General features: G+C 32.3%; 5 protein-coding genes across 6 annotated transcripts; 4 read left to right on the top strand and 1 right to left on the bottom strand.

Moving 5' to 3' along the window:
- The first annotated feature begins 9593 nt into the window (after window positions 1-9593).
- Window positions 9594-12701, top strand: LOC134718470 (E3 ubiquitin-protein ligase TRIM39-like). Its single transcript, XM_063581010.1, has 2 exons — window positions 9594-9647; window positions 10198-12701. The coding sequence occupies exon 2, from the start codon at window positions 10209-10211 to the stop codon at window positions 11895-11897; it is 1689 nt and encodes a 562-aa protein (XP_063437080.1). The 5' UTR covers window positions 9594-9647; window positions 10198-10208; the 3' UTR covers window positions 11898-12701.
- Window positions 12702-19729: 7028 nt separating this feature from the next.
- Window positions 19730-25601, top strand: LOC134719319 (uncharacterized). Its single transcript, XM_063582328.1, has 5 exons — window positions 19730-20449; window positions 20906-20996; window positions 22246-22419; window positions 24956-25074; window positions 25485-25601. Exons 1-5 carry the CDS (start codon window positions 20105-20107, stop codon window positions 25599-25601), a joined length of 846 nt encoding a protein of 281 aa, XP_063438398.1. The 5' UTR covers window positions 19730-20104.
- A 1729-nt stretch (window positions 25602-27330) lies between these two features.
- LOC134719369 (fibrinogen C domain-containing protein 1-B-like) lies at window positions 27331-29176 on the top strand. Its single transcript, XM_063582373.1, has 2 exons — window positions 27331-27489; window positions 28647-29176. Exons 1-2 carry the CDS (start codon window positions 27345-27347, stop codon window positions 28976-28978), a joined length of 477 nt encoding a protein of 158 aa, XP_063438443.1. The 5' UTR covers window positions 27331-27344; the 3' UTR covers window positions 28979-29176.
- A 5153-nt stretch (window positions 29177-34329) lies between these two features.
- LOC134719368 (uncharacterized) lies at window positions 34330-39736 on the top strand. 2 transcript variants are annotated; one of them, XM_063582372.1, is made up of 4 exons: window positions 34330-34380; window positions 35784-35938; window positions 38289-38388; window positions 39599-39736. In XM_063582372.1, the coding sequence occupies exons 2-4, from the start codon at window positions 35839-35841 to the stop codon at window positions 39684-39686; spliced, it is 288 nt and encodes a 95-aa protein (XP_063438442.1). In that variant the 5' UTR covers window positions 34330-34380; window positions 35784-35838; the 3' UTR covers window positions 39687-39736. The 2 variants fall into 2 exon arrangements, with proteins under 2 accessions (XP_063438442.1, XP_063438441.1); XM_063582371.1 differs by having other exon boundaries at window positions 39578-39736.
- A 5813-nt stretch (window positions 39737-45549) lies between these two features.
- Window positions 45550-96201, bottom strand: LOC134718469 (mothers against decapentaplegic homolog 3-like). The gene is made up of 9 exons (XM_063581009.1): window positions 95895-96201; window positions 88357-88550; window positions 84450-84581; window positions 56405-56464; window positions 53766-53798; window positions 52569-52781; window positions 50924-51061; window positions 50034-50178; window positions 45550-47659 (listed from the first exon to the last, which is right to left on the bottom strand). The coding sequence occupies exons 1-9, from the start codon at window positions 96098-96100 to the stop codon at window positions 47536-47538; spliced, it is 1245 nt and encodes a 414-aa protein (XP_063437079.1). The 5' UTR covers window positions 96101-96201; the 3' UTR covers window positions 45550-47535.
- Between the last annotated feature and the right edge of the window lie 22342 nt (window positions 96202-118543).

The following is a 118543-nucleotide window of genomic DNA, read 5'->3' as shown; positions in this document are numbered from 1 at the left end:
ATATAAAATAATTACCACAATTTATGGGGGTGTGTGCGACTTGTTCCTTACCTGTTAAAACTGTTAAATATGTTCTGGTTATACAAGTTATTTTAATATCGAGCTCTGTCATTAGTTAGAGTTTCAAGTTATTATTCAAGTGCATTATAAAATTGATAAAATAATAAATAAGAACTGTAAACATCCAATATTTATTTGGTGGAGTATAGGAAACTTTTTAAACAATATTCTCGATAAAAAAAAAATATCCAAATGTCATTTATTCGAGACGGTGTCTGTCATATTTGAAAAGGGGGTTCCAACCCAGGACAGAAGGGTGAACCCTACCATGTGTCCACATTCAAAAGCATTGAAAAATCACTCAGAAAAATTGTATAATTTGATCTACAGTAGAAAATGTGTACTATGTTGAAATTTTAGGACAAAGTGACTGACCAAGTATTCAAAAGACTTGTAGTGACAAAAGTTAAACCCAAATACTATTTTGGGAGTGTAGAGAAAGACCCAAAATAACCGGTCACGGGTTCGTAAACTTATCAAGAGTATTTTGAAATTGTGCCCGGCAAGACAATGGTTGTAACTGAGGTATAGATGCAACTGTAAACAGGATCACAGAAAAACACATTGTGAACGACATTAGTCTATAACTCTAGATCTACCTGTGTGACGTTTACATTTTGACGTCATACACGCGATTCAAAGAGTCGTGTTGATGTGGTCATGCAGTCCCTGTGCTTAAAACATTTTAATCGGTTATGGGTACATTTATCATACATAAATAAAATTTAAAACTAAAAAAGCAATTATTGATATATAAAAAAGGGGGCCGTAGTGATATTCCGACAGCTCAATAGTCCGACGGTTCGATGGTCTGACAGCTCGATGGTCCGACGGTTCAATGGTCCGACAGTTCAATAGTCCGACAGTTCGGTAGTCCGACAGTTCAGTGTTATTTCTGCTTCTATATTTGAATCGGAAGTCCCGTGTGGAATGAGGGTACTGTGCATATGTGATGAAAGTCGCATGGCCGAGTTCACTTGAAACTTTCGAGTTAACTTTACTAACTCGGGTTTCAACAAAACGATATTACTACAACCACTCGAGTTAACCCTCGTTAACCCTCATACGCTAGTTCCAACCCTCACCGAGCCAGGGTTTAACTCAAGAAACTCTTGAATGACGTCCATTTACCAATGAGAACATTTTATTTTTTATGCTTGGTCAGGGCCTTACCCTAGAGTTGCTTAGAGTTGTTCCGAATATCAACTCTAGTGCGTTCACGTGATAATCTATTAACTCTAAAGTCGATTGAAGAGTTTCAAGTGAACTCGGCCATTTGAAAGTCTGCTTTCATTATGAGGCTCGTATCGACTTCGCAGTCGAACCGGAAGTGGAACACGAACCGTAAGTTCGGTTCATTTGAATCGTCTGTTAAGACGAACCAAAGAAACAGTAGTCCCCTGGAAATAGTTCAAACCAAATGAAAAGTGATCCTACTTATCTATTGGAGGTAAGCTAAACGTGACTTCCGGTCACTCCTGTTTTTCATCATGAAAGATGGAGGCCTCCAATAATCAGTTCCGGACTCAAATGACTGTTTTTCACGTGATCACACTACTCGGAGATTTTGAAGAATTGTTATTTGGAAATGTGTATCCATATCTTCCATGAAAAATGATTCAACGAAATATCGGACAGTTAACTACAGCTGTGAACGAATCCAGTGACGTAAAGACGGACCTTAGGACGAACGAACAAACCTAAGCCTTCTGTGTCTTAACACAAAACCGGAAGTTAGATTTCTACTTCTAATTGAAGAAATCATCTAATTATGAGCACAAAGGCACAAATCGACAATTCTACCAAAATTGCTTCATGCGGGAGCTTACAAAAGCTCCTACATTTGCAGGAAATTTATATTGTTTATAAATCAATATTATTAGTACCATCCAAATTTAGCTTATCTATACATGATTCAGTATAAACCTGTGCAAGACGTATTGATTATGATTATTCTATTTGGTTAAAGTTGATTGATGTATATGCAGGTGCTTACTCTTCCGGAGCACATGGGATCACTCCAGTTTTGGCGGCGTTCGTGTTTCTCAAGTCTTCAGTTTTCAGTTTCCTATGTTGTGCTTTGTGTACTAGTGTTTGTCTATGTGTCTGTTTGTTGTTTTTTGTTGTAGCCATGGCGTTGTCAGTTTATTTTTGACTTATGAGTTTGAATATCCCTCTGGTTTCTTTCGCCTCTCTTTTATGAATTGCTATTTCATTTTTATGATTGTTGTTTCTTAGATGTTCAAGACATATCTCCAAGTGATTTATTCCTGCCAACACGATATGGGTGCGTATGCAAAGCCAATATTTGATACAGTGGTACCTGTATGATACGACACCTAAGTTAAATTACACATTTTGTCGGATTAAAAAAAATTTCTTTGTATATTCTTGTGATTCCTTACTTACTCTTGTTATTCATTAATATTGCTTACTAATTGTCAAGGTTTACGCTTCATATTAAAATAAGACAATGTGTTTGTGATTGCCAACGACACAACTCTTCATCCAAGACCACATGTCGTTAAAGTAAGCAATTATAGCTAGGTTACTGTATGATCTTCAACATAGAGAATCAGATAACACTATAAAGCAATTGGGGGCTTTATAAAGGGCCCCTAAATTACCAGTATGACCAGTCAATTTAGATGAGAAAACCAATAAAAGAAAAACAAGTGTGAAATACAGCAACAAACAAAAAACACAGCCGGGTTAAACATTCTTTATGAATCCAAGATTCCCTTAGACAGCGGTGGTATCAGCACGATAAAAATCAGTTGATAACGACCAAAATCAGTTGAAAACGACCAAAAATCATCAAAGTGATATAGGCAAAATAAACATTTAACAATTATAATTATATCAAATAATTTGATAAAAATTACACAATAAAACATACAGTACCAATAAGTTCGTTTCCTTGTGTAAGTGGTATAGCGTGACCGCATTTCTCTTGTACTTTGCTTTTTTTTTGGGGGGGGGGGGGGGGGCGGCGGTAACGGCATTTAGTTCTTGTATTTGCTTTAGAAGAAGAATGTGTTACTAATCCGTTTGTGCTTTTTTTGCATTTGTTGGTGATGCATTTCATTCATCAAATATTTTCATGCAAAACACTATAATCAAATTTGGAATTATTTATCATTGAAAAATATCACAAATTGTCAGCAAAAATTCAGTAGTTTTCTTAACTAAATAGTTTTATCAAAAAGTTCACTTTTAAATTTACACAATGTTTAAAGAAAGTACAACAAAGTGTCAAAACTGAACCACTCCGTAGCACACTGCGTTCCAGTATTGGTCTAGATTTCTCGTTCCATTATTATATTCCTCTTTCAATCTCATCATCCGTGCTTCTAGATTTCGCCATTTTCTTTTTCTTTTCGGCGCTGGATCGCCCCTATCGACAGCCTCCACGGAGTTCTCCAAAGTTGCTTGTTGGTCTTTTAAGCATCTTATGAAAGTCCACAAATTAAGAAGGGTGTCTAACCGAAACAGTGTTATTCCAGAGTCGGTGGAAACCTGCAATATTAATAACAATTAATAATAATCAAACGATATTAATATCAAGTAAAAATATGTGATACATAATGAAATGCTTCTTTGTGTTTGACATGACTGTTTTACACTTGTCATTTTGTAGCCCTTGAAAGTTTACTTTGCTGTGTGAGTTAAGGCTTAAATTGCTTAAATTTACTACCTAATTAGGTTTTAGATAGAGTTGTCCTGTTTGTAATCCTATCACATATTCTTATGTTTATATAGACGTATTGGTGGCACTTATGTTGATATTCTTTAAGATTTTCTTAAACATTAAAGATCATAAAACCAAATTCGTAATATGGAACGGAGAATCACACGCTACAGCTATACATACTTGTACTGACGTGATTTTATACATAATAAATAAAATCATGCATTTACACCTTCAGTAGCTGGAAAGGAGGGGGGGGGGGGGGTACCATGGTGTCCACTATTTTAGAAAAAGAATGTTTAATAATTAAAGAATAAACGAAAAATGCGTATTAAAAACAATTACGAAATTTTAAACCTTATACTAAAGCCTCCCTAACCCCTGCATATCAGTCTAATTGTAGAAATGGCAATGCATTTATATACCAAGCGAAAATTTAAATCTTAATCGTTTTTAGTAAAAAATATTCTGAATGTGAAGTTTAAATTGAGACCTTTTTCTCGTCAGATTTACTTTTGAAATAAAAAGATATGTTCACTTACTTTCAACGCTGTTGTTTGTTCTGTTGTTCATATCTCTTTCATAAACGTTCCACATCTGGGGAGGGAACAACCCGTTCAAATAGTTCCTTTCGAAGTAGTCAAGAAAGTCCCTTAGTCCATTATACCGCCTGCAGAGTCTCTGAGTTCTACGGGATGTTCTCAACAAACGAAAGTTCTGGCGCACAACAGCAATTGGTAGGTATCCAATGGCCATAACTTTACGGACTAAGCTTTTTACTGCTGGTCGTCGTCGGTAACTTGCCGCAAGACCTAAGTTCTGCACTTTTCGCCACAAACTCTGATTGATGTGAAAATAGCAACCACTAATTTGAGCGCGTGGAAGCTCAGTTTCTACTGCTGCTATCAATGCCAGCACAAAATCACAGATGACTTTTCTTGGGCGCCCTCTGTGCCGTGTGATTTGTCGAATTTTGACTTTCAGTGTTTCTAAAATATGTCTATAGTCAACAATATTGCGATCAGTCAGTAGACAGTTAACAAAACACATCACCCTATTACGGTACCGGCCGTGAATGGTAAAATATTGTGAATATGGCCTTGGACAAGTTCTGAAGGTCCCGTCGCAATATATCTCTTTACATTGTCTAAAATTCAATAAGTTTTCATGAGTTGCATATATCAGAACACCCCAATCATTGTTTTTGTACAACAGAAATCTATCTTCCGACCATGTTCGTTTCCAATGCCCGTGAATGGAAACTTCATCAATATCATGAGGCACAGTGGGGACGTGAGCTAGTCGAGTTCGTGTCATTGTGGAACGGACTCTGTGGAATTCAGGAATATGTTCTCGATCCCCACCTCCTTGTGCCACATTTCTCGCAAAGTTGTTGTATACCCGCTTTATCGGGATGCTTGGGTCTTGTTGGATTGCACTACGCAAAGACTGTAATGTTGTATCGACTCCTATAACCGTGTCAATAATATGTATGATTTATTTAATAATGTTCCATTTACAAATATTGTTGCTTTTTTAAAAGAAATTGGAATTTATTATAGAATATAAAATTGTTATTATATTTAAATCGATTTTAATTTTTATCACGTTATTTTACTGTTGATTTTTATTTGTATATACTCAATTTGCTTTAGTCAAGAATTTTAGTATATTGAAGGACCTTTTGTCTTATTTTAAAAATATGCTTTAAATTGTAAAAATAATCGAATTAGCTCTCGCCGCGATATAGCCTTTTTGTGCTAATGCGGCGTAAAGCAACCAACAACCAATCAATCAATATAACCGTGTAGTTTTCTTCATGTGTATGGGGACCTTCTTGCAAAATAGTTATATTAGGTGCTTGGTCATCTAAATTGAATATATTTGTTTGAAGATTGGCCCTGCACTCTTGCCTCCAACATCGCCAGTATATAGCATGAATCCTCTGTCGGTTTTTCTGGTATTTGAAACCGTTGTATATTAACACTTTTCCTCCGCGATTTCCAGCAATGACCCTAGCAGCCATTTTAGAGATGTAATGGTAAAGGGCAGCAGAGTCCTTTATATACCATCTTTTCATGGGAACTTTCAATTTACTCAAAGATGTCAATTTCAAAACAAAATTGACATTTCCATATAAGGAATAGGGGCCAATGCAGTGCCATATTTTGACACTTCCTGTGCTTGCATCATCAACGTGGTAACGCGCATCACTGTTATTACACACGTGCAAAGTGAGAATTTCTTGAATAGCTTAAAATAGGTTGATATATGAAAGAATATTTTCTTGTAAAAAATAAATAAAAAAGGGGAATCCGCGGCAAACGTGTCTGCAATTGTAATCGCTTTTATGATAATTTAAGTATCAATATTCGTTTTTGTTTTCAACAAGTTATATCTTTAAAAAACATATGCGACGCATTTTTGATGTATTAAAGCAAGTGTATGAAGTTAAAATGCAACCATTAATCTTTATCAGTTAATTTTTTATCATAGTTTAAAAAATGCACAATTGCACATAGTGCTAACGCCTGACAATTCTTAGTCCTATAATATAAGCCTTCGTAGGTTCATATATCGTCTTATATATATACGACGTTTTTTTATCGGAAATTTTTTTTAACAATCAAAAGTCTCGTGGTTCAGAATTGATAGTAAAAAAGATCTATACCTACGAAGGTTTATATAATAGGACTAGAGGATTCGGAACGTCGAATATACTAGCTGTAAACTGAGGTTTTTAAAATATAAAATGTACCTTGTGTTTAATATTAAAGTCCCCAAGGGTGACTGGGGTATAGAAATATGGTCGCTTGGTCTTCTCCCGACCGGCAGTAAAACGCTTGCCGAAGTGGGGCGTCCGTTTGGCTGTGCGGGATGTATCAAGTTCGCAGTCACGTCCGGTCAGAAGGGGGACGTTAAATCCGCTGCCTCGTGTAAAGAGAGTGCCACGCTCTTTGCACGTTAAGAACCCTTGCAACAACTCTTTGAGGGGTCCGTAGGTGGCCTGTTGCAAGGCAAAATTTCCGTCCCTATCCATATACCCTCCTTTTCCGGTGGCAGTCCAAATTTCTCCGACCATAGTCCCTGAATGGCCTCTATTGTATCAACCTACCTATTGTGTTTATTGTGGACTTGTTCTCGTCCTGAATATGCATGAAATATTTGCCACTGGACGTTAAGCAGCCAACAATCAATCAATCAATTAATATTAAAGCATCTCTCTTTATTTAACGCTTCTACTAATTGGCGAATGTGGTGTAATTAAGCGACTTTCTCTTCCAAAACAAGTCGACCTTTCTTGTATACGGTCTTTCTTAGGGGCTAAGTAGTCCAACTCGGGATACACCAAAGACCTGAAAGTGGACATGAAATGACCTGGGCCCGTATATGTGTCGATATATTAAAATTAAAATAACTTTTTAATTCTTCAATGGATTTCCTAAAATTTTTAGTTTAATGAAGGGACCATTTTCAGGTCTGTAGTGTAACTTATTTATATCATATCCGGTGTGATATGTCGGACTATCGAACCGTCCGACTATCGAACTGTCGGATTATCGAACCGTCGGACTATTGAACCGTCGGACTATTGAATCGTCGGACTGTCGAGCGGACCCCATAAAGGGGAAGATGTGGAATGATTGCCAAATGGGACAACTATCCACAAAAGACCAAAATGACACAAACATTAACAATTATAGGTCACCGTATGGCCTTCAACAATGAGCAAAGCCCAGTTACATACAGGTTGTTACATTTGATAACTTGTTTGTTGCTCTTCTTTTATTTTTACTATTTGCTTTGTCTTTATGCGTTTTAATGTTATATATATGACGTGGTTATGCACTCATCTATCCTGTCATTGTGTTACTGTACCATGGTAAATTTGTGTATTCTTGTCTTTTGTTTTTTAGTTTGGTCTGTTGCCATTTTGTGCTTCTTTATTACATGTGTGTGTGTGGGTTTTTAGTGATTTGGATTATAGCACAATGTCTATTGCTGTATTATTGACATCTATAATACTAAAATTACGAAGTCCAATTTTTCAGCCATCATCACGTAAAAACGACGAATCAAAGAATTCAACTTTATATATTACTAATATAGTACAAAGGTGTATATTGAAAATCACACCACTTCAGGCTTTTTTGTTTTCCACGTTATTAATATTGCCAATAATTAAGAAGTTCCGGGTCGAATCCGATACCGATACCAATAGTATATTCACCTGTTACCTATTACCTAATCTGTACGTTCCGCATCTGACAGGCGCACCACCAAACGGTGTATTCAGGGTAAATATGCTATATACACGGGTCATAATCACAGGGTTGACACTACTAAATTGTCAAATAGCTACCTATTGTAGTATTTTAATCAGTAAGACTTTCTAAGATAACAAGACTAAAAATGAGGAACAGTTTTCAATTTGTTAGTGGGCATACATGACGTAAAACAGCGAATCAAAGAATTCATCTTTATTTATAACTAATATAGGACAATGTTGTTGATTAAAAAATACTCCATTCCAGGACCTTTTGTTTTCCAAATAATTAATATTACCAATAATCGATAAGTTCCAGTTCGACGGGTTCAAACAGAAAGATTTGAAAGCAGAGAAAAACTGTGTATCTTATAAATCGGCATGACTTTATCAGATGACAATACTAATACTAAAATAAGACTTTGGCATAGTTATATACCTTAATTCAGTCACGGACCCGCGATATCACGGGTGTGTTCTAGTTTATTGAAAAGATGGACGTCGTAATTGACATTTTTATCTTTTATAAAATTGAGAAAGGAAATGGTGAATATGTCAAAGCGACAACCACCCGACCATAGAGCAGATAACAGCCGAAGGCAACCAATGGGTCTTCAATGTAGCGAGAAAATTTATGTCTGTTTATTTTGTCCATGCGTCGTTGTAAATATAAAAAAAATGATGAGACTCTCATTCAAGTGAGATGATAAGCTAGATATAAAACCAGGTTCAATCCACTATTTTCTACGTAAGAAAATGCCTGTACCAAGTCAGGAAAATGACAGTTGTTATTCATTCGTTTGATGTGATTTTGCTTTTGAATTTGCCATTTGATTAGGGATTTTTTTTTTGAATTTTCCTCGCAGTTCAGTATTTTTGTGATTTTACTTTTTTTTTTTTTTTATACCGAAAACAAACAAAAGTATTAAAACCGCAATCCCATACAAAATACATAAAGTTTGAGACGATGGCTTTATAAGTATGCTGAGCCTGACTCAGCTAGTATAACCATGTGAGTGTATCGCAATCTCGGCAAATTATAAAGAATAACAACTTGTGTGTGAAGATTGTAGATTATAATTCCACCAGAAATGATACAGGAGTTATTACAGAGTGTGTATTGTTTGGTAAATTGACATTGCTTTGTCACAATATCAACAGGAGCAGTTTTGTCGTGGCATCCATTTGTAATAGACAGGCGTAAGCACTAGTGAAAATACGGATTATTTCTGGAAAATACGGATGTCTGAAAATTCAATCCAATAGACTATACAGTTAATATAATTGCGAATTTGATCCAGAATAATAAGCATAATATTTCTCTATATAAGGAAATAAAATCACTAGGTGAGAAAGTTTGTGTCAAAACACACTTATAAAATGACGACAAATTATATGTGAATTCTAGTCTGTTAACTGCTTACTTATTAGAATTGGCCAAGGGGACAAAACTAGAATTAGAAAACAATTTTACTGCTTAAATACTTGTTTTTAAGAAACAAAAACAATTTTGCTGTACTTTGAATATTAATTTGAAAATTCCCGCCATGTATTAGTTTCTTGTATGGGTAGTCACATGGATATCCTGGCGATTGGAATGAACTCATGATGAATATTTCCAATTAGAATGTAAGTTTTAGATTTAATTCGATATTTTCAAGATTTATTCCTTTTTAATTTTTGAAATTATGTATTCTTTCTCATTTCTATTACCTTATTAAGTGGCATTCGTAGAAGTTTATAATTTCAACTTTCGTTTTGATACCAGTTAAAACCATAATAAATAATATCACGATCTTTGCAAGTTCATTTGTTTGACATAGTCTTCATAAACTGATAAGAGGAGGCAGACATTACAAGCTGTTATATATTTTTTAATTTACTAGACATATCACATTAAGCTAAATATATATGATTTCTGTAGGAAAGATATATATATATATTTATATATTCAGATTTTGATCGACCTTTATTTTTTCGTCCCTGCAGAAGGTGTATCAATACACTTAGACGGGTTGAATCTTTGATATACCCTCAGGTCATGACTGTATTCTTAAATATAATAGTTTGTTATGGAAACAGACATTGACAAGTATAATGCCTACCTATGTTAAAATGACCATAGAGCATGGCATGATAGAATTATTTTCTTAATTATATGATATTGATTATTTTGTAGTTTTGTATTTAATGGCAACATACTCCCAAAGCTGTGGTGTTTGTGACCTTCGTCACACCACGACACCATCCATAGTCTGGTGTACAGAATGTGATGAAGGGCTATGCAAAGACTGCCAGGAACACCATAGTTTGTCCAAGGCGTCTAGGAACCATAGTGTGATACCTATTGAAGATTACCAAAAATTACCATTAGACGTTCTGAAGATCAGCCAGTACTGTACCAAACACAATAAAAAGTATGAAATGTATTGTCAGAAACACGAACGTTCTTGCTGCAGCAAATGCATGCTACAAAGTCACAAAGAATGCCGGGATATAGTCGATTTAGATGACGTCATTCAAAATACCGAAACTTCAAATGCCTTGTCCGAATTAGAAGAAACGTTGGCTGAAGTATCAGAAAATTTACAGAAAATTCGCAGGTACAAACAGAACAATCTGTCAACTCTGAAAGAAAGAAGAAAGGCAATTGAAAAAGAAATAAAGCAGACTAAAATAGAGATGAATATTTATCTCGACAAACTACACGAAGATTTAATGAAAGAACTCTATGCAGCAGAAGAAAAGGAAAACTCGAAAATTTGTCAGTTATTGTCATCCTTAGAAAAGAAAGAAAAAGAAATAGAAGAATGCCAGAAACATATTAACAACATAAAACAACATGCAACAAACATTCAGATGTTCCTTTCGGTGAAGCAAATCGAAGAAGACGTCTCTAACAAAGATAAATTCCTACACTCGTTACTTCAAGGTGAGGATTTGAAGCAGCATTCTCTATCATATAAACTAAACGGAACTATTAAGACTTTCATGTCCGACATCAAAAGTTTTGGAGAAGTACATATAGAGGCAAAACTTTGCGATATCGTTCTTACCAGAAAGAAAGTCAAACAAGCCCAAATGATGGTATCAACAGTTCATACAAGATCCATAGAGAATATAAAGTTTAAGATCCACAAGACCATTAACACTAGGTTAAATGATATTTACGGTTGTTGCATGATGTCGGATGGAAGGCTGGCATTTTCTGACTTTAATAAAACAATAAAAGTGTTCAATACCGAAGGATTAGAAGACTTTCAAGTGAAGATGCCGTACCACGCGTATGATATAGTACATAACAATGTAGATAATACATTGGTGGTTACATCTGATGGTGACAAGACAAGTTGTATTACCATTATAGACATTGAGACTACCAAAATCAAGAAATGTATTGCTCTGCCTTCGTCCAATTATGGCATAGCACTTCATGAAAACCGATTAATCTATGTCGGACATACAAAAGGGATATACGCGATCAACCCGTTAAACGAGTCTATAACTGATATAGTCCAGAATGAAATGCCCAGTGACTGTTACATTGCAACATTTAAGGACAGAATATATCACACAAATTGGGGAAAAAACACGGTAACATGTTATAATGTACAAGGTAAAATACTATGGACATTCCAAGAAAATTGCGTCCTGGCGAATCCTCACGGAATTGATGTTGATGAGATTGGTAATTTGTACGTCGTAGGAACTAATTCAAGAAATGTTGTAGTAATCTCTTCTGACGGACAGCGATATAAAGAAATATTGTCGGCAAGTGATGGCCTTAGACAACCTTTCACACTTCATTTTAGTGAATCGAAGAAGCAGTTGCTAGTTGCAGAGTCTTCTGACAAGGCTTATGTGTTCAATTTGATGTGAAAAGTTGAGTTAAACAAAATGGCTATTTCGATCATTCTGTGAAGTGTTTATAATTAATGGAAGTTCGGAACACAAATTATCTAATTGAATTCAATTAGATAAAGTTTCTAATTGTGTACTATTAAATAGTGTTTAGTTTATATATGCGGGGTGCTGTAGCTACTAGTGATCTTAAATATTGAAATAAATGTAGTTGCTGAAAAATACCTACTATTAATTTGAATCAAACTCTTGAACGAAGCTATTTTATCATAGTTGATTTTTTTTATGTTTGATCAGTATAAAGAAAATATACAAATCAAATACACGTTGTCATTTTGAAAGCTACATGTTGAAAGCGATTTCTACCCACACAAACAGTAAATACAACATACTGTATGAATGTGTCGGAATTTATTTTGGCATTTTTTTTTCTATCTGCAAAAATAAGCGAAATTTTACAGCCCGCGAAAATAACCCGCTATATGGTATATTTATCGAACAATACTGTGGATTCATATTTATTCGTTGGATGACATTGTTTTGTGAATTTTATAGGTACAGCTGAACCACGAAATTAAATGTTAAATCAATGACACTTTTTTTTATAGGATATCGTGCCGCTTTTGGCATAACCACAAACTAAATATCCATGAATATATAAGTTTTCCTTAATCCACAAGTTGTATAACAACGAAACAAAACTAAATAGATCTACAGTACTTCGAATTGCAGCTACATTTCGATTTATGATAACACTCAATCAGTCGTACTTGTCACATCAAAGCTATATAGAATACACATGCATGTTTTTTCATTGGTATTTATACAGTCCTTCATTGGCCTATTTTAATGTTAAACAGAATAGATAAAAAAAAAAAAATCTCTGCTATCAGTCTAGTTATGACATCCTGGGGAGTCGTTAAATAAACTTTTGTCGCTATCTATCTAATCAATACTTTTCTAAATGACCATGTTGTATTGGTATTTCAATGTAATATACCTTGTTCGGTGATATATGATCGGAATGAACATCACCATCTTAAAAAGGAAAATTAACACAAGGGAAAAAAAGAACCTTTGTATTTGTATGTAGAGTTTTTCGTGTAAAACTGAAATATCTGAATCTAGAAAGGGACAGTTATTTCTGTTATTATTTGATTTATTTAAAGTGAGTTCCTTTTTGGTGAATTTCGTCAACATATTTAGATAATTCTTTATTATTTAACGAAAATCTATCACCAGGATATAGGCTAGTGTTATTGAATTGACCAATTAAAACAAATATATACGGGTCTTTACTGAATGTGTCATTTAACTGTGTCATAACAGTACAAGAACAGATATTATATAAAAATAAGAAGATGGTGTATGATTGCCAATGAGAGACAACTATCCACCAAAGTTAGAATGAAGTGGATGTAAACCAATTATAGACGACAGTACGGCTTAATGAGAAAACCTCATACCGTATGGTCGGCTATAATAGGCCCTGACATGCAAAATAAGAAAAATAAAGGCAACATTAGTAAACCTGTATTCGAAATTCATAAATCGATTGAGACAAAAACAAATCCGGGTTACAAAACAATTCCATTAAGAAATCTAAGAGCCGGAATTTATAAAAAAAAAAAAAACAATTTACGACAATCAAATATGACGGACATGAACCAACGACACAACAACTGAACTACATGCTCCTGAATTGATACAGCCACATACAAAATGTGGCGTTGTAAAACACGGTTTTGAGCACCAAACCATCCATTTACTTAGGAAGGAGGCATAACAGTACAACATGAAAGCAAACTATAAGATTAATTTGAAAAATACTCATCAGCTAGAAATACAACTTATAGAAACAGAGTAGACGTGGACATCCCAAAATAAGAAAGACACTTCTACAGATCTGAAAATACTTACAGTTACTGACAGCTATTTCAAAACCAATAAAAACTAATGGAAAAAAAATGTATCTAAGGAAGACTAAAATATCAATCATTATACATCCAACATCCAATGAATTTTGTGTAAACGTCATTAACAGACGGAGAAAAAACATGACTATTTGTTTGCGAGCATGCAAGATTCACTTCTAACCTGGGACCGTATGAGCAAAGTATTAAACTCGAGTTTTAGTTTAACAAAAGGAATATTAGATAGATTCAACTACTGTATCGAGTTACGGAAGTAAATTTTTGCTACGAATTGCGGGTGATATAGAAATGACGGGCATCCGTCGAATGCCCCTTGGAAACAATTTTATATGGTAAGTTGCTTCGTAAGCGCTCTCATGTGTTCAATTCTTGCCTTGTATTTATGACACTTAAATAATAGGTTTATATTACCAATGTCCAAGACGATTTGAATAATCAGTGCCGATCAAGTTTGTACAAGAATAAAATATCGACAATAAATACGTTATTCTCTGGTGAATTATTTTACATGTTACATTTAAAACATCTACTAAAATATGTTTAAAATTTAACGTTTTTAAACTCGTCGGAACATATATAACATGAACTTATTTCAAGTTTTTTAGATGCTTAAAATGCCTTATATTGTATTATATTTAAATAGATATAGACTAGTTTTTCCAGGTATTTCACAAAATGTAGACCTTCAGAGCTTTTTATTAAAAATTCGCTCTGCTGGATTTAAATTCCTTTAAACTACTTTACTTGGCACTTGTTATTTGATTTGGTTCCATTGTACATTTTTAATTTAACATCGAGTACTGTCATCTTAATTTATACGATTATAAAGATCTGTATTGTCTTGGCGTCAGTGACGATAAAGATACTCATAACTTCACACCAAACCAATGCTGTAGAGAGGGGTCAATTTTGCTGTGGAGCATCTTTTAAAGAGTAGGTCCAGTTAGACACCTTTTTGGCCCCAAAATATAGCAGTTTTACAAAATTGTTAAAATTTAAACTTTTATTGGAAAACAGAATGCTTCTTCTAGGTGTGCTAGTGTAACAGTAAATTTGGTCCGGTAGGAAAATTTGTCCGCCGGACATTTTTCCCTAGGTAATCAAGTCCATGGCCATAATTTTACTAGGAAAATAAGTCCTAGGACAAATTCTCCTAGGAAAAGAGGTCCATAGCTAGTAAAATAAGTCTGGCATTTATTTTCCTAGGAAAATTTGTCCTAATACATGTTTTCTAGTAAAATTATGATCATGGACTTGTTTACCTAGAAAAAATGTCTGTTAGCATGGTTAGCAAATTACATTCTGGAAGCAAAAGAAAATGAACACTTTTTACCGGATAAATGGATAAATACAATGCAATAGATTAACATAAACAGTAAATCATGACTGGTGATTTAAACATTGGTTATCTTAAAAACAAAAATCTCTACTAGAAACAATTTTATGATGAAAACTATTGAATAAACAACCCTATCTTAGTTAAGAATTTAAAGTTTTGATAATAATTTCCAATTAACATAAAGAAAGTGGACCAAATTTCCTAGGAAAATTAGTCTTAGGAATTATTTTATTTTAAATCTAAATACATAACTCTTTAACAATATCAAAACATGCAACACTTAAAAATAACAAACATAGACGTTTCTACCTAGGAATAATAAGAACATCATCAGGACATAATTTCCTAGAAATATTAGTCTGAGGAATTTTGTTTTTTCTTCATAATATCAATACACAATTCTAAAACAATATTAAAACAACACAAGCCATGTTAATTAACCTTTAAACATAATTGATATGGGTGTCTTTATCTAGGAATAATAATGACATTAACATGATTTCCTAGGAAAATTAGTCTGGGGACATAAATTTAAAAAATATTAATACAAAACTCTAAAACAATATTAAAACCATTTATGTAAATAAACCTTTGAAATTAAATGATATGGATGTTTTTATCTAGGAATAATTATAACATGGACATGATTTCCTAGCAAAATTTGTCTGGGTACATATTTTTTTTCATATATTATTACATAACTCTTTAACAAAATCAAACATGAAAGGTACTGGAAAAAGTTAGTTTGGTTAAAAATAAGTTTTAACCTTTAATTTAAATTATAAAAATCATGGACGTTTTGCCCTATTAATATTAATACCACGGACATGATTTCCTAGGAAAGTTAGTCTGGTTACTTACATTTTATTAAAAATAATAACTCTTAAAAAAATTTTCAATTATGTAAATGAATTATATGTTTCAGATTTAAAAAAAAAAGGACATGGACATTTTTACCTAGGATTATTAATGACATGGACTTAAATTCCTAGGAAAATTAGTCTGGGGACAAAATTTACTAACATCAGACTATATTAACTAGTAAAATTTGTAACCATGGACATTTTATACTAGGAATTTGGGTCCGCCCGGACATATTTTACAAGGACAAATTTATCGCTTACACTAGGTGTGGTTTCATTTCGCATTAGCTGTGAATTCCATGTAAAAAAGCTAAAAAAAAATATACTAAGGCCAGATGGGAATTGAGCTAAGGCGACATGTGAATTTAGATAAGAGTATTAAATAAACAAATTAAACCTTTGTGTTTTTATAACAATTTGAACAAAATGTAATTAGGGAATTGTTTTTCTGGAATTATTATTTTTAATAAAAGTGACCATTTGTATGATTTCAAAAGTTGTGAAATCAGGATAAATCTACAATAAAAAAAGTGTAGTTGGAAAGTTGCTTCTCTCGAAATATTGTTTGTTTCATATTTAATTAAAGTTTTATTAATTTTTATGACTCTTAAATTAGAGGTATATATTACCAATGTCTTAGACGAGTTGAATGACTAGTTCCGATCAAGTTTGTACAAGAAGAATTTCGACAATAAATACGAATATTCTCTGGTGAAATTTTGTTACGTGTGAGTACATTTGAAAAATTTACTAAAATGTTTTAGTAATTTAACGTTTTTTATAACTCGTCGGAACATATAACATGAACTTATTTCAATTTTCTTTTAATGCCTAATATGGCATTATATTTAAATAAATAAAGTTTTCAGACTATTTTTTTTCAGGTATTTTACAAAATATCTAGAAAAAGTGAAATCTCTTTTATAAAATGTCTGAATACAGAATAAAAATTAGAAAGAAAAAATTGAGCAATTTAAAATGTAGATAAACAGAGCTTTGGTTATCAAAAATTCGTTCTCCTGGATTTAAATTCCCATAATGCACTTATTTGTTATTTCATTTGGTTCCGTTGTACTTTTATTTTAATATCGAGTTGACTACTGTCAACTTAATTCATATGATTTTAAAGACTTGAAAATTGTCTTGGCGTCAGTGACGATGAAGATACTCATAACTTCACAACCAAAACAATGCTGTAGAGAGGGATTAATTTTGCTGTGAAACATCTGTTAAGGAGTAGGTCTAGTAAGACCCCTTTTTGGCCCAAAAATATAGCAGTTTTACGAAATTGTTAAAATTTAAACTTTTATTGGAAAGTATAATGCTTCTTTTACATAAATGTGGGTTGTTTTACAAACAATTCTTAAGTCTTTATAATCGTAACTCATAACTTTACAACCAACGAACTTTTTTGGTGAAATTTTGTGAGAAGCATCTGTTAATTTGCATTTTTTTTAACCCAAGAAAATGTTACTGACACTAAGTCAAGTAAATAATTTGAGAATAAATGCATATCATGTAATTATATTATTCTTTTATTCACAATATACAGTCAGGATCTTACTTCGTCAAAATTATCGCCCCATTACGCCAGTTCATTTTCACAATCGTAGAAATGGAAGCCATTGTAGGGATGACGCGCTACCAATTTTGCTCATGGAAACCGATAAATTTATTCACTTTGCACCAATACGATCCTTGTATGTCAGTTATATTTTAAAAGACAAATGTATCAACTAGCTAATGAGCATCAGTTAATGATCTTGTCTGCATTGATTCAACATAAAACTAGTGCTTTATCGGTTGTCAGGTCGAATTTTCGAAAATTCAAAAACATTTAAAAAGATTCTAATTAAATATTTCGTGGAAGGGAAGACTAGATGTTTTTAGTGTATGAAGACCATACAACCTAGTTATCACACACGAAAAATCAGTAATTTTCGAAGATATGCATTTTTATCATCCAACTTGTAAGACTGTCGTCAAGTACTTTCAGATAAAAAAAAAATAGCTTTGCGAACACACCTTCTCTGTTTTTGTGACTCATTAGATAGGTATTTCAATTGACCCATTTATTTCATCTTTTAGTACTGGTTTTTTTGTGTGATATAAAGTCAACCTGTAGCTTTAATATATAAAAATGATATAATCTGAAGCGAGACGATGTATGACATATTCTTACTTTGTATGATATCAAGACAAAATACTCAACTCAAACACGCCCTAATATAAAAAGGTGCACTCGATTTTCTTTTTTCGATACAATTGCTTCCTATTTTTTGGAATTTTTTCTTCAGTCACATAATGGAAGGGCAGACACGAAAATTACTGAACTTATAGATTGATATGTTTTCCGTCCGTGGCAATTTTTTCAAAAAAATCGGAGGTTATACATTTTCTTCATCCAACTTGTAATGTTCCCATGCCGTCGACTTGATATCTAATTGTTCTGCTTAACTATGTACTAGATAAATTGAAAACTTATGCAAATGGTGTTTTTAAAATAAAACACCTCGTTATTGAGAAGAAAATTGCAATTTTGTTTGTTTCTATTAACTTTAAAAAAAATTGTCACCATAGTAAACAATACAGTAAAAATTTATCGCCTTCTCTAACAAAGAGTTTTGATTCTTTTATTCTATTTCAACCCGGTTTCCGACTGTATATATGTGGTTTTTGGCTTGATTTTGACCAATGCTTATATTCCAAATATATATGTATATGCCACTATTATTGTTGTTGTTACCAATTATGTAAATCAATTGTATCTGATTTTGTGCCCTTTATGGGCCCTGTCATTTGGGAAAAAAGAATAGTATATTATATTCTGTTCTATACATTCGGCCTGAATGGGGACACATTTTATGATTCCTTTTGTAATGCAAACTTTTGTCCCTTATCCGATCAATCATTTACCGCGTGTACCCATTTCATGCAAAAAAAAAACATGAAATACTTGTTATACTGAGTGCAAACAAACAGTAATCAGCCAATCAAACTGCATCCTTCTTTTTTTCTGCTTCATATTCCACACTTGTGTTGTTACCTCTTCGTTTGATGAGTTTGAGCTTTTGATTGTGCCATTTGATTATAGACTTTTCGTTTTTAATTATCCTCGGCGAACGGTGTTTTCATGACTTTACTTTTATATATATTTTTTTGGCAAAAGATTGGTGCCAGGAGGATTGATAAGAATTTGCTTTTCTGACATCATACTATATGAATTACAGGGTAAGTACACACTTTTGAATGTCGAATGTTGAAATCGAAAGATGATTGTTTAAAATTAATGCAATAAAAAAAAACACAACATTTAAATTGGTGAACGGAAAAGATATGCACAAACAGATGTTATAATTTAACACATTTTCCCGAACTATCGATAAAAAAAATTTAATTGAATATTTTGTTGAATGTCAAATATCCTGTTTGGATATGAATTATCAATGTTTCTGATATAATACCAGAATATGAAATACATTTGTACTTTTCAACGTTATGATAACAGTTTATTATGTGTTTAATATTTTTTTAAATGAGATTTTATACTCCCGTGGTGGTTAAATGTCATCATTTTAATGATATATCAATAATTAACATGTAAATTATTAAATGCAATGCAATCAAGCTGTATAACTTGTAAATTGTTCATCAAAATGTTAACATGGAAAAGTATAGATCAAAGTTTTTTTCTGGGGTTTTTTTCAGATGCGTTTATTTGATAAATAAAGGTAACAAAAGAATATATACCGGTGTTTGAAAGTCATACATCGAGTGGGAAGAACAACACCCGAGTTACAAAACAAAATCATATAGGTCAGAATGATATGAATTCGAAGAGTTAAGCAGCATACTAACATTGAAACGAACGGAGAATGATATGTTTATAAAATATATGACTGTCAAAAGATGGTGCTTGATACTTCTTGTAATTGTAGAAGAAACAAGAACAATTATAACTCAACAATAATATATCAATAATATTGTAATTTTGCTAAAAGATTTTGGGCACACACTGAAGTGTTCATGTATTGGTACATGTGAAATAGTTTATCATTCGAAGGCTGTTTGAAAAGAAAACATTGAAAAATGGACAGACGCCGGTTAGTTTTAGGGTTAATACTTATCTGGATACAACACATTGACTGTGAACTGTTAGATGACGTCTGTCTCAAAGACGACATAGAATGTAAAAGACCAAACATTAAAACAATCGGAAACCTACAACATGGTAAATGCCGGAAGGAGAACATTTTACGGCAATTGCGCGGGAAAAGTCTGCTTGAATGCGTCAAGGAATGTTTGGTGACGTCACAGTGTATTGGTATAAACTACAGGAAGGCTTGGCCACTTTGTGACGTAGTTGGAAGGTCAAATGAAGCACTCAGCAAAGAAACCGGGTGTCTGTATAGCGACATTTCTACGTGGTCTAAGGTTAGTTGATAAATTACCCATAATACTCATTAATGAATATTTTTTGCATTCCTTTTCAAAATTGTCGACTATCCTAACATGGTTGACTATCACATGACTATGGTCAACAAATGAGTTCTTGTGTTCCTTGTGAAGTTTAATCCAGAAATGCACCTTACCTGGTCGTAGCTAGAAAAAAAATCTAAAAATTGCAGATTTGAATAGATATACATTTGACTTTTCATTGATTTTTTTTTATTCACATATGCAGGTGAAGTTAGTATATTGCTGCTATTTATCATACATTATAATACTGAACTGACCGTGTATGTCAAATTTGAGGTGTAAGTTTAAAAATGAGCCAGAGGAAGCCGTGTCTGTTGTTTCTTTAATTTTAAGTTCTGGGTGAAAACCAATCAGAAATATTTGAAGTGTAAATGGATATCGACATTATCCCTGTGTGTTATTCATTGCCAGGATCTTGCAGGACATTGTAAAGACAAAATATGTGATCCTGGGAAACATTGCAAACTAGACGATACTGGACAGCCAATCTGTATACAGTCATGTAAGTTCTTTTACTTTTATTTGTTCAATTGATGTTAGGTTACCTTTTGTGTATTCAGCTTCCCTATCTTCTTCAAAATCTAATGCATTCTGGGAAAAATAAGATGCTTTTCAACTTTTTTTTTAGTGAATTCAGGTTCTCGTTCTTTTAGATTCCAGTTCGCAGTTTAATAACCTAATACTTCTGGGTAATATTAGATGACGCTGTTTCGGTCTTTTACACTCCAGTTCGCTATTTCATAATCAAATGGATGATCATTCTGGTTTATTTCTTTAATTCTTTAGATCAACAAGGGTGAATTGTGTTATTTATTATTTTTTTAAGTACACATTCTTGGATTCAAGATGGAATATCGCTATTTTGCTAAATGTTCCTTTGCCTTCCTCACTGATAATTTCCTTTATCTGCCGAGTAAAATTTTATGTAAAAATATTGCTAGAAACTAAGGGAGCACGTGCTCGTTGTCAGTGGAATTACCGACGTCGCCATATATAAATACTCAACTCGATTGCTTTTCTCACTTTCACTACCGGCTCAAGCGAGATAATCTTGTTGAGATGGCCAACGATAATCTATAATTTTTTTTAAAAATATATTAATGATTTTGTGAAAGCCAATAAGAGTTCCCTTCTCATACTTTATCTATAGATTGTTCATGTTGGAGTTTTTTTCTATTCAAAAATAAAAGTTTTTTTTTACCTTATACAATCTCTACAAAATTCTGGAAATTTAGCGAACCTGTCGGTAAATTTGAAATGCATGGACAAAATATGGACTGCGCTCTAACATTTCATGCCCTAACCAGTCTCTAAAATTGTACATTTCAGACGTCAGTGCAATCTCGGATTTTAATCACACATAATTTCACATAGATGTTTTATAAGCTGCATGTTATTTCGATAACAAGGTTATAGCTTAAAAATATATAACTTTTAGTGTTGGGTAGGTTGTATTACATTAACATAGGGAAGTGAGCAAGAAAAAACAGTTTTTCCTTTACAAAATACGGATTTCAAAATTATGTTTAAATAGTGTATTTCTAAAATTAAATCAGACAAAACATGTGATCTTCCTGAAGTATTTTATACTGTTATGCTGACTGTTGACTGTTAAAAGTCAAACTACATTTTTTTTTCTCAAAAGTTAAAACAGGGAAATACGCCACTGCTGGTTTTCATTCCTTTAAAATTGGTTTTGTTGTTTAAATGAGCTTACTTGATATATCTCTTGGTTCATATATACTCCATAGATTGTGCTGGTGACCCTATAATATCTAACGCGACCAGTACCGATAGGTTTGGTATGCATCGTGATATTGGGAAAGGAAACAAATACGAATGTGACGATGGTTACACCATGACAGGACGTCCTTTCTTAGTTTGTGAGATGGATGGTACATGGACATCTCTTTTCTGCTGCATTCGTAAGTTTCATTTGATTTATGTTCTGTTTAAATTGAGACATTTCTTGAAACGACGTACACATTGTCATAGCACTGTCTCCGAAAAAAACCTTGTCATAGTTTTGTCACAGAAATACATTGTTGTAATAATTTGTCACATAAATACATTGTTTTAATAGTATGGTCACATAATTCCATTGTCATAGTATTGTCACAGAAAAACATTGTAATAGTATTGTCACAGAAGTTCATTGCAACAGTATGGTTACATAAGTACATTGTAATTGTATTGTCACAGAAATATATTTATTGTAGAACTAGTGACACGTGTGGCGACAACTCTTCTATTGTCAAAATTGACTAGAACACACCCGCGAAATCGCGGGCATATACAGCTTGTGAACTGTTGTAGGATGATTTTTTGTAAAATATATTATGTGTGAAGAATTACATAAAAGTTATCAAAAGCCCTCCCCCGTTTCCAAAGTCCGATATTTGGTTCCTTTCTGTTAAAATCAATCATATTCGTGTTTCTGGCCTACGACCATAATTATTCTTCTACTTTGCTACAATGCTTCTTTTGGTAAAAGTCAAATCAAATTAAAAATTTGCACCGTTTCAAACATGAAATAAATGTAACTGCTTATATATAGACCAGAGTCTGATAGTCTAAAAAATATGCTTCTATGACAATCGATCAGTGCTTTTTTTTAGAGAGCCTTATTAACATGCCAATGGTAGGATTTGAATCATGTAGAAATGACTAATACCGACTAAGGCTAATTTGAGGGGATGTTGGAGGGGTCCTGATCCCAAAACCCCTGGCTTAAAACCATGAAATCCCGAGATACAGAATTTAAAGAAATTCATATCCCGAAATAGAAAAATATGTTCCCGGATACCGTAAGGATCAATTCCCAAATCCCGAGCTTTAAAACACCCGATCCCACCGCCCCGAAAAAGGTCCTGCTTCCCTCTAATCTCTACCTTACTTTCATTTTTGCCAAATTACTATTTTCCCTTTTAACAATAAATTTGTATGCCCAAATTATGGCAAAATATAATTATGGTTTCTAGTATGTGCGTCCGTGCGTTCGTTTGTTCGGTCGTCCGTCTCGTCCGTCTGTCCCACTTCAGGTAAAAGTTTTTGGTCGAGGTAGTTTAAGATGAAGTTGAGCATGTTTTACTTATTTTAATATATATGCAAGTGGTATGACCCCTTTATATATAGTAAACATTTCAAAGAAAACAGTAAACAGAATCAGGAACTTTCTATACTAACAAAATACAGAGTCTCTATATATATTAAAGTAGAATAATTGTTGATTATTACATGTTGATAAATGCGAAAAATATTTGTCCTCTCTAAGACTAAGGAGGTATAATAGTTTTGATTCTTGCGATCTAAACACCATGATATGGAGAACGTTCTACGATTGGTTGTACTTGTGTCACATGTTTTACTTATTCTAATTTAAATTGTAAACATTTAAAAAAAAACAACAAAAAAAACAGTAGACAGAATACAGAGAGTCTCTATATATTAAAGTAGTATAATCGTAGTTTACATGTAGATAAACGAAAATATTAATTGTCCTCTCAAAGGAGGTATAATAGTTGTGGTTCTTGCGATCTAAACACCATGATATGGAAAACGCTCTGATTGACTTATCTATTCTTCATTTTTGTTATCTATCATACGATTGGTTGTATTTGTTCATGTTTCAAACCGGAAGTCTTATCTATGACTAAAAGACAGTGTGATGACGGAATCATATCCGGACCCCTTTTTTGTCGTTTTCTCCCAAAATAACTCAATCTGAATAATCATAAGAATGGATGACAAATGCGACTATGCATGTTACCTATAGGACACAGAGGCATGATGATTGATTTATTGTGAAAGGAAGAGAAGCGACACCCACAATGAGGTCTTCTAGTTTAATAGTATAGATTATCAAAAGGTGAATTGTTAACGACGAGTCTCTTGTAAATGTTAGATTGTCTACGTCAGATTTACAACAGGCAAACAAACCCTACCTTTAATACGTCGAGCAAGGATGCAATGAGTTATGTGATTTCTGCTTATAAAGTGACACTAGTCGATTTGCTCGTGATATTTGCATTAGGCATTCATAACCCTTTTAACCAATCGATTTGCTCGTGACATTTGCTGAGGGCATATAATGAAGTTAATATAAGCATCCCGAGAAGTGCAATAAGAAACGAAACATATCGAGTAGAATGGTAATTTATGTCAACAAGACTATAGAAATTTAAATAAGCATCAGTCTTTTGTAAACGAAACGCGCGTCCGCCGTATATTCAAAATTTAGTCCTGGTATCTATGATGAGTTTATTTCCAATGTCAAAATAGGAAATAATTAAATGAAAACGAAATGAAAAAACAAGATCAAAAGCTTTACGTCTTTCTTGTCAGTTAACCTGTTTAACTTGCACAATTAGACCATTAGAGTGATGTCGATTACGATGAAACAATTGAAGCTCCTGAATGGTACATGAAAGTATATAGAGTGACTTGTTTTCTTTCCTTTAGCAAAGAAAGGCGTTGTAGATTGTGGAGACCTACCAAGACATTGCCCTTCTGGAGTGTACACTACAGTCCACAAGTTTGATGTTCACTGTGAAATGGACATTGCTGGGAGCGGATGGACTGTAATTAATGTTTTATTCGTTTATCGATTTATCAAAACTTTATTTAAAATAACATTATATGACAAGTATACTTGAATTTGATGAAACTGTTATCAAACTGAGAGTGTTAGCGCTATAGATCCAGGTTTAATCCACCATTTCCTACATTTGAAAATGCCTGTACCAAGTCAGAAATATAACAGTTCTTGTCCATTCGTTTTTGATGCGTTTTGTTATTTCATATTGACATGTGATTATGGATTTTTCGAATTGATTTTCCTCTAAGTTCAGTATTTTTTTATTTTACCTTTTAATTTTGTGAAGAAAACTTTATATAGGTGCTAGTGGAGAGTTGTTTCTGATTTTGAATATTTTGGGGTATTTGTGTGATTTAGCTTTTTAAAACTATAGAACGTTTTATTATCTTAAAGGTAATACAGAGGCGAACGAATGGTGTCACCAACTTCAATCTACTTTGGGATGATTACAAACAGGGATTCGGTAGCCTTACAGCAGAGCACTGGCTTGGTAATCAACATTTAGTTTAATATCAACATAATTCAAAAGCACATGTAATTTCCTTAAGGAATACGCCAATTTGACGTCAACCAACCGAAACAAAAGGAAAAGACTCATACCGACCCACATATGAGATTCACGTGTATTGGCATCTTTTCGTGTTTCCTTAGTTTCTGACAATTTTTACAAGCCAAGAAATATTAACCAACGGTTATAACTTTTAAAACTCGTCTGGATCAAAAGCATTATGATAGAGTCATTTTTCAATAAAACGATTCGTACCAATCTATCATAATAAGATCATATTCAACTTGAAAAAAAAATTATATAACGGAGATTTTCTAAAACGTCAATGATACCTCAACCCGTAATACACAAAATAAACTGACCGAAGAGGACACTTTCATGTCGGAAATCAACAATGACAGAAGTCTCTACGTATTGTAGATCTCAAAATTACCCGGATTTGAGTTATTCTTAAAAGAAGTCAGTTGGAAAACAAGGTGACAACAGGATATTTCCAGGGTTTAAATCTCATGAGTTCCTAACGAATATACAAATAAAGATAGAAAGAGAATCCTCAATAACCAAACGAAGAATACTGGGAGCTTTGACAGAATAAGCGTCACCTACTTTCCTTCCGTTTATCACTCGCCATGCAAATACACACTTAGTACAATTGTCACTATAGGCATTATGGGAATAGATCAGACGACTTTGAAACAAGACGACTACAAAACCAGGTTCAATCCACCATTTTCTACATTCGAAGATGCCTGTACCAAGTCAGGAATATGACTGTTGTTATCCATTTGTTTGATGTGTTTTATCATTCAATTTAGTGATTTGATTAGGGAATTTCCATTTTGAATTTTGCTCGGAATTGTTTACTGAGTCAGACGGTACATTTTCGATTACGTTCGTTTTGCTCAATTCACTTTCTTCACTGTATCGTTTGGTGCACTTTTGTTTGTCTCTGTGTCTATTTACTTTTGACCGCCATGTTTTGTCTGTCACTCTTCGAACACGTAGTATTTTTAAAACTATTAATATTACTTCACAATATAAAATGATTATCGAAAGAGAGAGTATCGTTTCCACTATGCTCAACCTATTGACAAACTACTCGGGCTTACTTATGGACTTTGCCTATTATTGAAAGCCGCACGGTGATCTATAGTTATTAATTTAATGTCTGTGTCATTTTGGTCCCCAATGGACAGTTGTCACATTGGCAATCATATCACATCTTCTTTTTTTTATATTCCGGTTACGATACACAAAAAGTATATTGTAATGTCTTCTTTCATTTCTGAAGGTATGACTTGATTGTCATTATAATGAAATATGATTCGATGTCATAAAAGTGAGAGTTTGAGCTAGCTTTAAAACAAGTTTAATCACCCATTTCTAAAGGAGAAATACATGCACCAAGTCACGGATATGACAAATATTATCCATTCGTATGATGTGTTTGAGCTTTTGATTTTAATTTGCTAATTTTTTAGGGACTTTTGTTTTGGAATTTCCTCGGAGTTCGGTATTTTTGTGGTTTAACTTTTTTGTATCTAGGATCATTTGATACAAATTGTTGCGAAAGGGAAGTAACAGTTCATGTTTATGTAGATGTAATCAGAGAGAGAAAAGTTGAATTTGAAATCACTATTGAAAAAAGGAAAGTTGTGAGTGTAAAAATGAATATTGAAGCGATCAACCACTGTTTCACCACTTTTACTTACTATACATTTGTAGGAAACAGTAAAATTTACCAAATGACGTCATCAAGACACTACAAACTACGTGTAGAAATTGAGACATTTAATGGAACGCTGAAATATGCTGAGTACGGAACGTTCAATGTTAGTGATGAAAATTCCAACTTTACACTTACAATTGACGATTATACTGGGAACCTTGGTATGTATACTTTATTGTTATGTGTAAAAACATATTTCATTACGTGTTCTTACTCGAGAGGTTTGGCAATAAAAGAAGTGGTGGGGTTTACGTCATTTCTATAAGAACCGAAGGTATTTAAATAGAATGTATACAAAAAAAGACAGTTGAAAGTCTACGAAAGATATGTAAAGAAATTAAGAGATTGGCCTCGTAAATCAAATTCTCAAAAAACTGAACATTATTTAAGAAAATACCAGTTTTTATTCAAAACGCGTACGCTAATGCTTCAGCCAGCTTCACCGGCTCCTGTTTCGCCATGAATTGTGTTTTATTTGAAGTGCAATCATCCCATTGCACTATTTTCAAACCGTTAATGTGCACATTATTGAAAAAGGCTTGTAACAAGGACAATTCCAAAAGTACACACTGCTGTTCCGTAATGACGTTCTTCATTTTCGCACCTAACGGTTGTCATTTAGCTTGTATGCTTTGAGCGTCCCTTATATGTCTTTTACAGACGAAACATGCATCGAACGTACACAATTTCAATAATGGTATCTATGACGAATTAATTGTATGGGGACGAAGTCCCCAATAACAGTAGTTCAATTTTTTTTTGTCGTGTTTTGAAATCCCGGACTTGCGCAGAAATCTACAATGTACTTCCTTTTTCCGGTTTTGTTTGTATAAATTTTTGAGTAAAATATATATTTATCAGTCTAGTATAAATAGGAAGGAACGCAATACCAATTTCATTTTTAATAATTCCTTCATATGAAAAAACGTTACCTGATGATAGCGTTTCTTTGTTTACATTGCATATGACGTCATAGCTTAAATAACGTCACAACTAAAATCCCTAACAACAGAACCAAAATCGGAAACGTTACGGTATTTCCGTTTGTTTTTTTTAACAAATATTTAAGTTACAAAAAAATAATTCATACAGACTTCGTCCCCATTTACAGGTAAGGCCTGCCTCATATTATTGGAGTAACCAGTACGAAATTTTGTCGAGGGAAATTTGAGAAAAAATGTTTGTTGTTGATGTTCTTCGTATTGTTGTTGATATTATTTGCTAAGTCATGAATTGACAATTAGTTGGTACACACAAGGACCAGCATACTGCTGATTACATGTCCTTGCATGGTTGAAAACACTGATATTAATTTCAGGTGATGCCATGCATAATAATAACAACATGATGTTTTCGACGAGTGACAAGGACAACGACCAAAGGCTAACTACTTGTGTGAGTGCCACCGGATGGCAGGGGGGTTGGTGGTTCAATGGGGAGAGTAATAAAGTATGTAGTCTCTCTAACCTAAATGGAAAATATCTCAATGAAGACCAGAATAAATGGACTGCATACAAAGGAATTGTTTGGAAAACTAAGTTAAAGGGAGAATTATGGTATTCTTTTAAATCATCGAAGATGACAATATTCCCAGTCGATGCGTCATTTGATAATTTGGGTTTCAACGAAAATAGCAATAACGATTACTAAACTTTGAAATTCTTTTTTGTTCAGACCTTTATATGATATAATACAGGATTATGTTTTGAATTTTATAATATAACTGACAAGTATCCAGGTACTTATCAACCTTGGCTTCCTAATTTTTGCAAGCATCCATAGTTAGGGTATCGGTTCTGCTTCAAGTAACCATTAATCCGATGTTGGTGTTTCTAAATATCTACCGGATGCTTTTGTCCATTATCTTGTTTTATTCCAAATTCCCACATTGTGTGCCTTTATAAAAAAAAAATACTATCAGGACTGACCATGTATTATCCTTGGTTGTTTTTACATCCTGTTTTGTAGAGAGTAGATGTATTTGCAAACAGATATACAACGAAATGATGTTAAATGATTGAGAAAAGCTGAGATAACTGTGAAAACATCTACAGAGAGGAACAAGTGATCAGTATGCAGAATTTTTTTTTATTTACAACAATTTTTTTTAATTTGGAGGTAGACTTTTTCAACACATTGTTGGTATTCTTATGGGAACTAGCTTAGGGCCAACCCCTGCCGATCTCTTCTCATTTTCATATGAGTCGGGGTTCCTTCAAACCTTTGCCAAAAATAAGAAGATCAAAGAAGTCAGATCATTTAATTTCAAATTCAGATATATTGCTGATGTTCTATTATCAATCAACACTTTTCCGATTGGGTACCATTGTAATATATCACCAGGAACAAGAAATTAAACAAACAACAGACACGGCTTCCTCTGCATCATATTTAGTCTTATACCTGGAATTTGACGCGATCGGTCATTTCAGTTTTAGAATCTATGACAAACGATACGATCTTAATTCTGAATCTATAAATTACTCTAACCCACCTTAGTACTAAATACCAACTTCACCTGCATATGGGATATATATTTCTCAACTCATCTGTATTCAACAGCTGGCAACTCCAACTCAGACATTGTAAAACGTTACTAGTTGAACAGAAAGTTGGAAACCAGGGATATTTAAAAAACGTCTTGTTCTCTTCTTTAAAAAAGTTCACTGGAAGATACCAACCCTTATTTATAAATATTCCTTATCACCTTCAAAAATAATAGACGATGATCTTGAAGTGTACATTGTATGATCTGTCATTGTTTGGTATCTTATGGACGTATTATAGTATTATTTTATTTGTCTTTATAAGTTATTTCTGTAACTGTTTGTTTTATTTTTGGCAATATTCATTTGACGTGGATTGATACAGATACCTCCGGTCATTGTGTAATTTTGAAATGTTTTTTTTTATTCCTATCTTTTGTTGTTATCTAACGTGCTTTATCTACAAGTTTATGCTTTAATGTTTTTCTTTGTTGACATATTTGTTTTAATTGATAGTGATGATGATTCTAATACAATGTTGGCTGTTGTTAGACATGACTGTGTTATGTGATTTTGATGACAAACAACGCCAAAATATAAACCTTCGAATATTTTTTTAAAGGAACTTCTGACCATAGATTCAAGCTGGTTATTATCTTTGTTTCAATCTAATTTGTTAGTACATCAAAATATGTATCATATTGTTTATAATTTGACACAGAATAATGCTTGCGTATGTTAAAATAACTGTGAAGAAATGTTGTCCAAAAATTGGTCTGTTTGATTCACTGATCTGATCATCACAATACAAAGATCAAATTATTCAACATCTTCTCCAGCTGCTGTTTTTTTTAATTATCAAGCATATAATCCAAACTGATAGAGAAGACACATTTTAAATCTGTAAATATATAGTGGGGCTTAGTAAACACTTTTTCAATATAGCTGCTAGAGCAGAACAAGCCCAGTATCACATAGATGTTTTTTTTGTAAAAGTACATTCATTGAGATACTTAGCAAGAATATCCAGTTTTGTAAACAACCATTTTTAGATGATGCTGTCTGTTTATCTAAATGGTTGTTTACACAAATAGTTCATTTTCATTCTTTTCATACATGTTTGTAAAAAATATAGCCAATACAAATAAATAAGATATACATAAAATACAGGAAAATCAGCTATAAATAAAAGAAGTGTTCATTCACAAAATTATTAATTAAACACTAAAAGTTCGCTTTGAAAATATATTCTTTGATTTATTCCATGGCGTTGTCAGTTTATTTTTGGTTTATGAGTTTGACTGTCCCTTTGGTATTTTTCGTCCCTCTTTTAAAATCAAATATTGAAACAAGTGAAATGTTCTTGAACAGTAAAGTTAAAAGAACAAAATATGAGAAAAAAATACCCAAATACATTCTTAAAAATTTATGAAAATCAAATATAACAATTCGTTTGATGTGTTTGAGTTTTGATGATGCCATTTGATTTGGGACTTTACGTTTTGAATTTTCAGCGGAGTTCAGTGTTTTTGTTATTTCATTTATTTTTTTAATGCCTTAAACCCTTTGTGGTATAAAGGTGCATTTCATTTAAACATAGATTCAGAAAATACCTACGAAGAACAAAAGTCCATGCTTTTTATTGTACTTCCCCAAAAAAGAAGGATTTTTTTTATAATAATAAAAGAATTATGCGGACACTTACGGCGTTTTTGTGGACTTAACCGGAACTTGTAATTGCAGACTTTAACGGTGATTTTGTTGATTTTAGAGGAAGTCATGTGGTGGACTTTAGAGGAAAGTTTGTGGAATTAGGTGGCGTTATGGACTTTCGCAGGTTATGCACTTTCCATTTCAAAGTAGCAACATTTCAGCAGCACCTGCATACGTGGTATTTATCTCCCAATTAGTACGATATTCCCGTGCTTGCATTTCTATCATGATTTCCTTGATAGAGGGTTGCTACTCCCAAGGAAGCTATAAAACCAAGAGTTCCAAATTGTGAAGTTGAAATCATCCCTTCGTAAATTTTACGGACGCCATCAAGAGTTGGTTGACTGTTATGGAATAACCGTTTCACAAATGATATTGGATATGTTCCTTTCGTCGTAACTAAAATCCCCTTCCCCTTCATGAATGTGATCTACCGAATCATACTATTTACCGGATTTGTTACCACATAAGCAACATGAAGGGTGCAACATCTTGGAGCAGGCATATACACGTATGGTAAAGGTTATTGACATGATGAACTTTGAAATGAATTTTTAACGTTTCCAATCATATGATAATCATTGTTTCATGATTAATGAAATAAAGTGTACATACTCATCATAGATACCAGGATAACATTTTGTATATACGCCAGACGACACAAAGGTGAACAACCATATAAATTTTCTGAACAATTTTATGACACCTATCATTTCATTAGGGACTATCATTTGCTCTTGATTTTTTTTCATTTTCATAGTACATGTATACCTGCTGATATGTGTTTTTTTTTTTTTTGTTTTTTTTTTGTCTCTCAACATATATTTATTTTCCAGTAATTCAACAACCATGTTCGTCAAAGTTTCAGAAGATTACTCGCCAAAACGTAATACTAAAAATAAATTAAAGACTGAAAGTATAATTATATACATAATATCTTAAATTATGTTATATGAATTTAAGGCGCAATTACTACATAAGTAAGCCGCCTTCCAAAACCAATAACAACAACAACAATATACGCCAGACGCGCGTTTCGTCTACAAAAGATTCATCAGTAACGCTCGAATCCAAAAAGGGTTAAAATGGAAAATGAAGTACAACGTTGAAAAGCATTGAGGACCAAAATTCCTAAAAGTTTTGCAAAATACAGCTAGTGTTATATATTCCTGAGGTAAAAAAGCCTTAGTATTTTAAAACTTTTGAAAACAGTTAATTTATAAATATGACCATATCAATGATAATTCATGTCAGCACAGACCCTCGAGGAGTTTAAAATCCACAAGCAGTGGCGTCGACTCAGTGGTTGTAAATAAACTCATCATGGATACCAGGATAACATTTTGTATTTACGCTGAATTTTACTATCAAGTAAGAATTAAAGTATAAATCATTTTTTCATGGTCATTGACGACTTGTCCTTACTGAACACAACATTTCAACTTTATAGTAATAACTTTTGATAACTTCATGCAAACGTGAACCGTTTAATAGTTTAGTCTTTGATAATTAAAAATATTGGTTTTTATTTGCTTAGAACTAGCTGTTAGTAAATGCGAGTACTTTCAAATCTGTTCTTCGTGTTTGTTTGGTTTTATTTTTTATTTTTTAGAATGTTTAATTTCTCTGTCATTTCCGGTCTGTTAGATGTTTTTTTCCTGTTTTGTATCGATCCTCTCATTCAATTGATATAAGAAGATATGGCATTAGTGCCAATAAAACAACTCTCCATCCAAGTCACAATTTACAACAGTAAACCATACATGGTCGAAGTACGGTCTTCAACACAGAACCTTGCCTCCCACCGAACAGCAAGCTATGAAGGGCCCACAAAAATACCAGTATTAAACCATTCAAAAGGGGAAACCAACGGTCTAATCTATATAAAACGACAAACGACAACTACTGAAAATCAGATTCCTGACTTATAACAAGTGCAAACTATTGCAGCGGGTATGAATGTTTTGATGGTATCAAACCTTCACCCTTATCTAATATAATAGTGTATCATCACAACAATTAAGGATACACTATAAGATATCAGTTGAAAAGGCCTAAATCAATCAAAAGACTTATTAACACAAGTGGACATTTGTCTTTTTCAACCAATTATTACAGTTTGTTCTTATGTTGTGCTGTTACATCACCGTCCAATGTTTAGGAAGGGTTGAACGCTCACAAACAGGTTTAACCCCTCCATATTATGTATGTGCCTGCCCCAAGTCAAGAGTCAATAGTTAATTCAGTGTTTGTCGTTGGTTTACGTTTGGAATCCGTGCTCAGTAGCTTATTGGCAGACTAATGGCTTATTGAGCCAGGATCTTTATTCGATATATGGTGGAATAAAGCTCTGAAGCTATGCGTGCGTGCCTTTTTAGGGGCAGGGTTCCGCCATCCGCCCTTTTATGGAGATACATATATGATAAATACATATACTTTTTACAAGCATAAGTCCAAACGTTCGCTAAATAGCGCCCTCCCCCTCCTCGTCACACACTTACGCCTTTTAAAAAAAAAATCCTGTTTCTACACTTGAGTCGTCATTTGAAGTAATAAGTTTGATTAGCAAAGTTGCATATTGATTTGAAAGACATTGATAAAAAGAACAAAAAGCACTTAATAAGAGTCACACCTATAAATATACTAATATTTATTATAGTTAAATTATTTGTAAACAATTCAAAGTCCAGTCGGAGAAGGATAATATATACCTAGTATGCGAATATCAAAATATATCAGTCTTGTTTACAAATAGTCAGACATAAGTTATCATATGTCTATTTGTGTAAATAATATAAACTGAATAAAGTGCAAACTCTGTCTCTTCAAACTGAAGGGATGTATTAAAACAAGGTGAGTTTCAAAAACTATTGTGCAAGTTCAAAAAAAGTGTATTATTCTAAAATCTTAGGCGAATAGATATATATTTGAAATGTGTTTGTTATTGACATTTGAATCTATTTTAATACATATTTTTATCTTGTAATCATCAAAACAAGATGCGTAGTTTTAGAGTTAATCAGACCAAGTTTTGATTGATCGACTGATTGATTGATTGGCTTTTTATCATCAGAAAATTAACAAACAATAACATACTTTGAAATTCGCTGGCGTTCAATTATGTTGATATTTATTTTTTGATGAAACGGTATCAACTCCGCAATTGTGGGTCTAAAAAAGCATTCAAAATGATTATAGAAGTTTATATTAAAAAAAATAAGTAAATGTTGATGAAGATATACAAATCGTTTTCAAAGATTTCATTTCAATAAAGAAAATATGTTATCATTACGACCGTTTTTTTCTTCTTTTATATAAATCCGAGTTCTTGTTGATTGGTAACTTTTTTTTTATTTAATAGAGATAACTCTTTTAGTTTAATTCATTAACGATTGATCAGCAAATTGTTCTGTTTTACATTATAATTACATTTTTTTTTCTCATGGCATTATGTAATAGCTATATTCTCATATATTTGTTTAATTGTGTCATTAAGTTTTTTTTCTGTTTTACATAATAATGCCCGTTCCCTGTATGGTCTTTACAATATTGTAGATTGTTCACTACCTATAGCTTGAAAACACATTTTAGTGTGTTTTTGAAAATAAGACGATTTTAGGTACATTTTGACAAGGAAAAAAAAACAAATCGGTCTTTTTCGTGTGTATATGTATCTTATACCATATTAATAACCTCTTTTGTGATTTTTATGCAAATTTTGAAGCAATTATATATATCAGGTATTTTCAAATCTCGTTATATTCATATAAAGCTACTACTAGTTTTTGTTTTCTACACAGGTACTTTTGCATAGGTACTATTTCTGTACTAAAAAAATACAGTACTGGAAATTTACTTTTAATGTTCAGTACTAGTTCTTTACTTTAAAACTATTTTAATATTTAGGTACTTGTATTTTACAGGTCTTGATTTGTACTAAATATTTTGGTACAGAAATAATACAAAATCTATGTTTGAAAATCATAACTTTGAGAGATTTGAATTAGAAAAACTTTCAAAATGCTGAAAATGTAACGGTAGTAACAAAAAATCTGTCGTATCTAAATTTCAAGTACAAATAAAGTACTGTAAAATACAAGTACCAAAATATTACAATATTTTTTTAGTAACAAGATAGTACTGAATATTAAAAGTAGATTTCTAGTACTACACATTTTTAGTACAGAAATAGTACCTATGCAAAAGTAGCTGTGTAACCTTCCTGTTATATATTTAATTATGTGCGGCTCATACAGATTGTATTATCATGATGGTGCCTTTCTGAAACACATTGATAAAACAAAATCCAAAATGACTACAAGGACGAAGAAATCAACAGCAGCGAAAACTACCATAGCATCTACGCTATATACAACCCTTATCACAACAGCATCAATGACGTCAACAACAGGTTTGTGCCCATGTATTGTAGTGGAGTGTTAGAATTATTTAGACACAATCTAACTTATTTAAAAAAAAAATGTCCTGTACCAAGTCAGGAATATGGTCATTGTTATATTATGGTTCGTTTCTGTGTGTGTTACATTTTAACGTTGTGTCTCTTATGTGTCGTTTGTTTCCTCTTTTTCCATTTGAGTGTGAATTCACATTATTACAAGATGTGTTACAGTACTTTTTCTATACCAAATTCATGTTTTTAGTTTTGATGTTATACTTGTTATTCTCATCGGATTTTGTATAATGGTAAGTTCGTTTCTGTGTGTGTTACATATTCTAACATGACGTCGTTCAAACGTTTTGAGTACACACCCGTGGTAAAATATAAATATATTGTAAGGGCTGTTTCCGATTGTTCTCCCACGTCATATGTTTGGTTTTTTTATGAATGAGCTACTCGACGTCATAGAACAATGACGTCAGAATATAAGCAATTTACGGGAAAATACATGCTTTTGAAACGGAAAATCGTCACAACAAGGAAACGTAAACAAATGATGCTAAAATGAGTTATATTAGCCATTTTTGTATACATATGAGACATATAAGTACAATAATGATTAGATTCATCTAATATTATCTAAATATGTTATCATAAATAGCTTAAGCATCATCATTTATTCAGTTTGCTCTGTTATTTTACGTCGATTTAATAGTGCGTTTATTTATTGGAACGGCAAAAAATGCCATCACCTAGAGCGCTTCGATCCAAAATAATTGCCGTATTTGTCCTATTAGAATCGAAATAATTCATTGGGGCTAGAATATATCTATATTTTACCACGGGTTGTCCCTTTATGCCGATATTTTACCCCTCGCTATCGCTTCAGGGGAAAATATTTGTCATAAAGGTCCAACCCGTGGTAAAATCACGATATATTCAAGCCCCCATGATTTATTCTCTTATATTTAATGCGTTTCCCTCGGTTTTGGTTTGTGACCCGAATTTGTTTCTTTCTATCAATTTATGAGTTTTGAACATCGGTATACTACTGTTGCCTTTATTTATTGTTGTTGTATTTGAACTTTAGATTTTGCCATTTGATGAGGGACTTTTCTTTTTGAACTTTTCCTCTTTGTAAAAGCTGAATTGTAAAATATTATATAAACCGACAGTCGGGACTCGACGCGCTGTCCCCATTTCCGACTTTGTAAGCGCGATCCACAGCTTTCTTCATGTCGGAGAACATACTCAATTGCCAAGTTTAGACACTAATACTGTATACACGAATCATCAAGTTATAAAGGCATTAAGCAAAATCAAAATGTCTTTATTACAAGTCTGCTACCAATAATTATGCACGTTTTATTATTTTTATTATAATTTAATTTTGGATGTAACGCGTCTTCTGATTTGCGTTATTTTGTTATGAGCCCATAGACATAATTTAGTCATGTGACCGTGACGTCATCAACGTTTTTTCATGGTTTTCTACGGTTTAAAATGGAATTTAGAATTAAATTATGAGAAATGACTGTAATATTTTTTCTGTTTATTCGAATTAACATAAAAAATGTGGTGCACACTGTTAAATAACCCGCTACGCGCGTTATTTCAGTGTGCACCAAATTTTTTATGTTATTTCTTCATAGACAGAAAAAATATTACAGTCATTCCTTAAATATTTTTTTAATATTTCGGGTTTGTACTTTTTTGTATGCACTTGCTCATATGTTAAGTGACGATTTTGAAGCTGTTTAGATTAAACAAAATACCAGCAGCCATGGGTTAGGCACAAGCAAGCTAATTTACATATACAAAAAAAGCATGGTACGACTATTGTCATAATCATACAATCGAACCTCAGATTGCTCTTTTGAATACAATGGACACCGTAGTATGAAATATTTGAAAAGATAAACAACACCAAAGCATTTCTTTTAATACTTCTAATAAGTAAAATCACAAAAATACTGAACTCCGTAAAAATTCAAAACGGAAAAGTCCCTAATCAAATGGCCAAGACCAAATGCAAAAACGCATCAAATGAATGGATTACAACTGCAAATTCCTAACTTGGTACAGCCATTTTCTTATGTAGAAAATGGTGGATTTAACCTGGTTTTCAGTATAGCTAGCTAAACCTCTCACGTGTATGACAGTCGTATCAAATTCCATAATATCGACAACGATTCATGAACAATACAAACAGAAAGTGAGCATGATATCTACATATATATTAAGCTATATTTAATATTTGTAGCCCTTTTCTCCTTCTCGCCTACACTTCAAAACAGTTTTATCGATAAGTATCTAAATATCGTGTCTCAAGTTTTTATCTTTGTCAAACTTTGTCTTGTAGGCCCAGCACTAAGTAGGAGCACATTTATCGATGCAGATATTGATGTAGTGATTGTTACCAGTGCCGTGATTAGTTTACTTTATTATTTTACCAAATATAGGTATATATATTTACAACATCAATCATTATAATATTTTATATATATACATTTATACAAGCAAGTGCTGGTGTGAACGGCTTGTTTAAGATCAGTTGGATGATACTGGCAGACGGACATACAAATGCCGATACTTACAAAACGCTTCTTTTCACAATATAATTGAGCTGCGTCGGATAAAATCGACCTTATGCAAGTGCATGTAAACATATAAATATAAAAGACTTTGATCGATTTTGGAATAATTAAGATACAAAAGATGCATCTTGTTCCGTTTTAAAGGGTTGTTTTCTTATGAAAACCTACTTTTGGAACAATTATGCGTCTGGCGTATATACTAAATTTAGTCTGTTATCTATGATGAGTTTATTTACAGATTTTCCGTAGAAATTCTTTTAACCCAAAAAAGGTTAACAGAGGTCTTGATTTTCGTTTGCATAAGGTCGATTTCTATTCGACGCAGCTCATAAAATTAATGTAAAAAAATGATTATTATAAAAAATTTACGAATAACAAAAATCGAAAAGTTTGAGTAAAAACACAAAGGTTTGCATTGTAACACAATAGTTTACAAACTTAGGAAGAAATATATAAACAAGTTGTTGTGGTGCAAATACGCTTCCATGTATAATATGAATAACAAGTTTTATTTATTCAACTTTGTACTTGTTTGGCTGTGTAACTATTTTGATGTGCGCGTCACTGATGAGTCTTATGTAGACGAAACGCACGTATGTCGTATTAAATTTTAATCCTGGTACCTTTAATAACTATTTACACAACTGGGTCGATGCCACTGCTGGTGGACGTTTCGCCCCAGAGGGTATCACCATCCCAGTAGTCAATACTTCGGGGTTGACATGAATATCAATTATATGGTAATTTTTATAAATTTCCTGTTACTAAATTTTGCATTTTTCGAAAAACTAAGGATTTTCTTATCCCAGGAATAGATTACCTTAGCCGTATTTGGTAAAACGTTTTGGAATTTTTGATCCTCAATGCCCTTCAACTTTTTACTTGTTTGGCTATATAACTATTTTGATGTGAGCGTCACTGATGAGCCTTATGTAGAAGAAACGCACCTCTGGCGTCTTAAATTATAATTCTGGTACCTTTGATGACTACCAATTATTAGAATGAGGCACTTCAAAAGTTACGTGTTTTTTTATATTTTTTATCATGGTTTTAGGGAAAAAATATTTACTTTTAGCCGAAATCTGAGACGACGAACTTGGTATTCTGGATCACACTACACACAAGAAGGAGATAAACCAGGTACCAGTGATCTATCATCTTGAACAGAAGAAGAGTTGTTTTCGGATGACACCCCGCTTACGATGGATTTGGTTATGAAGAGATTTGCTATGTTTGAGAATTCAGACAGACAAAAGAACAAAAAAGTCAAATCAGAAATTGTTTTGAATAAAACTTCTGAAAAGAAAGATGTTTTTAAATAAGTCAGAACTGTTCTTGCTCACGGACAGCGTGAATTCTAACGAGCACTTGGTGAATGGAAGATAAATAAACAAACGTGTCTTCAAATATTCAAGATCTTCAAATTCAATTAATATTTTACTTACTGTTATTAGTTCTGTCAAGAACAACCTAACATATTCATTAACATAAAATTAATATAAATCCTTTACATGACAATCAGTAGAAATATAACTAGCAGCAAGATACTAGAGAAGAGTCATTCCATACTTTATATAAGAAAAAAACAGTAAAATCACAAAATTCTGCTGAATTCTGAGGAAAATTCGAAAAGGCAAGTCCCTAATCAAATCCTCAAATATATCAAACGAATGGATAACAATTATCATATTCTTGACTTGGTACAGGCACTTTCTTATGTAGAAAATGGTGGATTGAACCTGGTGTTATAGTTAGCTAAACCTCTCAATTGTAAGCATCAAATTGCATTATATTGACAACGATGCGTGAACAAATAAAAACAATAGGTAAAAATTTCAAAATTAGGGATACAGCAGTCAACATTGTGTTATTAAACGTGTTCTTTTCAATTTTTACATCAGTGGGTCGATACCTCTACTGGTTGACTATCAGTCCCCGAGGGTATCATCAGCTCATCAATCAGTACTTCGGTACTGACCCGATTTAACAATCTTTACTAAAATTTTCCGTTAATAAATTTTCAATTCCCTCAGGCAAAGTTTGCTTTAGATTAATTTGGTTATTTATTTAAGATATTTTTTACTTATAGCTCTTCAACGGTTTCGGTACATATACATCTTCGTATTTCAAATGTTTGGCTTTGAGGGTTCCTGATTTTAAGGTAAATCCAGAAAAGCGCATCGGACGCAGGAAATTATTAAAAATTGTTTTCAATTTTTTATCACCTTTATCATTATAAAAGAAAGAAATGTAACAAAGAAGCACAAAGAGGCATACTTCAAACTTTACTAAATTCAGTAGAGGCTACAAGGAGTCTAAAACTTGTCTCATTTACACAGTGCTAGGTTACTACAAATAAAGAGGGAACCATTCAGAAATTCTATCAAATTAATAAATTGTGGAATGATTGCCAATGATACAAATCTCTACCAGAGATCAAATGACATAGAAATTAACAACGATGAGTAAAACATATACTGCATATATTGCTATAAGAGTCTCCAAAATGACAAATGACAATTCAAACGGACTGATTTATGTACAAAACAAAGAATATATATAGCACATGACAACCACGGATAACCATGAGAAACATAAGCGCTGAGCACTTCTTCCTTTTTTTTTTTATGTCACTGACGTTCCAAGTTGTTAAAGCAGTTTGCTCTCATGATTGTTGTATAATGCCATTTTCACCACAATTGATCACTTCATGATGGTCAGTTTTAAATGATTGAGGATGCCAGAGGTGGAGGAAGCTAAATGTAAATAATTATGTATTAACACAACACAATAGCACAGGTACATTTATTTGCCATAAACTGTAAACAATGTACAAAGATAGCACATGTGACTAAAGTAACAGTAATAAAGGTCATCACATTATATGAAGGTCAACTCCATGGTAACAGAATCATTCACCATTATTTTTCTACATTATATTGATCATATTCTAATTTTCAATACTGATTTATATATCAAAAACTAAGGAGAAAGTGGAGTAACTTAACAAAGCTATTGTTGTGATTATAATTATGTATTCATTTGCTTCTTAAATTTTTCGACCAGAAATATACAATTTAAATGTCATCTCAAAGAAAAAAATACATATCTAAACTGATTTTATAATATTGCAGTTTCCTTCTGAAAGCCATAATATCATTGAAATAAGTCCATTAACAAGTACCATTTATGAGTAGCTATTTTCTTATGTAATATTTGATTGGCTGATATGATTCACTTGTTTATCATACCTAGACTTTGTATTCAGATTTCTAGCTTCGAAATTAAAATTTATTCCCAAAAGCATTTCAAGACAGAAAGACTGAAGGACCTTTTAAAGTTAATTTGAGATTTGAGCCGTTTGATTCCTGATCAGTTAAATCACACATTTAAATTGACACATTATTTTCAAAGGAATTTAAGGATGAGGCATCCATTTTCTGAGGAAGTCCAGAGTCTAAGCTCTTCTTATAACCTCCCGCCACCTGAAGTCGGGCATAGTAATTAGCCATCCTACCAATCTCAATATAATGTATAAATATTTATTAGCAAACCAAACCTTAATGATTCTTCTAGCAACAGATCTAGAAACTAAATAAAGTTTAATGAGAATAACTTTATCTTACATTAGACCTACTATCTGACTAAATTTGTTATATATTTGGTATAAATGTAAAATATAACTTAAACCACAAAATCAGTTATGTGGGCTAAAAGTAAGAATATCATAAAAGAAAAAACTGAATCTAATTCTTTATGATGCAAGTAGAAGTACAGTGAAACCTGTCTGAACCTAATCCAGCATAAACCGAAAACCTGTATAAACCAGACATGTTCTTAAACACTGTAATATTGAATTGTGAACCTGATAAAACCAAACATCAGCCAAAATCAAACGGAATCTTAAGTCCTGATGAGGTTCAGTTTAAACAGGTTTCACTGTATGATTTAAAGATTTAATTAATTTATATGACATAAAGACATTACATATAACATACGAATTGTGGAGAATAAAACAAATAATTAATTATAAATTGAATGGTCTCTACAGCTACAGTTCAACCTTATATTTAACTGAAACACAAATCAGATTCTATTTGTTATATTATCTTTTATGGTCAATCATGATTTGTTATATTCATTTACTCAAAAAATCAACCATACACATAAATCATTGAGGCATGAAATGTAGGTCACATTTACAAACTTTTTATTTTCACTACCTTTATTTTTGTTTTGATAATTTTACACACACTGTGCTCATGACAAGAAAGATAAACATGGATAATATAAATGTGTGTTTTTTACCCCTAATTTGGTATGGAAGTGATAAATGTATTTCAAAGGCTTTCTTTGTCAAAATAAATAAGTTGTAAAATTAAATACAGTTAACCTTGTAAAAGTAACACAGGATTTAAAATTAATGAGTCTACATGATTATAAAGCACCATTGTAATGTGTGAAACTGGTTGAGAAAGCTACTAGTTATACATATCACTCCTCATACTTAAGGTCATGGCGTTATATTGTATTTGAAAAGGGATATTTTAACAAAATTAGAATTAAAAATCCCTATTAATGCTTTTTAGCTCACCTGGCCCAAAGGGCCAAGTGAGCTTTTCTCATCACTTGGCGTCCGGCGTCCGGCGTCGTCGTCCGTCGTCGTCGTCCTGCGTCCGGCGTTAACTTTTACAAAAATCTTCTCCTCTGAAACTACTAGGCCAAATTTAACCAAACTTGGCCACAATCATCATTGGGGTATCTAGTTTAAAAATTGTGTCCGGTGACCCCGCCAACTAACCAAGATGGCCGCCATGGCTATAAATAGAACATAGGGGTAAAATACAGTTTTTGGCTTATAACTCAAAAACCAAAGCATTTAGAGCAAATCTGACATGGGTAATATTGTTAATCAGGTGAAGATCTATCTGCCCTGAAATTTTCAGATGAATTGGACAACCTGTTTTGGGGTTGCAGCCCCTGAATTGGTAATTTTAAGGAAATTTTGCTGTTTTTGGTTATTATATTGAATATTATTTTAGATATAGGTAAACTGTAAACAGCAATAATGTTCAGCAAAGTAAGATCTACAAATAAGTCAACATGACCAAAATGATCAGTTGACCACTTTAGGAGTTATTGCCCTTTATAGTCAATTTTTAACCATGTTTCGTAAATCTTAGTAATCTTTTAGAAAAATCTTCTCCTCTGAAACTGCTGGGCCAAATTATTTGAAACTTGGCCACAATCATCATTGGGGTATCTAGTTTAAAAATTGTGTCCGGTGACCCCGCCAACTAACCAAGATGGCCGCCATGGCTATAAATAGAACATAGGGGTAAAATGCAGTTTTTGGCTTGTAACTCAAAAACCAAAGCATTTAGAGCAAATCTGACATGGGGGTAATATTGTTAATCAGTTAAAGATCTATCTGCCCTGAAATTTTCAGATGAATTGGACAACCTGTTTTGGGGTTGCGGCCCCTGAATTGGTAATTTTAAGGAAATTTTGCTGTTTTTGGTTATTATATTGAATATTATTTTAGATATAGGTAAACTGTAAACAGCAATAATGTTCAGCAAAGTAAGATCTACAAATAAGTTAACATGACCAAAATGATCAGTTGACCACTTTAGGAGTTATTGCCCTTTATAGTCAATTTTTAACCATTTTTCGTAAATCTTAGTAATCTTTTAGAAAAATCTTCTCCTCTGAAACTGCTGGGCCAAATTATTTAAAACTTGGCCACAATCATCATTGGGGTATCTAGTTTAAAAATTGTGTCCGGTGACCCCGCCAACTAACCAAGATGGCCGCCATGGCTATAAATAGAACATAGGGGTAAAATGCAGTTTTTGGCTTATAACTCAAAAACCAAAACATTTAGAGCAAATCTGACATGGGTTAATATTGTTAATTAGGTGAAGATCTATCTGCCCTGAAATTTTCAGATGAATTGGACAACCTGTTTTGGGGTTGCGGCCCCTGAATTGGTAATTTTAAGGAAATTTTGCTGTTTTTGGTTATTATATTGAATATTATTATAGATATAGGTAAACTGTAAACAGCAATAATGTTCAGCAAAGTAAGATCTACAAATAAGTCAACATGAACGAAATGGTCAATTGACCCCTGTAGGAGTTATTGGCCTTTCTAGTCAATTTTCAATCTGCTTCCTTTGTTTAATATTCACATAGACCAAGGTGAGCGACACAGGCTCTTTAGAGCCTCTAGTTTTTTTTCTATCCATAAGATCTTTATCTTAAGACATTCAATGTGATGAAAAAGATTAACATTAAAAGGTCCTATGTAAGATAAATCAGTTTGCAGAAGTGGGTGTTCCTGTTAAGTATTTTTCAATGTGATCCAAGTTTAATAAGTCAAAAATAAATTTACCATACATTTGAAATTATTCTAGCAAAATCAACATTAAGCAACTACTTTGAAAAAGCTTTCAACTAAAAAATATTTACCTGATTTTTGAAAGAAATATTTGTAATATAGAGAAGCAATATACAAGCTACTATAGAAGGGAAGTAACTCTTTTGGTCACCGGTATCATTATAACATCCTGAGGCACTTTACATGTCAGAGTTACTCCCCTTAGTTTTGGCATTATAATATTTACAGCATCACACAACATTCTATAAATAGATGTCTTATACCAGAAATCACTCATGTGTAATTCTATAAATAAATGTCTTACACCAGAAATCACTCATGTGTAAAACATTCTAAAAATAGATGTCTTACATCAGAAACCACTCATGTGTAAATCAATTCTCTTCTCTGTATCAGATAGCCATTTGATTTTTTAAGAGCTATCAAAAAATCATTTCTTAGTTGTAAACATAATCTATCAGTCATAATTTGATTGATTTTTGGTTGTTTAATGTCCAGTGGCAGATATATCATGCATGCTCAGGACAAAGTCAGACTTTGCATCTCTCAAAGTCATAATGAAACAGAACAGAGGTTTTTCACCAAAGCAAAATTGAATTGAACACCAAGTAATTTTGTTTAGAAAGTTCTTTAAACAAATCAACCAAACAGCCAATGGATTTAAATAATTTTAACTACCCTCTGTTTATTTGATTTTCTTGGCACATGAAACCCGGAATTTTAAGTGCTATGATAATTAGCTAGGTAACTACTGTAAATTCAGAAATTCTTGCAAGATTTTCAATGTGACTGGCTGAGTCTTGCAATTTAGATGAGAATTGCCATTCCAAAATCTGTTGCACATTTTATGCAGCTTTTACTGTTATCACAAAAGTTATTCTTATTCATATTGCTTCCATAGCATGATCTTTTGACCCTTGGTAAATAGTAATCCAATCTTGATCTCTATATTTAATTTTATATAATAATCCCTATATTTCAAATGAAACTACATCCATTGTTTTCCATTGGTATAAATGTTAATAATTTTTCATGAACAATATATCATTCAAGGCTATTTGTTTTTCTTTTTTGTAATTATACATATTACTGTTCTATTCTTGCAAAAGATTCTCTTTTCTTGAAGGCCGTACATTCACCTATAACAGTTTACTTTTTTAAATTGTTATTTGGATGGAGAGTTGTCTCATTGGCACTCACACCACATCTTCCTATATATCTATAAAGCTTGAAATGAAGAAAACTATTCATTTTAAGAGAAGCAGACTGGCCTGTTGGTGGTCAATTTACAACATCAATTTAAGTTTAAAATACATGGACAGTTTAACATTGGGAGATATATACCACCAAACATTGTATATCCCTATAAAAGAAACTGTTAAGGATGAACTTAGGTGAGGTTAGGTCAAAAATTAATAAATTAAGAAGTTAAAATTGATACTTTAAGCTGTTAGAGCATCAATTAAGGATAAAAATAAGCTAAAAATATTTATAGGTCATGGACCTTCTTTTTAAGATATTTGAGATTTAAAATATGGCGGGGGAAAAGGCTGATTCTGCCTTTTACCTTATATTTGCATTGGTATTATTGGGTTTCAAAACAAAAGAAAAAAAATCAAGAATCTTCTAAAATTTTGGTAAATTACCTTTCATGAGCTATTTAGACTTGTATTGTATGGAAAAACACCAAGGAGTACAAACATTTGACACAAATTCCAAAACCTCACCTAAGTACATCCTTAAGTGAAAAAAATCAGTACTTTCTAAAAAATAAACAATTCTGTCAACATCTTGGTATCTTATCTCATTTCACTGATCACAGCTTGAAAATGAAATTAAAAAAAACATTATAAAAAATGACAATAAATTTCTGTTTTAAAATATCTTAATTTACACAATTTAAAAACATGCAATCTATGAACATACTAATTTAATAGCTATTTATTAAAACCAAGGAACCCTTGCTCTTCTTATAACCTCCCATTTACTGAAGTCATAGTTCAGTATTCATTCTTAGCTGCTCTAATAACCTCCCACTTACAGAAGTATAGCAATCATCTTATATATTTAAATTCCTCATTATGTGAAAAGATTTCTTTGACACTTTAATTACCAGAAGTTTAACTACCACAATGACATTCTCATATTAAATAAATGTGAATTTTTATTTTCAGTTGAACATTTTCATAAAGGGGCAATTTAAGTGCATAGTTAAATTCAAGCCAACAAATGTATTCCTCCACTCCAAATGTTTTTTTAACAGCAATTACATCCAAAATGACAAGAGAGCTAAAAAAAAAAGTAAAAAAAATTATAAATTAAGCCAGGGTTCCAAGTTTTCTCTTTGAACAATGAGAAATCATAATGATGTATAATGTATATATAAAATGATCAGCCACATGATATACAATAAAATACAGGGGTAACACATACAAAGCACATGACTATTCTAACTTTTCTACCTCCATCTATAGAGAGCAGTTAACAACTTTTCTATCTCCATTACAAAAGAGTTACAACCTTTTTCATGACTTTGTCAATAACGATTCAACATAACAATGCCACTTTTCAGTTCATTTGATGACTATTTTGACCTTTTGACCTTCCGACCTATGACATACTAGAACATGGCAGTCCCGGTGACCCCATCTGACACAACACTCTGTCCAGCCATTGTAGTGGTCCATTGAGATGAATCTCTATCCAACATGGCGTACTGGTCACAGTCTGTCGTCTGCAAAATAATAACACCATTAAACATTGTATATTTATAGATCATAGTTGATCATCTCAAGGAGATTGATATTCTTGCTTGAGCCAGCATGGAAAGTGAGAAAAACAATCGAGTTGAGATGACAAATTGTAATCTGTTTATAGCTATTATACCTATGATGATGTTGTTAATTTCATTGACACGGCACTAGCAACCTTACTTTGTAGTGATAATTTTTCATATAACTCTACTGTTCTGAGAAATATAGATTCTTACACTGCAACAAGTGTATTACGATATTTCTCCACTCGAGACAGTTAAATTTTATTATTTAAAGCGCGAAGCTTGCTGAACCCTTTCAATAATAAAATTTAACTGTTGAGAGTGTTGGAATTTGTTTCTCTAATGCTTTTTATCTTTCTTTTTCAAAGATTTTCAGAAAATTGTGCTCTTTATATGCGACGTCATCAGGCAAGGTCGCCTTTTTTGATGACGTCACAATAGGAAAATTGAACAGAAAACAAAACACTTTGACGTCATAATCAAATTTTGACTAATCATTTACCGAGAACAGATTTTTCTCACACCGGTCAGGATATGTGAAAATAGCACAAAAATTAGAGAAAGGATATTACCAGTCAGTATAATCAAAGTTTTTTTTTAAATAGCATAAAACATTGTTTCTCTAATTCTTCGTCAATTTTTCCCTTTCTGCGACCATTGTTTAAAACAAATTTAATCAACACGTGGTTCATTTGATGCAGTACTTCATTGATTAAAATCTGATTATGACGTCAAATTGTCATGATTTCCTCTGAATTTCCTATTGTGATGGCATGAAAAAAGGCGACCATGCCTGATGATGTCACACAGAAAGAACACATCTTTTTGCAGATCATACGAAAAGAAGAAATAAGTTTGCCTGCATAATGTTAGAAAATCATAAGAGAAACAGATTCCACTACCAAATCTTGTGTAATACAATATTTATCCACTCTCGACAGTTAAATTTCAGGGTCCTACTAAAATGCGCCCGGGAGCGCCCGGGTGAAGAAAAAGCGCCCGGGGAAATGAAAAAGCGCCCGGGGAAGAACAAATAGCGCCCGGGGGAAAAGAAAATGCGCCCGGGGAAAATGTATAGATATTTTATGGGGCAGAGACAACTTTGTGTCGATGAAATAAGTTATGTACATTGATTTTTTTTTTTAATTTTAGACAATTAATTTGCAAATTCAGATAATATTATACATTTAAAATAAAGCACTATTAAAACAAGTATGAATTTTTCAAAGTTTACAATAATATATGAATACTATTTCGATAGACAGATAATAATAGATCACAGTTTATGCAGAAGATTTATAAAATGTGAAACTTCAAAAGACATGTTTTTCCTTGAAAAACAATATTAAAAAAGCAGTACTATACATGTACAGTAGTTAAATGAAGGGGGTAAAAAGCAGGAGTTTGGTTTAATTCAAAACTATGCATTAAATTCCTGATAAGCATAAACATTAAAACAGTCAAAGTTTTAGTTTTAAATTATAAAAAGATATAAACAACACTGTCGATGTAGCATCGTACATATCCAAATTTATATTAAGGACAAAACAAGCAATGATTTTTTTTTAAGGAAAAAAAATATTTTCATAAAATATTATTATTTTATTCCCCCGGGCGCTAATTTTCCTTCCCCGGGCGCTTTTTCTTTTTCCCGGGCGCTTTTTCTTTTCCCGGGCGCTCTCGGGCGCTCCCGGGCGCTTTTTAGTAGGACCGAAATTTCAAAGCCTCCCGTTTTAAATTTGAAAATTTACCTGTCTCAAGAGGATAAATATCGTATTACACTCAATGCAGTGGTAGAATCTATATATATCAATCACTATAAATGATGCAGACTTGAACTTTCATTTTTGTCAGACAATTCTATACAAATTTTATGACATTAAAATAAGTTTGCTAGAAATCTGTAACCTTAGTTGTTTAACTATTTTATTCAATCGTATATTTTATGTGCACAAGAAGCTTAATCTTACTTTGTTTTGTACTCAATTTTATGTTTAGAATAAAGAGTTCGTGTTTCATATGGTTTATACTAAGCAAAATAAAATAAAGTTTTCCGTGTCTAAGTGAAGTCGGAACTTTGCTGCACTGTAAAAATGGGATGAAAACAGCAATATAAAAGCTATTCCTTTGCATTGGGTTTTCTGAAGCTCATGACTGTATGTTAAATGGAGGACAGTGGACATACACCACCATTATACAGGATTTTTCTCAATGTCGCAAAATCTTCGCAAAATTCTTTTTTTGTTTAAAAAAAACAAAATTGCAATAATAATTTCTGAATTAACAGTATCTTTAAATAACTCATTATATACTCATCTAATGTAAGTATTACCTGTACTCAGCTCCCCATCCTTTGACAAAACTCATACGAATAGTACACATGCGAGTTAGTTGATAAACAGATTCAAATCCTTGATTGACAGACTGGGCAAGTAATGCAGCAAATTCTTGGTTGTTAAAAATCTTTAAATTACATCCTGAAAAAAAGAAAAAAAGTCAGATTTAAAATTTGCAAATGTTGAATTTTTGGATTATCTCCCTTGCACTAAAATTTCTTGAATATTTATAAAAGTCCTCTTTAAATGATGTTAATGGATTTCATCAGTTATCATAGGTTTAAACTAAAAGTATTAGGATGACACAAATATTCTGCTAGAAAAAAAAACCACATTTCTAACCTTTTTAGGAGTTTGAATTTGAGAACCAAAAATCTGTTAAACTGTTATTTTCACGAAATATTCAAAGTCTGTAAGGGGGAGACAACTAACCTGGTGGTATTTTATAAACTACAAGGGGAGACAACTTACACATTAATTTTAAGGGGAAGACAACTTACCTGGTGGTATTTTACATACTGTAGGGGGAGACAACTCACCTGGTGGTATTTTATATACTATAAGGGGAGACAACTTACACATTAATTTTAAGGGGAAGACAACTCACCTGGTGGTATTTTACATACTGTAAGCGGAGACAACTCACCTGGAGGTATTTTTCACCCTGTAAGGGATAAATAACTCACCTGGTGGTATTTTACATACTGTAAGGGGTAGACAACTCACCTGGTGGTATTTTACATACTGTAAGGGGTAGATAACTCACCTGGTGGTATTTTACATACTGTAAGGGGTAGACAACTCACCTGGTGGTATTTTACATACTGTAAGGGGTAGATAACTCACCTGGTGGTATTTTACGTACTGTAAGGGGTAGATTACTCACCTGGTGGTATTTTACATACTGTAGCAGGATGCCAACCATATCTTTGGTTACAATTAGGACTTTGTACAAAAACAGCACTTTCACTCAGACACTCAGCAAACACCTCTCCTCCTATGTAATATAGCCTCACACCTTTACCTAGAAATACACAAACATGTAATGTTAAAACCTCACACCTTTACCTAGAAATACACAAACATATCGAATATTATTTTTCTTTTAAATTTTCAGGGGTGACAGAATTTAACTAAAATCTCTTGAAACTTCCGATTTGTCAGGATGTATTTTTGATGTAAAATTGTAGTAAGTTCAAACTGTATAATTGATATACATTTGAGTAAAGGCTGGAACTAAATGTATAACTGAGGTGAAATTGAGGTTAGGCATGGACTGTAATTTTGAGTTAAGGCAGGGTTTAATTGTATAATTGATGTAAATTTTAGGTTAGGAAGGGTTTAACTACACATTTGGTGCATTTTCAAACTTGAAAGGGTTTAAAAAAGAGAGATGAAAGATACATGAGGGACTTTCAAACTGAAGACGAAAATAAACTGACAAACAATAGTACACAAAACACAACATAGAAAACTTAAGACTGATAAACATTTTACTGTGGATTCAATTATTTTTGTGGGAATCAATTTTCGTGGATTGAGAAAACTTACATTCTAATGCAATTAGTTTGTAACGATAATTTTCATTGGACGTTGATAAATATTTTGAGGGGTTAGATTCCACGTTCTACCAGTCCGTAACTAAGAAAGCCACCATTTTGAATTCCGATTTTTTTGGGATATGTAATTTCTCAAAAAATTAACAAGATATTCTCATTTTGAGCCTCAAAATCTTCTTTTTGTCTATATTGAAACCATTATGTAGCGTACGAAAAGTAAAAATACGTTTAGTATTCATGTTTGACATCCAGATTAAACACATGACGTCACACTGTTAAGATGCTAAAAACAATGCGACAGTTTCACGGACTTTTTTATTAATGCCATTTTTAAGCCAAAAAATAACATTTATTTTAAGATGCGGCATTAGAATGGAGATAACTGTATTGTATTTTAAGCTTGGCCTTCGTAAAACTTGATTTTACTGTCGCAAATATCCGTTTACCTATCTCCGCTCCGCGTCGCTAGGTAAACTCAATTTGCGACAGTAAAATCTACGTTTTACGAAGGCCAAGCTTAAAATACAATACAGTTATCTCCTAATTTTCCTGGATATTTAAATTGGTGGTTTGGCGATTTCTGTGTACAAAGCCTATATATAATGAACATTTGTAATTCATTGAACATATGAATTCGTGGTTCACCTGTACCCACAAAACCCAACGAAAATTGATATCCAACAAATAATAATGAATCCCTGTAATCATTGTAAAGACAATGCTTAACTCATTATATTCATTGTGAAGATATTGGTTACCTGTACAATCATTGTAAAAACAAGGTTTCACTGTATAAGCATTGTGAAGACAGGGTTTCACTGTATATTCATTGTAAATAAGGTGTTTAACTGTATAATTTTTAGAAAGTAAGGTATAAATGTAAAATTGTAAGAAAGAAAGGTTTAAATATCTAATCAATGTAATTAAGGTTTGACTGTATAATAATTGTAATAAAGGTTTGACTGTATATACCAATATGTCTCCTTGTCATTTCCACTTGTTGTGTCCTGTTAATGTTAGACAACAGACCAAGACAGAATCTCTCCGAGTTTGACGGATCAGTGAATCCATCTACCGTCAACGAGGGCATTGAAGCATGAAATGTCTCCCCAACACGATTATTTAGTTCATAATACGCAATGGAACACCAAAATGCTGGCTCCTTGTAAGTGACTGGTTCTGCATCTATAAATAACAAAAGTATCAAATAAGTCACAGAAACTTACACTTAAAATTAACAGACAAAATATTCCTTATATGTATGTATCTCTTTACACATAGTGCATGGAATGGAGAGTTGTCTCATTGGCACTCATACCCTATCTTCTTATATATGCTTCCGGTACTAAGTCAGGAAAAAGACAGCTGTTATCAATTTGTTTGATGTGTTTGAGTTTTTGATTAGGGACTTTCCTTTTTGAATTTTCCTCTGAGTTCAGTATTTTTGTAATTTTACTTTTTTCCTTCACTCCATTGTGACTGAATCACTGATTGCTACTTGCTTAATGTCTCTTAGGAAAATGTTTCATGCATATACATGGCAACCATACTTTTTTACTCATGTTAAGTCTGTAGATATTACTTCTTACATAAATAAATACATCTATGTATGTGACAGAGGAACTATCAATCAAAATGTTAGTAAAAAGTCCCTGGAAAAGGCGAGGTTATTTGTTTTAGCAGTGTAGTTTCATTGATGCATTATTAGAAAAGAAGACAGAAGCGCAACTTATTCAAACAGATTTATATTTGCATTTTTTTTATTCTACAAAGTTGCAAAAATCAATCAATCGCTCGTAAAAATTAGTTTGTTAGTATCAACCTATTAATCTGTTCCTAAATAATATTCTAATACGATATTCTTCTTTCAATTTGAAAAAAAATCCATGCGCATGTTGACCATATTGAAGACTGTACTTGGACCTATAATGTTTTTTTCTTTTTTAATTGATGACTTGGATGAGAGAGTTGTCTCATTGCCACTCAAACCACATCTTCTTATATCTATCTGTTCTTTACCTATAATGTTTTTTTTTCTTTTATAATTGCTGACTTGGATGAGAGAGTTGTCCCATTACCAATGCCCACTCAAACCACATCTTCTTATATCTATCAAATTCCCTTAATGTAAGGAGGTGTGTTGTGGGATTTTTCAAATGATAAACTTACCAAGAGGAGAACTTGGAGAAACATCCACACCATCTACAAAACATAACAAAATTTTACAAATCAAACAAATCAAGACAATTTCATGCAAAAATATTTGGTTTCTGTCAAAGAGTTGTTGTTTGCAATCATATCTCATTTTCATATTTGAACATGGTACATATCTATATCTCACATGGTACATATCTATATCTCACATGGTACATATCTATATCTCACATGGTACATATCTATATCTCACATGGTACATATCTATATCTCTTTATCAACTCAAACAAGTGAAACTGCGAGCTACTGCTCACTGATGATACCCCGCCGCAAGTGGATAATATTAATAGTGTTAAAATATGCAAGTGTTCGGTAAACAGGAAGTTGTCGAGTGATGAATCTGAAAACGCATCACACGGTATAGCTGACTTATATAAATCCTGAAACAAAATTTCAGAAATCCTTGAATTGTAGTTCCTGAGAAAAATGTGACGAAACTTTTCAACTTGGCTATCATGTGTAAAATCATACAAGTGTTCGGTAAACAGGAAGTTGTCAAGTGATCAATCTGAAAACGCATCACACAGTATAGCTGACTTAGATAAACCCTGAAACCAAATTTCAGAAATCCTTGTATTGTAGTTCCTAAGAAAAATGTGACGAAAGTTTCATGGGACGGACTGACTGGCAGACGGATGGACTGACGGACGGACTGACGGACGGACAGACAGAGGTAAAACTGTATACCCCCCCCCTTTTCTAAAGCTGTTTAAAGGGGGGGGGGGGGGGGGGGGGGGGGGGGGTATAATTATAAAGGTGTCACACCACCAATTACTCTCTCCATTTTAGAATGTATGTAAAAGTAGGCCTACTCAGACAAAAAATAGTGCATTCAATGTCATTGTTTACTTAATACGACCAAAAAATTGGCAGAAATGAAACTATTGGTGAAAGAGAAATATATTAAGACCATATTGAGTAAAAATTTACTTGTTTATGAGTTTGCATTCAAAATTGAGGATTAATGCACTCCTTAGTATACTAATTTAAGATTTCCAGAAAACCAGTGGTTATTTTTAGTGGTACCTCTTTTTGAAAGACCTCTTCTTTCTTATATAATTTTAAACATATGTTGAAAATTGGCTAATACATGTACAATTCAGGATATACCTGGTTCTATGAAGTTAAACTTAAGGTTAAATATTTAGAAAGCTGTGAAAATTGCCAAATTTGGTTGAACAGATAGGGACTATACATTGGTGGTCTGACACCTAAAGCACTTGATTAAATATAAAATCAGGCTTTTGTGCAGAAACTGTAAACTAAGAAATAAGGGAAAGAAATATATGATGTTCTGAAAGATTTGTAGAATAAATTTCAAAGTATTATTACACCGAAGATGACTGCTTGGCAGTCGTAATTATTCTGAAATACTCCTCTTTAGGCTGCTAGATTTAAAACTGTAAGTCAAAAATATTGAAACAAACTATTTAATATGGTATATAACTATCAGCCCTTTTATAAAAATTTTAAATCAGTACCAATCAAAAATGCCAATCTAAAAATAAATATCAAATAATGCTCTGAAAGTTTAATCTAACACCATAATTACTTACATTGGGTTATACAACCTAATGGCCATCCTGAGTATAATTTAATAAATATATCACATAAAAAAATATTAAGTATTTCTGAATCAAACTTCTGGGACAAGCTGCTAAACAATCTTATCAAATTTATCAAAAGATATACCAGGTCTTGTCACGAACATAAAAATATTCTTTCTCTTATTGATGAAAACCAAATATTTTATTAATTTTATTATTGTGTACTTCAAAGATTAAATGAATCTTCTGAGTATAAATAAAGCATTTTTATAAATAAATGTTTTTAAGGGAACCACTCTGTGAAAATTAACCAATAACTTCTAAGAAGTAAATGACCTCTGGGACCAATCTTTCTCTGACTATAGAAATAAATTAGGTTAGGAAAAAAATCTTCTCAACGATGTCTCCCTGGAGGAAGGTTGAACATTTTTAAAAATAGAAAAGTCACGATTTCAAATACATTTGTAACATTTGAGTTAAATAAAGATCTTATATCACATGGTAAATTGTGCTAACATTTGAGTTATTAAACATCTTCTATCAATCACATGGTAAATTGGGCTGAGTTTGGGATCAAAGCTGTGTAGGTTAAACTGAACTGTTTTGGAGAAATAAAATCAGAGGTTTAATGTGAAGCATAAAATATGTACATGTACACCTGCAGCTGCTATACAGCAAAAGCTCCACTCACACAATCATTTTCTATATCCAGAGGACAGTGAAAGTCGGGTCAAAACTCTCATTTAACATTAAAATTAAAATTAAACATATCATATCATCAGGAACATATCAACTAAGTTTCAAATTGATTGGTCTTTAACTTGATCAGAAACTACCCACTGGCCTTGACTAAAAACTTTAACCTAAAGTGGGACAAACGGATGAACAGACCAAAAATCATAATGCCCTCCAAAATTCTAGTATAATCATGTACAGTCAGCTGTCCCTGATTGACATAATCTTTTGATGTTTATCTTAGGTGACTACTTGTTGTTGGGTTGCTGTCTAACTGAACTATACCCCACATGACATCTTAAATATACCTACCCATGCCCTGTGTGTCTGTGTTGTCACCATCCTCACTCATGTACCCAGGAGGAGGGGTATCTGAAATAAACAATAAACAACTATATTAGATATAAAACAACACATGTACCCAGGAGGAGGGGTATCTGAAATAAACAATAAACAACTATATTAGATATAAAACAACACATGTACCGAGGAGGAGGGGTATCTCAAATAAAACAATAAACACATCATCATCTAAATATCTAAGACAACACATGTATAAATCTTAAACAACACATGTAGTTGGATCTAAAACAACACACATATAAATTTAAAACAACAAAAGTATGTATCTTAATCAAAAACTATATGTATCTAAAACAACACATGTGATGATCTAAAAAAACAATAAATGTGTGGATCTAAACAAGCACTGAAAAAAATATAAAATGGGAAAAATGAATGTATCAAAGAGACAACAACCAGACCAAGGAGCACAACACAGAACAAGACCATGAAACAAATTTAACACATGTGTGGGCATTCACTAAAACAGTACACTTCTTGTCCAACATGGTGTCAGCCCCTATGGATTTTTGTTTTCAGTCAAGCCATTATTCTATTTATCAGCCAGGAAGCCATTTGTAACCTGTATTAAACGAGTTTGTCCACCACTGTAGGATGATAAATAACACTTTATTTATTTCTATATATAACTTCTCCTAATGACCAGTGATTTTTTATTGATCCACGCTGAGCTTCTAGGATAAAGTATTTTGTATGACAACTGCTAATTCCATCTCTCTACTGGCAGTCTATATATATAGAATTAGTTTTTGCACTTTTGGTCGAACTTGGATCATTATTGAATCACATTGGACATTATAGATTGTACTTCTGGTCAAACATGATTTAATCACATCAGACATTATATTAATCTTTTTATTCCACATCAATCTTTTTTTAAGGTTTATAATAAATGTTTAGGCGATTTGTGTGAACTTTTGATGACAAATTGCTGTCTTGGTTATGTGTGTTGTCTCATTAGGTTTGTTTCCTCACAAACTATATCCAAAATTTCATTCTTTTATTTAAAAGTGGGGAAAAGATAATCTAATTTCTTACAATTAATTGGCTTTCTATTTATTCATTAACATGCAGATAACAATTTTATCAGTGATTTTCAATATCTCTTGTATTTTTTAATGATTTTTTTCTAAAAATGAACACCACATAAAAAAAATCCAAGTATCGGTTTCAATAACAATTATTCTTTTCCTAATCTTAAAGTAATACTTTCACTGCTGTCTAAATTCAGTTCTCTATGAAAATGCTTTTAATTTTTTGTGAAAAATAAAATATCAAAAATACTGAACTCCAAGGTAAAAGTGCAATGGAGAAATTGATTATAACAGCCTAAAAAAATCCAATGAGTCTGCTGCACTGTATAAACCAATGGAATTATTGGAAAATAAATGTCATTGACTGGGTACAAGCATTCTCCAAAGAAAAAGATGGGTCAAACCATGTTTTAAAGATTGCTAAACCTCACATTAGTATGAGGTGTAACACCACTAATATGGGCCCGTCCATAAAGCACATACTAGAAAGAGGTACATTATAATTTAACACAAAATAGATCCTGCAATAATGAGTGTAAATTAACTTTCAAAATATGTAGACAATATTTAGGTTTTTTTATATCAAATGAAAGCTGAAGGACTGGTGATCAATGAAAAAGACTTTTGGACTTATAATTTTGAATATTAAAAATACTGCACCAAATTTTAACTAGAGGCTCAAAGAGCCTGTGTCGCTCACCTTGGTCTATGTGCATATTAAACAAAGGACACAAATGGATTCATGACAAAATTGTATTTTGGTGATGGTGATGTGTTTGAAGTTCTTACTTTACTGAACGATTTTGCTTCTTACAATTATATCTATCATGAACTTTGCCCATTAGTAACAGAGAACTATATTTGGTAAAAATTTACATAAAATTTACCAAATTAATGAAAATTGTTAAAAACTGACTATAAAGGGCAATAACTCCTTAAGGGGTCAATTGACCATTTAGGTCATGTTGACTTATTTGTAGATCTTACTTTGCTGAACATAATTGCTGTTTACAGTTTATCGCTATCTATAATAGTATTCAAGATAACCAAAAACGGCAAAATTTCTTTAAAAATTACCAATTGGAGGGCAGCAACCCAACAACCAATTGTCCAATTCATCTGAAAAATTCAGGGCAGATAGATATTGACTTGATTAACAATTTAACTTCTTGTCAGATTTGCTCTAGCTGCTTTGGTTTCATAGTTATAAGCAAAAAACTGCATTTTACCCCTATGTTCTATTTTTAGCCGTGGCGGCCATCTTGGTTGAATGGCCAGGTCATCGGACACATTTTTCAAACTAGATACCCCAAAGATGATTGTGGCCTAGTAGTTTCAGTGGAGATTTTGTAAAAGATTACTTAGATTTATGAAAAATGGTTAAAGATTGACTATAAAGGGCAATAACTCCTAAAGGGGTCAACTGACCATTTTGGTCATGTTGACTTATTTGTAGATCTTACTTTGGTGAACATTATTGCTGTTTACAATTTATCTCTATCTATAATAATATTCAAGATAATAACCAAAAACAGCAAAATTTCCTCAAAATTACCAATTCAGGGGCAGCAACCCAACAACCGATTGACCGATTCATCTGAAAATTTCAGGGCAGATAGTTCTTGACCTGATAAACATTTTTATCCCATGTCAGATTACCTCAAAATGCTTTGGTTTTTGAGTTATAAGCCAAAAACTGCATTTTACCCCTTTGTTCTATTTTTAGCCGTGGCGGCCATCTTGGTTGGTTGACCAGGTCACGCCACACATTTTTTTAACTAGATACCCCAAAGATGATTGTGGCCAAGTTTGGATTAATTTGGCCAAGTAGTTTCAGAGGAGAAGATTTTTGTAAAAGATTACTTTAATTAACGAAAAATGGTTAAAAATTTACTATAAAGGGCAATAACTCCTAAACGGGTCAATTGACCATTTTGGTCATGTTGACTTATTTGTAGATCTTACTTTGCTGAACATTATTGCTGTTTACAGTTTATCTCTAACTATAATAATATTCAAGATAATAACCAAAAACAGCAAAATTTCTTCAAAATTACCAATTCAGGGGCAGCAACCCAACAACCGATTGACCGATTCATCTGAAAATTTCAGGGCAGATAGATCTTGACCTGATAAACATTTTTATCCCTGTCAGATTTGCTCTAAATGCTTTGGTTTTTGAGTTATAAGCCAAAAACTGCATTTTACCCCTATGTTCTATTTTTAGCCGTGGCGGCCATCTTGGTTGGTTGACCGGGTCACGCCACACATTTTTTAAACTAGATACCCCAATGATGATTGTGGCCAAGTTTGGTTTGATTTGGCCCAGTAGTTTCAGAGGAAAAGATTTTTGTAAAAGTTAACGACGACGGACGACGACGGACGACGGACGCCAAGTGATGAGAAAAGCTCACTTGGCCCTTCGGGCCAGGTGAGCTAAAAAGAGGGTACAATTTGTCTGTCTGTCAGATCTGAAGTACCTGTTTTGGTACATCCGAAGTTCGAGGAACCAGTTCTTTCTTACCTGCCATTAAAGGTATGTTGATTTTTCATTACATTAGAGACCATAAAGTGTTGCTTTGACATGCAATGATTGCCACTTTATCCAAATTTAAAACTAAAGAGGTATGCCTGCTTGAAATAGAGGAATTTAACATAGGAAGCAATGGGACCATGAATTAGTGGTGTACTTCCATGACAGTGGACAATATATAGTTCGGTAATATTGACAAATTATAGTGTGTGCAACCCATACAGAGATAATTGATTAACTTTGTCAATAATTGGGATCTAGAGGCCACAATTGTGTTTTATATAAAATGAAATTAATTAAATAATATAATTACAACAAAAGGAAACATTCATCAAGAACTGCATACATATCTAAGAAACAAATTGCTTTGCCAGGTGCAGCTGGATACAACTGCAGAGGTCCAACCCTGAACAGTGGGTGAAAAAGGACACACTATTCGCGCTTAATACAGGTCTAAATTTTGATAGTAATTAGATATTTGACACTTAATAGGTTTCTGACACAGAATAACTGTAGTCAAAGAACTTAGAATTGGTTATATCATTTGAATTCATATTCATTTTTTTTACCCTCTTCCACCCCTTTTTTTTTCAAGTTGTTGAGTATTGATCCCCCCAATTTTTTTACCACCCACCCAAAGATTTGCGTTCATATAGTAAAATTAGTTAGTTAGTCATCTATTTTCTTATTACTCTGTATTCTATTTATAGCAACATTATGCAATTGGAATGTCAAGTAAACAGAAGACACTATTTTTAGAGGAAATACTTAGGTTATACTTTTTGTAGATGTTTAAGTTCAGACATATTTAAAAGTTTGAACAATTTTTTTAAGATTGCTGCCTCCAACATGTCCAATGGCGGGTGCATTATCCATGCAAGATAATGGAGTAATACTTCATCCATAAAATAAAAATTCTTAATTTTTTTTTTAATCCACTTAAATATTTGATCATATTTGATTCACCTCCAGAAATAACAATATGCATATGCAGTTTTCATTAAACAAAGTTTAACCTTTTTTAAACTTGTTTAATTTATTTATTAAACTCTTAATTACTTGTTATCATAGAAAATGCAAGAAAGCTATTTTCAAAATCACATTTATAAAAATCACTACACATACATGTCCATTATGAAATTTAAGTAAGCAACATTTAATAACAGTACATATCATATTTCGCCAGATGCACATTTATCATTATCTTTATAAAGCTATATAGCCTAAACCCCAGTACAGTACAAAATGGTACAATGCAATGTATCAATTCTTATGGGTTTTTTTTATCTGAAAGATTTTTACAATTTGTAACTCGGGCCATCATTATTTCTGAAGGGGGAGCCAGACCTTTTTCTGCACTTTGGGATCAGGTGTTTTAAGCTCTGGATTTCGGGATTGACTCTTTAGAAATCTGGGATTTTTTTTCAAATTTTCGAATGCGGTATTTAAAAAAAATTTCAACATGTCAATTCGAGACCGTTCGGATTTTATGTTTTTAAGCCTGGGTTTTCGGGATCAGGACCCCTCCAACCACCCCCTTGAAAGGCATTTAAAACAATTTAGAATGGCAATAATAATTGTTATGCATCGTTATAAAATAACATTATGCATTTATTTTTATAAAAGATTAGTCATTATAATAGTTAAAATTATTTTAAAAGAAAATTCAAACTTACGAGAAAATGCAATCCAGCTATTTACCACTCCTTTTAAAAAATCCACACCCATAATTCTTATCACTATTCTATAAGAAAATACAGCCTGGTGATTTTACCAGATTTACAGTATGGTACAAGATGACCTAAGAGGCAGTTAATCAAACAGGATATTTTAATTTCCTTTTACAGACAAAACAATTAAGTGGTGTTTTTAATATACAAATATTTGATTAATAATAATTTGTGAAAGAACAATCTCTTGAATAGACACATACCACAACTTTAAAAGCTTCAAAATTGGAACCCCCAAACTTTTTAACCCCCCCCCCCCCCAGGCGCAGATGACGCTGACACAGAGCATGAGGGCACACTGACCACGACGTACAAAAGTAACAATTATCTATAGTTCCATCTTGTTTCATCTTGGTGTTATGCATTTTCTGATTGGCTGCAGCAATAATATTTCCTTTTATAAATAAATAAAGTGAAAACAAATTTCTTATTTATTAATTTTTTATGATGTTATGACTTTTCAATTTCATAAAAATATTTGCAGCACTTATGGATTATACAATAAAATCAATACAATGTAAACTGGCATTAAACATATCTTATTTCTAACTACGGAGAAAAAATGAGTAATAACAGACATGGAAGGTGAGGCCAAAATAAAATGACTAATAACAGACATGGAAGGTGAGGCCAAAATAAAATGACTAATAACAGACATGGAAGGTGAGGCCAAAATAAAATGACTAATAACAGACAAGGAAGGTGAGGCCAAAATAAACTAATAACAGACATGGAAGGTGAGGCCAAAATAAATGACTAATAACAGACATGGAAGGTGAGGCCAAAATAAAATGACTAATAACAGACAAGGAAGGTGAGGCCAAAATAAAATGACTAATAACAGACAAGGAAGGTGAGGCCAAAATAAACTAATAACAGACATGGAAGGTGAGGCCAAAATAAATGACTAATAACAGACATGGAAGGTGAGGCCAAAATAAAATGACTAATAACAGACAAGGAAGGTGAGGCCAAAATAAAATGACTAATAACAGACAAGGAAGGTGAGGCCAAAATAAAATGACTAATAACAGACAAGGAAGGTGAGGCCAAAATAAACTAATAACAGACATGGAAGGTGAGGCCAAAATAAACTAATAACAGACATGGAAGGTGAGGCCAAAATAAACTAATAACAGACATGGAAGGTGAGGCCAAAATAAACTAATAACAGACATGGAAGGTGAGGCCAAAATAAAATGACTAATAACAGACAAGGAAGGTGAGGCCAAAATAAATGACTAATAACAGACATGGAAGGTGAGGCCAAAATAAATGACTAATAACAGACATGGAAGGTGAGGCCAAAATAAACTAATAACAGACATGGAAGGTGAGGCCAAAATAAACTAATAACAGACATGGAAGATGAGGCCAAAATAAACTAATAACAGACATGGAAGGTGAGGCCAAAATAAACTAATAACAGACATGGAAGGTGAGGCCAAAATAAACTAATAACAGACAAGGAAGGTGAGGCCAAAATAAAATGACTAATAACAGACAAGGAAGGTGAGGCCAAAATAAATGACTAATAACAGACATGGAAGGTGAGGCCAAAATAAAATGACTAATAACAGACAAGGAAGGTGAGGCCAAAATAAAATGACTAATAACAGACAAGGAAGGTGAGGCCAAAATAACAGACATGGAAGGTGAGGCCAAAATAAATGACTAATAACAGACATGGAAGGTGAGGCCAAAATAAACTAATAACAGACATGGAAGATGAGGCCAAAATAAACTAATAACAGACATGGAAGGTGAGGCCAAAATAAAATGACTAATAACAGACATGGAAGGTGAGGCCAAAATAAACTAATAACAGACATGGAAGGTGAGGCCAAAATAAACTAATAACAGACATGGAAGGTGAGGCCAAAATAAAATGACTAATAACAGACATGGAAGGTGAGGCCAAAATAAAATGACTAATAACAGACAAGGAAGGTGAGGCCAAAATAAATGACTAATAACAGACATGGAAGGTGAGGCCAAAATAAAATGACTAATAACAGACAAGGAAGGTGAGGCCAAAATAAACTAATAACAGACATGGAAGGTGAGGCCAAAATAAACTAATAACAGACATGGAAGGTGAGGCTAAAATAAAATGACTAATAACAGACAAGGAAGGTGAGGCCAAAATAAACTAATAACAGACATGGAAGGTGAGGCCAAAATAAAATGACTAATAACAGACAAGGAAGGTGAGGCCAAAATAAAATGACTAATAACAGACAAGGAAGGTGAGGCCAAAATAAATGACTAATAACAGACATGGAAGGTGAGGCCAAAATAAAATGACTAATAACAGACAAGGAAGGTGAGGCCAAAATAAAATGACTAATAACAGACAAGGAAGGTGAGGCCAAAATAACAGACATGGAAGGTGAGGCCAAAATAAATGACTAATAACAGACATGGAAGGTGAGGCCAAAATAAACTAATAACAGACATGGAAGATGAGGCCAAAATAAACTAATAACAGACATGGAAGGTGAGGCCAAAATAAAATGACTAATAACAGACATGGAAGATGAGGCCAAAATAAATGACTAATAACAGACATGGAAGGTGAGGCCAAAATAAACTAATAACAGACATGGAAGGTGAGGCCAAAATAAAATGACTAATAACAGACAAGGAAGGTGAGGCCAAAATAAAATGACTAATAACAGACAAGGAAGGTGAGGCCAAAATAAATGACTAATAACAGACATGGAAGGTGAGGCCAAAATAAAATGACTAATAACAGACAAGGAAGGTGAGGCCAAAATAAAATGACTAATAACAGACAAGGAAGGTGAGGCCAAAATAACAGACATGGAAGGTGAGGCCAAAATAAAATGACTAATAACAGACATGGAAGGTGAGGCCAAAATAAAATTTAAAACATTTGATGATACTTAATTTCCCAACTTAAATTAGGAGGCTACGTGGAAAAATTCAATTTTTCATAATCTAACGACATTTAAACTAAAACATGATACTCATGACGATCATTGACAAAACAAAGTTTCAAATTTGTTTCTGAAATATTTTCCTAGTCATTTATTTTTTTTAATTTCCTTAATTAATATTTTTGCCATTTGTTTTACCAGCTTTTGCTTTAAGAACTTTAAAATCTACCCATAATGCATTAGGTTTTAATGATTATAACCCATAATGCACCTGTTAGCTCTGTTTCACTGGAGTATAGATATTGTTGAAAAAAATCAAAGACATTTAACAAGAAAATCAATTTCCATATATAAAATTTATTTAGAAGAATTCTTTCTGACATTTAAAGCAATTTTTGCCTGAAATAAAACGGATTAGAGGATATTTGTTTGAAATATTTCATTCTAATTGGAATAAAACATTAGTAATGAAATTGTTTACATGTATGTAACACAGTGTTATATGAACAAGTGAGTTTGACCCTCAGGACAAAGGGGGGTTCCAACTTTTATGTCCCCTTTCAAATGCATTGATCTTCAACCCCCCTGGAACCATCCCCCAAGATCTGCCACTAAGTACTTTTATTTATTTTCATAAGTGTCAAATTTTCTTTTTACTGTTCTTTTATTCTACTATTTTTTTTCTAATATTTATTAGTGGAGAGGTTAAATATCTCATTATATTTTCCTGAAAACCTTCTAACATTTTTAAAGTTAATATAAAAATACATCACTCATATACATAGCACGTACTGTAAAGAAAATTGATTTTTGTGAATTTTTTAATATGTTGTGGCTGTTCTTGTTCAACCTTCGAAATCAGAACATGTCAACTAGCTGACAATAATATCCCTAATCTATTTCACTTTCAGTTAAACACAAATTTTACTTTCAGGCAAACAGGAAGGTTTTTGTAACAATAGAATGAAGGATAAAAAAAATCTGCATAATTTAAAAAAAAAAAAAAGTTTATATGAGGGTACATTTTGACTGTTTGTCACATATCAGTGATATTGTTTGCCTTAAATTAGTGGAGAATAAAGGCTTTTTCCCCTGGAGAAGAATCCCAATTTGAAAAAGAAATGGCTTAAAATTATTCCCAAAAAGACAACTTTTTTTCCCAAACAGTGCAGTCTCAGTAGTAATTGTACATGAATACAAACTGAAAAACACTTCATTTAAACATTTTTCATGCCTAAAATGACTATATGTGCACATTTGAGGGTCTATTTATGTATCTTCACTGACAAAATGGGGTCTTATTTTATAGCAGGGTTTGACTCTTGAAAATGGGTCTGTAAATTGAAGTTTCAGTCAAAGTCCTGGTTTATTTTAAATTTCCCAATTTGATGGAAATGACGCATATTTTCCCAATAAAAAAGGGTAGAGGTAGTTTTGAAAAAAGCTAACAATATCACTGCATATGAGTATGAATACATGTGTGTCCATACATCAGAAGTTCTCCGAACCAGTTCTTTCTGATGTACTATTAAAGGTATATTGCTACATTTGACATGCAATGATTGTCACCTTATTTGAACTTTAAGCACCATGCAGAGCTTGCCTGCTTGAAAATTGAGGAATTAAACATAGATTGCAAAAGGGCCATGATTTAGTGGTGCAATTCCTTTAATGACCTGATCTGATTATTAATGGATGACTCAATCATACTATTGTAAATCAATATCAGCAGGTCAGTAGTGGTCAGTGACTACTAATGAATTGCCATTCAACACACTGACCTGTCATATAAATGTTTTTTATATAATCGATCATATTTATATATTATATATCTATAAATATCTACTATATTTTCTTTTCAAAACCAGTTTAAACTGACAGTGACATAATAAGTAAAGTGCAGATTGAAACTGATAAGCCATCTGAAAATCTGTAAAGTACCAAGACCCTACTTAAACAGCAGTTCAAAGGCTATATATCCTATCAAGGTCCTGTTTGATATTTAAGAATTGAATGCTTCTTTTTGTAAATTCATTGGGGTGTAAAAGCGTTGACCAAAGTAAATTTTGTATGAAGCACGGAAGAGCTTCATTCTAAAAATATGTGCAGTCAACATTTTTACAACCATATGAAGTAACAAAAAGAGGCATTCAATACTTATAATTATATTTTTTAGTAAGGATCATAAAAACACAAATTTTATCAATTTTTTATTTAATTCACCTGTGCACTTTATTGTGGGACCTCGTGTTATCATGAATGAAGTTTAATTGAGAAATGTAATTGCTTAAGGAATAACATGTGATGTGCAGTTAGCCAATCAGAAAAAAACGTATTATAGTGAAACATTAGTGTAATTATTCCCATATGCTAAATCATTGCTTTGTATGTTAATAAGATCCTTCTGATGCTGATTTTGGTTACACCAACTTATAATACTTATAGTTATATACCCTACTAATGCCTTTTACAAGGGCCACACAAAAATCCAATAGATGTCAAATCAGAAGGACACACTTTATTGGGTTTTGATCATAATTGGTTCTACCTACATGTCATAAAACAAAATTAAATCTCATGAAGGATCAAATGACTAATAGTGAAGCATCATATTAATTATGATAAATAATTGATGTTTTATGCAACAAGCACTATTGGGTACATGGTGGCAGTAATTTATTTTCAATTTGTAAGCTGAAATGCACTGAGAGAACTAGACCTTTAAAGCAGGTAACAGTTAACAATGCAAGTCTATAAAAAAATAAAAAGCATGTGCCTTCTGCAGGGTTTACGTAACAAAATAGCGATATATCATATGACCTACTTCGATCACTCAGCCACTTAGGTCCCTAAAACAGTCTATTGACTATAAAATAGTTTGAAGAAAAACTATTGAATATCCTTAAAATATGCAGAAAGCCAAATATATCATTGGTAATTTTATTAAATCCTAGCACTAGACTATCTTTTATTCATAACATCATATCAATGATCATTAACATTGATTTTGTGACCTGATATCTGTCTTATGTTTATTGCTATAAAATTCATTTCTTTTTGGGACAATTTTAAAATTTCTTTAGCTTTAAATATCTATTAACTTGGAAACAAAATGTTACAGTGTCAATGATGGGTGAACAACCTGTTGACCTGTCAAAAAGGGAAGAACAACCTGTTAACCTGTCAGGGAGGGAAGAACAACCTGTTGACCTGTCAGAGAGGGGAGAACAACCTGTTAACCTGTCAGAGAGGGGTGAACAACCTGTTGACCTGTCAGAGAGGGATGAACAACCTGTTGACCTGTCAGAGAGGGGAGAACAACCTTCTGACCTGTCAGAGAGGGGCCGAACAACCTGTTGACCTGTCAGTGATGGGTGAACAACTTGTTGACCTGTCAGAGAGGGTGAACAACATGTTGACCTGTCAGAGATGGGTGAACAACCTGTTGACCTGTCAGAGGGGGTGAACAACATGTAGACCTGTCAGAGAGGGAAGAACAACCTGTTGACCTGTCAGAGAGGGGGAGAACAACCTGTTAACCTGTCAGAGAGGGGTGAACAACCTGTTGACCTGTCAGAGAGGGGAGAACAACCTTCTGACCTGTCAGAGAGGGGTGAACAACCTGTTGACCTGTCAGAGAGGGGCGAACAACCTGTTGACCTGTCAGAGAGGGGTGAACAACCTTTTGATCTGTCAGAAAGGGTGAACAACCTGTTGACCTGTCAGAGAGGGGTGAACAACCTGTTGACCTGTCAGAGAGGGGCGAACAACCTGTTGACATGTCAGGGAGGGGTGAACAACCTGTTGACCTGTCAGAGAAGGGTGAACAATCTGTTGACCTGTCAGAGAGGGTTGAACAACCTGTTGACCTGTCAGAGATGGATGAACAACCTGTTGACCTGTCAGAGAGGGGTGAACAACCTGTTGACATGTCAGGGAGGGGTGAACAACCTGTTGACCTGTCAGAGAGGGGTGAACAATCTGTTGACCTGTCAGAGAGGGTTGAACAACCTGTAGACCTGTCAGAGAGAGTGGAACAACCTGTTGACCTGTCAGAGAGGAGTGAACAACCTGTTGACATGTCAGGGAGGGGTGAACAACCTGTAGACCTGTCAGAGATTGGTGGACAACCTGTTGACCTGTCAGAGAGGGGTGAACAACCTGTAGACCTGTTAGTGGTAGTTGAACATTTTTCTTTGCCTATCAGATAATAGAAATGTTTTTATCATTAAACAGGTTAAAGTCCAATTTTTTCAAAATATTGTTTCCACATACTGTGAATTTAATCAAGAAATAGTTTGTGCATTTATTATTGAAATTTAGGACAACAAAGTAAAAAAAAAGAGATTATAATTGGGATTTCTAGAAAATCGGAGACTATAATTTCAGTTTACAAGAAACATTAGCTATCAAATTCTTACTTTTTCCGATAATAAAAACACCCTGATTTTCACATTCAACAGTCTTGTATACAACAGATGTCAATAATTAAAAGTAAATTGATTCCTCTTCTTCTTCAATACAAGGAAGTAAAAATAATCATGTTCACAGTGCAACATACATAATCTTAGACCGAATAATCTGTCTCTAGTGTGGGTTCATTTGTCATTCCATATTTTCTTTTCATCATTTGGACTCCGTGTGGACACAAAAAAAAAAAAAAAAGTATAAAATAGCCAAATGATGAAAAGAAAAAATGGAATGACAAATGAACCCACACTAGAGACAGATTATTCGGTCTAACATAATCTATAAATAGTTGATGTTATTGTTTTTATAACGAAGGCTTAGGGAGCTATCATTTGATTTATAGAGGCACTAGGATGAAAAAAATTTCCTGCATTTTTTTAAAAAGTTTTAATCAATGTCATGCTTTTTTTATTTTTCACTCCTGCCTTTTATTTATTAGTTTATCCTGACTTATTTTCCATAAATTGTCACTGATTTCGATGTTAATTCCAAACTCCTGTCCTGCCTTAATCTTTACAAATTTCATTATATGCTAATATAATTTTATGTTATTTCATCCAAGAACCTATTAAATCTATTTTGAACTTAACTGAATTGAGAATATGAGACTACTTATGTGCAAAAATAACTTTTGTAAATTGAATAATAAATTTTGGAATTTTAAAGATATGATTTTATGACACTGACAGTTCAATAATTTGTATCAATATAATACATAAGAGTTGTTCACACTTGTAAACTATATGTCATTTGAATGTTCATTACGTAGAACAATATGCCAAATTATTTCGAGCAATTTTTCTAGCAGTTGTGGAACAACCATCTGACTTTGAAAAGAGGGGAGAGGACTGGATTTTTCCTTGAAAAATAGTCTGATCCCAATTTGATAAAAAAAGAATATATGTTTTGGTAATATACCTATGATTAAAAAAATATTCTGATTCCAGAGTTTCTCCATATATTATATGTAAAATATAAAACAAAGATTATTTCAATGCTAGCATTGAATAAAAACAAATTTAATAAAAGCGTTGGCGCGAAAAAAAATACTGACTCAGAAAAAACACATACTAGTACCCCCAACCCCCCTTTTCTGATGTTAAGTGGTTGCTTCTTTAAAGCCATTATGATGATTTGCAGTAGTTTAAAGATACTTAAGATGTCTCGGTAATGCATTTATGAGTGAATCTAGCTATATATAAGATATAAAACTGTTTCCAAATTATATTATAACAATTAAGACATTATAATAAGATAATTATGCTTTTATTTTTATTTATTATTTATAACATTATGTATACTGTGATTTTATTTATTTTTCGTGGGTATCATATTGCCTGGATTGATGAAAACTTGCATTTTCATTGTTATTAGATTTTGTGGTTTTGCCTATCTCTGGATACGAAGCTGATGATAATTAATAATTCATTGAATACTTAAATATCTGCATAAATTTAAGCATTTAGAAAATCTGTAATTCGTTGAATATTTATATTTGTGGTTAACCTGTAACGATGAAACCCACAAAAATTAGTATTCAACGAAAAATATTCATGAAACCACATTAAATAGAAGTAGATTTTCAAGAAATCAGTGGAAGCTAAGTTTTCCAGTGCCTGTGGTAGCAGTATTGGTTTGCGTAAAATTCTTGAAAACAGCAGCACTTTAAATTTCTTATACAATGTTATGTATTGTACCATTGTTACTTTGAATATCTATGAATTATCTATAACAAAATATGAAAGTTTAAAGAATAAAATTATGGGGCTCTAGCATTCATCACTTAAAGTATATATGAATATTATAATTCCTGTGTTTGCCTATTTTGGGTAAATATTTGAAGGTTCATACCACATTGTCAGCTATAAAAGGCATACTTGTTCATGTTAACTTATTCTCTAAGTTAATTTCTTGGAAAACAGCAGAAGTTTGAATTCTTATTTATATTGTACCACTTTTACTTTTAAAGTCCATGAATTATTAAATATGTATAAGGCAGCCTGTTCAAATAGATTATTATTAATTATCTAGTTAACTTAATAAAAAAAATATTTGATATGATTGCCAATTAGACAACTTTCCTCAAGAGACCAAAATGACACAGAAATCACCATGGCCTTCAACAATGAGCAAAGCTCATACCACATAGTCAGCTATAAAAGGCATACTTGTTCATGATCACTAGGTTAATTTCTTGGAAAACAACTGAAGTTTGAATTCTAATTGATGTTGTAACATTTTTTTTAATTTTAACGCCAATGAATAATTCAACAGACAGCAAGTTAAATAAGATTAAAATTATTTAGTTAAGTATATATATATATATATATATAAACGAGTCTAAATTGAAAACTACGTTCAAACCTATTTCTGCGTTGGATAAAAAACGCAATTTTTATACGTGTGCATGTCAAACAAAATTCGTTGTAGAAGGGTCTTATATATATATATAATAACAGTTCATGTTAAATTAACTTATTCTGTTTTCATTTCTTATAAAAATAGCAGCAGTTTTGATTTCTAATATTTATTATACCATATATGCATTTTTTACTTATAATGTCAATAAATCATTAAATTATGCAGCACATTAATTTAATTAGATTAAAATTATATATTTGTTAACAGTAAATATATGATACTAGAAAATTAAATGTTTCAAATTTCTGGGCAAACAGTGGCAGTTTTGTTTTAGTTATTGTACCATATTTTACTTTTAACATCAATGAATTATTCAATAGGCAGCCGCTTAAGAGAAGATTAAAAAATTTCATTTTTAATAGTACATAAATAATACCTATGAACATGTTTTAAACCCATCCTGGGTAATTTTCTTGGAAAACAGCAGAAGTTTTGTATATTGTACCATATTTTACTTTTAACATCAATGAATTATCATATTTGCAGCTTGTTAAATGAATTATAATAATATATTTAAGTAAAATGTATATATTTATAAGACTGGTTCTCAGGATTCTTTCTTGAAATACGTCAGCAGTTTTGATTTCTTATATATACATATTGAGCCATTTTTTTATTTTTAACTTCCATGAATAATTCAATATGCCGCAGGGTAAAATATATTAAAATTCTAATGTCAAGTGTATTTTTAACAATGCTAGAACATGTTTTACACCCCTCACATGAAAAATTCTTGGAAAACAGCAGAAGTTTTGATCTAAATATTGTACCATTTTTACGTTTAATGTCAATGAATTATCATATATGCAGCAGGTTAAATTAGATTAAAATTATAAAGTCAGGTATATATATAATAAGTCAAGTAAATTTTTACAATCGTAGAGGCTAGAACATGTTTTACACCCATCCTGTGACAATTTCTTGGAAAACAGCAGATCTAAATATTGTACCATTTTTACTTTTAATGTCAATGAATTATCATATGTACAGTAGGTTAAATTAGATTAAAATTATAAAGTCAAATATTTTTTTATAATCCTAGAATATGTTTTACACCCATCCTGTGACAATTTCTTGAGAAACAACAGCAGTAGCTACGCACCATCTTGTTCAACGATTGTTTTTCTATACAGTGGACACAGGTTCCATTTTTAACTTTATCAGCTGATAAAACCATCCAAATCAACAAATCAATAGTTTTTTTAGAAGAATTACAAATCATATCACTTAAACAAGCTTTAAAATCTACATATTGTATATTAAGAATCATCTTAATTGGTCATTTAAATAAAACATATTAAGACAAATGAATTTATCTTACCAGCTGACTCAAAACGTCCATGTTCAAAATATGGCATCATTATATTAAATATCCACGTTTTAAATTCCAAACTTCCTCCTCCCAAGTGGGCCCCTTATTTTTTAACGCAGTACAAAAACATTAACCTACCGCTTGTGCTCGAACAGACATGCTCACAAAGTGGCATAGCTTTACTGGAATCCACACAGAATGATGGCAGATTAATGCTATCCACACGGTTTATTCCACCCAAATTACGGTGGATGGCCATCACTACATTAAGATTTACATCGATATTTTTTTTTTTACCGATTTGACCAAACGACTTTGTGAGAGGTCATTTGAATGTTTTAATCTGGTTTTCTGTGCTGGCAATCACTCAGAATCTTATATAACAACAAACTGTAGAAAAAAATCTATATCTACATGGCTATATTTAGACTGAAATCGTTATACAGAAAAAATTCTATGTATACATACTGTCTATTGACTTAGAGGGGAAGTCTTAATACAAAACAGACATTTATACAAGTATTGTCTGTCGTCTAAAAGAGGGGGGGTTCATACAAAACAGACATTTATACAAGTATTGTCTGTAGTCTAAAAGAGGGGGGGGGGTCATACAAAACAGACATTTATACAAGTATTGAGGGAGAGTCATACAAAACAGATATTTATACATTGTCTGTCGTCTAAAAGGGGGGGACTTACAAACAGTATATACAATAGAATACTGATGACAGACTTAAACAGGGAAAGCCTTAATAAAATACAGACTTATAACATACAAGTAGTACACCAATTAATATAATACAGACTTATAACATGTATACAGTACACCAATTAACATTCTATCTGTTGACTGTAAAGGTGGGGTGCATCCTTATATTATACAGACTCACAAAAAAGTACACCAAGTATTACTCTGCCCTGAGAAGGAGTCTTTATATTATACAGACTTTCAAACATGTACATTAATTAATATGCTGTCTCAGGAGTCTTTACATTATACAGTGTTTTGTTTTCTAGTTTTTAGTTTGGTTCATGTTGTACAAGTTATTACTTTCTGTGTAGTGTTTGAAGACTTGTTTGTCTTTCAGCATGTTCAGGTTGACTCCCTGTATTTGGTTGGGTTTATGTGGCTCAAGAATTTACTTTCTGTACTGTGGTATTGTTGACTGGTTTCTTGTTCAGGCTCACCCCCAGTTTCTGGTTATGTACATATGGCTCTATCTTAATATTTTCTGTGTACTGTTTTGTATTCTGATTTGGTATTCAGGTTCAACCCCAGCTTTTGATTGTGTGGCTCAGTCTTTATACTTTCTGTGTACTGTTTTGTAGTCTAATTTGTTATTCAGGTCTATGCAGACCTATGGTAATTAACTAGAGGCTCTAAAGAGTCTGAGTATCTCAACTTGGTCTATGTGCATATTAAACAAAGGACACAGATGGATTCATGACAAAATGGATGGTGATGTGTTTGTAGATCTTACTTTACTGAACATTTTGCTGCTTAAATTTATCTCTATCAATAATGAAATTGGACTAGTAGTTACAGTGGAAAATATTAAGTAAAATTTACAAAAATTTACAAAATTTATGAAAATTGTTAAAAATTGACTATAATGGGCAATTATATAACTCCTTAAGGGGTCAAATAACCATTTCGGTCATGTTGACCTATGTGTAGGTCTTTCTTTGCTGTACATTATTGCTGTTTACAGTTTATCTCTATCTATAATAATATTCAAGATAATAACCAAATGCTGCAAAACTTTCTTAAAATTACCATTTCAGAGAATGAGCCAAAAACTGCATTTGACCCTATGTACTATTTTTATCCATGTCAGCCATCTTGGTTCACAGGCAAGGTCATCCGATACTATTTTACTTTTTTACTAGATACCCTGATGATTGTGCACAATTTAGTTTGGTTAAATTTGTCTTAGTAGTTTCAAAGGAGAATATTAAGAAAAAAAAAATATATAAATTGACTAGAGGGCAATAACTCCTTAGGGGGTCAACTAACCAATTCAGGAGCAGCAACCAAACAACAGGTTGTCTGATTCATCTGAAAACTCCTGGGCAGATAGATCTTAACCTAATGAACAATTTGTTTCGCAACAAATTTGCTCTTAATGCTTTGGTTTCAGAAATATAAGCCAAAATACACATTTTAACCCTATTTTCTATTTTTAGCCATGGCAACCATATTATTTGGTTAATAATCATTTAATTATAATTTTCATCATTTATTAAAATATATACCCCAATGATGATTGTTGCCATGTAGTTTAAGAGGATAAGACTTTTGTAAAAGTTAACAACAGCAGACAACAACAACAGACACCAAGTGACGAGAAAAGCTGTGTAATTGTTATTAGCTGTTATTTTGAAAGTATTCAATGTAATGTGCAATTGGGCATATTTTCAATTACCTGTAATTGAATGGAATTAATTACATTGCTTTTTGCAATGTAATTATGAATTACTTTTCAATTACTTTGTGGTGTAATTAATTACATTTAAAAATCACTGTAATTGAATGGTAATTAATTACTTTGGCATGTAATTCAATTGACCCCAAGTCATCATGTTTAACTGTAGTTATTCCATGATGAAACTTGGTCATCTTTTATCTACAATTTTATATACAGCAAGGTTTTGATGTTTTTTTTCTTTAAAACCTTTTCATCTGTGTGTAAACATTTATATTCAGGATTAACAGGATTTTATTCAATAAAACAGAGACATGGTGTATATAAACTTTGATATACAGGTTTGACTGTAGTTTTTAAATAAATACAACACTTTTTCATATAAAAGTTTCATATATGTAGGTTTGACAGTAGTTATTACATAAAACTGACTGAAACATCTTTATATAGTAATCTTTATATTCAGGTTTGACTATATTTATTCCATAAAACTGAGACATCTTTTATATAATCTTTATATGTAGGTTTGACTATAGCTATTAAATATAAAACTGAGACATCTTTTATTATATAAACTTGTTTATGCAGGTTTGACTATAGCTATTAAATATAAAACTGAGACATCTTTTATTATATAAACTTGTTTATGCAGGTTTGACTATAGCTATTAAATATAAAACTGAGACATCTTTTATTATATAAACTTGTTTATGCAGGTTTGACTATAGCTATTAAATATAAAACTGAGACATCTTTTATTATATAAACTTGTTTATGCAGGTTTGACTATAGCTATTAACTATAAAACTGAGACATCTTTTATTATATAAACTTGTTTATGCAGGTTTGACTATAGCTATTAAATATAAAACTGAGACATCTTTTATTATATAAACTTGTTTATGCAGGTTTGACTATAGCTATTAACTATAAAACTGAGACATCTTTTATTATATAAACTTGTTTATGCAGGTTTGACTATAGCTATTAAATATAAAACTGAGACATCTTTTATTATATAAACTTGTTTATGCAGGTTTGACTATAGCTATTAAATATAAAACTGAGACATCTTTTATTATATAAACTTGTATATGTAGGTTTGACTATAGCTATTAAATATAAAACTGAGACATCTTTTATTATATAAACTTGTATATGCAGGTTTGACTATAGCTATTAAATATAAAACTGAGACATCTTTTATTATATAAACTTCTATATGCAGGTTTATAAAAAAGAAGATGTGGTATGATTGCCAATGAGACAAATATCCACAAAAGACCAAAATGACACAGACATTAACAACTATAGGTTACAGTACGGCCTTCAGCAATGAGAAAAGCCCATACTGCATAGTCAGCAGGTCATGCAGGTTTGACTTGAGAGTTATTTTGAAAAATACAACATAGACATTTTGCATTTTAAGTTTTAATTATACAGGTTTGACTGTTCATAGTTATTCAATAAAACCTCAGTCATATTTTATATTAACATTTTAAAATGCTATTTTTAGAAGACTAATAATTAATAAACAGAATCATGATTTTCTTCATCATGTTTTAATTAACATCAGACATTTTTTGCAAACAAAGCAAAATTTGTGATGCTGCTTTAACAATTCCAATTTCTTCATTTTCTGAGATTTTCTAATTTACATTTTTTCAATTTAAAACCATCAGCACATACTCACAACCTGATGCCAAAAAGAGCGAAGAAAAACAAATCTTGGCCTATTTTTAAATGTTAGATAAATCTTATTTCTTTATACAAGAGCTTTTAATGAAAAAATCACCAAAGACATATATATTTTATAAGAAGTTGACAATTATTTTTATATACTTCCAGCGACAAAGAAAAATCAATATCGTCTCTCAAGATTCAAGACGCAGAAAAAAATTTAATTTATAAAAACCTTCTGTATAGAACTAACTAACAATTAAATGGATTATCAAGTTATGACAAAAAATTGACTGCCGCGGGCTCATGTTAATTGAATTCAATGTTATTAATTGAAGTGGGAGAGAAAAAAAACAGGTTTTATTTAGTCTGGATGAAACTTTTTAATATGATGGAAATTGTCAAGAAAACAAATACAGTAAAACCTGTGTAATCTGACACACTGAGGAAACTGATAAAAAAAATGTCATATTAAGCAGAGTGTCTGAGAATACTCAGTTTTTTTCTGCAAAAATTAGCATATTTTGGTACCATGAAAATGTGTCTGTTAAAGCAGAATGTTGGGTTACTCAGGTGTCAAATTAGACAGACCTGTAACATTGTAGCTTCTAAGAACTTCTAAAGAATGTTTTCCAAGAAAGCTTAGATTTGTGTTTAGCCACATTTATATTACACTAACCGAAGATTTATAATTATTTGTAGGTTTCGTAGTTATGAATGAAACACTAATTTAATAATTCAAACAAGGATCAAATTTTCTTAATGATTTTATGCAGAATACATACCGCCTTAACTTCCAAACCCCAAGCACTGTATTTGAATGACATAGGACAATAAGTTCAACTGTTAAAATAACAAACTTTTTCTTTACTTTATTCCCACTTGAGTATGGTCTCCCCTTTTCATCATCAACACGCAGAAATGTTTTGCTCATGTTTCCCGTAGAATTGGGGGTAGTTTCCAGACATATTCATAGTAAATCCGATCGTCTATTCACAAGGTGATGATGTCAGAGAAAACTTTTCATTGTTATGTTCTGATTTCTCAAATCTTCAGGTTTTTACAAATCACATGCATCCAATACAAGACTAATACTATGTTCTATATATATATAACTTTGAAATTTTTTGTTGGGACGACTTAATAATGTCACAGAGACTGTTTAAATGACTGATAAAATTGAGAATGGAAATGGGGAATGTGTCAAAGCGACAACAACCCAACCATAGAAAGGACAACAGCAGAAGGTCACCAATGGGTCTTCAATGCAGCGAGAAGTTCCTGCACCCGGAGGCGTTCTTCAGCTGGCCCCTAAACAAATAAATGTACTAAATCAGTGATAATGAATGCCATACTATTACTAAATGCATATTTTAGAGTCATCTTCACAGACACAAAATTTCTGAATGAACTTGGTAATTATACGCATACTTTGATATTATAGAATATCAGTAAAAAAAAATCACAGTTATAAGTGCCTATGGTAATTTTTTCTAAACTGAATCATGAATAATACAAACTTTCATCTGCTAATGGAATATTTTTACTTTTTTCTAAACCACTGCCATATAAACGAATCTGCTTACATGAGTATTAAACAGATTTGTGCTTTAAAAGACATGTGAACTCTACACACTGACAGTGACACTGACAGCTAGCAGACAGCTTGTTTGTCTATTGTTTATATATACAGATCAATATATGTCCATGTGTATATTGTAGTTGGGAGAATTTGGCACTATCTGATTAGTTTTTGTTTTGGGAGATTTTGCACAGAGAAAGATATGTTGACATATAAAGTGTAACCTGTGTAATCCTTCACAATGGCCATGGGCGACCAGAACAAAATGTCTGATTAAAAGCAGGATGACAGAATACTCAGGTTTTTTACCCAAGGATAGGCATATTTTGGGACCATGAAAATGTGTTGGTTGAAACAGGCTGTTCTCTATTTCCATTCTCAATTTTATGTTTGAATACTCAGGTGTCAGATTAGACCGGTAACACTGTATTTAAACTGAAGCAAACGGAACCTGTACTTAGAACAATTTCATTACAGCAAAAACAGTTTAGGAGAATTTGACACAGAAGTAAAAACATGTTGGAGCTACTAATAATACTAATTCTGGAAAGAGAAGAAGAATTTAACATAATGAGGTGATAGGTATACAAAAAAAAGTCAAACAAATTTGTTAAAGCTAAAATTAGTTTACAAACAGCACAGTGGTCAGGGAGAACAAATTACCAGTAGGGATAATGTAGACACCCTGCTATGGAGTGGACGAAATGACCAATAGGGATAATGTACATCTCCTGCCATGGTGTGGACAAGATGGTCAGCAGAGATCATATAGACCCTTTGATATGGAGAAGACAAGAAGAACTGTAAGGATAATGTAGACTCCCTGCCATGGAGTGGACAGATGACCATAAGGGCTTATGTGGACCCCCGTCACTGACTGGACAGAATGACCAGTAGAGATCAAATTGACCCTTTGCTTTTGAGAAGACAAGAAGAACAGTAGGGATAATGTAGACCCCTGCACAGTGTGGACAAGATGGCCAATTTAGGAATAATGTAGATTCTTTGCCGTAGAGATGACAAGCCTCCTACATGGTGTTTACAAGATGGTCAGTAGGAATAATGTCGACTCCCTGCTATGGAGAAGACAAAATGGCTGGCAGGGATAATGTAGACCTCCTGCCATGGTATGGACAAGATCATCAGTAGGGATAATGTAGACCACCTCTTGAACTTCCCTTTCTGATAAAATCAACTGACTGGCAATGTTTTATCCATTTAAGTATGAAGTGGACACTTGACCATTATGAATAATTTGAGCCCCTTTCTTATGAAATCAACGTTAACTTTAAAGACCAGCAAAGTTTTTTATCCATGTAGTGGATGAGATGACCAGTAAGTATACTGTAGACCCCCTTTCTGATAAAATCAACTTTAACAGACTGGCTATGTTTTTATCCATTAAAGCCATTGACTTTTTATAAGATAAAATCAATAAAGAGTTTTGTCTTAATGAGAAGTTTTTTCCACTACTGACAAGGAAGCTATATGTTTTTGGAATTTATTGGACATGTTTTATTTCTTATTTGAATTTTCAATTAATTAGAAAATCTCAGTGGGTTAATGATAAAAAACGTAGAACGATTCCTGGTATTAACATGCTCATATGTACTAATGTAATTTTAAACTCTTGTTAAGTGAGAAAAAAAATGAACTTTTAAGATAGGAACAAGTTGAACGTACAACAGAATTACTTCATAAAATTTTCTCATAAACAAGTGTTTACCTCTTTTCTACTTTACCAGTTTGGTTAATTAAGACAATGTGTTGATCATTGTAAGCCTTTATTTGGACATCCACTTAAGGGAGGATTGAAGAGTTAGTGGTTACTGTCTTCTGGCAAGACCACTTCTTACCCATATAGGCATTGCCCAAAGCTGGATCAATAAAAAAAAAGCCAAACCCCTACTGACCCATTCAAGCACTGCCCCAAGATGAATCAATGAAAACATCTAAACCCCTACCTACCCATTCAGGCACAGCCATGTTCTTTATAAATAACAAGCTAGACCTTAATTCATCTGTTACATGGTCAAGCAAGACCTTAATTCATCTGTTACATGGTCAAGTAAGACGATACCACCTTTTTTTAAACCAGTTTATAAACAACATAAAAAGTCCTCAATAATCATCTCTAAATCTCAAAGATCTTGATATTGGAAAAAGACATTCTCATTCAACTGACCTTCACCTAATCCATAGGTCAATTGACCCATTGTTTTAATCTAAAATCTAGTTCATAAACAAATCACTCATAAACATCTTCTAAATTAAAAGTCTTGATATTGAAAAAGATAATCTTCTTTAACTGACCTTGACTTAATCCATAGGTCAATTGACCAATTGTTTCAATCTAAAATCTAGTTCATAAACAAATCACTCATAAACATCTTCTAAATTAAAAAATCTTGATATTGAAAAAAGACATTCTTATTAAACTGAACTTCATCTAACCCAAAGTTCAATGTAATAAACAAATTACCCATAAACATCTTCTAGATTCAAAAGATGTTGATATTAAAAAAAGACATTTTGATCCAACTGACCTTTACTTAATCCATAGGTCAATTGACCAATTGTTTCAATCTAAAATGTAGTTCATAAACGAATCAGCCATAAACATCTTCTAAATTCAAAAGATGTTGATATTGAGAATAAAAGCCAATCTAATTTGTTTACTCTCGCTGTTAATTTATGGAGCTGTTTGTCAATGATTTACATGAAGCATCTGTCAAACAGGAGCTTTATAAGACAAAACATTTCAAGGTTTTCATGACTTATTTGCTTTATTTTCTCTCATCGTCGAAGGAAAACATATGTCACATGTTTTTAAAAATACAAAGTCACATTTTTTGAAATAATAGACAAGAAATTTGAGGCTCCAAGGCACATGATTAGATTATCTGTAAAGTTGATCAGATAATGACAGATATTGATATTTCCATTAACATGATTAAGCCAGATTCAAAATATTTACAAAATTGTACTTTTTTGAGGCCAAATGTTCTCCATGGAAATCAAATGTGCAAATGCATATACAACTGAATATCAATTAACATTGGCCGACCACTAATGGTTCCCCTTAAATTGACCTAATCACAAACTAATTAAAATACATGATAACTCAGAAAAATTTCCAATGTCAATAGACAATGACTAAGGGGGCAGAGCCAAATTATCTTCATGAAAATGAGATATGCAGATGCTTTAAACACAATTACGTAACAAATATGATTGACCTACCACTAATGGTTTCCCATAAACTGACCTAATCATAAACTAATACATGTAAAATAATCAAATGTTTCAATAGACCATGACTAAGGGGGCAGAGATAAATTATCTCCATGAAAATAAGATATGTCAATGCTTACACAACTGCATACCAAATATGATTGACCTACCACTAATGGTTCCCCATAAACTAGACCTAATCACAAACTAATATATGTAAAATAAGCAAAAGTTTCAAAAGTCAATAGACCATGACTGAGAGGACAGGGCCAAATAATCTCCATGGAAATGAGATGTTCCAATGCTTATACAACTGCATACCAAATATGATTGACCTACCACTTGTGGTTCACTATAAACTAGACCTAATCACAAGCTTATACATTGTTGACGCCGGTGCCACTGCCAATGCAGACGCCAGAAACAGCATACCCATGTCTCGCTTTTTGACTCTGTCAAGGCAAGACAAAAATCATTGTTGAAAATCTTATGAAATCCTTGTTATTCATTCATAGTTTTTAAGGAGAAATTTTAAAGGTGAAAATGTTAAATGTATGACAAGTTTAGAGACATTTCCCGCAAAATTTTCGATGGCTTATCATGCTTATAACTCAAAAACAAGCACACTGACCCTTCAATTTTTTTCTGTTGTTTTTATTTTGTGCTCCTATATTCGTATACTTTCAATCAATTAAAGTCGTGGAAAAAGCTTGTTATTTTGACAGAAAACAGCAAACAACCGTAAGAGCAGCTGTTATTTACAATGAAATCATTTTGCTGGATTACCAATGTTTACGTCATTTTCTCATTTTCAAAATACTGAAGGCATTAATGACAAAATACTATAAAGTCATAAATCAGTTAAACCTATTAGTATTACATCTCCCCCACAAAACTATGATTTTATTACTATAAACTATAACAGACCACTTCCAGACTGGTGGGTGGACACTATTACTGTTTTCTCTCATCTTCTAACTTGAGATATATACGATAAATAACATGACCTTATCAAGTTAGGGGTCAGTCAGGACAATCGATTGTCCTACTTTTACTGACCATACATAACTGGACAATTGTAATCTGGTCAACACAGATTTATTCCTCAGAGAACATTTCCAATACAGATCTATATATATTCATTGTGGGGTTCAAAATGGGATAACATTTGGAATATAATCTATTCAAACTAGTGACCATACTGAACTTGACCATTGCAATCTATGGTCAACACAGATTTATTTCTTAGAGAACATTTCCAATACAGATCTATATATACGTCATAGTGGGGTTCAATAGAGGGAATAACTTGGAATATAATTCTTTATAAATAAGTGACCATTCTGAACTTGACCATTGCAATCTATGGTCAACACAGATTTATTTCTTAGAAAACAGTTCCAATACAGATCTATATATATACATTATGTATATCCCAGGTGGTCGTGTGGTCTAGCGGGACGGCTGCAGTGCAGGCGATTTGGTGTCACGATATCACAGTAGCATGGGTTCGAATCCCCGCGAGGGAAGAACCAAAAATTTGCGAAAGCAAATTTACAGATCTAACATTGTTGGGTTGATGTTTAGACGAGTTGTATATACATTATGTACATTATATACATTATGGGGTTCAATAGAGGGAAAAACTTGAAATATAATTCTTTATAAATAAGTGACCATACTGAACTTGACCATGGCAATCTACAGTCAATAAAAATCTATTTATAGGAGAAAACATTTTTACAGTGAGGTTCCATTCAGGATATTACTTTCACAATTTAACAGCTTAAGTATAAATGTATTCTTTTCTATATAAATATAATCTGCCTTAGACCATACATGTACACTAAATATAGACAATGTAATTTCCCATATGAACTTCTTTTATGGCTATATGCTAATTGTATACCACTTTTATAATAAAATTTTGGAAAAAAATTATATCCTAGAATGAACAGCTCACATGCACTACTATTTTTTTCAAATGTCAAAATATAGGGGTGTGCAGAATATTTTCAACATTTATATAACGCTTTACTTCTAAGAGTTTCTAAAACATATACTAAAATTCTGTACTACCCCTAACTTCACTTTTAGTCCTTTTCAGAATGCAGGGCTATTTTTTTTCATACCTGTAACATTCCAAAGTTATGTCTCTATGAGATGAAACATAGAGATCATTTCTTGGAACCAGTATGTAAACACAACAAAATATCTATAAATATTATATATTATCTCCCCAAAAGAGGTGTGGCTTGAGACACAGCTGTATTTACAAAGTGCAACCTGGATGCCTCTTTTCACCGCTACCATTGGTTTTTATATATATACTGGTAACATTACCAAGTTATGTCTAAGTAAAGAGATGAAACAGAGATCATATCTGTGAACCAGTACATAAACACAACAAAATATCTATGAATATTATATATTATCTCCCCAAAAGAGGTGTGGCTCGAGAAACAGCTGTATTTACAAAGTGCAACCTGGATGCCTCTTTTCACCGCTACCATGGTTTTTATATATACTGGTAACATTACCAAGTTATGTAAGGAGATGAAACAGAGATCATATCTGTGAATCAGTACATCAACACAACAAAATATCTATGAATATTATATATATTATCTCCCCAAAAGAGGTGTGGCTTGAGAAACAGCTGAACTTACCAGGTATATTAAAGACTTCACTGTTACCACTTGGAAAGTCTGTATTTTCAGGCACTGTCATGGCATAGTTTTCTAGTTGTGGTAAGTTGTCAGGTATATCATTGTGACGTGGGACCAATACTGGTGGCAGGACTGGAAAAAAACAATCAAAGGCAACAGGTAAAATGTGGTCTGTTGATGTGATATGGAACTATGGGTCTTCACTGTTTTGATTATAAACTAATAAGTCTATTGCTTACTTCTATGGAGGAAATGAATAAGTCTATCTGTTGCTTTAACACAAATTTAAAACAAGAATATGTTCATATAACGTAGTACATTGATGCCTCTCAATTCATACAAGACAACCAATGACCTGACGTATGTAACATGTGTAAATAACAATGAACAAAATACAAATGTGATATATATAGTGTAGCAAACAAGAAGCACTGCATTCAAAGGCTACTAACTTGGGACAGACACCTACAAAATGTGACAGGGTTAAATATGTTAGTTGTAACCTCACCCTTAGTTTCTGAAGATAGACTGAACTAGAGGCTCTAAAGAGCCTGTGTCGCTCACCTTGGTCTATGTGAATATCTAACAAAGGAAGCAGATGGATTCATGACAAAATTGTGTTTTGGTGATGGTGATGTCTTTGTAAATCTTACTTTACTAAACAGTCTTGCTGCTTACAATTATCTCTATCTATAAAGAACTTGGCCCAGTAGTTTCAGTGGAAAATGTTAATAAAAATTTACAAATTTTATGAAAATTGTTAAAAATTGACTATAAAGGACAATAACTCCTTAGGGGGTCAATTGACCATTTCGATCATGTTGACTTATTTGTAAATCTTACTTTGCTGAACATTTTTGCTGTTTACAGTTTAACTCTCTCTATAATAATATTAAAGATAATAACCAAAAACAGCAAAATTTTCTTAAAATTACAAGTTCAGGGACAGCAACCCAACAACGGGTTCTCTGATTCATCTGAAAATTTCAGGGCAGATAGGACTAGACCTGATGAACAAATTAACCCCATGTCAGATTTGCTCAAAATGCTTTGGTTTTTGAGTTATAAGCCAAAAACTGCGTTTTACTCCTATGTTCTATTTTTAGCCATGGCGGCCATCTTGTTTGGTGTGGCGGGTCACACCACACATTTTTAAAAATAAATACCCCAATGATGATTATGGCCAAGTTTGGATTAATTTGGCCTGGCAGTTTCAGAGTAGAAGATTTTTGTAAAAGATATATAAAATTTAGGAAAAATGGTTAAAAATTGACTTTAAGAGGGCAATAACTTCAAAAGGGGTCAACTGACCATTTTGGTCCTGTTGACCTATTTGTAAATCTTACTTTGCTGAACATTATTGCTGTTCACAGTTTATCTCTATCTATAATAATATTCAAGATAATAACCCAAAAAAGCAAAATTTCCCTAAAATTACCAATTCAGGGGCAGCAACCCAACAACCAATTGTCTGATTCATCTGAAAATTTCAGAGCAGACAGATCTTGACCTGATAAACAATTTTACCCCCAATCAGATTTGCTCTAAATGCTTTGGTTTTTGAGTTATAAGCCAAAAACTGCATTTTACCCCTATGTTCTATTTTTAGCCATGGTGGCCATCTTGGTTGGTTGGCCAGGTCACCAGACATAATTTTTAACTAGATACCCTTATGATGATTGTGGCCAAGTTTGATTTTATTTGGCCCAGTAGTTTCAGAGGAGAGTATTACAAAATCAATTGTCAGATTGAAAACTCATAAAGGTTAGAAACACCAAACATGTGTATGAAGACAAGTGTTTAAATGCTTTTTTACTGCAACTACATGTGTGCTATGACAAAGTCACATGTGTAATTGTCTGGAGCTTCTACAATACATAAATGTGTGTATGTATGACAAAGTCAAATGTGTAATTGTGAGCTTCTACAATACATGTGTGTATGTATGACAAAGTCAAATGTGTAATTGTGAGCTTCTTCAATACATGTGTGTATGTATGACAAAGTCAAATGTGTAATTGTGAGCTTCTTCAATACATGTGTATATGTATGACAAAGTCACATGTGTGTATGTATGACAAAGTCACATGTGTAATTGTGAGCTTCTTCAATACATGTGTGTATGTATGACAAAGTCAAATGTGTAATTGTGAGCATCTACAATACATGTGTGTATGTATGACAGAGTTGGGGTAATTGTAATTGTAATCGTTAATCAGCTGTAATTGATTACAATTTTCAAAGTAATCAGTGTAATCATTAATCAGCCTCAAATCTGATTACATGTAATTTAATTTAATCAATTACTTTTCAAAATAGCCTGTAATCCTGATTACATTTTGATTACATTCTGATTACAATGAAAAAAATCTAATACTGTGTTTATGTCAATAAATGTTTTTATTATTATTCATATTTAATAAAAAGTTTACATGTTAAATTATTTTTGTTTACTTAAAGCATGCTTATTGATTTGCATACTTCAGCAAAAAAATTAAATGTTTCAGTATTGAAAATTCATCTTTAGCCAAAGCAGAGACATATACTACATTTATATGTCTCTGGCCTTTGAAAAAAGATATTGTACATATATTCACAATTTACAGATGCACATATATACATTTGATAATACTTTTCATTATAAATCCTGAATTATATTCTTTTGTTGAAATTGTGATTTTTGTCAACTTTGAATTGACAGGTAGGAGACCAATTAAGGTTTGTTTTTATTGTAATTACCAATTGAGCATAGCTGTAGGGCAATACATATGATAAAGGATAAAATTTATATAATTAGCACAAACTAAATAAAAGTTGAACAAACAATGAATTTAGTACTTATAATTTGTTTACTATATGATTTAACAATTCTATTTAAAAATTTCCCATAGTTTTTAACTGGTAACTTTATTTCATTCATATTTTAACTTCCATAAATTGCACCTTCTAGTACATATATATAAAGGCTGGAAGAGATCAGAAGACAAGTTACAGCAAATAATTCATAAAACTTTATTCATTATTAAAAGTCATAACTATTCAGAGATCAATGGCAATAAATTGTGATAGGTCATAACCAATGACACAATGTGCAGGTACATGTATATATACATTGAACTTTTGTGGTTTATTAAATTGATGAAAATTGAAGTTACCATTTTATAATAATTAAAAAAAATCCTTTTTCAAAAATGCTATACTTTTATAAATTGTTATTTGGATGAAGAGTTGTCTCATTGGCACTCACACCACATCTTCCTATATCTATATACTAGCTATATCAAACATTTATTCATTGACATCAAAAATTTTATTTTATTTATTCATTGTAATCAGATGTAATCATGATTACTTTGCCAATGTAATCATTAATTTAATCAGATACTTTCAGAAATGATGTAATCGTTAATTTAATTTAATCGTACAATTGACAAAGTAATTGTAATTTAATCAATAACATTGAAAGTAATCGGACCCATCTCTGATGTATGACAAAGTCACATGTGTAATTGTCTGGAGCTTCTACAATACATGTGTATATGTATGACAAAGTTACATGTGTGTATGCTGGAGCGTCTACAATACAGGTGTGTATGTTAGTCTTGTATGTGTTTCTTATTTTAGTTCCTTTTTATATGCTTTGGAGTTAAGTATGACATGCATTTTCATTGATCTAGTACCAATTCTATTTAGGGGCCAGGTAAGAGGACAACCTCCAGGTGCGGGGACCCATTGGTGGCCTTCAGCTGTTGTCTGTTTTTAGTCGAGTTGTTGTTTCTTTGACATATTCCCCATTTCAATTCCCAATTTTAATGATATGTGTAATTACCTGAAGCTTCTACACATGTGTAATAATATGTGTAATTACCTGGAGATTCTACATGTGTGTAATAATATGTGTAATTACCTGGAGCTTCTACACGTGTGTAGTGATATGGATTAACACACACTTCGTCCTTCTTCAAATGGAAGGCATATTCACAACCATCCACTGCTCTTAACTCTTGATGATTCTGAAGATCAGGCCATCGCCATAAACGACAATATATCACGTGGGGTAAACCTTTACGATGAGACACTTGTAATCGGCCGTCCAATGATCTGTAATCAAATATGTTGTATTTATATTATATGGTACACAAATGGAGTTAACTCCCTTAAAACATGGGAAATTCTATTGATAAACTACATAACAAGAGAGTTAGCTCCCTTTTACATTGGCAATTGAAGCTAGAGGAGATAGTTGAGAAGATATTCATTTTAACTTACCTATTCATTTCAAATAACCCTACTGGCCAGCTTCTAGCCCTACTGGCCAGCTTCTAGCCCTACTAACCACACTCAAGCCTTCTGTCAGCCTCTAACCCTACTGACCAGCCTCTAGTCTACTAACCATCCAATATCACTACTGACCAGTCTCAAGCCTTCCTGACCAGTCTCTAGCACTACTGACCCGTCTCAAGCCCTACTGCCAAGTCTTTAGCCCTACTGACCAGCCATTAGTCTACTGCCCAGCCACTAGCACTACTGACCAGTCTCTAGCACTACTTACCTGTCTCAAGCCCTACTGCCCAGTCTTTAGCCCTACTGACCAACATTTAGACCAGATCATACAAATATAATATAATATGTAACTTCAATTTATTTTTTTAGTCATGGAGGCATATATCGATATTTATCAACCAAAAAGAGTACTAAACAACACAAATATTAATATTATATTATCAGATTATATACATGCAAGTGTTATTTATATCCATGTAAGGTATTTATTTCGATGTTTATCTGATATTGATGTACATTGTGAAATGTCCTGTAATTTTAGACTCCTAGTAAAATATCTGTTATCTTTTTTTTTTATCCTTGTGACAACCCCTAAATAGCAGTGGAGACTCCAGAAATTTTCATAAGTGGGGGCCCACTGACTGCCTAAATCCACCTCTGAATAGGACTGCTGACCAAAAGGTATGAGGTTTCAAATCTATGTTTTACACTTAAATAAATCTTAACATGACACAAGGGTTGTCAAAAATTAAATAATTCATACTTTAAATATTTTCTAGACTTCCTTTCAGTCTGACTATAATAAGTGTGATGAGTAAATCTATCACAAAACCATTGGACCAAAAAATTAGCTAAACTTTACAATTTCCATTACTTTGTTGAGTTAAAATATAAAACCGAAAGTAGAAAAAAATAATCATAGTATTATATTATACAGGGGAGATAACTATTGAAATATCAATACATCATTAATAATTTACTTCAAGGTTACCCTACATCTACACCACATAGACAGTCTCATTCCTTATTATAACTTGATATGGTTGTCTCATTAATTGGTAAAGGGATAATTGATATCTTATACAATGTAGATTTATTTTAGGATTCATAGATCATTAACTGTACAATAATGGCCCTTAAGTTTTTAATGGCAAATATATGAGGTAGATATAAATAACAACTTTTTTATATGGGGGATTTGATTGAATCTTCTGCTTTGATATACACTTAAAGACTTTTAGTTAGAGCAGGTACGCTTGCACTAAAAACTTACCTGCTTTTTACCTGATGAAATATTCTCCACTGTGACCTTGATATTGAGGCCTCCCTTGAGGAGCAAATCCAACAAATACCTCAACAATGTTATCAACATTTTTTTCAATTGCCAAAAATCTACATAATATTTTATTTTGAAGCCAAATTGACTTATCTTTACAGACATTTATTTTTTCTTCATTTATCTAAATTCATGACATGTTATTACCACTTAAAATGTAAAATAGAGTTTAAGTTATCCTGTGTGTGGCCCCATAACAAAGATGACCCAGACAGTTTGACCTACCTTTGAGAATGACCTTAATTTACCTCACAGTACAGCAGGTGCCCTCCTAAACACAATGTATTATTGATTACTTTTTTTATCTCTATACAGAAGAGTTTTTGTGTATATATAATCAGTGACATACGATTTATTTATGGCAATGTGTTATTTTTGTTTCGATCTTTATTTGGTATAAATAGATCAAGCATGATACATATGAATGTTACTGTGTAAAGACATTTAACAGACAGCATTGCAACAAGTTATTGAATAATTGGGATCAAAATTAAATACTGAGAGATATGGATTGTATATACTCTCTCTAATAGGGGGTCTGCCCTTGTTTAAATACTGAGAGATATAGATTTTATATACTCTCTCTAATAGGGTCTTCCCTTGTTTAAATACTGAGAGATATAGATTTTATATACTCTCTCTAATAGGTGGTCTTCCCTTGTTTAAATACTGAGATATATAGATTGTATATACTCTCTCTAATAGGGGGTCTGCCCTTGTTTAAATACTGAGAGATATAGATTTTATATACTCTCTCTAATAGGGGATCTTCCCTTGTTTAAATACTGAGATATATAGATTGTATATACTCTCTCTAATAGGGGGTCTGCCCTTGTTTAAATACTGAGAGATATAGATTTTATATACTCTCTCTAATAGGGGGTCTGCCCTTGTTTAAATACTGAGAGATATAGATTTTATATACTCTCTCTAATAGGGGATCTTCCCTTGTTTAAATACTGAGAGATATAGATTTTATATACTCTCTCTAATAGGGGATCTTCCCTTGTTTAAATACTGAGAGATATAGATTTTATATACTCTCTCTAATAGGGGATCTTCCCTTGTTTAAATACTGAGAGATATAGATTTTATATACTCTCTCTAATAGGGGATCTTCCCTTGTTTAAATACTGAGAGATATAGATTTTATATACTCTCTCTAATAGGGGATCTTCCCTTGTTTAAATACTGAGAGATATAGATTTTATATACTCTCTCTAATAGGGGATCTTCCCTTGTTTAAATACTGAGAGATATAGATTTTATATACTCTCTCTAATAGGGGATCTTCCCTTGTTTAAATACTGAGAGATATAGATTGTATATACTCTCTCTAATAGGGGATCTTCCCTTGTTTAAATACTGAGAGATATAGATTGTATATACTCTCTCTAATAGGGGATCTTCCCTTGTTTAAATACTGAGAGATATAGATTTTATATACTCTCTCTAATAGGGGATCTTCCCTTGTTTAAATACTGAGAGATATAGATTTTATATACTCTCTCTAATAGGGGATCTTCCCTTGTCTAAATACTGAGAGATATAGATTTTATATACTCTCTCTAATAGGGGATCTTCCCTTGTCTAAATACTGAGAGATATAGATTTTATATACTCTCTCTAATAGGGGATCTTCCCTTGTCTAAATACTGAGAGATATAGATTTTATATACTCTCTCTAATAGGGGGCCTTGCCTTGTTTAAATACTGAGATATATAGATTGTATATACTCTCTCTAATAGGGTCTTCCCTTGTTTAAAGGATGGGACAGGGGTAGAAACTTTAAAAAGAAATAAATGTAACTCTCCACAGTCATTTAATGCCATATATCTGCATTAAGGTATTATTGGATTACATTCAAACATTACATAATTCAGGCTAACCTTGTTAGAAGAAAACATGGATGGAGCATGCAGTTAACACATTAAAATAAAGAGACAGACACATAAGAATAACAAATTGCCTTTTCACTAAAAAGAGCTTGAGGGACTCAACATTTCAGTTCCAAACATTTGTTTGAGGATATTTGTATAGGCTTAGAAATAAATAGGGGTTTGGTCCAAACCCAGGCAAAAGGGGGGGTTCCAACTTTATGTCCCCATTCAAATGCAATGAGCGGCCAAAAAAAGGGGGTTCCAACCCTGGACACCCCCCTAGATCTGCCAATGAAACCATGTCACATTCAAAAATAAAATTGAGCAATCTTTTTCACTTTAATACTATACATTGTAAAGTTTCAATCAACAGTCATTTTTTAATAGATTCTGATTACATTTTTATTAATTTTTAGGAAGTAATATTTAATTAAATAGACACTCAGATTCCAAATGTTTAAAGTTTGAAAAATGCTGCAAAAATTTAGAGAGACTTTTTACAATTTAACCCATGGGGAGACTAATTTTTAGACCCTAACCAATCATTATTGATTTCATTTATAAAATACTTTTGAATCCTTGAGAAAAAGCACTCAATTAACCCTTCCCTCACCATAATTATTTTGAAAAAGACCTTATACACGTATGTCATGCATATGCATCAAACAGACGAAGAATAGTGACCAATCTGAAAACATGTTATAAATATATATACTATAGATATATATTGTATGGATTACCAATATTAGGCTTGGTACCAAATAGCAATCAAATTTAATTTTTAGCTGAGTGATGAGAAAATTCAAAATGCAACAGAAATATGCTGCAAACAATTCATTGGAAAAATTATACCTAGAACACCCACTCAGTTCAAGCTGGGGTATGAAAAGAGGCTGGGTAATTTTCCCATCTCATATGTTTGCATATATACGTGCATGGACTAGTTGACTGAATTTTCCATTGTTTGCATTCCTCTAGAATCTTTATAATAGACTTTATAAGGAATATGTAAATTTTCCCTTTGATTTTACTACCTTATATTTTTATAAAATAATGGACTGGACTTGATACTGGAAATTAGGCAATATTGCTGATAAAGTCATTTTAAAAACATTAATGCCATTATTCTTCAGTGATTTTGCGATCGCTCGTCATTTTTATAATTTACTATTAAAGTCTGTATCAAAATTGCCATTATTCTCATTTTTATATAAACAAATGATGAAACATGCACAAACAATGGAAGGGAGACAACTGTAATTTTATCAAAAATAAATTCACTTATTTAAAAAAAGGTTATTTTTTCAGTCAGTAATATGAAAATAGTCTATTGAAGGAATAAGCATAGAAATAAAATGTACATAAAAAGGAGGGTTCAAAAGAAAGTCTAACTCGTCACTCTTTCATGAAGATTATTACTCATTGATAAAATCACACAGTTAGATTTCTAAATACAGGTTTCAAGGGTGCAATAGACTTGTTTAAATTTAATTAAAATAATATTGTTAAAATAATTGATTGTCTTCACTCTTGGTGAAAAGTAAGAAAAAGGAAACAAAAGAATCAGCAGTGTTTTCTATTTGAAAGGGGGCATAACTCTAGAACATTAACAGTAACACCACAATTATTGAAACTTGATCTGTGTTTTGTAGTAAAAAGCACTGATTATAAGTTACAATGTATATATAACATTTAGTTGAGGGAAATGAAGTTAGAGAACAGAAACCAAAAATTCAGCGAAGTTTCCATTTGTAAAGGGGCATAACTCTAGAATGGTTAAAGGGATGCCACCCATCATTAAGATCAAATATTTATAGTGACTGTTTTGCTTCCTTCATGAAAAATATTTTGGTATATATGTACATGTACATGTATATGTCACTAAATTGGGTAAAAATAAAACTGTCTATGTATCAATGTTTATTGTTTTTACCAATCACATAGAGGGACATGAGTAAAACTTAATCATAATGCCCTTAATCACTTACATGTAGGCAGCGGCATAAAAAATAATAAATTCACGAATATTGGAGTGAAAAACCCAATTCATTCTTTGCCTGAGTTAACAGTTAACATTGGAAATATCATTATGCATAAAATACATTAATTAATATCTATATTTTTTAACTTAATATATCATAAAAAAGTTTAAATGATGATTCAGGTTTTGTAAAGTCTTCAAACAGAAATATTTCTCAGTCTTTTCAACTTCTGATTATTTTTAATGTTTCATTTCCTTTGATCAATCATCAGAAACATGGAACGCAGCCACTTCATGATCAAGAATAGTGCAATTGTCTGATTTATTTTTACCAGCAACTTTATATTTGTTGTAGATAAAATGAATTGTAAAGGCATAATATTCCTTTGAGAAGTTGCCTTAGTTGGACGAGAAATCAGAAATTACATCTGACAAAGTTGACCAAAAAATCATAGGTGTGAATGTGAAATTGGGAAAAGACCCAAGTTCAGATATGAATTTCTGTATCTTCTCCACTGTAATATTTTTTTTTTTTAAATCATTTAATAAAAGTGTTATGAACTGGCTGTTTCTGTATTGGCCCTGATATAGACTCGCAATCAGCTATATTGACCCTCGACTCTTCACACATCTTGTCCGTTACAGGTAATCTTGAATCTATAACAGGACCAATACAAAAACAGCCAGTTAATATCACTATAAAATAAATTCTTACAACAAAATGGTGAATGGATTATTTTGATTGCAATTTGTGCAGTGTGCAGTATTTTGTGCTGTTGATCCTGTTCATCATGTGCATGCAGGTGTATTGCTACAATGTATCTTAGATACATTTAGCTCAACTTATACAAATTTCATCACTTTTTTTCAAGGTACATGTACATGTCACATGTTCTGACACCTGCTACTGAGTAATACTATAGGTTTCATAGTCATTTGGGATTTGGCGATAATATTGCATTTAACATATTTTATTGTCATCAAAATGTTTCGGGAAGCTTTGAGATGTGAAAATCCATGGATGGTACCAGTGGGAATCCAACCTTTAATCTTGTTATTTGAAGGCCTCTCTAACTGATTTTAGCCAAAAATCTTCCCAACTCAACCTTTATATCTCCAAATCTACAACAGTCTTCAGTCTCCCCCTTTTCTTCTATGGATTAGGCTGCAGTACCATCCATTCAACAACTCGCATGCCCACTACTGTACAACCCCTAGACATCTACTCGGAAATCTTTTGACCAGCTCCGGACACCTAGATATTGCACAGTGATCCTATGACCATATCAAACTACCAGGCATTTACATGTATATTATATACACTTGTTCGTACAAGTTGTAATTGCTCACAGTGCCAATGATGTGAAAATTCATGGATGGTACCTTTAATCTCGAAATCTAAAGACAGCACTCTAACCAATCGAGCCAAAGAAGATTGCCCTAACTCAACACATGCAACTAGTTAGACTACCTTTATATCTCCAGGTCGATAACATTTGTAATGTGCAGTAATCATGTTTAATAGTGGACAATGATGTGGGTCTCATTGGGGTCTAAGCATGACGTGAGATTGACTATTTTTTACAAGCGTTACACATGAAAATCAAATTATTGTCTTGGGAAAACGGAAAATGACGTCTTCGGGATCCGGGAAATTAGAATTGCTTACGTACATGGCGTTTGCGGGATAGGGAATCTGACAAAACAGTAAGCGGGATCAGGATCAGAACCCCCAATGATAAGGGATAAGGTGAATCTACCTCCTTTGATCGAGGTAAAGCTTGGGAAGTTGTCAACACTTCAGGAGATGATGGATTTTTCTAGTAAGAATCATGCACTTTAGTTATCAAAAAAAAAATATAGCTTTAAAAGGTCAAGCAGATAATTTGTCTCTTTTGATACACTATTCGTGGCTTTAATGTCGAATCTAAAGAATACTATTCGGGATGTTGAATTGATTTACCTTGGTATAGTTATACATTTTGTTGATTCGTCCTGCCTGGTGATTGCCTTTTCCAATTCATCAAGACCTCCCGTTTTCTTCAGTTTTTTTACCAAACTTTTGACGGCCTTTTCACTCCATTTGTCATCCCTTTCAGAACTGTCTCCTTTTTTCCACCCCAACAAACGCTTGACGATAGGGGGTGTAAAAGGAGACAGTGTTGTCATTTTCTGGGCCTTAAATAGGTGATTTCAATCTTGACTGAGGCTTTTAGACTATAAAATTGAGATTCATAACAAAATGACACTACGCTAAAATTTACCGGAAGTTTAGAATAATTGGAGCATGCGTAACACATTTTCCTATAATATTTCTCCTTTAACGGAGCACCGTCTGAAAGCACACAAGATTTATTTCAAGTCGGGTATACCTTGGAACAGTATATTTACCATAATATAACATTAATATACATGTTCCTGGGTATACATATCACAATAAGACATAAGCTCTGTAAAGCTTTTTAACCGACATACAGTACCTGGCCAAAAGTATTCGTCACCTGCATTTTTTTGCTATTATTTAATTTGTATACAAAAACACATTTTTTTCAAAAAAAATACGGTTGGATTTTTATCAACAAGGCCTTAAAAGACGTAGACAAAAAACTTTAACCTGAAACCCCAACTTCGTTTCTATGTTCAGTGGACCGTAACATTGGGGTCAAAAGTATAATTTGACATTTAGATTAGAAAGATCATATCATAAGCAAGTATATTCATTCAGATTTTATAACTTTCTCGAGACAAATTGATGATAATGAACCCTTATCTCCAATCAGTAGACCAAGAGGCCATGGAGGTATTGCAATTTTGTATAGAAAGTCCATGTCAAATATGTTTTCTCAACTTCCTGATGGAGATAACAGAATACAGGCTATCGAAATTTCAACCACAAAAAAACCAATCTGCCTTATAAATGTATATCTCCCCTCAAGAGGTACCGACAAAGGGCATGATGCTTATAGAGCAGCTTTGGGCATCTTAAAAGAATTACTACTGAAATATCAAGGAACTCATTCAATTATTATCGCCGGCGACTTTAATGCTTCATTTCATAGACATTACAAGGACATTACAAGGACACCCAAGATGAACTATTTAAAAACTTTTGTAAGGACAATCAAATAGTGCTACCATCTAACTACCCTATAGACCATACGTACCATCAGGGTGATTCAAAATCACAGATAGACTACATTTTAACAAAATCTAGAGAGAATGATGATGAGTCAACTGATTATATGCAGGTGAAAATCCTAAAAGAAGGTCATAACACATCAGACCATTATCCCGTCTCCGCTGATTTTTCTGTTAGTTTACAGACCGCTCAAAAACAACTGAGTGGAGATATTGTGACTAAGATTAATTGGGAAAAGGTTGATAAAACAAGTTATGAACAAAATTTGAAGGAGGAACTAAAAGATAGAAAATATCTGAACATGAGAACACCTTACGGTATTGAACAAGCTACAAACCAGCTAATATCTGGTCTAACTAATGCTTTAAATCTGAGCTATCCCCGTAGGAAATCCAAATTTAGTAGAAAAAAGAAGATCAGCTGGTCTCCACAACTTGCTAAAGCTGTAGGTCTGTCAAAAAAGGCATTTTATCTGTGGAAAAAGGTTGGTTCACCTCCGTCGAAAAATAATATTTACAACTTAAAGAGACTAGAGACGAAACGTTCGGTCAGATCGATTCAAAGACAACAAACCGCTGACAAAAGAATTAAACTACATGAAGAAATTATGATGGCTTCAGATAGGGACAAGGATCTGTTTTTTCGACTTATTAAAACTCAACGGTCTTCTTCTTCTCATTTCACACACACCCTTAGAACTGAAGAAAAATAAGCATCAACTCCAAATGAGATAAATAATGTCTTTAAAGAACACTTTGAAAAATTAGCCAAAACCAATTCAAATCCTTTTTTCAACACTGGTCATGATAATCTTGTCAAGCTAGACATGGAAACCATTGTCAACATCTGTGAAAACCAAGAAATAACAATTCAACCTGTTACTTCAACAGAAATCACCAAGCGTATTTCGATATTAAAAAGAAAAAAGGCTGGGGATGTAGAAGGCTTAACTGCAGAACATCTAATTTATGGTGGAACAGAGTTGACTGAATTCCTGGTAACCTTAATTAACAATATATTCTATACAAAGCATGTACCTGAAGTCATCAAAAAAGGTCTTCTGACCCCTGTCCACAAAAAAGACAAAGACCCTACTATTCCATCCAATTATAGAGGCATCACAGTCATTTCCATCATTTGTAAGATTTTGGAGCTTTGTATTAGAGCCAGAATTGAGGGTACACTAAATAAACATCAAAACAAGCTTCAGAAAGGCTTCACTAAAGGTGCATCCTCTATTAATATTGCTCTTCTCATCTCTGAGGCAATTAATGAAGCCAAAGATAAAAATGAGTGTCTTATTCTAATAACTCTGGATGCAGAAAAAGCTTTTGACGTGGTAGACCATATACACCTATTTTGGAAATTATATCATCAAGGAATTAATGGAGCTTCATGGTTACTAATTAAGGAACTATATAACAAGACAACTACACAAGTTAAATCTCAAGGATACATCTCGGAAACATTTGTAAATGAGCAGGGAGTCAAACAAGGAGGAATTCTCTCTGCCAATTTTTACAAGGCCTATAATAAAAATATCCTTGATACTCTTGAATCCACAAACATAGGAATTAAAATTGGAACGAATTATGTGGGTTGCCCAACGTGCGCAGATGACATAATGCTATGTGCTGGCTCAGAACATGATGCCTCAACCCAACTCCGCATCATTGAAAACTGTACCAAAAACGATCGGGTAAAGATAAACAGCAAAAAAACTGAAATTCTAATGATTAACAAGAAGAATAAAGATATAAATCTTCAACTTTTTAATGAAAAAATAGACGAAAAGCAAAACATCAAACATTTAGGAATTGAAAGGCAAGAGAAAAATAATCCAAATGTAGAGAAAAGAATCTCTGCTGCAAGAGCTACAATGTATTCACTATTAGGTGCTGGATTACATGGAATAAATGGTATAAATCCTCTATTATCTTATAAGCTATGGCGGACTTACGTTATACCAAGAATGCTCTATGGAATTGAAATTCTCAACATTACTAAAACTGATATCCAAAAATTAGAAGCTTTTCAGAAAAAATCATTTAAGCAAATTCTATCTTTACCACAAAGAACTGCAGATGCTGCTATCTATATCTTGCTCGGAGCTGAATCCATTGAGCAACTTGTACATAAAGCTGTCATTTCCTTATTTCTTAGAATATCGAAAGATCCCAACTCAATCGAGTGTAAAATTGGAATTAGACAGCTAGCTACAAAAGATGATAAATCAAATAGTTGGTACATAAATGTGGACAAAACTCTCAAATCTTATGATCTTCCATCCGCACATGAGATTATACTAAATCCGGAGAAAAATTGGAAAAGATTGACTCATGATGTCATAGACCAAACCTGGAAAAATAGATGGACCGAAACTGCTAGAAGTAAATCAACGCTCAAATATATGGAAATTAACAATTGGAACTTTAAAAAAACAAACTTCTGTTGGAGCAGTGTCAGAGATCATAAAAGAGATGTTAGCAAAGGGATAATAAAATCCAGGATACTTACAGGAACTTACAAAACCCAAAGTATTACCAACCGTTTTGACGTTACAAAATCTGCAGAATGCAAATTATGCATGGTAGGACCTGAGGATTATAAACATTTTCTAATCAAGTGTGAAAGTCTGAGTTCTGTGAGAAAAATTCATCACAATAGACTGAAATGCCTACTAGAGGATAGTCAAATACCCTATTGCAGTATAATTGATTCTGATGAGGATCTTCTCGAATTCTTGATTGACGTTTCTAGGAACGAACTTATAACTGTGTCTCAGCAGAGAGATTTAGAACGAATCTGCAAAGACTGGATCTATGCATTGCATGCTAAAAGAACCCAACTTTTGGAAAGCAAATGAACAATCAGTTGAGTTCTGAGTTTAACTTGCAAGTGGCTGTCAGTCGTGGGAATGTAACATATAAGAAGTATTAAACTACTATCTCTATATACTTAATTAAATTCTAGGTGATATAGCTGAGTACTACATAGTTAAACCATAACTAGAGAATATGAATGTTAATTACCCCTGTAAATAATCTTGTAGATCCAAATTGTATTGACAAATTTTACTGTTTTACATAAAACTAATTTTTACAAGTTTCTTTTTATTCGTATCCTTTACCATTTTAGATTTTAAATACATATATATATAATTTAATTATGAAACCATATGCTAGCCCATAAAATTCAACCCATTACTAGTACGGATTAGTAGTTCCTTTCAATTTCCTTTGTTAAGAGAAAGTTAAACAACTGATAAGATATTATTTTTATCCATTTTAAAATTTTAAGATGTATAGTGTACATACAAGTTCCTGTTTTTAACTAATTTTTAGTTATATCCTATTCTAACTCTGTTACTATTATTTTAAATTTTAACTAGTAGATAAGATTTTAAATAACGCAATTTTAAAAATAAACAAAATTTTTAAATGCGGTGACCCTGCAGATAGGGTGGACTTCCTGAAGAAGAAGAAGAAGAAGTATATGCTAAGTTGCAAGTTGATTGGACTTCAACTTCATCAAATACTACCTTGACCAAAAATTTTAACATGAAGCGGGACGAATGAACGGACCGGCGGACGGACGAACGGACGGACCGTGACGGACGGACGGACGGACGGTAAATTAAAAAAAATATATTTTCAGTTTTCCTACTAAAGAAAGACATAGACAATCTACAGAAATGGGAGAACTCAAAGCTCATGCAATTCAACCCTGACAAATGCGAGGTACTTCGGTTACTGACAAACAAAAGAAAACCAATTATCAATTACCATTAACTACACCATACTTGGAAAGTCATTAGCAGTAGTGCAGAATGCTAAATACCTAGGCCTTAATATCATCAGAAACATATATCGTGGAACTACCATATGGGTATGTAACAGTAAATTTGGTCCGGTAGGAAAATTTGTCCGCCGGACATTTTTTCCTAGGTAATGATCGAAGTCCATGGCCATAATGTTACTAGGAATAAAAGTCCTAGGACAAATTCTCCTAGGAAAATAAGTCCATAGCTAGTAAAATAAGTCGGGCATTCATTTTCCTAGGAAAATTTGTCATAAAACATGTTTTTCTAGTAAAATTATGATCATGGACTTGTTTACCTAGAAAACATGTCTGTTTAATACCAAGTTACATTATTGAAGCAAAAGGAAATGAATACTATTTACCGGATAAATGGATAGATACAATGCAATAGATTGACTATGAATAAATACAACTTAAAAACAAAAATCTCTACTAGAAACAATTTTACCACATCTTCTTTATATTATGATGAAAACTACGGCTGAATAAACAACCCCATCTTAGTTAAGAATTGAAAGTTTTGATAATAAATTCCAATTAACATAAAGAAAGTGGACCAAATTTCCTAGAAAAATTAGTCTTAGAAAATATTTTATTTTAAATCTAAATACATAACTATATAACAATATTAAAACAACACTTAAAAATAACAAACATGGACGTTTCAACCTAGAAATAATAAGAACATGGACATGATTTCCTAGAAATATTAGTCTGGGGAAATTTTGTTTTCCTTCAAAATATCAATACACAATTCTAAAACAATATTAAAACAACACAAGCCATGTTAATAAACCTTTAAACATAATTGATATGGGTGTCTTTATCTACGCATAATAATGACAAACATGATTTCCTAGGAAAATTAGTCTGGGGACATAAATTTAAAAAATATTTATGTAAATAAACCTTTGAAATTAAATGATATGGATGTTTTTTTATCTAGGAATAATTATGGCATGGACATGATATCCTAGAAAAATTTGTCTGGGAACATATTTTTTTCATATATTATTACATAACTCTTTAACAAAATCAAAATACATGAAAGGTACTTGAAAAGGTTAGTTTGGTTAAAATAACCTTTAATTTAAATTAAAAAAAACATAGATGTTTTGCCCTATAAATATTAATACCACGGACATGATTTCCTAGGAAAGTTAGTCTGGGTACTTACATTTTATCAAAAATATAAAAGCACAGCTCTTAAAAAAATGTTTAATTATGTAAATGAATTATATGTTTCAGATTTAAAAAAAGAAAGGACATGGACATTTTTACCTAGGATTATTAATGACATGGACTTAAATTCCTAGGTAAATTAGTCTGAGGACAAAAATTACTAACATCAGACTATATTTACTAGTAAAATTTGTAACCATGGACATTTTATACTAGGAATATGGGTCCGCCCGGACATATTTTACAAGGACAAATTTATCGCTTACAGGTACAGTAACCAAGAAAGCGAACAACAACAATTCTATCTTGAGAATAAATATCAGCTCCTGTCAAGATAAGATCAAGGCCAAATCTCGATGGTTTACTTTAAGTGCCTACCAAATGTTATACCTCACTAGTAAGACCAATTATGGAGTATGCTTGTATCATTTGGGACCCAATAACGCAGGAAAACATCAGAGAGTTAGAAATGTTGCAGAGAAGAACAGCACGCTTTGTAACTGGGGACTACAGAATTACCAGTAGTGTTACCTAGATGCTTAAAACCCTGCGATAATTAACAAGAACGTAGAAAGAGAGTAAAAAGGTCATCATGCTCTACTGCATAATACACCATAATCTTGTCGCAATACATTCAGAGCAATACTTAATACCGTATTTGTTGATTTTACTAAAGCTTTTGATTCTTTGGAATGGGAATTCATGTTAAGCGTTCTAAAACATTTCGGTTTTAATGAATCATTTATATCATGGGTGGAAACTTTATATAAGGGAATACAAACATGTGTAATAAATAATTGATGGGTCTCTGAGATTTTTGAAAACTCTAGAGGAATCCGTCAAGGATGTCCTTTATCTGCTTTACTTTTTGTTTTGTCAGTAGAAATTATGGCTTTGAGATTACGACAAAACCCCGACATCAAAGGTATTCGAATTACTATTGATAAAAAAACACATAGCATAAAAATATCTCAATTGGCAGATGATACAACTCTTTTTTGTAGTTCAAAAACCGACATATCAAATGCTATGAATATAATAGAAACGTTTGGTTCTTTCTCAGGTCTGAGATTAAATCGTAGTAAAACAGAAGGAATATGGATAGGGGCGCTTAAACATAGTAAAGATAAAATTGAGGGAATACGCTGGACGGACAAACCAGTTAAAGCCTTAGGGATTTATTTTGGTCACAACATAAACGAATGTGAAAAGTTAAATTGGGAACCTAAAATTGATAAAATGAAATCCTTACTGAAGGCATGGAAAAAAAGAAAATCAACAACAATTGGAAAAATATTAATTATAAAATCTTTGATCTTACCTAAATTTACATTTTTGGCTACTTCGTGTATTGTTCCAAACAAATACATAAAAGAGATTGAAAGCTGTTGTTTTAAATATATTTGGGAAGGTAAAAATGACAAAGTAAAAAGAAATACACTTATTGGCGATTATCAAAAAGGGGGGTTAAAAATGGTTGATTTTGATAGCTATTTTACATCACTGAAAGCTTCATGGGTTTCCAAATTCAATTCAACCACTATGCCGAACTGGAAGATTATTCCTACCAAATATTTCAACAATCTGGGAAAAAATTATCTTGTCTTTAACATGAATTTAGATAATATTAAATCACTAAAAGAATTTGAAAATATACCAGACTTTTATTTGCAAGTAATTTCAAGCTGGGTGAAAACAGGGGGAGGTTTTACAAAATTTAAAGATCATTTTTCAAATATAAGAAAACAGATTATTTGGGGAAATAGATACGTTAAACATTGTAACAAAAGTTTGTTCTTTCAAAACTGGGTAGCAAGTGGTTTGATTTACATCAACGACATACTTGATCGTGAGGGAAAGTTATCAGAGGCTTTTATTTTAGAAAAATTAAGCAATAAGTCTAATTGGATTGCAGAGTTTACAATATTAAAATCTTCCATCCCAAAGGAATGGCAGCAAATTCTAATTAAAGAAAACTCTTTAAAGAGTAAAATTAGTATTAATAAGGATAATTTGAGATGGGGAAATAAACAAATACAAGCACAAGATATCTTTAATAAAATGTTATATAATAGTCTAGTAGATCAAAAGTATACACAGCCGATTGGTATCAATATTTGGACAAAAAAATTAAAGCTAGATAGCAAGCCAAATATGTCATTCGTAAACGATTTTATATTTAAATTTTTAAGAGAGAATAAGATGAAAATGTTTAGATGGAAACTGCTAAATTATATTATTCCCACAAAGCAATTACTATTTAAATGGAAAATTTCTACTAATAGTAAATGTAATTTTTGTCAAACAGAAGAGGAAGATTACTTTCATTTCTTTATAACATGTTCTTTTTTAAAAGACTTTTGGGATAAAGTGGAACATCTTCTTGCACAACTCAATTTTAAAAATAAGATATCAGTTAAACAATTAGTATTTGGATACAAAATATCAGATAAAGGTTATTATAGTTTTTTAACTATTTTTTGACAGTTTTAGGTTTTTGCATTTTCAAGTCATACTATGTTTCAGAGCAAAAATTGAAATATATAGATGTGTATGAATTGTTTATAAAGGAATTAAGAAGGGTTATGAAGGAAAGCAAAATAATTTCTGAAAATGTTTTTTTCATAAATTTGAAGAAATTGATTTAATAGAATAAGTTGAAAATATTGTAATAGTTTATGTAATATTGTTTATTATATTCTGAGTATGTTCCTGGCAACTCAGAAGTTTTTTCACAGGAATACTCCACTGGCGCTTGGACAGTGAAGTATAATTGTAACAAGATATCTTTAGAATAAAGACTATATTTGTTGTTAAAAAAAAAAAAAATAATACCGAGGGATGTAGCATTAACAACAGGAGGACATGACACCATATTCCTACTACCCTACTCGTGAAAACAAAACCACCATCAATCATTTTTCCCCATTCTGCAATTCGTCTGTGAAATGAACTACTAACTCCTGTCGTCACAGCTTCAACTTTGGAAGGATTCAAAGACACCTGTTTCATGTTAAATATTTCAGTTTTAATTGTATATCACCACGATGGCTTTTAACCATATTTATTTACATAGAACTATGATGACCTATGGTGGAAAGATGTTTCCTTTGGGCAATATGTAAATATTCATTTTAATGCGATAATACACCAGAGGTGGTATGCAAATTATTGGAAGAAGAACACACTATACATACAAAACATGTACTAGCTCGCTACAGTCATCCGTTAAAAAGGTAACAATTAGAATTGAGAATATTGCCAAGAACTGGCAGAAGACATAAGATTACGAAGTGGTTAGAACCATTACAAACACGTTTATTATTTTAAATATTTAAAGAGGTTTTTGACCTTTTCTTTTCCCAACTAAATAGATAATAAGGAACTATTCAAAATGACAGAACGATGTATTGTAGATCACTAAGTACACTAAGCTGAGATTAATAGTTATCAAAAGAACCATGATTATAATTTAATACGACAGACTACATAAATACAGACAACAGCAGTATACCGCTGTTCGAAACTCATAAATCGATTGAGAAAAAAACAAATCCGGGTTACAAACTAAATCTGAGGGAAACGCATCAAATATTAGAGGAAAAAAACGACACAACAGAAACACAACATTTAAATGTAAAACACACAGAAACGAACTATAATATAACAATGGCAATTTCCCGGACTTGGTACAGGACATTTTAAGACAAAAATAGTGGGTTGAACTTGGTTATATGACATGCCAAACCTCCCGCTTTTATGACAATGTTAAATATAACATTAAAATGACAACATTACATTATAGAACTACAATACAAATAAATGGGAAAACACATAGGACAGAGAAACAGTTAATTTTATAAAATGACTATATAATAGATATACTTGATTAAGCCGAAGTGGTGACTAACAACCGAATAAAATCGATACATTACATAAAACAACCTAATCCAGCACATAGAAATACACAGTCGAGTTAGCCAGTGCCTCAACGCAAAAGGTGACGTCTCATTTGAAATTCTAACAAAAACACACAAAGTGACGTCACATTTGAATTTCTAAAAATATGTAAAAAAAATTAATAAGATAGAATATAAATTGATTGAAGATTAGATTTGTAATACTGATATGACATGCCGATATTACATTTATCAATATTAATGAAAATTACAAAACTTATTAATATAAAATTGTGGTAGTATTTAGATAATTAATTGTATTATCTAACTATGTCGGTGTTTCTTCTGAATCAAACTGTAAACCAAATATATCGTATAAATTTCGTTGAACCAAACTAAACATAAGACTCATCAATGACGCTCAGGTCAAAAAAGTTATAAAGCCAAAAAAGTACAAAGTTGAAGAGTATTGAGAACCCAAAATTCAAAAACGTACCAAATACGGACTTTTATCCTTTTCTTGAAAATTCAGCCGCCCTAAGTGAGTAAAAAGTTAGTTTCGTTAATAACTTTTTACTATATTCAATGACGGATCCAGAACCTTTCATAAAAAGGGGGGGCTGTCCGCTGACTGACCTAAAAAAAGGGGGAGCTCTAGTCATGCTTCAGTGATTCCCTATATAATCAACAATTTTTTTCTCCAGCCCCCCTTTTGGATCCGCCTATGATATTTATACATGAACTATGCCCCTTTTTAACGGGGATTCATGCGTACAGAGTATCCAAAGAAATAGCAATATTATTAACATAGTTAAACATTGGTAACCGTATACATATAATATGAATGATGTTTGAGTTCTTTTAGTAACTTTGCATTCCCCCAGACCCGAACTTTGTGTCTTAAATTATTTCCCCAGTCAGTGGCCTGTTTAGACACTTTATGTTTAAATATGAAAAATTAAGCCTTAAAACAAGAGTTCCAAGGGATAAAAGTAAACTCATTCCGTCGAATTTACGGCCGCAATTGCGAGTTAGTTGACCGTTATGGGATATTTGTTTCACAGAATCTGATGACGTTTGTTTGTGGGGTTCATGTTGCTTAGTCTTAAGTTTTCTATGTTGTGTTTTTTATACCGTTGTTTGTCTTTAGTTCTTTTTGTTTTACCATAGCGTTGTCATTTTATTTTCGACTTATGAGTTAAAACATACTTTTAGTATCTTTCGCCTCTCTTTTACAAAATATCTGTGTGTTACAGGATATTTCACTGTTTAGACAAGCGACAGTGTCATATTACAAACTGTCAGAATTCATATCAGTAATTCCGTTTGCATTCCAAGTAAATGAAAAGGGATGTTCATTAAAAACTTATTAAATCATAAGTTAGACATCATCAATTAACAGTGAGATCCGTGGTGTAGTCGTTAGTGCATCGGACTACTATCACAAAGGTTCCTGGTTCGATTCCCTTTCGGGAGGAAAATTTCAGGAACTCAATTTTTGGATCTCCCTTGACACCATTTGCGAGTATGGTCTTAAGGAAACGATGATAGTCCGTCGGAAGTGGACGATAAATGGCTGACCCGTGTTAAGAGAGAGCCATATCTCTTGCACGTTAAAGACACCCTTGTAGATTTCGAAAAAGAGTAAGCTAATGCCGCTGCAAGGCAGCACTTGCACCCGCAAAGTGGAAAGGGATTAATATCATAAGTTGCGAAACTTGTTTCCCAATCCACTATAAATAAATATGTTTAAACTAATTAACAGAACAAACGGAAAACAACTTTCATATTCTTGACTTGGTACTGGGATTTCCGATTTCCGAACAAAAATGTGGGTTAAACCTGGTTTAATAACTAGCTAAATCTTCCACTTGTTATTTATGGTTCTTATTATATTATTCAAATTGGTTTACGCATAACCAAGTAAGGGGTTTAAAAACGTTTTTCGTGTCAAAGATTGCCAAACACTTTTAAAGAGGAGATTTTATACTTAAGAATTTAGATTCATCTACATAACTTTCAATGTAAAAGATTAAAAGATTGAATATCAAATCATGCTGTTTTATACCAGTTTCCTGTTGCAGACTAGTAATTTCCTTAATCATGCAATTTCCATACTAAATATTAAATAACCGTCTATCCAATCAGTAACATGCACATGCATGTTGAAATACAATAAAACTACAATAAAGCCACACAAAACATAAATGCGCAGTTTATAAATATTAAGAGTATTCCTTGACATATTCAGGTGTACTTTTTTTGGCGTAGTTGTAGTGAGTAATTGTATTGAGTATTTGCAGTGATATTTTATAATGAATTGTGTTGTGTTGTTGTTGAACATGTTTCTGTTTGGTAAGTTCAATTAATTGTTAGATCTAATACAACAATTTAAGACCAAAATCATCCATATTGTATGTACTATTGTAAGCGATAAATTTGTCCTTGTAAAATATGTCCGGGCGGACCCATATTCCTAGTATAAAATGTCCATGGTTACAAATTTTACTAGTAAATATAGTCTGATGCTAGTAATTTTTGTCCCCAGACTAATTTACCTAGGAATTTGAGTCCATGTCTTTAATAATCCTAGGTAAAAATGTCCATGTCCTTTTTTTTTTTAAATCTGAAACATAATTCATTTACATAATTGAACATTTTTTTAAGAGTTGTGTTTTTATATTTTTGATAAAAAATAAGTAACCAGACTAACTTTCCTAGGAAATCATGTCCGTGGTATTAATATTAATAGGGCAAAAAACGTCTATGATTTTTATAATTTGAATTAAAGGTTATTTTTAACCAACTTAACTTTTTCCAGTACCTTTTCATGTATTTTGATTTTGTTAAAGAGTTATGTAATAATATATGATAAAAATATGTACCCAGACAAATTTTCCTAGGAAATCATGTCTATGCTATAATTATTCCTAGATAAAAACATCCATATCATTTAATTTCAAAGTTTTATTTACATAAAGGATATTAATATTGTTTTAGAGTTATGTATTAATATTTTTTAAATTTATGTCACCAGACTAATTTTCCTAGGAAACCATGTTAATGTCATTATTATTCCTAGATAAAGACACCCATATCAATTATGTTTAAAGGTTAATTAACATGGCTTGTGTTGTTTTAATATTGTTTTAAAATTGTGTATTGATATTATGAAGAATTTTTTTTCTTCCCCAGACTGATATTTCTAGGAAATCATGTCCATGTTCTTATTATTCCTAGGTAGAAACGTCCATGTTTGTTATTTTAAGTGTTGTTTTGATATTTTTAAAGAGTTATGTATTTAGATTAAAAATGAAATATTTCCTAAGACAAATTTTCCTAGGAAATTTTGTCCACTTTCTTTATGTTAATTGGAAATAATTATCAAAACTTTCAATTCTCAACTAAGATGGGGTTGTTTATTAAAAATTGTTTCTAGTAGAGATTTTTGTATTTAAGATAATCAATGTTTTAATCACCAGTCATGATTCTATTATAGTTTTATATAGAACTGAAGCTCACTTACTACTAGAAAACATGTATTAGGACAAATTTTCCTAGGAAAATAAATGCCAGACTTATTTTACTGGCTATGGACTTATTTTCCTAGGAGAATTTGTCCTAGGACTTTTATTCCTAGTAAAATTATGGCCATGGACTTGATTACCTAGGGGAAAATGTCCGGCGGACAAATTTTCCTACCGGACCAAATTTACTGTTACACTATCTCAATATTAATTGATTATCTTATGGAAAGAATTAGGAATCTAACCGTAGCCCTGACGTCAGCCATTTTACAGTGGTTTCTTTTTTTCTAGAATCAAGGCTTCCTAAATCAGAACCTGGATTGGACTTATCAAATTATATATAATTGTTTCCTTAATTTCATTATATTTCATGTGGTGCACCGATACGATTCAAATATGATGGGTATATAAAAATCATGAGCTGAGTAACTCTTGACAACAACAGTCTAAATTTGAGTAAAATGGCTACATGTTTTTACCTATTTCTGCAGTCACCATATTGGAATCGTCGTAATTCCAGTTACGATTATCATATTAACACCAGTGATACGTCAGTTGCCAAAATGTTCAGATGCTTGAGTTGTAAAGATTGAGTCAGGTTAAAACTAGAAATGTTTCGACGTAGTTTCGAATACATGTTTTCTCTTTGTTGTCCCCTTTTCTTAGGTTTTTATATTTTTCTTATATTGTCAAACTTTGCTATCATAGCGGGTTTTTTTCATTAACATTTAGGGCATGTAAACGTGTATGGTTGGTTTAAACTATAATCAATTATATAATTAATTTTATAACAGTCATATTCCTGACTTGGTACAGGCAATGAGTAGACAAGACCAAGACCTCGTGAACTTACAAAAACCAAAGAAACTATCTGCTACATGTTTCTAATATTGTATTTCTAAATAAACTAATCATAGATACCAGGAATAAATTTTGTATATACGCCAGACGTGCGTTTCGTCTTCAAAAGACTAATCAGTGACGCTCGAATCCAATAAAGTTTAAAAGGCCAAATAAAGTACGAAGTTGGAGAGCATTGAGGATCAAAATTCCTAAAAGTTTTGCCAAATCCAGCTAAGGTAATCTATGCCTGAAGTAGAAAAGCCTTAGTATTTCAAAAATTCAAAATTTTATGAACAGTTAAGGTGGCTCGAGGGTACAAAAATTTCAGGAAAAAATTAAACGGTTTTTAACCCTTAATTTTTTCACTACAAATTTCATTTATAACACTATAAGTTATAACTTTATGATATGGTACAAAACTCAATCCAAAACATCGATTCAGTTTGGCCCCAGAAGACTTTTAAAATCATTGAAAAAGCTCTAAATTAGCTCCCTTTGGAGCAAAAATGCCATTTTTTTTATTACATTAAATTTGAAATATCTTTTTTAACTCATTGATGACCTTTATTTTTTATTATTGTTTTAAAAAAAGCTGTACATGAACTAAATAATTGTAAAATTTAAGCGATTTCTGTAATTAGGTTATTTTTTTATTTCGATATTACCTCTATTTCTCCTATTAGTTCAACAGAAAAAAGGACATTAACAAAAATGCATTCTTCTTCCGAAAGAAGATTGCGAGCGTAAATGAACGATGACCCCCATTTTCTATTTCATTTTTCTATTAAGTATAAGATAAAGTTCATTTATAAAAAAATATATAGCGAAATCCTATATTAGAAAAAAAAAATTATACCCAGGAGCCCCCTTAATTTACAAATATAACCATATCGATGATAATTCATGTCAGCACACACTGACACAGCTGACTACTGGGCTGGTGATATCCTCGGGGAAATAAATTTCCACCAGTAGTGGCATCGATCCAGTGGTTGTAAATAAACTCATCATACATCATAATACTCCACTCATTCACTGTTTTAAACACCTAATGTTATCTGTGTTTTGACGAAATGTATCACATTATTAGGTCTTTCCACTTTTCTGTGGAAAGACCTATTGTTTTTCTTCTGATTATTTTTTTTTTTTCTTCCGCCTAATTTTGTTCTTGCGATAAACATTTGTTTCGCAATATGTCGCTTAGATATTTTTTATATGATATCGAACAGTTTATGCGCTTTTGAAATTTACCCTGCGTAAACGAATACTTTTCTTTGTAGGAGTTATCTCCCCAAACACTGTTTTCCTTGTTATCGCATCTCCTTCGCAACCGTTAAAGATTATGACAAATTTATTTTACAAAATTGCTCGTTATATCCTTCGCATGATTTGTCCTATTTTGACCGAAGCAAAATGACCGCTCCATATGAGAGTTATTTCCCCTTATGCATCTGATATAAGTGATATGAATTTCTATCTTATAAACCATAAGTGATAGAGACCTAGGATCTTTTGATTTGAGGTCCTTGGTCCCAAAAAATGAAAATTAGGTCAAGGTCAAAGGTCAAGGTCATATTCTAATATTTGAATTTGGCTTATTTTCACTTATATCCAAAGACTTTATAAGATATCAACAAATTATTTTTACTAAATTGTTAGTTGCGACATGTCGTAAGATGTAAATTTTGATTGCAAGCGTACGTTGAATGTAAAAGGGAGTTTTCTCCCCTCTTGTATTTAAAAATACGCGTTTGGTGATATAACTCATTAACTAAATATAATTAAGGCCTATGATCTTTTGATTTGAGGTCCTTGGTTTATGACCTTGAAATTGATCTCAAGGTCATAGCTTAATTTGACGTTCTAGATTTTGACCTTTGCTTTTATTCTATGTGTATACATGATAAAGATATACAACTTTTAGAAAAAGGTATCAAACCATTTAACCTTGAAAAAAACAACCGGATGTGACTTTTTGTAAACCGGAAGTTTGCTATTTTTTGTACTTTATTAATATAAAAGTATATAGAACCAGATATTTTTGGAATCAGTGTCAAGTAAATATTCAAATATAATCGGAAGTAACATTTTTCAAACCGGAAGTAACAAATTATCTCCCTTATTTAAAAAAAAATGTATGGAAACAATATATTTTTGGAATCAGCTTACTAGAAGCTATCATTTGACGATTGAAATGACATTTTAAACTTAGTTTTCACAACTTTTCATATCAAAATACATTGTTTTGATGGAAAGACCTTCAATTGTTCTCTGAAGAATTGGTTTTTAATTTTTAATTATTTTTGATTTAAATGATCTAGAAAACAAATTAAGAACAACTCAGAAATATGACAGTTTTTGTCCATTTGTTTGGTGTGTTTGAGCTATCGATTTTGCCATTTGATTAGGGACTTTCCGCTTTGAACTTCCCTGGAAGTTTAATATTTTTGTTGTTATACATTTTTATAACATCCAAATACGCAAAAAATACTGTGTTTGACATTTTCCACTCTTTTTAATTCGAGCATTACTGATAAGTCTTTAGTAGACGAAACGTGCGTTAATACAACATAATTTCAATCCTGGTATCTATGATGAGTTTATCTGAACAAATTAAAACAGTGCCCATATCGACATCATTTCTAGTTGTTTCGATAGTGAGGCTGTAATTAATTTATTTGAATTCAGAAATTTACTTACAAATAGCTTTACACAGTGCATTATTTGATGGTAAGTTGACTGCTGTACCTGAATGCTAATTAATATCGTTAAAGGTTATGAACGCATAGGCGCCCAGACGATGTTGCGTCGCAATCTGTAAAGACGCAATTTGACGTTTTATATGTAAATAGGCAATGTTCTATTGTGTTTTCTTTTTTATCCGTCGACTTAGTTGTTTTAGTCCCGATATATACACCTACAAGTGTCGGTTACTAAAAAACAGCAGAACAGCAGAAACACTGATTTTCAACAAAGAACGCACGCCAACATACATAGAAACGAAATAAAGATAAAAACTGCCATACTGCGTATTTGATACATGACATTTTAAGAATAAAAAAAATTGTAGGTTGGTGGTTATTTACATAAACAAGTTTATATATTTTTATATTACACTTTAAACCGATGTGGTTTTGTTTCACGTTACAGAACATAATGCAGCTTTTAGGAACATATGCCAAGCCTATCCTATTTCTACATATGCCAAGCCTATCCTATTTCTACATATGCCAAGCCTATCCTATTTCTACATATGCCAAGCCTATCCTATTTCTACATATGCCAAGCCTATCCTATTTCTACATATGCCAAGCCTATCCTATTTCTACATATGCCAAGCCTATCCTATTTCTACATATGCCAAGCCTATCCTATTTCTACATATGCCAAGCCTATCCTATTTCTAGACTGAAATAAAAAAAAACCTGAATACTATACTATTATATTATATATATATATAAATTACGTGTAAGTGATCATAATTTGGAAATTGAATTAGGACGTTACAAAAAAATTCAAAGAGAACACAGACTGTGCAAAGTTTGTAAAATTTTAGATGATGAGGAACACTTTTTCCTTCATTGCCAAATTAACAGTAATGTAAGACATTCCCGTATAAATGCAATTAAAACCCATTATCCTAATTTTAACCAGCTTGACTCAAACTCTAAACTTAAAACTATTCTAGATCCCAATAAAGATATTTTGTCTAGTGTTGTAGACTATATAAAGCAATCTATGGAATTGCGAAAATAAGGTCCACATTGGTCAATTATTATATACATCTATATATAGATATATGTTATTAATATCAACTTCACTTTTTAAAAACATTTATCATGTATAGTTATGTTTCTTGTCACTTGTGTATACATTGTGCTATGTTTGCATTTTAACCCGTCAGGGTTTCATGTTTTTTGCAATAAAGTATTTTATATTATATTTATTTTTGCCGAAACCAAATGTAAAAAACGGTGGATTGAACCTGGTTTTATAGCGCTAAATCTCTCAATAATCATAAATTAACTGTTTACAAAACTTTTAAAGTTTTGAAATACTAAGACCATTCTACATCAGGAATAGATTACCTTAGCTGTAGTTGGCAAAACTTTTAGGAATCTGGTCCTCAATGCTCTTCAACTTGGTACTTTATTTTCGAAGCTACAATCTTATACGTTGTTACATACACGAGCGAAACCTACATGTTGAGATATAAACAACATAAGATGGTGACTAGGGAACGTCACCACATAAAATGGATAATTAACAATAGGAAAGGAAAAATCATCTCTTTTATCATAATGTTTTGTATAAAGCTTCCCGTTAATGATATAGATATCAAGATCGAGGAAAGGTCAGTGGTCATTGTTAGTATTAGCTTTATTCAAAGTAAGTTCAACATGATAAATTTCTTCAGAATACATACTGAAGTCGTCATTATTAAGAGCCAATATATCATCCAGATATCTGAAAGTATTGTTAAATTTTTGTATCAAATGTTGTTTCGTGGGTCTTTGTTAATTTTAGCCATAAATTGTAACTCAATAATGTGATTTTTTTTAAATAAGAATATGAGGCAAAGTGGTTTATAGGGTAGAAACATCAAAACTTTGAACAGATTCAAAATCACCAATATATGCATGCAATTAATCAAGTACTCCTAACGAGTTTTTGACACTCCAAAAGTGATTACTAGTAGTTCCACTCTTTTCAAAGGCCTTATTTAAACAATTTATTATCAGGTTTTTTTATTGTACCAAGTGTACTAGTAAGTAGAATAGACAATTTAGTAGTGGAACAATTGCTTGAATATGAAATAAATCTATATTTGTAAGTTTTTTTTTGTTTAGCTTGGAAGCCAGTACGTAGTTGAGGCTTTCATTGTATTTGTTTCTGCTTGTAAAGAAGTAGCTAACAGTTTGTGTTTGTTATAGATGTCGTTTTCTGAAAATGAAGTCAGTTGGAATGTTGGTGAATTCAAGATTTTCTTTTGCAGAACCTCAATATAAAAATTTACGACAAGCAATAATGATATTATAAGCAGCTTAATCAGCCGGGACAAAAACAAATTCCTTGGCTAGTTGTTTTAGTTTATGTTTGATACGTGAAATAGGGTTTTTATGGTTGTTGTTAAAGTAAAATGTTCTTGAGAATGTTCAACTATATTCTTTACTGAATTAAAAAAAGAATCTTAAGATTTTTTGTCAGCTTTTTCCCGTTTTACCCATTTCAAACTGTAATTTTATCGTTTGTTTTTCTATGTTGTAATGTTATGCTATTGTTTCAGAAAAAGGGAGAAGGTTTGGTACCATTAAAACGTTTAATCCCGCTGCAAATGTTTGCACCTGTCCGAAGTCAGGAATCTGATGTACAGTAGTTGTCGTTTGTTTATGTAATATATACGTGTTTCTCGTTTCTCGTTTTTTATATAGATTAGATCGATGGTTTTCTCGTTTGAATGGTTTTACACTAGTAATTTTTGGGCCCTTTATAGCTTGTTGTTCGGTGTGAGCCAAGGCTCCGTGTTGAAGGCTGTTCATTGACCTATAATGGTTTAAATTTAAATTGTTATTTGGATGGAGAGTTGTCTCATTGGCACTCACACCATGTCTTCCTATATTCAGTAGATACGGAGCTAGCTTAGTCGTGAATGATATTACGACACTCATTTCAAAAAATAATAGACGGGGAATGATCTTTAGGTCCTTTGCTGAGGAATGGGTGGATTTAACCTGGTTTTATACCATGTATGAATAAGAGTGTGTTTGTGTGTCGGGACGCCCCAGTTAATTTATTGTTGATTTATTGTTTTTATGAACTTTAGCAGACTGTCTGATTGACCGTTAAATTTAATGTATGATGCAGCTGTGTTTTAACTGTAATCATTTATAATTATAAGCCATAGAATTTATGTCTCTGTTTGTTTATATTCTGCCCCTTTAGTTGTGTGGTCTGGGGAGGTATGACGATTTTATGTGTGAGAAAGTGATGAAAGAAGTGAAGGCCTTTGCGATGAAAAAAGTGAGTGAATGTAAAGTTTCGGAAGGATTGAAGGAAGTTAGTGAAAGAGAATGGACGTGTCTCTGTCTTAACAATGTAATTTAATGAAAGTATATATATAGTGAACTTGTTTATAATAAATATGTATATATGAACATCAGTTTTAAAAGCCAGTGCCTTAGAACAGCTCCGTGACACAAGATAATAATCAAAAATGGCAAAAACAAAAATACCAATTCAGGGGCAGCAACCCAACAATGGGTTGTCTTATTTGTCTGAATTTTAAGGCTTGGCCTGATGAAAATATTTACCCCTTTGTCAGATTTGCTCTAAATGTTTTGGTTTCAGAGGTATATATATGCCAAAATCTACATTTTTACCCCTTTTTTCATTTTTAGCCATGGCAGCCATCTTGGTTGGCAGGCCAGGTTATCAGACATATTTTTTTAAACAAGATGCCCCAAGAAGGATCTTTGGTTAACTTTTGTTAAAATCCGAATGGAAATGTGTCATCATATCCCAGAGTCAATATTTCGACTCCAAGCACCAGTCTTAGCTGTTTTTCTTTCTTATCATGTTTAATGCAGTGTGCTTAGCGTACTAATCAGTATATATAAATTTAGGAGTCTAGTTTCACTTTGCTGTGCTTGAAACACTGACAGGACCACCAAGGCTGTTTTCATATAGTTTAAAAGAGACCTGGATATAAAATGATGTACGACAATAAAGAGTGTCATAGGGACCCATTTTGTATTTTGTTTGTAACTGGTAAAATAAAACATATATTTAAATACAGACTTGATTTGACTGTTGGAAATTAACCATTTAATGTTAGATACATACACCCTACACACTAATACTGCATTCTAAGACTGATAAAAACCACATGAGAATAAACTACAAACTTGACAGCAAAGATACAGAAGAAACATTAGACCAAGAAATTTATAAAAAGACTTGAAAGCAAATTTTCTCAGAATGAAAGAAACATTAATTAAGTGCAAGTGTGTTGATCACTGCATCTATAACTAAGATAATGCTGTTAAAATTGTTGAAAAGCTGCAACCCTATCTAGTCACTGAGAAGTGCTACAATGTTTATATATAAGCAGCACATAATCAGTAACAAGAAAGGCTGTTAACTTATTAATTTTTGACAGCAGTACTTTTAGAAGTTAAAATGTTTACTCCAGATTTTTGAAGAAAATAAGAACTACACAAGAGAAAAAAGAAAACAGCACTTCCATTATACCAGTACATCAAGCCCTTATAAAGAAATTAACATTTTCTCCATAACTACTTTACATGCAACTCTCAATATTACCCTCATCTACTCATTTTTTTCTTTTTCTCCCTATAGAACATATATCCATACATACCACTCTCATTATTTACCCTCATCCTCCCTCCATTTCTCTTTTATATCCATATCAACCTTAACTACCTATATTAGCCTACTCTGTGTGTTAAATATCCCCATGAAAGTGTTAGTTAATGAAAAGATTTTAATCATGAAGTACCAGGCATGGAAGAATGAAAAATTTCAATACCTAAAAGAAGATCTAAAATTTTCATTTTTTTAATATTGAGCTAATTTGGAGTTGTAGTTTCTATTTCAATATTAAATGGTTATCATTATTTTAAAAATTAAGGTAACAGCCAAAGTTACAATAAGCCAAAATGTGTGATGTAAATTTTGTTTAAAGAAATTATCCTTGGATAACCATTTTGCAGCCAAAATATGTATTTAAAAGAAAGGTGTAAAAAATGTTTTAGAAAAAATGAAAACAATTATAAAAAAAAATTACAATAGGAAAGTAAAAGTCCAAAAGTAAAAATTGCCAAAAGTTTTTAAAATGCCAAATGGTACAAAAGTACCTGTCTGCTAATGTACTAGCCAGCTGGCCTGAGGGTTATCTGGACTTTAAGGTGCTAGTTCACCGAAACAAATGGCCGCAGGAACCACCAGTCTCTTCCTTTCGGAGTACCAATTTTACAGTCTCTGATTTGACTAAAGCATGACTTATACAGCCAATATGAATAAACCTGACCCATTGAACAAATTAAAAAACAACAACATCCAATTAAAATTTAGATAAAAAGTTAAAAACACCCCCAATTAAAATAATGATAAAAATTTAAACCTTCCCCAATTAAAATTTGAATAAAAGATAAAAAAAAAATTAATAAAATTTGGATAA

Source organism: Mytilus trossulus, chromosome 5 (assembly GCF_036588685.1).
Source record: "Mytilus trossulus isolate FHL-02 chromosome 5, PNRI_Mtr1.1.1.hap1, whole genome shotgun sequence".
NCBI lineage: Eukaryota > Metazoa > Mollusca > Bivalvia > Mytilida > Mytilidae > Mytilus > Mytilus trossulus.
The sequence above is the reverse complement of the archived record's forward strand: the minus strand, read 5'-3'. Positions and strand labels throughout refer to the sequence as shown.

What these genes read in the sequence shown, in the direction of transcription:
- LOC134718470 (XM_063581010.1), top strand. Translation starts at nt 10,209, where the DNA reads ATGGCAACATACTCCCAAAGCTGTGGTGTTTGTGACCTTCGTCACACC.
- LOC134719319 (XM_063582328.1), top strand. Translation starts at nt 20,105, where the DNA reads ATGGACAGACGCCGGTTAGTTTTAGGGTTAATACTTATCTGGATACAA. An exon ending in GCCAATCTGTATACAGTCAT is followed by an intron (nt 20,997 to 22,245) that starts GTAAGTTCTTTT and finishes TATACTCCATAG; the next exon opens with ATTGTGCTGGTGACCCTATA. An exon ending in TTGCTGGGAGCGGATGGACT is followed by an intron (nt 25,075 to 25,484) that starts GTAATTAATGTT and finishes ATTATCTTAAAG; the next exon opens with GTAATACAGAGGCGAACGAA.
- LOC134719369 (XM_063582373.1), top strand. Translation starts at nt 27,345, where the DNA reads ATGACGTCATCAAGACACTACAAACTACGTGTAGAAATTGAGACATTT. An exon ending in CGATTATACTGGGAACCTTG is followed by an intron (nt 27,490 to 28,646) that starts GTATGTATACTT and finishes TATTAATTTCAG; the next exon opens with GTGATGCCATGCATAATAAT.
- LOC134719368 (XM_063582371.1), top strand. Translation starts at nt 35,839, where the DNA reads ATGACTACAAGGACGAAGAAATCAACAGCAGCGAAAACTACCATAGCA. An exon ending in ATCAATGACGTCAACAACAG is followed by an intron (nt 35,939 to 38,288) that starts GTTTGTGCCCAT and finishes TTTGTCTTGTAG; the next exon opens with GCCCAGCACTAAGTAGGAGC. An exon ending in TATTATTTTACCAAATATAG is followed by an intron (nt 38,389 to 39,577) that starts GTATATATATTT and finishes TCATGGTTTTAG; the next exon opens with GGAAAAAATATTTACTTTTA.
- LOC134718469 (XM_063581009.1), bottom strand. Translation starts at nt 96,100, where the DNA reads ATGACAACACTGTCTCCTTTTACACCCCCTATCGTCAAGCGTTTGTTG. An exon ending in TGAAGTCTTTAATATACCTG is followed by an intron (nt 56,465 to 84,449) that starts GTAAGTTCAGCT and finishes TGTTTATTTCAG; the next exon opens with ATACCCCTCCTCCTGGGTAC. An exon ending in TTCTCCAAGTTCTCCTCTTG is followed by an intron (nt 52,782 to 53,765) that starts GTAAGTTTATCA and finishes TGTTATTTATAG; the next exon opens with ATGCAGAACCAGTCACTTAC.